The 144,179-nt window shown below is 43.1% G+C and overlaps 1 protein-coding gene and 1 pseudogene across 2 annotated transcripts; both read right to left on the bottom strand.

Moving 5' to 3' along the window:
- Window positions 1-69,853: 69,853 nt before the first annotated feature.
- Window positions 69,854-79,002, bottom strand: LOC117354937 (annotated as a pseudogene).
- A 13,806-nt stretch (window positions 79,003-92,808) lies between these two features.
- On the bottom strand, window positions 92,809-143,543 carry LOC117355598 (5-beta-cholestane-3-alpha,7-alpha-diol 12-alpha-hydroxylase). 2 transcript variants are annotated; one of them, XM_033934390.1, is made up of 3 exons: window positions 143,427-143,543; window positions 133,826-134,011; window positions 92,809-95,161 (listed from the first exon to the last, which is right to left on the bottom strand). In XM_033934390.1, the coding sequence occupies exon 3, from the start codon at window positions 95,132-95,134 to the stop codon at window positions 93,611-93,613; it is 1,524 nt and encodes a 507-aa protein (XP_033790281.1). In that variant the 5' UTR covers window positions 95,135-95,161; window positions 133,826-134,011; window positions 143,427-143,543; the 3' UTR covers window positions 92,809-93,610. The 2 variants fall into 2 exon arrangements, with proteins under 2 accessions (XP_033790281.1, XP_033790282.1); XM_033934391.1 differs by lacking the exons at window positions 133,826-134,011; window positions 143,427-143,543 and adding an exon at window positions 121,911-121,967.
- Window positions 143,544-144,179: the final 636 nt, after the last annotated feature.

Raw genomic sequence — 144,179 nt, 5'->3', positions numbered from 1 at the left:
GAATTCTTTCTTCCCATGCATATTTAGAAACATAGAAACATAGAAAGATGACGGCAGAAAAGGGCCAAGGCCCATCAAGTCTGCCCACTCTATAGACCCTCCCCTTAATATTATACAATGTTTTACCCTGACCCACTTAGGGATCCCACATGGGCGTCCCATTTATTCTTAAAATCTGGCACGCTGCTGGCCTCGATTACCTGTACTGGAAGCTTGTTCCATTGATCAATCACTCGCTCCGTGAAGAAATACTTCCTGGTGTCGCCGTGAAATTTTCCGCCCTTGAGTTTGAGCGGGTGCCCCCTTGTGGTTGAGGGGCCTCTGAGAAGGAAAATGTTATCTTCCACTTCTATACGTCCGGTGACGTATTTAAACGTCTCAATCATGTCTCCCCTCTCCCTGCGTTCCTCGAGAGTGTAGAGCTGCAAATTGTTTAGTCTTGCTTCGTACGAGAGACCTTTAAGCCCTGAGACCATTCTGGTGGCCATCCTTTGGACCGACTCGACCCTCTGCATGTCTTTGCGATAATGTGGCCTCCAGAATTGCACGCAGTATTCCAGATGAGGTCTCACCATGGTCCTGTATAATGGCATTATGACTGCAGGCTTTCTGCTGACGAAACTTCTACGGATGCAACCCAGCATCTGTCTTGCCCTTGAGGAAGCCTTCTCTACCTGATTGGCAGATTTCATGTCTGCGCTAATGATTACTCCTAAATCTCGTTCTGCTGAAGTCCTGGTCAAGGTCTCCCCGTTCAAGGTATAAGTTCTGCATGGGTTTCTGCTACCCAGGTGCATGACCTTACACTTTCCAGCATTGAAGCCCAGCTGCCAGGTTGAGGACCAGCATTCCAATGTACGCAGGTCCTGCGCCATAATATCTTGTAGATTGTCCTCGCTTACCATATTACATAGTTTGGCGTCGTCGGCGAATAATGTTACCTTACCTTGAAGCCCTTGAGTCAGATCTCCTATGAATATGTTGAAGAGGAGTGGACCCAAGACCGAGCCCTGCGGCACCCCGCTGGTCACCTCCGATGTCTCAGAGAAAGTACCGTTAACCATCACCCTCTGAAGTCTGCCACTCAGCCAATCATTGACCCATGCCGTCAGAGTCTCTCCTAACCCCATCGATTTCATCTTGTTTAACAGTCTGCGGTGTGGGACGCTGTCAAAAGCTTTACTGAAGTCCAGGTACACTATGTCTAGTGAATCTCCTTCGTCCAGTCTTTTTGTTACCCAGTCAAAGAAGCTGATGAGGTTTGATTGGCAGGACCTACCCTTGGTGAATCCATGTTGATTGGGGTCCCGTAGATTCCCTTCGTCCAAGACCGTGTCCAATTGGCGTTTGATCAGTGTTTCCATGAGTTTGCATACTATCGATGTCAGACTCACCGGTCTGTAATTTGCAGCCTCTGTCCTGCAACCCTTTTTGTGTAGAGGAACGACGTTAGCTGTTTTCCAGTCCAAGGGGACTGTCCCTGTACTCAGTGAGAGATTGAAGAGCACGGCTAACGGTTCTGCCAGGACATCACCTAACTCCCTGAGCACTCTGGGGTGCAGATTGTCCGGTCCCATGGCTTTGTCCACCTTGAGTTTTGTTAGCTCAAAGTAAACCCCGCTGGGTGTGAATTTAAAATTCCGAAACGGGTCTTTTGTGTTTGACTGTGGCTTCAATTGAGGGCCGGACCCTGGCGCCTCACAGGTGAAGACCGAGCAGAAGTATTCGTTTAGTAGTTCGGCCTTTTCGGGATCTGATTCTGCGTAATTCCCATCCGTTTTTTTCAGGCGTACTATCCCGTCTGTGTTTTTTTTCCTGTCACTGATATACCGGAAAAAGGATTTGTCCCCTTTCTTAATGTTGTTTGCTAGAGTTTCTTCCACTCGAAGTTTGGCCTCCCTGACTGCCGTTTTGACCTCTGTGAACTTGATCCTGTGTAGCAGTTGATCTTCGCTTTTCCCCGTGCGTTTGAAGGAAGCAAATACGTTTTTCTTCTCCTTAACGAGACGTGAGATCTCTGCGGTGAACCACTGGGGTTTGTCTTTTCTTCGCCGTTTGTGTGATGATTTTATGTAACGGCCGGTTGCCTCGTGTATGACAGATTTCAGGGATGACCACATATCCTCCACATTCCCTGTCTCAGTTTGGACCTGGAGCGCCTGATGGACGAAGACTCCCATGCGTGCAAAGTCTGTTCCTCGGAAGTTGAGTACCTTTGTTTTAGTGTTTGATCTATGAAAACCTTTCCTCAGGTGGAACCATACCATGTTATGATCGCTGGAGGCTAGCTTATCTCCCACAAAGACTTCTGAGACGCTTTCCCCATTGGTGAGTACTAGGTCAAGGATCGTTTGGGCCCTAGTGGGCTCCATTACCATTTGATTGAGGCGTGCTCCTCTTATGGAGGCTAATAGCCTCTTGCTGCCCCTGGTTGTTGCTGAAGGTGTGCTCCAGTCTACGTCCGGCATATTGAAGTCTCCCATTAGTACAACGTCCCCCCGTAGAGCGATATTTTCTATGTCTTCGATTAGTTCCGTGTCTTTGTCTTCTGGTTGTCTTGGAGGTCTATATACCACACCAAGATACAGGCATTTTTCTCTCCCTCTGGCCAGGTTCACCCAGAGGGATTCCCCGGAGTACTTAACGTCCGTGATTCTGGTAGTTTTGATGCCTTCTTTAATGTATAGCGCTACCCCTCCGCCTAACCTGCCCTCTCTGTCTCGACGAAGTAAATTGTAACCCGGTATGGCCATATCCCACCCATGAGAGTCCGTGAACCAGGTCTCGGATATCGCAACCACATCTAGGTCGGCATTCACTATCTCGGTCTCCAATTGCAGAATTTTATTGCCTAAACTGTGTGCATTGACATACATGGCCCTCCATCCCTTGTGTTTGCTAGGGCTGTCATGCGTATTATGGGTGCTTACCTTGGATTCAGAAGGGTGGTTGTGTCTCGCCTCCACCGGATGATTCCTTACTGCTCTGGAATGTGAGTGGATACCCTCCCCCAACTTACCTAGTTTAAAGCCCTGCGAAGTAGGCGGGCTAGACGGTGTCCAAGTACGTTTTTACCTCTTCTGGTCAGGTGAAGTCCGTCTGGTCCCTGCAGTCCCTGGAGTGTCTTTCCATGGTCCAGGAATCCAAAGTTCATCTCTATGCACCAGTTGCGAAGCCACTCGTTGGTACATTGGATGCGTTCTTCCCTGGCTCTTCCTCTGTCTCTAACTGGGAGGATGGATGAGAAGACCACCTGTGCACCTGTTTGCTTCAGCTTCCTACCCAGGGCTCTGAAGTCATCGGGTATGTTCTCTGAGGTGTTCCTTGCAGTGTCGTTTGTACCTACATGGATGAGAAGCATAGGGAAATGGTCATTAGGTTTTAGTAGTTTATCGAGACAGGTGGTGACGTCACGAATCCTGGCTCCAGGGAGACAGCAGACCTCCCTTGACAGCAAATCTAGTCTGCAAATTGGACCCTCGGTTCCTCGCAGCATGGAGTCCCCAATGACTACCACTCTGCGCTCCTTCCGGGGAGGCTGTATAACGTTTGTATAACGTGTTATCATCACTCAGATTCTAAATACAATTGGAGATAGAAATTCCTTTAAAACAGTAGCTACATCGTAAATTGTCTATCACCATTCATTCTCTTGATCACCCTGCTTCTATTGTCTTTGATGTCTGCTCTCTCACTGCTGCTTTTGACTATTCCAGAGCTGATTTTGGACTTAAAAGTGCCCGGTATGACAGACGTGGCTGTGGTAGCCTGTCTTGGCAACGTGCCTATTCCTCTGATGGAAAATATATGTGCCCTGCCCGTGCTGCTATGACTTCCTGCTTTTCCTGGGCTGAGGTAGTTCATGACACCTGGAAACCAGCTAAGTTCCTTCGCAAGTTACCAGCCCCTTCCCCTTGTAAGGTGGATGGCCTTTACTTTGCTAGGTCCTCTCTTTGGTCTGCCCCTGATAATCTGTATTGGATTTGTGGTTATATGGCCCGTTGAGTCCTCACTGTCTCTTGGACTGGCGCCTGTGGCCTGGGTACCATCCGACCCAGTTTCTTTCTTATTCCCCTTACTGTGGGTGAGCAGTTGGGTGTCCCTGTTTTTGCTCCCTATTTCCATGCTTAACAGAATTATTCGCCTTCCGGCTGTTGTTGAAATCATAACCATTGAAACTTCTTTGGCTTTAAACCTCCTCGCTCAGCAAAGCACTAAGATGCGCACTGCTATCTATCAGACCCCCTTGCCCTCGATTACCTCCTTGCTGCGGAGGGTGAGGTATGTGGTAAGTTTAATCTTTCTAACTGTTGCCTTGAGATTGATGACACTGGCTAGGTAATTGAAGAGCTCACTGATCGCTCACTCCTCAGAGTGTAGCGGGACCCAGGTGTCAGACAAGGGTTCCGGTTCTGCCTGCAGGGAACATGGCTCAGTGTCCTCAGGGGTGGTGTCCCGTTAAAATGTCTCTTCTTTGTTTTCGCAGTCCTACATACGGAGCTGTTCAGGACCTGTTACAATGAGCCTTTTTCTAACCCAGAGAAGGAGGACACTGTTATGCTTTCAGTAACCTTGAACTGACCTTGCACTTAACATTTAACATTTTTTTTTCCCTTTTGAATAGACATTGCCATACTTCAGAATACCTCTCTATTTCTCATTGTACACTGTATGTTCCTTTACCTAGTAAGTTTTGCTTATTTTTCCAGCTTGAAGCTCACCCTAGCAGTTGCATCCCTGTCTGCCTTATGAATGAAATCCTTGATTCTGAGCAAGTTTTGGTGAACTGTGTTACATCATTCAATTAACTTTACTCTTTGAACAGGTCCATAGAGTGATTTTTTCTTTATGAATGAAATCGGCAGGGCACCAAGCCAGAGTGATCACATTCTTACGTTTTCTCTTTCAGAAGTTCCAGTAACCATTTAGATGTTTTTTCTGATTATGTGATTATCATGCCATGTGTTATATCACACTTTACTTTGCCACTGTGTGCACACATTTATGATTCGTGCTATGATGGACGTTTGTGTTTGTATAACTGTGCATTTCTCTGCAGATCTAAGTTCAGCTCGGAATACTTGCCAGCTGGAAGAAAAGTTCCACGCCTTTTGTGTTTTCTATGTTTGTTTATGCCCTGTAATCTTTGTGTTGTCTATCTGTTTGGTTTGTGGGGTACCCCGGGGAAATCGACTATCCATTGGCCATTTTTGGATATTTTTCTTTGACCATTTTTGGAGATTTTTCTCTCCCTTTTTACATTTTTGTCAATACATTTTTATTTTATTTAATTTTTTTTTTTTCTCTCTCTTTCATGGCCTGAGCGCTGCTCCGTTAGGGGTTCTCTTATTTAGAGAACGGTTCTGTGGACTTATTGGTATTTTTCTGTGCACTCTATTGAGTTTACACCATGTGACATGTCTTCTTCTGCATATTGTGTACTTGAATCTTGTATCTTTCTTGCTGTACTTATGACCAGTAAATGTATTATTTTTGTCTCTTGTTGACGCCCTCAGTACGGGCAACCTGTTCTCTCTCTCTTTCTTTTCTTTGCCTCTCTTCACTGGATTCTCTTCACTGGACTCTCTTCACTCGGCTGCTGGATGATGATACCTGGACTTCTTTCAAGATGGTGTATGTGCAGACCCCTTTCATTCCGAGTGTACACCATACCGGTTTAAAATGACTGCGTGCCTTGAACTGCTGCATCCTGAACTTTTACTTTCTTGGACACTTTCTCTCCCTGTTTCTGCCCGTTTTGCCGGTTTGCTGGACTTTATCTTTTTACAGTTTTAGCTCTGGATATTATGTCTGTGAAGGACTGCTTGTTTTATTCTGTATATTCCTTTTAAGTGACATTATAATTTTTCTGCTGTAATGCCTAGGCTAGGTTATGGACCTGTCAAGTTTGTCCATTTTTGTTTTTATTTTTACTACCATGTCATTTCGTTTCTTTTAATGCTTTATTTATATTTTGTTAGCTTGCCTCTTATACTTCCACCTAAACAGAAACACATATATCCTGTATGTATTTCTTGCTTTCATATCTTCCTATGGTCTGGTTCTCATATTTTTGATAACTCTTAATGCTGTTCTTTACTTAGCAATGACTACTGTCTTGACTGCTGTGGAATCCTGCTTTTATCCTGTTTTTATCCTGCTGTGGAATTGTTTTTATGGTTCCCCAATTAGCCTTTTGTGCCTCCATCCTCTGGTTCTGGCATATACTGTATGTTAGTTAGTTAGTTGGGTGGGCTGCCCCTCCTCCACACCTTTGTTACTTTCTCTCTCGGCCACCCCTTGAGTGGCGGCCCTCGTTACTTTGGCCCTCGTTACTTCGGCCCGCCAAGAGGGGACTGAGTTGGATAACCTGGACATACTGAACTACCTAGTGGAGAAATACCTTGTGTAAGATGGACATTACAGCCATTTTAACACATATTTTCTCACAGTCTACGCAGCCTTTCTTTACAAGCTAACCAGATGGAACAGCATGTACTTCGCTAATCTATGAAAATGATACTCCTGCTGGCCTAGTTCTTGTCTTCCTAAGGAGGATACTTCTCCAAGGTTCGGTGACCATTGTTCATTTGTACTGAGCTGTTATCAGTGCCGTATGACATATGCAAGGCACCCTGTGAAGCCATAAACCACCCATAACAAGTAACAACCCCTGAAGGATGAAGGGGGAGCAGGGATGTGGGGGCCTGGTGCCTGTCTCTAAAGCAAGCCATGGGATCCAGGCATGGCCAGGATGCTGGAATGTCACCCTTGCATCTTTGTTTCCATTTGCTGCATAAGACTGCTTACAAGGACACCATCCTGAAGACATACAGTGTTGTATAACGAATAAATCAGCCTCAGCAAGGTGATAAGGATTCAAGATATGGACAAAAGAAGTTCCCGAAGTGCCCTCTGTTTCTGGACTGCTAGGGCCCCTCTCGTGGAGGGGGAAGTGAGAGGCGTGGACTGGGGGGGGGGAATAGTTAGGTATACATTTTTTGTATCATTAGGGAGTCATATGACCAGAGTTCGGGGATGAGCCTTTTGAAACAAAGCAAGAATTTATCTGTATAAAAGAACATGCATCACAAGTAGGGTCAGAGAGGTTTACCTGCTCATGCCGGAGGGTGTGCTAGCCCCCTGCTTGGCATATGAGTGTAAATGTTACTCTCCATTGCATATTCTGAACTGACAATATATATTTCTTTCTGTTATGACTCTGCTGCTATAAATTTGTAAGCCATTTTACTAACAATAAAAATATTGTCTGTTTTGGAAAATACAATGCTACAATGTCTTGTAGTCATTCCAATGAGGTCAGCAAAGCAGCCTTTTTATCTCACCCTCATTCTATTATGCAGGCATTGTTAACGCATTGAGAAAACAAGGATGGGAACTTAAGCTTATATTTTGCCTTGACTCTTGTGCTTACCAGATTTTCAACACTTCTCTTGTGCTTATTTGAATGCAAGATCAGTAAGAGGTATTGATAAAGAACAGGTTAGAAGAGGAACAACTAGAGTGTTTATTTTTAACGGAGACCTGTCTTTCTTCACCTAGTGATCCAGTTATTGGTGATATCTTACTTGTTGGTTATAGAATTATTCCTTTATGTAGAGAAAACAAATGAGGAGTTGGCGTGGCTATTATTTTTGAAAGATCATTTTGATGTCAGGGTTTTAGATACTAGACAGCTCATCTTGAAATTTTAGCTTGTCAATTAAGTGATTGTAATTCAAAAAAATTCTCTAACTTGCATTCTCTTTTATGTTCCACCTGGTAGTTGGATAAAAGCCAGGGAGGATTGTTATGAATTGCTTTAACAAAATTCTGTTTTAACCCCATACTGTTTACTATTACATTAGTGATTTTATTCCGCCATTACCATGCGTTTCAAGGCGGATTAGAGAAGAGGATTTCTGGACATGTCCAGAGATGTTACAGAGTAGAGTGGGTTGCTTCAGAGGATTGTAATGTTTCATACGGTGTTAGTCTTCATGGATTTCTTGAATAGCAGGGTTTTTATTTTTTTCTGAAAGTTTTGTAGTCTGGGGTCGCGATTAGTGGTCTAGTTTTGCTGCCTGTGTGGCTAGAAGGTGATATTAATTTGCATTTAGAATTGGAGAATGATACTGCCATTAGAGATTTCAAAAAAATCCTGCCTGCTTTTCAATTATGTAATTCCAGAACCCACAAAAACTCACCAACAAGGTCTCAACGTACAATAAGATTGACTCATTACTGGCCAAGTTCTTATGGAACAACAAAACCCTCTGCATTGCCTTAAAGAAATTAAAATGCACCAAAGATAACGGGGGAGTAAACTCCTAGCATGTATGATTATCATGTAGCCTTTTTGGCAAGATAAGGCTCACAATGGCTGCTGGAACCGAAACATCACAGTATTCCTACCTGGCTATGATTGGAACACAAACGATATGACAAAGAATACTTGCACTATTCTGCTTTTCTCTCCTGTAATTCTCACATGAAAGATAATCCTATTACACAATCCACTAGAATGGCTTTATTGGAATTAGATGCCATTGCAGACATAAAATGGAACTCCACTACTATGATTTCCCATTTGGCATAATCCTCAAGTGACAATACAGGGTCAATACATAGAATGGAAATCATGGCTCAAATCTGGTATATGGTCTCTTCATCAATTGTTAGTAGATAATAAGTTATCTGACTTTGCGACACTCTCAGCTTTCTTTGATCTTCCTGCCAACCAATTCTACCACCATTGTCTTAAATCTCTGCTGAGTAAGTTCTCCTTAACAACTGAAATCCCCTCCATTTTAAAGTGGAGCATGAAATTCAGCCTGCAGAGAGGAAAAGCCTCTGCCTGGTACAAACTGTTAACGCAATTCAAGTTTAAGTATATTTCAGCATTAAACTTCTCCCTCTGAATCGATGGATTCGGTTATTCGCGATTTTTTTTTTTTTTTTTTACAAACAACCTATCTTCATTTTTTGCTTATTTTTAAGCCGTCCAAGCCTCCCCGGAACCTTACCTGGTGGTCTAGCGGTGAAGCGGGGCAGGAGCGATCGTCCTATGCTCCAGCCCCATGCAGAGCTGTCATCAGAATGGCTTCCGGGAATTCCCATTGTAGTCTCAAGACTACAACAGGAACTTCCGGCAGCCAATCTGATGACGGCTCTGCACGGGGCTAGAGCATAGGAAGATTGCCCCGCTTCACCGCTAGACCACCAGGTAAGGTTCCGGGGACGCAGGAGAGAGGCGGGGGCGGGTCAGAGCCAGCCGAGAAGTTATTCGTGAGTTTTCACACTTTGCGGTCCGGCTCTGCACCTAACCCCTGCGAATACCGAGGGAGAAGTGTATATGACATTTGGTCAAGAGATACTTCAGCTTTACTTTCTCTAACGGTGTGGAGAGAAGTTTGGCTTACATCTTCCAAGTCTTTGCAGTCGTCGTTGGCCATTAAATAAATGGTGCTCTTCCTTTACCACAAAGCCTACTGGACCCCATACAAACGTTCCAAGCTTTCTTCGTCTGGCTCCAATTTTTGCTGGTCCTGCAATGGAGAGATAGGTACCTTGGACCACATGTTTTATTACTGTAAGTTTCTGTAACCATTTTGGACTGCAATATGGTCCACTATCTGTAAAATACTACCTATTACAGATAACATCTCATTTTCATTTATATTATTTGGGGGCTCCACCATCATGTTCCAAGCAAACAGACAGCAATCCTGGCTGGGAAACCACATAAATAAAGCCAGACAGACCTACAACACATTCCGAAAATCAATTAAAACCGTTCTATTTGACAAATTCCTTGCTTAATCAGATGACCTCGCTCAGGTATTCTTTCCCCTTTCTACCCCAATGTATTATGTAACATCTTTCTTCTCTCATATATTCATGCTTCTCCAGTTTACTATGTAACATCCTTCTTCTTGCATTTTGCAATTCGCTGATTGTCCAGCCTTCTTTCTATGTGAACCGCCTAGAAATCAGTTTGACTATAGCGGTATAGAAAAATAAAGTTGTTATTATTATTATTATTAAATCGAAATTAGATAAATATGGTCTAAGATTACATACTTGTTTACTGCTGATTGCTCTGAAAACGATACTGTCTCACTGGAAAGACTTTACTAACCTAAACTATAATGAGTGGTGGAATACCGTTTGTCTCTATGCCAAATACGAAAAGGTAGCAGCAGAAAAACTGAATACATCAGTATCGTCCAATAAAGTGTGGTCTGAGGTGTTAGAATATCATGATACTATTCATATTTGATTTGTCTCTCCCTTATTTCTATCTGGTAGCATATCACACATGATCAAACTATTATGTAGCATGTCATACTCAAATTTTCCATCAGTTTCTGCAGGATTGTGTTTTTGAATATTTTATGTTGAATTGTTCTTTACTAAAATTTTCAATAAAAAGTTATTGAACTAAAAAAAAAAAAAATTGTACTGCTAAATTTTTTAAAGTATAATTGACAAATTCTCTGGTTCCACACCAACAAACTTGAGTAAGGGTGGCTACAATTGGGTAAGCTATTGTAATCAAGTCCAGCAACCAAAAGAATTGGCGTGAAAACAAACATTCAGTTATCTTGCATATATCTATAACACTCAGGAATGTAGTCCTTGTGTTGTCAGTATAAGCAGATCCCCACAGAGGGTACTTCTGTTTCGCAACTCAAAGGCACTATATCAGAGGAAGCTGAAAAAAGTATATAAATCACAGGTAAGTAATTAAAATAAAAAATAGACACCCGTGGTACAGTTATAACTTTGCGCTCAGGAAGTGTCAGACTAGACACTCTGAATGCCTCTGCAGGATTACCAAACATCTGGGTTTTACTACCATTGAAAGCTATGGAAGAAAAACCCAGATGTCTTAATCCTTCTCCTTTTTCTGTAGCCATATGGTTAGGTGACAGCATATGACCCACAAAACTCAGTCAGGACCCCAAGGGAAAGAGATTGAATAATTAACCCCTTGATGTTCCTAGGTAAACCCCAAATATCAAAAGAAGACGCAAAGGCGGAGAAGCATTCAACTGCTCAGACTAGTTCCAGGGAAACCCTCCGTAACCAGATAAACTGGAAACAGAACACAAGGGAGAGGCTTAGCAGGCAACCTGAGAAGGAAGCTCAACCTTCTGGAAAACATCTGTCGGGGAGCCTGTTTCTCCCCCAGGCAGGAAAACTACTCTATCAGTCACTCTGTCAACTCCAGGGAAGGGCTGTGGCTGGAAACATTCCAGCAGGACAAACTGGCAATATTTGAGGGAGCGACAGAGGAACAAGAAGGCAGGAAGGGCCAGGGCAGGATGAATTCTTCGAGGGCCCCCTAGGCACACAAGTACACTGGGCCCCCTGGCCCTGCCCTACCCCCATTCATTTACCTGATTTTTTTTTAAATTTACTTCTTTATTTCCACTTGTATTTCTTTTTTTTGTTTTCTTTTATTTTAAAATTCAAAACAAACAACAAAAATTACCATACCAATGCCAGTGTACAGTTTTTCTTCTAAGCAGCCTCCAAACATCTCTGAACAAATCCCTTCCTTCCCTTCCCACTTACTTGTCCAAGACTTACCTCCTGTTTTACTAAGGTGCGCTAATCGGTTAGCGCACCTTAGTAAAACAGCCTTAAACTCTGAACCCTTTCCATATGTATACAAAAGTGTACTGCATCATCAGGTGGGATTTCCATTCGATTTCACTAGACAGAGGCAAGTTAAATACACTTCCCCCTCCCCATTCGCGGTTTCGGCAATCGCGATTTCACATATTCGCGATTTTTGGGGGAAGGGGGAAAAAAAGAACCCCCCCCCACAGTTTAGCCTTCCCCCCGGCGTCCCAGCCTTACCTGGTGGTCTAGCGGGCTTTCGGGGCAGGAGCGATCTTCCTACGCTCCTGCCCCGTGTAGATCGCCAATAGGAAATGGCTGTGGGGAGTTCCCGTCGTAGTCTCGAGAGACTACGGGAACTCACGGCAGCTATTTCCTATTGGCGATCTGCACGGGGCAGGAGCGTAGGAAGATCGCTCCTGCTCCAAAAGCCCGCTAGACCACCAGGTAAGGTCGGGATGCCGGGTGGAAGGCAGGAGGGAGGCGGGGGTGGGTCAGAGCCAGACCAGAAGATATTCACGGTATTACACCATTTGCGGTCCGGCTCTACCCCTATCCCCCGCGAATCCGGAGGGAGAAGTGTATATAATACAATACCATACAATGATAAACCAATACAATAATATTTTAAACTCCCACACCCATTTGCATACCAGTATGTTAATTAGTTAACTTTAGGAAACTGGGATTTGTGGCAGTATTGAAGAAATAAATCTAAAACATTTTATTAAACTATAATTGCAAAACCGTTGGCCTAAAAACAATATTCATAAGAAACTTTACAGTAACTTTCTTCTTTTCTCCTGGCAAACTCTTCAATGATATCATCAAAATCCAAACAAAGTAAACTTTATTTTACAAATAAACAGGCTCTATTCTGTGGTCAGAGATTAAATGTGTTTCCAGATGTCTCCAGGCAAACACAATATAGGAGAAGACAGTTCCTACAACTTGAGACACGAGTCTTGGCTATAGGAGCTTTATTCTTTCTTAAATTTCCTTGCAAATGTTTGATTACATATGAGAGTAATAAGAACAGTTTTGTTGATCCATCTCATTTTGGAAAGTTTCCTGAAAGATAAATCTAAAGTAGATAAATTACCTGAGACTATTGCAGAGGTTGATAAGAAGTGATAAAGTAAAGAAATGAACATTGCTTGTCTGAATATAATTTAAATTACCTTTTTTCTATGAGAACTTTTGGGTAAAGTTACAGTCCCAATAATGTGGACTTGATTTGAAAGATTTATTTTCTTTAATGTAGTAATTTTGTTTTACATTGGTGTGTATTCCTATTTTTATTTGTTGTTAAAATGAATAAACTTATAAAAAAATAAAAAAAAATCCATACAAAGTGACAAGTTTATTAGGTTTTTATATACCGCCTATCAAGGTTATCTAAGCAGTTTTTATTTAGACTTTTATTTAAAATATTCTAAATAAAAGTCTAAATAAAAATAGGGGGATTGAGGTCAAAACAAAGACTTGATTACAATGGGTATGGAACAAAAGTAAAGGAAGGGGAAGGGAAAGTTAAAAAAAAAATTACATTGTATAAATGAAAATGAAGGGAAGGATAAAACAAGAGGAAAAAATGGGGTATAGCTTCCTGAAAGCGTTTTTATTTTCCTGTTTTTATATGGGAGCTCAGTTCGAATTTTAATAAGCGTCTTTAAAGAGTTAAGGTGTGTGTTACACTTGTTGAGGGAATTTTCAGAACGAAGGTTCGGTGACATTACATTCCAGAGAGAGGGCTTGACAACAGAGAAAATTGTGTTTCTAATATAATATAAATCCTTGATTGAAGGGACTGTTAATAAATTCTGATTAGTGGACCTGAGGGCCCTGGAAGGGGTATGTGGGATGAGATAGTTATCTAGGACAGCAGTAAGACTATCCGAAACATTAATCTATATTAATAACCAAGTTTGCAACTCCTCTCAACTGCCTCATTCTACAGTCGGACAACTGTAACCATATGTATGTATAAGCAACCAAATCTGTAACTCCTCTAGTATGCTTCACTCCATGCATCTTAATTTGTAATGAAACAACAAGGCAAGCAATTCACCAAAGAATTCAACATGGAACAAAAGAAGATCGGCAGACAATAAGGAGATTCAAATCGGGTTTATTCAAGGTGCTCCCAAGAACCATGCCTGATGCTTTTTGCCAAACAAGGCTGGTCAACGTTATCAGAAAACCATGTCTTTCATACACACAGATCACAGAACCACCCTCACCCAGTATGGAACAAATAATCACAAACTAACCCCTCCCCCCACCACACACACACTCACACACACACACACACACACACACACACACACACACTTTTACAAAAGCACAGAAGAGATTTTTAGTAGAGAATGACACGGTGACAAAATTCATCACCGTCCCCGTCCCCGCGGATAACCGCAGGAAATAATCACATGTCATTTTCTAGTGTCTATTTCAACCTCAGTCCTTCTACACCAGCATTCTTCAAAGCAAAGCTTGCGGGGCAGTGGTTGTGGCCATTCATACTCTGATTCTTATGTGAGCCAAGGATAATGAAGCCATTGTGACATCACTGATTTGATTGGCTCTTAGGCACTGGTGGAATGAGGCGTTATGACATCACAATATCTGCTCTGGATACCAGAGACTGTCATTCTGTAGTGTCTGTTTCAACCTCAGTCCTTCTACACCAGCATTCTTCAAAGCAAAGCTTGCGGGTCAGGGTTGTGCCCAATTATACTCTGATTCTTCCCTCTTTCCTTAAAGAATGACATGAAGATGGTTTCCCGCGGTTATCCGCGGGGACGGGGACGGTGATGAATTTTGTCACCGTGTCATTCTCTAATTTTTAGCACTGGCTGGCGTGCTGAATATTTTGCACTGCTCTGATGCTCATAGGAACTCTGACTATTGGAGCAGCACAGAGCATTAAGCATGCCAGCTGGTGCTACAAACCGAAGGAAAGGTACAGTTTAGGGGGTGAAGAACTTATGTGCACGACAGAAGAGCAAGACTTGGGTGTGATCAGTAAATACTGGTTGAACTGTCCTTATAGCTCTGTACAACCAACAACTGCCAACATCAAAGCTACAAAAATACAGCATAAGCTAAGTACCATATGCTTTACTTAATTAGCTGGTCTTCATGAAATAATATCAACTGAAACTAGAAGTATTGCTTTGAGAGAGAACTGGCAGTTTTATCACTATTAGTATTAGTAAAAAGTATACAGAAGAAATATAAAAGTTATTAAAAAATAAGGGAAATATATATATAAAAAATAAAAAAAGATTAAAAAATAGGCAATTAAAGACTAATGATAGTCCACAATTGGCAATCTGAGTAAGATGATTCTAAAGCTCAGTCTGCTGTGGACGCTTGAGGTCTTTCAGCCTTAAGAAATCATAAACCTGTATATTATATACATATACATATGTTGAGGTTTATGGTATAGAATGTCCCTATATCTCATCGTTCCTGTAGGGATATTTGTCTTTGACTTTATATTGAGTGAATATTAATGATCTTAAGGTGACCAAACAGGTTGAAAAGGTGATGGTGAAAGCTAGAAGGATGCTAGGGTGCATAGGAAGAGGTATGGCTAGTAGGAAAAAGGAAGTATTGATTAGAGAATGACACGGTAGTTGTTACCCGCAGCTAGCAGTGGGTAACCCGCCGAATCAGGGGAGAGAAAGGAAGTGGTCACCGCAGGTACGGGGAAAAGACCATTCACCGCCCCATGAAGCGGTGAATGGCCTTGTCTCCGCAGTGAAGGGAGGGAACACACGCGGTCACCATCCATCCCTCCATCCTGATCGCCGCCACCTGAGCCCGATCGCATCTCCCTCCCTGCCTTACCTTCGCGGCAGGGAATTTCTCTAAATGTGCTTCTTTACCAGCAGCCGGAGCATTGAAATCACGTGTGGCTGCCGTAAAGGTCATCTCTGACGCAACCGGAAGTTGCATCAGAGACAACCTTTCCTGTAGCCACACGCGATTTCATCACTCCAGCTGCTGGTAGGAAACATATTTAGAAATTGCCTGCAGCGAAGGTAAGGGGCAGGGAGGGAGAAAGGGAAGAAAGGTGGGGTGGAGAAAAACAGATGCTGAAGGGTCCTGGGAGAAGGTGGGGTGGAGAAAGTGGGGAAAGACGCTGGGAAATGGGGAAGAGAGAGTGGGGAGAAGATGCTGGGAAATGGGGAAGAGAGTGGGGAGAAGACGCTGAAGGGAAATGGGGAACAGAGAGTGGGGAGAAGACGCTGAAGGGAAATGGGGAAGAGAGAGTGGGGAGAAGATGCTGGAAGGGAAGAAGACAGAGATGCCAGACTATGGGGGAGTGGAGCGAAGAAGATGGGTACCAGACCAATTGGGGGGGGGAGAGTGAAGGGAGAGGCACAGTAACAGAGCAAATGGAAGGTGCAGAAGAAGACAGACAGTGGATGGAAGGAATTGAATGAGAAGATGAGGAAAGCAGAAACCAGACAACAAAGGTAGAAAAAAAATTATATTTATTTATTTATTTTTTGCTTTAGGATAAAGTAGTATATTAGTTGCGTTGCTAAAAATGTATAAACAAAGCCCTGCCAGCTGAACATCTTTCTTCAGTTCAGCAGCCAGAACTTTGATTTATAAGGAAGGAATAAGCTAAATATTGCAGTACTGAGGCTTGTATTGATGCTACGGGGCCAGGGCGGTGAATGGGATGGCAATGATGGTGACAGGGCGGTGAAAGGGACTGGGCAGTGACGGGGACAGATTTTTTTTTTCTATGTCATTCTCTAGTATTGATGTCCCTGTATAAGACTCTGGTGAGACTTCATTTAGAATATTGTGTGTAATTTTGGAGACCGCATCTTCAAAAAGATATAAAAAGGATGGAGTCAGGCCAGAAGAACATAAGAACATAAGCAATGCCTCTGCTGGGTCAGACCTGAGGTCCATCTTGCCCAGCAGTCCGCTCACGCGGCGGCCCAACAGGTCCAGGACCTGAGCAGTAATCCTCTATTTATACCCTTCTATTCCCTTTTCCAGCAGAAAAATGTCCAATCCTCTCTTAAATCCCAGTACTGTATTCTGCCCTATAACGTCCTCTGGAAGCGCATTCCAAGTGTCCACCATACGTTGGGTAAAGAAGAACTTCCTGGCATTTGTATTGAATCTGTCCCCTTTCAACTTTTCCGAATGGCCTCTTGTTCTTTTATTTTTTGAAAGTTTGAAGAATCTGTCCCTCTCTACTCTCTCTATGTCCCTCATGATCTTATAAGTCTCTATCATATCCCCTCTAAGTCTCCTCTTCTCCAGGGAAAAGAGACCCAGTTTCTCCAATCTCTCAGCGTATGAAAGGTTTTCCATCCCTTTTATCAGACGTGTCGCTCTTCTCTGAACTCTCTCGAGTAACGCCATATCCTTCTTAAGGTATGGCGACCAAAACTGGACACAGTATTCCAGGTGTGGGCGCACCATCGCCCGATACAGCGGCAGGATAACTTCTTTCGTCCTGGCTGTAATACCTTTCTTGATTATACCTAGCATTCTATTCGCTCTCTTAGCGGCCGCTGCGCACTGTGCAGTCGGCTTCATTGACCTGTCCACCATTACCCCCAAGTCCCTCTCTTGGGTACTCTCATTCAATGACATCCTTCCCATCGTATAGTTGTACCTCGGGTTTCTGCTTCCCACATGCAATACTTTACATTTCTCAACGTTGAACTTCATTTGCCATTTTGTCGCCCATTCTCCTAGTTTGTTCAAGTCCCTTTGCAATTCCTCACAGTCCTCTTTAGTCCGAGCTTCCCTAAATAGTTTGGTGTCATCTGCAAATTTTATTATCTCACACTTCGTCCCTGTTTCTAGATCATTTATGAATATATTAAATAACAGCAGCCCGAGCACTGAGCCCTGCGGAACACCACTCGTGACCCTCCTCCAGTCAGAGTAGTGTCCCTTCAACCCTACCCTTTGTTTCCTACCTGCCAACCAGTTTCTGATCCATCTATGTACGTCTCCGTCCACCCCATGGTTCTTCAGTTTCCGGAGTAATCGTTCATGGGGCACCTTGTCAAAGGCTTTTTGGAAATCAAGGTATATGATGTCTATGGGGTCACCTCTGTCCATCTGTTTGTTAATTCCTTCAAAGAAGTGTAGTAAGTTGGTTAGGCACGATCTCCCCCTGCAGAAACCATGTTGGCTGGTTATAAGAAGTTTGTTTCTGTCCAAGTGATCATCGATGCTTTCTTTTATCAGTGCTTCCGCCATTTTTCCGGGAACCGAGGTCAGACTCACTGGTCTGTAATTTCCCGGGTCACCTCTTGATCCCTTTTTAAAGATGGGCGTGATGTTGGCCATCTTCAAATCCTCCGGGATCACGCCTGTTTTCAGGGATAGATTGCATATTTGCTGCAGTAGTTCTGCTATCTCCTCCTTTAGTTCCTTCAGAACCCTTGGATGGATTCCGTCCGGACCTGGAGATTTGTCTATTTTTAGTTTATCTATCTGCCTGTGCACATCTTCAAGGCTCACTTCCATGAATGTTAATTTTTCTGCTTGATTTCCATTGAAGAATTGCTCAGGTTCCGGTATGTTGGTTGTGTCTTCGTTTGTAAATACAGACGAAAAGAACATGTTCAGTCTTTCCGCGACTTCTTTCTCCTCCTTCACTACTCCCTTCCTGACTCCATCATTCAGCGGTCCCACCTCCTCCCTAGCTGGCTGTTTCCCTTTAACATATCTGAAGAACGGTTTGAAATTACGAGTCTCCCTGGCTAACTTCTCTTCATACTCTCTTTTAGCTTTTCGAACCACACGGTGACATTCTTTTTGATACTTCCTGTGCTCTATCCAGTTTCCTTCAGTTTTGTCCTTTTTCCATCTCCTGAATGAATTTTTCTTATTACTTATCGCTTCCTTCACTATTTTAGTCATCCATATCGGGTCCTTTATTCGACTCTTTTTGCTCCCCTTTCTGAATCTGGGGATGTAAAGATTTTGCGCCTCGCTCACCATGTCCTTGAAAAAAGACCAGGCCTGTTCTACCATCCTCCATTTCTTGGAAGTGTTCCTAAGTTTATTCCTTACCATTTTCCTCATTGCTTCATAGTTTCCTTTTCTGAAGTTGAAAGTTGTCGCCATGGTTCTCTTTCCTTTTGGTATTCCTGCTTCAACCTTGAACTTGATCATGTTATGGTCACTGTTTCCCAACGGTCCCACTACTTCCACTTCCTTTGCTGGTCCCATTAACCCATTTAGGATTAGATCCAAAGTGGCATTTCCTCTCGTCGGTTCTCTAATAAGCTGCTCCATGAAGCAATCTTGTGTAGGCTCCAGGAATTCTGTTTCCCTAGCGCATTTTGAGTTTCCAAGACTCCAGTCTATCCCGGGGTAGTTGAAATCTCCCATAATAACTGTGCAACCGTTTTTGCATTCTTGTTTCATCTCGGCTTCCATTTCCTTATCGATATCTCCGGTTTGCCCGGGTGGGCGATAGTATAGGCCCATTTTTATTTCATGTCCCTTTCTTCCTGGTATTTTAACCCATAGCGATTCCAGCTTGTTGGTCGTCTCCGCTGTGTCTATTCTTGTCGATTGTATGGTTTCTTTTATATATAGGGCTATTCCACCTCCTTTCTGTCCTGACCTGTCCTGGCGATAGAGCTTAAATCCCGGCAGTGCTGTATCCCATTTGCTTTCCTCATTCCACCATGTTTCAGAGATTCCAATGATGTCTAATTCTTCTGCATTGGCCACGGCTTCTAATTCCCCCATTTTGTTTCCTAGGCTCCTTGCATTAGTATATATGCAGTTTAGATCCTGGCATTTAAGTGTCTTCATTTCCTTTCCCTGTGTTTCGGTCTTTAGTGTCTTCTCTTTTGGTACACTCCTTCTAACCACTTCTTCTGGGTTAGTCGACTCCTGTAATTTGTCCTTTGTTTCTTCCGAGCCTTGCATTCCCTTAGTATCATCACGTGATACCTTCTTCCGAATCATCGACGCTAGGTCGACTGTCGGCTTTCCCCTTCCTCTTAGTTTAAAGCCTGTTCTATTCCTCTCTTGACGTTGTTTGATAGAAGTCTTGTTCCCGCCGTGCTCAGGTGCAGTCCATCTCTCCTGTAGAGCTTGCTCTTGCCCCAGAACGTTGTCCAGTTCCTCACGAAGTGGAATCCTTCTTCCTCACACCATTTCCTCATCCACGCAAGAAGGCTACTAAAATGGTGCGTGGCCTTCATCATAAGGCGTATGGGAACAGAATTAAAGATCTCAATCTGTATACGTTGGAGGAAAGGGAAGATATGATAGAGACATTTAAATACCTAAATGGTGTAAATGCGCATGAGTTGAGGCTCTTTCATTTGAAGGGAAGCTCTGGAAAGAGAGGGCATAGGTTGAAGTTGAGAGGTGATAGGCTCAGGAGTGATCTATGGAAATACTTTTGTTTACAGAAAGGGTGGTGGATGCATGGAACAGTCTCCCAGAGGAGGTGGTGGAGACAGAGACTGTGTCTGAATTCAAGAAGATAGGCACATGGAATTTCTTAGAGAGAGGAAGAGATAATGGTTACTGCGGATGGGCAGACTGGATGGGTCACTTGGCCTTTATCTGCCTTTTTCTTCCACTCTTTTGTAAAGGGGGGTTGGAATAGAAATGTGTATACAACTTAACCATAAAGAAGCCATGCTTTGCATATAATGCAACACCACAGAAACAGTGGTGCATATCCCCTAATACTATACATAAACAGTCTAGGGCAGGGGTGTCCAATGTCGGTCCTCGAGGGCCGCAGTCCAGTCGGGTTTTCAGGATTTCCCCAATGAATATGCATTGAAAGCAGTGCATACAAAGAGATCTCATGCATATTCATTGGGGAAATCCTGAAAACCCGACTGGACTGCGGCTCTCGAGGACCGACATTGGACACCCCTGGTCTAGGGGTTTCCTGGCCTGACACATCCTCCTCCTTCTTCACCTCTACTCGCATCCATTTTTGTTACAGGGGAATATCGGCTGTGGTAGCAGCTCTGAAACACGGCCTCCCTCCATGTTTTCCTTGTGTCACGGTCCACCCTTAATGACGCAACTTCCATTTTCAGCTTGGGAGGACCACAGCACAAGGGAAGCACGGAAGGAGGCCACGTTTCAGAGTCGTTGCTGCAGCCGGCATTTCCCTGTAACAAAAATGGATGCGAGCGGAGGTGAAGGTGACGTCGGATCCGCATATTTAAAAAGGAGAGGATAGAAAGACCACGTGATGCCTTGAGCGGAACAAGACGTGTCTGCCTGGTGCTGCCTAAAGGGCCCCCCCGGAATCCCTGATCATCCTTTTCGTTTTTGGTCTATTTCATCACCCCAGCAGTGTGTGCTTTCGCTCTATGGCCAAATATATCCTCAAATCTCCGGACTTGATGGCGTCTAGACCAGACATGGGCAACTCCGGTCCTCGAGGGCCGGAATCCAATCGGGTTTTCAGGATTTCCCCAGTGAATATGCATGAGATCTATTTGCATGCATTGCTTTCAATGCAAATTCATTGGGGAAATCCTGAAAACCCGATTGGATTCCGGCCCTCAAGGACTGAATGTTGCCAATGTCTGGTCTAGACTAAAAAGGACAAATCTGCGCACATAAATAATAATAATAATAATTTATTTCTTATATACCGCTATACCGTGAAGTTCAAAGCGGTTTACAGTAAAGATACATTTTGTCAGGACTTGTTATGCAAGGGGAGAGAGGGTAAGAGTTAGTCTCAAATCTAGAATTGGGGAGGCGAGGTAGAGAGGAATGCCGTAGTGAGGAAGAGGAGGTTGGGCATTTAGAATTTGTTAAACAATCGAGTTTTTAGGGATTTTCTAAAGCCTGCGTACGTAGTGGCCTCAAGTATGGGTTTTCCAAGCCAAGTGTTCAGCCTAGCTGCCTGGAAAGATAACATTCTATCTAAAAACATTTTGTATTGGTAAAGGCCGCAGAAGATAAGATGGTGCCTAACTCCTCTCAAAAACTCTGGTTCTTTTTCGACTTTAAAAAAGATGAAATCACCGCAACAGTAGTGGGAGCTTTGGACTCTTGTTTTCAATTACTCATGGTACAACTTGCCTCTCTCCATGAAGTATGTTCTGATATTGCTAAACGCACTGGTGCGCTGAAGGTGTCGGTCTCTGACCTGGAGGACTTATCTCAAACTTCTCAATCTGAGATTGCACAACTGTAGAAACAGTCTTTTCTGCTTGGATTTCCTGCTTGACTATTGCTTTGGCTTCCTTGTTATTGCGGGGTTGGTTTCTCGTGCATTGCACTTTCTAGCCACACTGTGTGTTTTGAGTGCTGGTTTAGAGGCAGCCAATTTTGACTTGGGATCTTTGTTATCTTGGACTTCCATTACTGTTTATTTTGTATTACTGTTCTGTACACTTATTGTGGGTGGAGATCGGGGGTGGGGTGGGGTGGAATCTCTCTTTGGCTACTCACACGTGGTTTCTCCATTTTTTCCTCCAGTGCTTCGGAACCGCTGGAAAAGATTAGGGGGTTTGGTAGAGAGAGGTTTGGAGGGTGGGACTAGGAGTACTTTGGGGGTGGAATCTTTCAGGTTTGGGGATGGGTGAGTATGATGGGAATGTGGGGGCAATATGGTTCTGCATCTGTGGGCTATATCCTGTGTCACACGTATCGGGTTTGGTTGCTGAGCTGATGGATACTCGTGGTGAAAGCTGGGCAGCCGGGTATTCTTTAGATGATTCACTGTACTTTGATCTTCAAGTTTATTTAAAATTTGATAAAATCACTTTTTCAGAAATTTTAAAGCGATGAACAGTAAAAATGAGGGAAACAAAACAATTTATAGGAGGAAAAACTGACACACTTCAAACAAGAGGAAAGTAAAAGGAGGAACTACAATCAGTATAGGAAAGAGAACGAAAAAGGGAAATAATGAGAGGGAATTATATCGATCAAGGCTTGCCTACTTAAGTGTTGATATCGGGTTTGCTCTAGGATGAATTTATCAAAAGCGTCCCTGAATAGGTAACTTAAAAAAAAAAAAAATTTCCCTTTAAACTTTTCCGTATCGGGGATGATTGGGTCTTGACATCTTAGGTGAATAAACCAGATGTAACTCAGTCTAAAAGAAAATATATGGAAACAAAGCTAAAAATGCGATCTACAAAAGCACTCACATCACAAAACTGAGCAAATAACTCCATATAGTTGTGGAATGCAAAGCTCATACAAACAGGATGAAATAATACTTTGAACACTGCACAAGTGAGAACTACAGAGAAAATATCTAAACATGTCCACAATGTGGAGAGCATAGATGAGGTGCGTGGGGAGTGGCCACTCCCCCAAACAGATTTTGAATAAAATGGTGCCTATGCAGATAAGCACTTCAGCTTCACACCAGGGGCATATGGAAGGGAATGGGGGACTTGTATACTGCCTTTTTGTGGCTTTGGCATTCAAAGCTGACATTCAAAGTGACTTGCCCAGGGTCACAAGGAGCAGCACTGGGATTTGATCTCGCAACCTCTGGGTGCAGAGGCAGCAGCTTTGCCAATGAGCCACGCCTTCCTGCGTAGCCACTGGCAGATCTGGGCAGGCTTGGGGGGGGGGAGAATCTAATGCATGGGCTGGGAGGTGGGAAGGGAAGGGAGAAGATCTGCTGTACAGGCTGGGTGAGGGTAAGGAGGGAAGAAGGAGTCTGCTGCACGGGCTGGGAAGGGAGGGAAAAAGAGAGAGATGTCTACCCACTTTGGGCTCAGGCCTGCCCAAAATTGTCTGAAACGTCTGTTCCCCCTGACATCAAAATCTGACTACGCTTCTGTTAGAGAAGTAAATTCGGATTCCATATACGAGTCATCCATAATTAAGTCTACACTGAGGAAATCATAAGGGGTTTGGTAGAACAGAGTGAACTTACTGGACTTTTTTTTTTTTTTTTCTTTCTAGATGTATTTCTAGTGTCTTTAGTACATGAGATGAGACCAAATTGGGATAAAGGTCAGGATGTACTCATGGTATTACTGGATCAGGGCCGGATTAAATCCAACTGAGGCCCTAAACACAGCCTCAACTATTGCCTCACTTGATCTTTCTATTTAACTGAAAAGATATTGAGACTGATTAAGTGCTGAGAAATATCATTATTGTGTGAAAATTGATCAGGGTCTGCCACTATATTTATAGTGATTATAAAAAACACTGAAATTCAGGTTGGATAAACAGCAGTGAAAGGGTTAAGGGAATGATAGCTAGGGAGGAACTCCGTGGTGTCTTCTTTCCCTTGGTTTTCTTAAGCACATGCTTAGTTTATTTAATGGTTAATCTAGGAATGTCACTGAATCTGCCTGCAGCGTTTGATACAGTTAATCATTATTTATTGTTCCACAGGTCATGGGAAGTAGGTTTCCTTGGTAAGGTATTCAATGGGCTTGTTTCATTTCTGGCCCAGCGTTCATAAGCCCATAGTCCATCTAGCCCAGTATCCAGTCTTCACGGAGGCCAATCCAAGTCACAAGTACCTGGCACAAACCCAAATAGTAACAGCATTCCATGCTACCATCCCATGTCTGTCTCAACAGCAGACAGTGGACTTTCCCTCCAGGAACTTGTCCAAACCTTTTTTTAAAAACCATCTACATTAACGGCTATTACCACATCCTCTGGCAACGTGTTCCAGAACTTAACTATTCTCTGAGTGAAAAAAATATTTCCTCCTATTGGTTTTAAAAGTATTACTCTGTAACTTCATTGAGTGTCCCCCTAGTCTTCGTAAATCTTGAAGAAGTAAAAAAAAAAAAAATCGATCCACTTGTACCTGTTTTACACCACTCAGGATTTTATAGACTTCAATTGTATCTTCCCTCAGTCGCCTCTTTTCCAAGCTGAAGAGCCATGACCTCTCTAGTCTTTTGATGAAAACAAAACCAAAAACTGTGGATACAGATGTTCTGGAGATAATTTATTAAACACTGACATATAAAACCATGAAAATTCAATTTAAAAAAGTACAATGATAAAAAAATACTGTGATAAAAATCCAACCGGACCCTACACGGGTCCGTGTTTCGGTGAACACGCCTTCCTCAGGGGTCCAATGGTTTGCAACCTCACATATCAAGAATTGGACTGAAAACAGTCTATTGTCTTTAAACATGTGATTTTTATCACAGTATTATTTTTATCATTGTACTCTTTTAATTGAATTTTCATGGTTTTATATGTCAGTGTTTAATAAATTATCTCCAGAACATCTGTATCCACAGTTTTTGGTTTTGTTTTCATCAAAAGACTAGAGAGGTCATGGCTCTTCAGCTTGGAAAAGAGGCGACTGAGGAAAGATACGATTGAAGTCTATAAAATCCTGAGTGGTGTAAAACAGGTACAAGTGGATCGATTTTTTTTTTTATATGTCAGTGTTTAATAAATTATCTCCAGAACATCTGTATCCAAAGTTTTTGGTTTTGTTTACATCGGTGGATTGTTTTCACTGTGGATGTTTTCTTTGTTGTGCTGCACTCTCTAGTCTTTCCTCATACGAGAGGAGTTCCATCCCCATTATCATCTTGATTGCTCTTCTTTGAACTTTTTCTAGTTCCGCTATATCTTTTTTGAGATAAGGAGACCATAACTGAACGCAGTTTGATGAAATGGGAATAAATCAAACAATGCTAAACTCCTTTGTGGTCTTCTACAGTGTTCAGTATTTTCTCGTTATTGTTCAGTTTATAGTTGTACCCCATTACAGATTATCGAGGGGTTGGAGATTTTATGTCACCAGTATGCAGATGGGGCTCAATATAGTAAAGGTGCAAAAACTTTGATGCCAAACATTTGAACACTAACCCCCAGAGGGTGCCTAAATTTGAGTGTGGGTCCCAGACCTGCACACACAATTAGGGCTCCTTTTACTAAGGCGCGCTAGCGTTTTTAGGGTGCGTTGCATTGCCGCGCACAGTAACCCCACGCTACGTGCCAAGAACTAACGCCAGCTCAATGCTGGCGTTAGCATCTAGCGCGCACGGCAATGCAGCACGCGCTAAAACCGCTAGCGCAGCTTTTGTATAAGGAGCCCTTAGTTAACAGGCCCCAATGATTTAATTATTGGAGTTAAGCACTTAATTAGCACTAATTATGATTTGCATGTACTGTATATGTCTGTGTGCCTAAAGTTGAGCACGGAATTTGGTGCTCAGTGCTCTTCTACGAAGCGCGCTTGTCCCATATCGCCCTTTCTGGAGTAGCACCGACTACCAATTTTTATCGGCACTTAATTTTCAGCCCCATTTATAAAATTTTTCCCTTGATCACCCATTCTAGAATCGTACTATTGCTCCATGATTCTCATCATAGAAGCTAGTGTAAGTCTGCGTTTTGGGGCCCTGACTCAAGACATGAGCCTTTATGCCTCATCGGGGCTAGTGTAAATGTTCACACCCTAATACGAGTACCTAATTGTTTAGAATGCCCCAGACCTCCCCACATGATCCGCCCACATCCACACCCCCTTACAGTTTCATGTTATAGAAATTAGGCACTATTCCCCCCCCACACACACACCTCCCCCCAATATTCAAAGCCATTTAACCAGCCAGAAATGGCCACTGATGGGATAAAGAGCATTTAACCAGCTAACCATGAATGTTCAGTGTGGTTATCTCCGTTAAATATTTGAAGCTAGTGGCTAAATCAGGGGTGTCAAAGTCCCTCCTCGAGGGCCGTAATCCAGTCGGGTTTTCACGATTTCCCCAATGAATATGCATTGAAAGCAGTGCATGCACATAGATCTCATGCATATTCATTGGGGAAATCCTGAAAACCCGACTGGATTCCGGCCCTCGAGGACCGACTTTGACACCTGTGGGCTAAATGTTAACTGGCTATATTGCACAATAACCGGCAATACTTAGCACATTATTTATTTACCTGATAGTCTTCTTGACCACCCTTACCATTATTTAGTTTCTGGGTCACTTAATTCAAGCCACAGCAACTCATGGCTTTAGATTCACCGGACACTGTGCCTGCATTTTTTTTGTGCTGTGTTGCAGAGAAGGGAGATTTGCTTATTTGTAATGGGGGGTTCTCCATAAACAGCAAGAAAATGCAGCCACCCTGGCCTGCCTTCCTTCTCCTCTAAAACATTCCTTATGTAGGACCTTAGGTATAGTAGAAACATAGAAACACAATGGCCCATCCAGTCTGTTCACCTCAGCATCCGTAATCTCCTCATCTCCCTATTGGCTAAGGCTCTTTACGCCTGCATTGTGATGTCATAGAGCTTTGTGGTTATAGAAACATGATGGCAGATAAAAGCCAAATGGCCCATCCAGTCTGTCCATCTGCAGCATTCACGATCTCCTCCTCTCCCTAGGAGATCCCATGTCCCACACTTTCTTGAATTCAGACACAGTCTTTATCTCCACCACCTTTACCAGGAGACTATTTCACACATTTATCACTCTTTCTGTAGAAAAGTATTTCCCTAGATTACTCCCGAGTCCATCACCTCTTAATGTCATCCCATGCCCTCTTACTCTGGAGCTTTCTTTCAACTGAAAGATGTCTATTTATGCCATATAAGTATGCCACAATGTCTTTACCATACCTCCACTTTTCTAATCTAATCAGAATTTCTGGAACTCACTTATCCAGTACATGTTCAAGGAGATTTACAAGGTAAAAGGCCCATGCAGGGACATGAGGAAGGTTACATTATATTGTCATAAGTTTACAATACATTGTAATGTAAAGGTTACATTATTGTGAGCCAGACAGGTCGTCAGAAGCGAGGATAGCATAGAGGGATATTGAGTACAGTTGCAGAAGGAGAATGAATACAGGTTCACAATTGGAATAAGGAACGTGCAAATGAGCAAGTAGGCAAGGATAAGAACATAGGAATAGACTTACTGAGTCAAACCAGTGGTCCATCTAGCCCAGTATCCCATCTTCGTGGATGCCAATCCAAATTACAAAAACCCAAATAGTAGCAGTATTCCATGTTACCAACCCATGTCTGTCAACAACAGACTAAGGACTTTTCCTCCTGGAACTTGCCCAAACCTTTTTTTTTAAATCAGCTACATTAACCGCTCTTATCACATCCTCTGTCAACGCGTTCCAGAGCTTAACTATTCTCTGAGTGAATATTTCGTCCTATTAATTTTAAAATTATTATTCTGTAACTTCAGTGAGTGTCCCCTAGTCTTTGCAAATCGTAATACAGTAAAAAAAATCGATCCACTTGTACCCATTCTACTCCACTCAGGATTTTGTAGACTTCAATCATATGAAAAGCCCTAACCTTTTTAGTCTTTCCTCATAGAAGAGTTCCATCCCCTTTATCATCTGGGTTGCTTTTCTTTGACCTTTTCTACTGCCGCTATATCTTTTTTGAAATAAGGTGACCAGAATTGAATGCAATACTCCAGGTGAGGTTGCATCATTGAGTGATACAGAGGCATAATAACGTTCTTAGTCTTCTTAACCATCCCTTTTCTAATTCGTAGCATCTCGTTTGTCTTCTTGGCCGCTGCCACACATTGGGTGGAAGGCTTCAGCATATTGTCTACGATGGTCCCTAGCATCCAATAACTATAATTTGGATTATTCTTTCCAATGTGCATCACTTTGCATTTGGCCACATTAAATTTCATCTGCCATTTAGACACCCTGTCTTCCAATTTCCTAAGGTCTTCCAGTTTTTCACAGTTCACATGCGTTTTAACAACTTTTAACAGTTTAGTGTCATCTGCAAGTTTAATCACCTCTCTCGTAGTAGTTCCATTTTCTAGATCATTTATAAATAAGTTAAATAGCACCGGTCCCAGCACAGATCCCTGTGGCACACCACTATTTACCCTCCTCCACTGAGAAAAATGACCATTCAACCATACCCTCTGTTTTCTGTCCAATGACCAGTTCTTAATCCACAGTTGAACATAGCCTCCTATCCCATGGCTCTTTAATTTTCTCAGGAGCCTCTCATGAGGAACTTTGTCAAAAGCCTTCTGGAAATCTAGATACACTACATCAACCAACTCGCCTTTATCCATAAGTTTATTCACACCTTCAAATAAGTCAAACAAATTGGTGAGGCAAGACCTCCCTGGGCTGAACCCATGCTGACTGTATCATTAAATCGTGTTTTGTCTACATGTTCTACAATTTTATTTTTTTATAATTGTTTCCACTATTTTGCCTTGCACCGAGGTCAGGATTACCAGTCTGTAATTATCCAGATTCCCCTGGAACCCTTTTTTAAAAATCAGTGTAACATTGGTCAACCTCCAATCTTCTGGTACCACAGATGATTTTAATGACAGGTTACAGATCACAGCAGATCAGCAATTTCATGTTTGAGTTCTTTTAGTACCCTGCGATGTATACCATCTGGTGTAGGTAATTTATCACTCTTTAACTTGTCAAATCGGCTAATACATCGTCCAGGTTCACTGAGATTTCTTTCAATTCCTCCATCTCATAATCCTTAAACCATTTCTGGTTCAGGTAGGTTTCTTACATCTTCTTCCATAAAGACCCAAGCAAAGAATTCATTTCAGTCTTTCCACTGTCTTTATCCTTCCTGAGTGCACCTTTTACTCCTGGATTCCCTCAGAGGTTTTCTGCTTTTGTTGTACCTAAAAAAATTGTTACTATGAGTTTTTGCCACTTTGGCAAGTTTTCTTCATATTCTTGTTTAGCTTTCTTAATCAATGCTTTGCATCTAACTTGTCAGTGTTTGTCTCTCTTTTTATTTTCTTCATGGGGATCCTTTTTCCATTCTTTAAAGGATGTTTTCTTAGCTGTAATAGCTTTTTACTTTGCCTTTAAACCACGCCGGCTCTCGTTTTCTCTTCTCTCCGTTTGTTAATAAGTGGAATACATCTGGTCTGCACTTCTACGATGATATTTTTGAATAACATCTATGGCTGGATTACACTTCTGACCTTTGCAACAGACTCTTTTAGCTTCTTTAACATTTTCCTCATTTTATCATAGTCGCCCTTGCGAAAATTAAATGCAGCTACAGTAGATTTCTTTAGTGACGTCACTCCAGTTATCAGCTCAAATTTGATCATGTTATGATCACTGTTTCCCAGCGGGCCCAGCACAGTTATCATCCATACTATGTCCTGCATTCCACTAAGGACTAAATCCAAAATAGCTCCCCCTCTTGTCAGTTCCTGGACCAGTTGCTCCAAGAAGCAGTCATTTATGACATCTAGGAACTTTTCCTCCCTAGCACACCTCGATGCAGCATTTATCCAGTCAAACACAAGGCAAAGAGGAAATATCCACAGTATAAACACAAAAATCTTCTGACAGGGGCAACTATATGCTCCAAAATATAGAAATATGGAGAAAAAGAGACCTTAATCATAGTCCAATAGCAATGCAACAGATTGAACTGTAACCAAGCATGGTTCTAGTCATCACAGGTCTCAAAGAACAAAACTCCAGTGAAATATTTTCTTAGAGCAAAAATAGTATGCCCACAGCAGGTTTAAACGCACACTGGAAACATTATACTCTCACTAAACAAAAATCCATACCACTGGAACAAAAAATGAAAACCATTGTACTTATCGTCAGTACTTGCTTGCAATCACTTGCTTGCAATCACTTGCTTGCAATCACTTCCAATCAATGCAGCGAAAAAAAATTCCCTATGGGAGACCCCATTTACCTGCAGCATCTTCAGGGGAACCGTTCAGTTATTTTTATTTGTATCGGGCGATGGTGCGCCCGCATCTGGAATACTGCGTGCAATATTGGTCTCCGTACCTTAAGAAGGATATGGCGTTACTCGAGAGGGTTCAGAGGAGAGCGACATGTTTGATAAAAGGGATGGAAAACCTCTCATACGCTAAGAGATTGGAGAAACTGGGTCTCTTTTCCCTGGAGAAGAGGAGACTTAGAGGGGATATGATAGAGACTTATAAGATCATGAAGGGCATAGAGAGAGTAGAGAGGGACAGATTCTTCAAACTTTCGAAAAATAAAAGAACAAGAGGACACTTGGAAAAGTTGAAAGGGGACAGATTCAAAACGAATGCTAGGAAGTTCTTCTTTACCCAACGAGTGGTGGACACCTGGAATGCGCTTCCAGAGGGCGTAATAGGGCAGAGTACGGTACTGGGGTTCAAGAAAGGATTGGACAATTTCCTGCTGGAAAAGGGGATAGAGGGGTATAAATAGAGGATTACTGCACAGGTCCTGGACCTGTTGGGCCGCTGCGTGATCAGACTGCTGGGCATGATGGACCTCAGGTCTGACCCAGCAGAGGCATTGCTTATGTTCTTATGGAACCGCAAGTGAGAGATATTAAACTGCAGGTCAAGCCTCAATCATAGGTCAGACCCTAAATCCTTACGTATAAATGTAAATTCAATATGCATTCAGTACTTGTAGTGCAAATATTCAGTGTCGCACGACTATACTTTAAATTGTTGTGAAAACAAAAAAAGTGCTAATTTTTTTTTTAAATGCACTTATCTTTTGAGAATGCCACGCTCACAAGCAAAGGGGCCTCCGTTTCACCCGAACTAACAGGGCTTCATCAAGGGAAGTGCTGTAAAACATTTCAAACAAAAAAAAAAAAACCAACGTGATAAATGAAAAACCTTAATTAAACCAATACAATTTAATATAATTTTGTGAAAAACAGCAAAAGAACACTTCCTGTTACCAACCTTTCACTGGCAAAATGGCGTCTGCTGCTGTAGACGCTGCTACACATGTAAGCCAACGACTGCTCTAAACATCAGGACTAAACTGTCCAATCAGATGTCACTACTAGAAAATAGTAAAAATAATGGAATGAGAAAAAAGCATGAATTAATGAAAAACTAAACAAAACAGGACTCAAATGAAAGCACTCCAATCGATTTTATCGTTTAAACCTTGCGGATGCAATGTGTGCAAAGTAAAAATCCAGTAAGATTCTCTTCTTCTAAGGCAGGGGTGTCAAAGCCCCTCCTTGAGGGCTGCAATCCAGTCGGGTTTTCAGGATTTCCTCAATGAATATGCATGAGATCTGTTACCATACAATGAACACGTGCACAGAGTTGCAAAAATCAAGAGTTCAAGGAAGACCTTTAACGGGTATCAGACACATACCAACAAACACCGTAGGTTTGTCGGAAAATTCCTCATTTACCCAACGGTGCCTCCACCTCCTATTTTGTTTATCATTGATCTGTTTCCTTATTTGCATTGCTTTTCCTATTGAGATTCTTATAAATTATGCATAGCTAGTATGAAAAACTTTTACTTAGCTTTTTCATCCCCAAACGCCAACGCGTTTCGATAATCTTTATCAAGACGAAAACTGGGGAACTAGAATACCAAACAAACACATACACCACATTAGAGACGCGTTGGCGTTGGCGTTTGGGGATGAAAAAGCTAAGTAAAAGTTTTTCATACTAGCTATGCATAATTTATAAGAATCTCAATAGGAAAAGCAATGCAAATAAGGAAACAGATCAATGATAAACAAAATAGGAGGTGGAGGCACCGTTGGGTAAATGAGGAATTTTCCGACAAACCTACGGTGTTTGTTGGTATGTGTCTGATACCCGTTAAAGGTCTTCCTTGAACTCTTGATTTTTGCAACTCTGTGCACGTGTGACTTGGAAATAGCCGATCAGCATTAAGTGATTTCTGTTGTTGACCATACAATGAAAGCAGTGCATATTCATTGGGGAAATCCTGAAAACCCGACTGGATTGCAGCCCTCAAGGAGGGACCTTGACACCCCTGTTCTAAGGGCAAGATTCCAATCTCCCCCCCCCATGGATGTTTCTTTACCATTTCAATTAAAGTGCATTTTAGCTCATAAAAACTATGTTTGTAAGAAATGCAGTGTTGCACAAGAGGTTCCTTCACAATCTGTCTTAATATTTGACTTGTGTTCTGTGAGACAAGTTTTCAGCTGTCATTCCAACGTGATTAGATTTACTGCTTCAGCAAAAGCTTCTGCTTGGTATGGGATGACTGAAATCCTTTGTTTGAACACTCACTGCACAGGTAGAACAAGAACCGCATTTGTAATGTCCTATGGGCAAAACATTATCAGCAGATTTGGGTGGTAACATAGAAGGACACAAAAACTCTTAAGATTTTTTCCTCTTGAAAAGGCAAATCTTAAACTAAACCTCTTTTGGGAGGTCACATGGTGCCATGATTGAGAGCAGATGCTGAAAAGCTGAGCTCCATCGCTTCCCCTTGATTTCAGCTATAAGTCATGCTTTTTGCCGGCGATTTCTGCTCCCTTTCCTACCCGAGTGAGTTGTGGAGTTTGGGGTCCATGTCTGTCTCCATCCGGACGCTCTCTCAGATGGCAAGTGAACTAAGCTGACCCCAACGGAAAGATTGCAATCGCCGACATGGAGCCACAGCCAAGATGGCCGATGCAGCTGAGAGTGTGAGTCCACCGGTGAGCTCTGCATGGTCAGCGGAAATTATTACTGAGGTGAAGGCAGCTGTGGATTTTGCGCTGGAATCTAAAATGCAGTGCATTTTGGATCAGGTGGAGGAAGCTCACAAGCATCTGGATTCCATGGAGCTTGAAACTACTGAGCACCAGCAGCGTTCGAGCGATTTGGAAGACCAGGTTCGGGACCAGGCCAGTACTCAAGAACAGATGCAGCAGCGTATTGTGGCTCTGGAGGAAAAAGTGGATGATTTGGAAAATCGGTCACGTAGGAACAACCTACGTTTGATTGGCCTGCCGGAATCCTTAGCAGTGGGTGACCTGCAGGAGTTCCTGGAAACCTGGATCCCTAAAGCAGTGTTTTTCAACCTTTTTTGGGCAAAGGCACACTTGTTTCATGAAAAAAATCACGAGGCACACCACCATTAGAAAATGTTAAAAAATTTAACTCTGTGCCTATATTGACTATATATAAAGTAATTCTCTTGAATAGGAATCAAATAAACACAAAGAAAGTATTTTATAATTACTTTATTATGAAATATTAAGTAAACAGAATAGTGAAAAATTATAAAATACTTTATTCAGTGCGAAACCTGGGCCTGTTTGGCTGAACACAAAGCTGATATTCTGGCTGGAATCGAAGAAAGACACACACGTAGCTCTTCGTCAACAGCTCTCAGTCTCTCTCTGTATTTGGTTTTTATAGCATACAAAAATAGACAAATATACCCTCCATCCTTTTTATTAAACCACAATAGCAGTTTTTAGCGCAGGGAGCTGCGCTGAATGCCCAGCGCTGCTCTTGACGCTCATAGGCTCCCTGCGCTAAAAACCACTATTGCGGTTTAGTAAAAGGTGACCATATTGTAAAATATAGACAGCAGATATAAATTCAGAACTGTGCATAGTAAGTGAAGGGAAGTTTTCATCTCTGGGAATTTACCCAGTTAACTATTAAGTTATTTGGGCAAATTCCTTTGAAAACTGTGGTAATACTGCCTCCACTTTGCTAAATTTAAAATAAAATCATTTTTCCTACCTTGTCTGGTGATTTCTGGTTGCACTTTCTTCTTCTGACTGTGCATCCAATCTTTCTTCCCTTCTATCAGCCTGTATGCTTTCTCTCCTCCACACCTCATTCCCTCCCCCAACTTTTTCTTCCTCTCTCCCTGACCTTTCTTTCTTTTTTTCTGTTTCTCTTCTTTCCTTCTGTTTCCCTGCCTGCCCCCTTTCTTTCTTTCTTCCTGCCATTCCCCAAGCCACTACCACTGCCGCTGCCATCGGGGAACAGGCCCCACCAATGGATAACAGGCCCCAAAGCCGACGCCGACGCATGCTCTCCCTGACGTCAATTCTGCAATTGGAGAGGAAGTTCCGCCCAGCCAGGCAGTACAGATCAATCCTAACAGAAAACCATGTCTTTCGAACACACAGAACACAGAAAACATCTTCGCTTAGTATGGAATATGTCATTACAAACTAACCTCTCCCCCCTTTACAAAACTGTAGTGTGGATTTTAGCCACGGTGGTAACAGCTCTGACACTCATTGAATTCTGAGCATCAGAGCTGCTACCACCACGGCTGGCGCTAAAAACACTCCAGTTTTGTAAAAGGGCGGATAAAATAGAAATACATAGACAAAGGTTAAATTGAACCAGCAAGAAGCTAGACTCTGCATACAATGCAACACCACAGAAACAGTGACACATGTCTCCTAAAGCAATAAATAAATAGAAAATTTTTGTTCTACCTTTTTCTTCTCTAGTTTCTGCTTTCCTCATCTTCTTGTTACTCTCTTCCTTACATCCACTGTCTGCCGTCTCTCTGCCCCTATATGGTATCTTCTCTCCTTCTATGCCCCTTCCAGAAACTGTATGCCTCCCCCTTCCATCTCTCCTTTCACCCCCTTTGGTCTGGCATCTCTCTCCTCTCCTTCCCTCTCCCACACCTCTCTTCTGCAATCCCTTTCTTCCCTCATTTTCCTTTTCAATTTATTTTCTGCATCCATCTAGATTACTTTCTCACTACCCTCTCATCAATTTCCTTTTTCACTGTCTACCTACAGCTCGCCACCTCTTTCCCTCGCCCCCTCCAGTATTTCCCTAACTTAATCCTTTCCCCCCCATCATGTGCCCTCCTTTTATTTATCTCCTCCTTCCATTATGTGCCCTCTTTCTCTACCCCTTCCATCTAGCTAAAGAAGCACTGCCTGGGCTTTGCAGTCCCCAGTTATGTCTCTAGCAGGATATATATTTCAAATCTGATATATTCTAATGACAAAATAGAAATAAAATGATTTTTTTCTACCTTTTGTTGTCTCTGGTTTCTGCTTTTATCTTCTTTTCACTCTTTTCCTTCCAGCGTCTGCACTCTCTTCAATCCAGTATCTGCCCATTCATCCACTGTCTGCCCCTTCCAGAAACTGTCTGTCTCCCCCTGCCATCTCTTCTCTAGAATCCCCCTTTGGTTTGGCATCCATCATCTTCCCTCTGTTCCCTCATGGTCTGGCATCTTTCTCCTTTCATCTCTCTTTCCCTTCCCCCTGTGGTTTTTAGCATCTCTCTCTTCTCATTTCCCCCGCTCATATCTGATATCTCTGTCTCCTTCCCCTTTCTCTGACATCTCTCTTTCCTCTCTTCCCTTTCCTTCTCTGGTCTTCCTTCTTTATTTTCTGCCTCCGCCTAAATTACATTCTTTCTTACTATGCAGTCCTCAGTTTCCCTCTTTTCATTGTGTCTACCCACAGCATGCCACCCCTTTCCTTTACCCCTCCACTATCTCACTAACTCTATCTTTTTCCCCCATCCAGCATATGTCCTTTTTCTTTATCCCTCCTTCCATCCAGTATATGTTCTCTTTCTCCACTTCCATTCAGCATTTGCTCTCCCTTCTTCCCACTTCCATCATCTTCCCCTTCTTCCCACTTCCATCATCTGCCCTCTTCTCTCTCCCCCTTCTCTCCACTTCCATCATCTGCCCCTTCTCTCTCCCCCTTCTCTCCACTTCCATCATCTCTCCTCTTCTCTCCACTTCCATCAGCTGCACTCTTCTCTCTCCCCTTTCTCCCCACTTCCATCATCTGCCCCCTTCTTTCAATCTCTCCATCCACCAAAGGCCCATCTTTCTCCCTTCACCTTTCCGATTTTGGCAACAAGATCGGCAACACCCCCCCCCCCCCCCGCGATGACACTTAAGATCGGCAACGGGCCTCCTTCTACCCCTCGCATCAACAGAACTTCAGATCGGCAATGTGGTGCTCAGTCAAAAGCTTCCCTCTGACTCAGCTTTCTGTTTCCGCAGTTCAGTCAGAGGGAAGCTTTTGACTGAGCACCACGTTGCCGATATGAAGTGCTGTTGATGCCAGGGGGGGAGGGGGGCGTTGCCGATTATGAATTGCATCGCGGGGGAGGCCGCCAATGCCGCTCATTGCCGTTGCAGCCCAGACGCTGCCGATGGCCCCAATGCGATCTTGCTGGCCCTGCGTGGACCGGCATTGGATGACCCGGACCTGGCCGGCTGTGCACCCCCCTAAGGCGTGCACCCGGGGCGGACCTCCCCCCCCCCCTTGATATGCCACTGTACACAGCAAATCAGCACTTATCTTAGAGTGTGCAGAGTATTGTCAAGCCCAACGGGGACCCGTTTCGCCGCTAAATGTGGCTTTTTCAAGGGTTCTCAGGACACTTAATTTTGAAATCCCGCCTCACTGTGTGTGCCTCCTCCTACCAGACATAATAATCCCCTTAACAGACAGATGCCCAGGCACTCAATTTCCCAGACCCAGCACACAGTCCTAAGACACACACAGCAACAGCAGTCTTCACTCAGGACCCCACCCCCTCACACATGCCAGACTCACACAATCGGTACTCACTGCATGGTGTGGTTTAATATTAAAAATACCTAAACAGTAAGAGTAAACCCTTGTAATGCAGCTGTATTATAAGGATTTACTCTCACTGTTTAGGTATTTTTTTAATGTTATTTTGAGCAAACTTTAGGTTTTCATTTTGATTGTGGTTTAATATTAAGACAGGTGTAAAGAGGGTTCATTCAAAAGTAAAGGCTCTAGACTAAAAAAAACCTAACTCTCCCTCAGTTGCTGAGATGGTCTGGGTTTAGGTCCTTTAGGACTAGCCTCTCCCTCGGTCCCTACACCACAGATGCTTTCTTCACATTAGGATCCGAGCTCAGTCCCAGATGGTTCTTCTGTCGCAAAAAACTTGCATCCGAAAGTATGTTATTTCAGCTGAATGTTCATGGCATCATCCCTGGTGTAACCAAAAATCAAATACTAAAGAAGTGTGAATCAAATAATAAGCAAACAAATTCACTTCCAGAGATAAACGCTGTGAAAAATCACAGTGATTTTATGCCATGCCTCAGAGACTGAGTATTCAAGCAGAAATTGCTGGATACAGCTTTCGGTCAAAGTCTCAATCATTGGCCAATGGCATGTACCTGTAGTACTAATTGATTTTTATACTTTTTATATTATTTAAATAATTGTTGAATAAATTGTTTAAATATTTTTCTAAGAGAGATGTAAAAACATCTTATGTCAGACATCAAACATCGTAAAAATTATTTAGATAGTGCACATATTCAAACAAAGCACTTATCTTAATCAGATGTCAGCACTGTATTCAAAACCCAACGGGGCCACCGTTTCACCTGGACTGGCTTCGTCAGGGGAAAACATAGACAGTGCCTGAAAAAGATGACAAATAAATATACATTTTCAAGATATTTGAAATCATAAAGAGATTATAAATCAGTGTTTAATACAGGAAACTTACGGAGCCAAAAATGACCTGAATCCTTAGCAAAATATTTCTCAAAAATGGCGTCGGTCACTGAGGACGCTAAGCCATTTAAATCACCCAATGAGGGGCTGCCGGCAAAAGACGTCATTCACGTAACAATGTGATGACGTATGAAGAATGACACAGCAAAAAGGCACATAAAAAAAGCATACAAAAAAATTTTTTTATCTTCAGCCACCAAAAGACAAATAAAGATACGGAAAAATCAAAAAAGTACGAATGAAACAAAACAGTTCATGATAAACATTAATAATAAACAGACCAATCAATCCTGTCGTTTAGGCCTATTGGTTGTAGTGATTGTAAGGTAAAGATCCAATAAGTCTCACGTTGTTTCAAGGCAGAAGCTCTATCGCCACCCTTGTTGTTCTTCTTTATAATATCAATAATGCAACCTTTGAGGTTGTGAAATGAGTGGGAAGCATCTTTGCAATGTTGTACTTGCGGTTCTTTAGTTTGCATTCTTTTGATGTTGGATTTATGTTCAGCTAGACGAGTTCTGAATGGTCTTGTTGTCATGCCTACATAAATCTTTGGACAAGAACACACAATAACATATACAACGTGATCAGATTGGCATGTGCTGAAATGTTTAAATTTATAAATGACTTGATTGATAGGATTAGTGAACTCTTTCGTTTGTATGGAGAAATCACAAAAGGCACAATGGCCACATTTGAAATGACCTATAGATGACAATGTAGGGCTAGTTTCTTGGACCACGTTGGTATTTAGAAATTCCTTTAAATTTTTTCCTCGTGAAAAGGCAAATCGTAATCTGTTGTCTTTGAAAACCGGAAGGGATTGAATAATGCCCCAGCGTTTTCTCATGATTTTCATGACTTGGGAACTAGATGTTGAATGTTTTAAAACACAAGTGATGAAAGGATCATCAGAAACAGAACTGAAATGTTTATGATTATTTAATAGAAGATCCCTGTTGTTATATTTGGCTCTTCTGTAGGCATTTTTTATAATATGAGATAGATATCCTCTTGCTTTTAATTTGCTGCTTAGATGCTTTGCCTGGATTTTGAATTCCGATTGGAGTGTACAATTGCGTCGTAATCTGAGCATCTGAGAGAAAAGTAAACTGTTTTTCAAATGTTTGGGATGACAGCTAGAGTATTCAAGAAAGGTATTTTTGGCCAAAGGTTTCTCATATGTTCGTGTAATAAAGGCTTGATTTTCAATAGTAACCTCAATATCTAAGTAATGAATATGTGTCATTGACTATGAAACAGTGAACTGTATATTAGTGTTGCATGTGTTAAGCCATACAACAAAGGAATTTAATTGTTTTTCAGAGCCCTTCCATAAAAGAAAAACATCGTCAATGTACCTCCACCAGAAGTAAATAAGATATTCAAGAGGAGAATTCTCGATCCAAATTTTTTCAAAAGAAATCATAAACAAATTGGCTACCGAGGGGGCGAAAGTCACCCCCATGGCCACACCTTGAATTTGTTTGAAAAGAAGGCATCAAAATTGAAAAAGTTTTCCCGCATGGCTAAGCTCGCTAAAGTGACTAAGAAATCAGTAGGCACTAGTTGTGGTTTAGGTTGTGCTTCCAATACATTTCTGATGACATCAATTGCATCCTGTTGAGGGATGGAAGTATAAAGTGAAGATACAACAAGTGTGACCATTAAAAATGGGCCTTCATGAGGATCCACAGAATCCAGTTTGTTGAGAAAATCTTTAGAATCTCGGATATAGGATTTGCATTTCGGAACTTCATATTTAATAAATTCATCAACGTATCGTGACAAAGGCTCAAGTACCGAACCTCGAGTCGATGTAATGGGTCTGAAAGGAGGATTAACCGGATCCTTATGTAGTTTCGGTAAAAAGTAAATATTAGAAATGACAGATATTTGGTATTCAAAAACCGGTAATCCCGGTTTGTTAAAAAACCTGCCTTCAGTCCTACATCAGTGATTTTTCGTATTCTACTTTGAATCCTCTTGGTGGGATCAAGTTTAATTTGTGTGTAAGCCTTGGATCTTGAAGATGTTCAAAAGCTTTCATTTTATAAGTTGACATATCCTGGATTGCAATCGCACCACCCTTGTCAGCAGATTTAATAATGATGTTACCATTATGTTGAAGAGATGCTAGTGCTCTATGTTCATCAGCTGTCAAATTAGATTTGAATTTATTCTTGGTGGGATGTTTGAATAATTTATGACAGTCTTGAAACACCAATTCTTTAAACACACTGAGTGTTGCATCCAAAGGTCCCGACGGCTTCCAAATGGATTTAGGTGCTATGATGGTTTTATCTGCAAGATCCGTTTTTGTTGCAAAAAATAATTTAATTTCAAGAAGTCTGGTGAACCTTTCAAAATCGATGTTAAATTGAAATTCGTTGCTAGGTACAGTTGGTACAAAAGATAAACTATGATTCAACAATTCAATTTCAGAAGGCTTCAGATTGTGATGTGAAAGATTCACAGTTACTGTTGGTTTTGTTGTTGAGATCTTGTCCATGGTCTTCCTCTTGTTTGATTTCTGCCTTGTCTGCCTTTCCGGGGTTGGTAACCTGCTCTTGGTCCTAAAAAAGGTTTCACTGAGCTGGAACTTCCAGAAGAACTTAGGCTAATAGAGGAGGAACTTGGATCCACGTTGTTTGATGGAGCTGCTAAATTTTGTGACTCACTGGGAGTCATCCAGTGGTACACCTTATTATTGAGATAATCTTTTTCATCTCTATAGAATTTTTTTAGTTTAAATTTCTTGATGTTTTCTTTGAATTTTTCTAAATTTTCATTGGTTTTAATTAACTGATTTTGAAAAGCTTCCATAGTTTGTGTGGTTTTAAGAGTAGATGTGGTTTTCTCAAGATCAACCTTGTAACTTTCAATTTGTTGTCTGCTTTTTTCAATTATAAGCAGCATCAAGTCAAAGGAGCATTTGTTCAAAATCATGTTCCATTTGAGTAAAAATTCTGAGTCTTCCTTGAAATTTTGAAGTTCTTTGTGGATTCTCAGACCTCTTGGAATTCTTTCACATTTTCAGTATTCTATTAGAATGCCACTGTTCAATTCCGTTTTAATGATTTTTTTTATTTTGATTGAAAAAAAAGACTCCAATCAGTGGATAAATTGTCACTGCCAGCAGAATTAATGTCAAAGTGAGAAGGAATGCTAAGAATAGATTCTGTTTGTTCTAAATTGAAACCAAAGGTCGTGTTCCAATTGATTGAAGACATGATAGTATGATATATGGTAAAACCAAAAATCAAATACTAAAGAAGTGTGAATCAAATAATAAGCAAACAAATTCACTTCCAGAGATAAACGCTGTGAAAAATCACACAGTGATTTTATGCCATGCCTCAGAGACCGAGTATTCAAGCAGAAATTGCTGGATACAGCTTTCGGTCAAAGTCTCAATCATTGGCCAATGGCATGTACCTGTAATACTAATTGATTTTTATACTTTTTATATTATTTAAATAATTGTTGAATAAATTGTTTAAATATTTTTCTAAGAGAGATGTAAAAACATCTTGTATCAGACATCAAACATCAAAAAAATTATTTAGATAGTGCACATATTCAAACAAAGAACTTATCTTAATCAGATGTCAGCACTGTATTCAAAACCCAACGGGGCCACCGTTTCACTTGGACTGGCTTCTTCAGGGGAAAACATAGACAGTGCCTGAAAAAGATGACAAATAAATATACATTTTCAAGATATTTGAAATCATAAAGAGATTATAAATCAGTGTTTAATACAGGAAACTTACGGAGCCAAAAATGACCTGAATCCTTAGCAAAATATTTCTCAAAAATGGCGTCGGTCACTGAAGACGCTAAGCCATTTAAATCACCCAATGAGGGGCTGCCGGCTGCTGTGTCATCCTTCATACGTCATCACATTGTTACATGAATGACTTTTGCCGGCAGCCCCTCATTGGGTGATTTAAATGGCTTAGCGTCTTCAGTGACCGACGCCATTTCTGGAAGTGAATTTGTTTGCTTATCATCCCTGGTGTCACATCCACCACAAACAATTCTGCCCACTGGGCTTCTATCCTCCACAGAAATTTCAATGTGCACCATATTGTTGTTTTGCACAAAGTCCACCCAAATTTCATGCTGCACACTAATCCCTCTCCACATGCGAGCAAGCAAACTGGGTGCAGTTCCGGCAGTGCTAGATTAACCCTATAAGCAAAGTAAGCACATGCTTAGGGCATCAAGGGAAGGGGGCCACCACAGAAATTTTCATAGCCGGATTTATCATTTAAATTATTAAATTTATAGCCATTTTCAAAAAATTAATGAAAAATGAATAAGTTCTGTTTATAAAGCGTTCTCTCTTGTCATCATGTTTATCCTGCAAAATAAAGTTCACTGGAAGCTATACAAATTTTGAACAAGTCTAGACGCGTTTGAAACAGCGCAAGTGACGGGTACTAGCTCCTTAAGAAGTTCTTCGTTTAGCCGCCAGCTGTCACAGGTGTTAATTGCAGGTGCATTCATAAACTTGTCTTGCTTTCAAAGTCTCAAAGCCTCAAACAGCCTCAAAGTTGTTAATGACTATTCCAATAGCACACTCAGTTCTGGCTTTTTAATCTATTAAAATGTAAGTACGTTTTATATAGTTTGAATGCATTTCATTCTATTCTTGGATATGAGCCCAGACAGTTTGGCACACTCGCTTAACGGTGTTGTGCGCCAAACATGCCTTCGTGTGAAATGTGCTCATGCCCATAATTATTCACGGAAAGCTAATGGTGAGAAATACAAGAGAGAGTGGTTACTGTATTCACCATAAACAGGATCAGTTTGTTTTGTTTGTAAACTGTTTGCTCCTAAAAATTTCTAGAATTTTGTTATAAGAGAAGGGTTCAGTGACTGGCGAAATACTATTGTAATTGATAAACATGAGAAAAGCACTACTCACCGAGACTCTTTGCTAACATATTTAACTCGCAGTCAAGGTGCGGGGTGGAAGTCATGGTTAGAGAAACAAATTCAGGATGAGTGTGATTACTGGGAACATGTCTTGAGGCGTGTCATAGCTGTTATTTCTACGCTAGCTGAACGTGGCTTGGCTTTTCGAGGAACAGAAGAAAGGTTTGGATCATTGCAAAATGGGAATTTTTTAGGGCTGCTTGAACTCATAAGCCAGTTTGATCCATTTTTAGCTTGCCACATTTCGAAGTATGGAAATTCTGGCAAAGGAAATCCCTTCTTACATGTCAAAAACCACCTGCGATTAACTTTATTCAAGTAATGGAACAAAAGGTCCATGCGTTCATTGTTGACGAAGTTAAATCTTCTGGTTATTTTAGTTTGTCCGCGCGGAAGGGTTGACGTCACAGTGACCTAGCCGGTTCGCATCGTTAGTTCTAGGAAAGCCTTCTGCACGTGAGCATGGTTTCCCGCTCAAATGTATCAACTTCACGTACTGTGTTAGTGCACTCCCCACCAGATCTATTGTCCAGGTCACACTTTCATTATTAAGGCAGACTCAAGAGAGAGCACACATAAAGAAGGCACACACAGAAAGGTAAGGAAGAGCCAGGCACACACAAGGCAGACTCAAGAGAGAGCACACACAAAGAAGGCACACATAATAAGGTAAGGAAGAGCCAGGCACACACAAGGCAGACTCAAGAGAGAGCACACACAAAGAAGGCACACATAATAAGGTAAGGAAGAGCCAGGCACACACAAGGCAGACTCAAGAGAGAGCACACACAAAGAAGGCACACATAATAAGGTAAGGAAGAGCCAGGCACACACAAAAAGGTAAGGAAGAGCCAGGCACAGGAGTGAGCACACTAGCAAAGGGTGCCAGGACTCCTAGAAGGCAGAAGGAACCCAGAGGATGTGCTTCCCAGTGTACTGCACGGCCTGCCACATGTACGACTACCTCCCCTCGAGGTGGCAGTCGTATGTGTGCGGACGATGTCAGGAGCTGAGGAGCTTGAAGATTGAAGTCAGTCGTCTGAAGCACAGGATCCAGGAGCTGGAGGGACTCTACATCCCAAAAGACCCATTCCAGACAGCTGAAGACCCTTTACGAGAGAGGCACATCAAGGAACAAGTCAGGGAGCTTGAGAAGTTAATCGATGATGCCTACAGGAGAATGGAGGAACAGGAACACGAGCAGTGCAAGATCGAAGAAGACGCATAGGACAGAGGACAAGAACCATCTGACACCATGGTAGAAGGTACCTATAGAGAAGTCTCGCAGAAAGAAGAGGCAAGATTATACCAGGGCCTAGAGGGAGAAGAAATAAGAGCACCAGGGACACGGACCTGCGACCGCAGCGGAGACTGAGAAAGGGGAAATCTGCAATCCTGGTGGGAGACTCAATCCTAAGGCAAGTAGACAGTTTCATAGCGGGAGGGAGAGAGGATCGGCAAGTGACCTGTCTCCCAAGAGCAAGAACAAAGGACATCGTTGACAGAATTGAAAGAATCCTGGAGGGAGCAGAGACGGAAGAGACAGCAGTGATAGTCCACGTCAGGACAACAAAAATGAACTTACTGAACAGTTCAAGATCTTAGGAAGGAAACTGAAGATGAGGACCCAGAGAATAGCTTTCTCAGAGATCCTGCCGGTACCAAGGGCAGAAGCAAGGAGGCAGATGGAACTACAATCAATAAATGCCTGGATGAGGAGATGGTATGGGAAGAGGGATTTCTCTTCGTGAGGAACTGGACAACATTCTGGGGCAAGAACAAGCTCTTCAAGAGAGATGGACTACACCTGAGCACGGCGGGGACTAGACAACTAACAAATAACATCAGAAGAGCAATCGAGCAAGCTTTAAACTGAATAGAAGGGGAAAGCCAACAGTTGACCTGGTGTCGATGGTTCGGAAGACAGTATCCCGAGAAGATACTGAGTGGGAAAAATGCTGGGAAGACGCAAATGGCAAACAACAGGAGATGGAAAAACAAGGGAGCCAGACGAAGCGAGAGGTGGATAGGAGGAGCGCACTACAAGGAGAAGTCAAAATGGAACAGGATGAAGGGAAGGAACAAGAGAAGGTCAATAGGAACATACCACAAGGGGATAACAAAAGAGACAAAAATCAGGAGTTGGCAAGTTAGGAAGGGGACATAAAGAAAAACGAAGCACAAGAGAAAACAACAAGGAAGAGAAAATACCAGGACTTGAACTACATGTACACTAATGCAAGGAGCCTAAAAAACAAAACGGGGGAATTAGAAGTCATGGCCAATAATGAGAGTCTAGACATCATATGGATCACGGAAACATGGTGGAATGAGGAAAACAATTGGAACATAGTTCTGCCAGGGTACAAGCTCTACCGAAGAGACAGGACATATCAGAAAGGAGGAGAAATCGCACTATACATCAAGGACACCATTAAATCGACCAGCGTGGATGCGGCAGCAACAAATGAACAACTGGAATCACTATAGGTTAAAATACCAGGAAGGAACGGAACCGAGATAAAGATGGGACTGTACTACCGTCCACCTGGGCAAACTGAAGCAAATGATACAGAAATGAAAGCTGAATTGAGGTGGGAATACATGAACACTAACACCATAGTTATAGGAGACTTCAACTATCCCGGGATAGACTGGAGTCTTGGAATTTCAAAATGTACAAAGGAAACGGAGTTCCTGGAGGCTGTACGAGACTGCTTCATGGAACAATTTGTCAAGGAACCAACAAGAGGGTCAGCGATTCTGGATCTAATCCTCAACGGGCTGAAAGGACCTGCAAAGGGTGTGGAAGTAGTGGGTCTATTAGGTAACAGTGACCACAACATGATCCAGTTCAAAGTGGAAGTAGGATTACCAAAGGGAAAGAGAACCAATGCAACAACATTTAACTTCAAGAAAGGGAACTATGATGCCATGAGACGCATGGTGAGAAAAAAACAGCTCCAAGAAGGCGCAGACTGTGGAGCAAGCCTGGTCCTTATTCAAAGACACGGTAAACGAGGCGCAAAACCTGTATATACCCAGATTTAGAAAAGGATGCAAAAAGAATCAAACAAAAGACCCAGCATGGATAACCACTGAAGTAAAGAAAGTGATAGGAGACAAGAAAAGGACATTTCGGAAGTGGAAAAAGGACAAAACCGAAGAAAATTGGAAAGAGCACAGGAAGCAACAAAAAGAGTGTCACTGAGTGGTCAGAATAGCAACGAAAGAATACGAAGAGAGACTAGCTAAGGAAGCACAAAATTTTAAACCATTCTTCCCATATGTGAAAGGAAAGCAGCCTGCGAGGGAGGAGGTGGGACCTCTGGATGAGGACAACAAGAAGGGAGTGGTGAAGGAGGAAAAAGAGGTGGCTGACAGACTAAGCATGTTCTTCTTGTCGGTCTTTACAAGAGAAGACACATCCAATGTGCCGGAACCGGAAAAAATCTTCAGGGGAGATCAAGAGGGAAAATTATCATGCATAGAGATAAACCTCGAAGATGTACTCAAGCAGATAGACTAAAAGCTGACAAATCTCTGGGCCCAGACGGAATCCACCCATGAACACTGAAAGAGCTCAGAGACGAAACAGCGGAGTTACTGCAGCAGATTTGCAACCTAACCTTGAAAACAGGAGTAATCCCGGAGGACTGGAGGATAGCAAATGTTACACCTATCTTCAAAAAGGGATCGAGAGGCGACCCAGGAAACTACAGACCGGTAAGCTTAACCTCAGTTCTGGGGAAGATGGCCGAATCATTGATCAAGGAAGGTATCAATGAGCATTTAGCAAAAAATAATCTGATGAGAACAAGCCAGCATGGTTTCTGTAAAGGAAGATCATGCCTAACGAACCTACTGCATTTCTTTGAGGGGATAAGCGAGCAATTGGACAAGGGTGACCCCATAGACATTGTATATCTCGATTTCCAAAAAGCCTTCAACAAGGTACCTCATGAGCGCCTACTGAGGAAACTGTGTAGCCACGGGGTGGTAGGGGACGTGCACAGATGGATCAGGAATTGGCTGGCGGACAGGAAACAGTGGATAGGAGTAAAAGGACACTACTCAGACTGGAAAGGGGTCACAAGTGGGGTCCCAGAGGGATTAGTGTTGGGACCGCTGCTGTTCAATATATTCATAAATGACCTGGAAACAGGGACAAAGTTCGAACTTATAAAATTCGCAGAGGACACAAAACTATCCAGTAGAGTCAAAACTGTTGAGGAATACAAAGAATTACAAGGAGACCTGAATAAACTGAGTGAGTGGACAAAAAGATGGCAGATGAGCTTCAATGTAGAGAAATGTAAAGTCTTGCATGTGGGGAAGGGGAACCCAATGTACAGCTATACGATGCGAGGGAGGGTACTGGGAGAAGGCTGCCTAGAAAAGACTTGGGGGTATTAGTGGATAAAACAACGAAGCCGGCGGCGCAATGTGCAGCGGCCTCAAAGAAAGCAAACAGAATGTTGGGCATAATCAAAAAGGGTATCACTACCAGAACGAAGGAGGTTATTCTACCACTATATCGAGTGATGGTGCGCCCACATCTGGAGTACTGTGTCCAATACTGGTCACCCTACCTTAAGAAAGATAAGGCGATACTCCAGAGGGTCCAGAGAAGAGCGACAAGGATGATTAGGGGCATGGAAAACCTTTCATATGCTGAAAGGTTGAAGAAGCTGGGGCTCTTTACCCTGGAAAAGCGGAGACTTAGGGGGGACATGATAGAGACTTATAAAATAATGAAAGCATAGAGAAGGTGAAGGACAGATTCTTCAGACTAAAAAAGTTTTAAAGTTTTAAAAAAGTTTACTTAAAAATTTTCAAAAAAAGAATGTGAGCCAATGAGGAATGAAAACACCAGTATTCCCACCGATATTGAACACTACTAAGGGTGGAGGAGGTGTACCTGAGGCCACATTTTGTTATATTTGAAATATATGAGAGTATGTTTAACAATTTGTAATTCTACGGAGGGGAACGCTGGATATTTTGGAGGTTGGGTAAAGTATTGGAGAGTTGTACTTAAAAAATGGACAGCCTATTGAATGCTTTTTAACCTTTCTGGAAATAGAAAGCCACACCGGCAAGAAAATGGCAAACCAAGTGTTGCAGTACTTACATGAAGCTTGTAGACTAAATTTTTCAAAATGTAGGGGTTAGTCTTATGACAATGGTGCTAACATGTCTGGGCGTCATAAGGGGATGCAGAAAAATATTTTATAAACAAACAAGTTTGCTATATATGTGCCATGTGCAGCTTAATAACTAAATCTGGTTGGCCGAAATGCTGTTGACTGCTGTCAAGAGGTTGTTAATTTCTTGTCTACAGTACAGTTACTCTGTACCTTTTTTTCAGCCTCAACCAGCTGGTGGAAAATTCTTAAACCATATTAAAATTGCAAGTGTCTTAAAATCCCTCTCTGATACAAGATGGAAAGCACATGCTATGGCAATAACAGCAATTTTGAAATCTTTCTTTGAAATTTTAGAAGCATTAGAATATATAGCCGAAGACCAGTCACAAAAGGGAGACGCTAGAAGAGAAGCAAATAATATTGCAGATAAGATGCAAGAGCTAGAATTCGTTTTTATGTTGAATTTTTGGAATGAGATTTTGCAGAATTTTCAGAGTAAACAAAGTTCTACAAAATGAAGATGTGAACTTAAAAACATGTGCAGATCTGTATGGATCATTAGCTGACCAACTGTGCACTTTACGAGATGAATTTGAAAAATATGAAAAGGATGCATAGGAAATGTTTCCAGATGTTGATTACATGGCAGCTACAACTCGAAAACGTATCAGAAATAAGCTATCCAATGATGGAGATACACCAGAAGTATATCTGAATGCCAGAGATAAATTTCATATCAGCTCCTTTTGCACAATTCTTGACAAACTTGCAACTGAGATGAAAAGAAGAGGAGAGACATTTTCTTTTCTAAGTGATAGAAACATAGAAACATAGAAAGTGACGGCAGATAAGGGCCAAGGCCCATCGAGTCTGCCCACACCAATGACCCTCCCCTACCTCCCTTTGCGAAGAGATCCCACCTTTCGATCCCATTTAGCTTTAAAATCAGGCACACTGCTGGCCTCAATCACCTGCATCGGAAGACCATTCCATCGATCCACTACCCTCTCGGTGAAGAAGTACTTCCTGGTGTCGCCATGCAATGTCCCTCCCCTGATTTTCCATGGATGCCCTCGTGTTGACGTGGGTTCCTTGAAGAAGAAGATATCCTCCCCCACCTCGATACGGCGCGTGAGGTACTTGAATGTCTCGATCATGTCCCCCCTCTCCCTGCGTTCCTCCAGGGAGTAGAGCTGCAATTTATTCAGCCGTTCCTCATACGGGAGATCCCTGAGCCCTGTGACCATCCGTGTGGCCATTCGCTGGACCGATTCAAGTCTCAGCACATCTTTGCGGTAATGTGGTCTCCAGAATTGTACACAGTATTCCAGATGGTTGTACACAGTATTCCAGTGATGTGCCATATAACGTCACTTCATCATCTACTAACATTGAAAGGTATTCTCAGTACTGTAAAAAGCTGATTGATGCTTACCCAGAGGACTTCAACAGTAATTTCTCGGCTGAACTTCAGCAGTTTCATTTATATGTGTGCCATAGGTTCAGCACGACTGAGTCTTGTTTTTACATTTTCTGTTGCACTGAACTTTATAAAATAATTTCCCCCTTCCTTTTGTTTTGGTCCTTTTCCCCCTCTTTCTCTTTATACAAATTGTATGTCCGCCCTTCTCCATCCTGTATCGGTAAGTTAATGTTTGTCAGTGCGTTTGAATTATTTGTAGCATTATTTGTAATTTGTTTTTAATGTACGTTCTTTTTATACTTTGTTTTTATATTATGTAAAACTGTTTTGAATTTTAATAAGGCGGTATATCAAATTTTTAAATAAACCTGAAACCTGAAGACAATATTGAGTGTGCCTTTCCAAATGTAGACATTGCATTTCGTATATTTTTAACATTAATGGTCAAACTGCTCAGCTGAGCGTTAATTTTCTCGGTTGAAATATATTAAAAATCTCCTTAGAACAACTATGCAACAAGACAGGCTGGATGCCTTATCTCTCTTATGTACAGAAGCAGATGTGTTACATAAGATTGATTATGAAGATCTGATCAAAGACTTTGCAAGGTAAAAAAGTAGGAGAAAATTATTAAGCCATAAATAAAATGGAAATCTTCATATAACTTAACTTCACTTCTCAGAAATTGTTCAATTAGTATTTATAGAGCCATCAGAAGCGGCACCCCCAACTACCTTGTCACCAATACTTCCTCAAAGGCTCCTATATTAATTTATCAAAATTATTCCTACGTTGATAATGTTTATAGTGTAATTTGAAGTTTTTTTAGATAGTTTAAATTATCATCTTCAAGTAGATAATATTTAAAATGTCATCAACTTATCTTTTTAATCGTCCCGGTTCAGACAACCCGATTCCAGGAACAGTTAGCCACCAACACCAATGAGTTTCGGTGAGTAGTGCTTTTCTCATGCTTATCAATTATAATAGTATTTCGTCAGTCACTGAACCCTTCTCTTATAACAAAATTCGAGAAATTTTTAGGAGCAGTTTACAAGCAAAGCAGTAAACTGATCCTGTTGATGGTGAATACAGTAACCCCTCTCTCTTGCATTTCTCACCATTGGCTTTTGTCCCATTAAAACATTTCCATGAACAATTATGGACATGATCCGGTAGGCCAGAGGATACTTTTCCCGGGGTTCACACTTTATCTTTTATCAAAGAGTGCAGCAGAGACCAAGGTGTAATTGATAACTGGAACTTTACTTAAAACTTAATTGCAGGTTTAATTCACAACTAGTTACAATTCATGTTCTCAGAATACTGAAACTGTTTTCAAGTTTTTTTGTGAAAAAGTCAATTTAAAACTCTTTATGTTCCCCAGTCTCTTCATACAAATCCTTTCTACACATGGTGAGCTGCTCCAGGTTTCATCCGCGTCCCTCAGTCTGGAGTCACTCTTTCTTTCCCACTAAGCTGAAACACTCCATGCATAAGAACATAAGAACATAAGAGTTGCCACCGCTGAGTCAGTCCAGTGGTCCATCATGCCCAGCAGTCCGCTCACGCGGCGGCCCTCTGGTCTAAGACCAGCACCCTAACTGAGACTAGCAGGGTCTCTCATTCTCACAGTTACCCCTTTGAGATGGGGTTTCACACAATCCTTGCTCTATCCTCCCCTGTAAAAACCCTTGAGAAAGCAAAGTCCCATTGATTTTCTTGGAGAGCCTCTCCAGCTCCCACCCTCGCTCCCAGGCCTGGGACCACTCTATCTTCCTGCCTAGCTGAAACACTCTATTTGCCCTTCTGGCAAACCCACACGGACTTTCTGACAAGCTGTCAGCACTTTCAGGAGTCTCCCTCAGTACTAGGGCTCTGGTGGGAGAATCAGGATACCAAAAAGCCCTGATCCTACTCCTCTTCTCCCTTTTATACTAGTCCCCTCCCCCTCTTACTCAGGTTAGGGACCTCTATCTCCCAGACAGTGGTGTAGCGATGGTAGGAGATGCCTGGGGTGGTGGTACCCCTGCCCCACCCCACACCACACGCGTCCTCTCACCTCATACCTCTTTAAATCTTTGCCTGATGCTCGTACTGGCATTGGCTTTCCCTCTGACATCACTTCCTGGCCCCATGACCCAGAAGTGATTTCAGAAGGGAGCTCAGTTGGCGCGAGCAGCAGGCCAGAGAAATTGCTCATGCTGGCGAAGATTTAAAGAGGTCTGGAGGGGAGAGGTGCCGGCACCCCCACTTAGATGGCACCTGGGGTGGTCTCTCCACCATACTATGCCACTGCTCCCTGATACTCGTAAGAGCTGAATATAATAGACAGCTAAGACTGAAACAAAATGGCAAGCCTACCTGAGAAAAGTAACTGGAAATATCCCCAATTTTTTAAGACCCAAGTTTAAAGATCACACAAGGATAGTTTATTTTTTATCATTTCTAAGTGCAATTAAAATGCTGATAAAACAGAGAGAGGGGTCATAAATCTTAGGAACGGAATCTCTGTTTTTTACTCACAAGCACTGGTAGAGGTCATTACAAAAACAATGATTCCAGGGTTAGACAGGATGAAGCAGGAACATTGCTGTTTAAACTATGTCAGGCCCAGCACAGAGTCAGAGAATTCAAATAGAATCCTGCTATTTGGCTAGAGGGCAAAACAAACCAATGTTCAGCCCCACCCCCAAGTTCTCTGCTGTGTTGGGGAAAAATATTGGTCAGGTTCCACACAACTCAGTAGACAGAGGTATGAGACTGAATCTTTTGGGATCAGGATAATGTTTTGATTATAGGGTTGACAGTAAATGCATTGAAGCCCATAGGAATTGAATGTTTTTTGGTGCATTTACCTCGGCTTTGTAAGAGGGGCCTGTAGTGTCGGCCCTTTATAATTGCCCTCGATAGTTCATCTAACTAAAAAAACACGGTGCCTGAGTTTATGTACAAACTTCCAGCTGAAATTCACCCGTCGGTAATCCAGCAAAGCGAACCATTCAATTCCTTCATTCAGGCCCCCAGGTTGAACAGTTCTTAATTTATAGATCCAGAATTGTTCACGGAAATTTAAAGCTTTCATCCAGTTACCCCCCACTACCCAGGGAAAAAATTCACAGAGATCTGCAACATTTTTTTTTTTCTGCAGATAGTTTTTCTAGCTAAAACAGTTTTGAAACCCCCCAGAAATGTCACCACTGATGGACAATTTTCAACCAGCCTGTAAAAAGCCACTTAGAGGAACAACCCTATTCTACAAATGGCTGATTGAAAATGAATGAGACTGCCTCAGGTTTTCTTTAGAAGAAATAGATGTGACAAGGCTTTGCTGGTTCTTGTGGGTACAGATAGGAGTAGAGGTAGGTTATAAGGAGAGGATTAGAGGTAAGTTACAAAATTATTCTGGGACAACTGTTCAGGCGATAGGCCTAATGGGCCGCCGCGTGAGTGGACCGCTGGGCAAGATGGACCTATGGTCTGTCCCAGCGAAGGTACCTTCTTATGGTCTTATGTTCTTATGTTCATCCATTGATGTTTCTGAACCTGCAGTTGGGCTGCCGTAGTTTTCATTGTTGGGCCACAATAACAGAAAGTACTTTGTGTTTTTTTTTTTTGTTGTTTGTTTTTTTTTTTTTCTATGTTGAATCGATTTTTATTTTCAAATAACAAGAAACAATCTCATATGCCCTAACCACTCCAACAGAAGAAACAATCAAAAACAAAACAGTAGATCCAACATTCCCACCCCACCCACCCCCCATCCCCAAACCCCCTATCATGGTGGATGAGGAAGACGTGTCTGTGAGAGTACGCCAGAGGTGTGTGATTGAATTTTGTGTTAAACTTGGGAAAGAGCCATGCGGTTTCTGAACATTCCCAATCCTGAAAAAATAACTGGGCGGAAAGAGGCTCTCTTCAGATGACGATGAATAGAGAATGACACGGGAATGGGTACCCTTAGAGTGGGGATGGAGTGAATGGGTACAGGGACAAACTTTGTCCCTGTGTCATCCTCTAAAAACTCGAGACTAGTATCAATATATAGAAACTTAACATATATTAGACAATTGGCAACTGAATTCAATGATTAAAAAAATCTGCAGAAGCTGCTTTATGGATTTCAACGAACTACTGTTAAATGACATTTGTGTCTTGTCTATCATCTGCAGTGTCCTTCCATCTTGTACCCAGCTGCTGAAGCATCTTACTGTTACTGCAACAGATTCATCCATCATTGCTGGCATCAAAAGACATTTCTAACATTTAATAGACATTTATTTTCCTGTTCATCAACTATACAGTTTAGGTTTTCATCTGCACCATGTCTGAAAGACAATCCAATTACCTTCCCAAATGATGTAAAAACATAGCAACTGAATCTTTGGGAAGGTTGTACCAAAACCAGATAGAAACGGAAGGCTCTAATTGTGATTTATAAACATGTATACAGAATATTGTCATTTTTTATACATTTAATAAAAAAAAATTTACCGGTAAATATAAAATTGTATGTATTTGAGGCTTGTGCAAATGAGGACAGAGTCTATGGGGACAGACAGAGCTCGTGGGGGCAGAGATGGAGCCTGCGGTGTTGGGTCAAGGGCAGTGTCTGTAGGGATGGGGACAGAGCTTGTCAGGATGGGGCAGGAATGGGGACAAACTGACGCAGCAACCAGAGTGAAACGGAGGGTTCCCCGTCGGGTTCAGTGGCTGCAGAGCCCAGGAGGTGAAGGACTGAGAGATCCTGGATGCCGAAGCAGCTAAGTGGTTCCCTTTTTTTTGCTGTGTTCCACGCTGAATCCTGGACTACTTTGCTACAGTGCTGATTTACCCATTTTTTTCACAATTGAGGGCTGTGTGTCCCGGTGTGTTTTGTAACATCTCCTTGCAGGCTACCATAGAGCTTTTTCTACTGGTTCTATATTTTGGAGTACAGGGTTAGCCTTGAAAGGTGGAGTTTTTTTGCCAGATGAAGCTGAACTGAGGCTTTTTCTCCACCTTTCTTTCCTTTCTTTTTCCCTGTTACTTCCTGTTGTGTGATTGGCTTGTGTGTGTGTGTGAAATAGAGAATGACACGGTGACGAAATTCATCACCGTTCCCGTCCCCGCGGATAACCGTGGGAAATAATCCCATGTCATTTTCTAGTGTCTATTTCAACCTCGGTCCTTCTACACCAGCATTCTTCAAAGCAAAGCTTGCGGGGCAGTGGTTGTGGCCATTCATACTCTGATTCTTATGTGAGCCAAGGATAATGAAGCCATTGTGACATCACTGATGTGATTGGCTCTTAGGCACTGGTGGAATGAGGCATTATGACATCACAAGATCTGCTCTGGATACCAGAGACTGTCATTCTGTAGTGTCTGTTTCAACCTCGGTCCTTCTACACCAGCATTCTTCAAAGCAAAGCTTGCGGGTCAGTGGTTGTGGCCATTCAGACTCTGATTCTTCCCTCTCTCCTTAAAGAATGACATGAAGATGATTTCCCGCGGTTATCCGCGGGGATGGGAACGGTGATGAATTTTGTCACCGTGTCATTCTCTAGTGTGAAATTAAAGCCTGTTAGTGTTGCAGAGGGGAGGTTTGTTGTCCATATGGGGTTCTGATTTAGAGGTAATATAATCGGAGTTTAACTGACCCTTTTCCTGAGAGTATAGTATTAGTGGGACAAACTTTGTTCCCCATGTCATTCTCTAAAAGTGAAAAACACCTCAGCCGCAGGGCTAAAAGTGATGCCACAAAACATATCTTTGAATTGTTTTTGAAAAGCTGCAAAAAAAAATAAAAAAACCCCAAAAAGGTATTTGAAAAAGAAAAATGTTCAGATCCTGTGGAGTCATACGATTCTGAATTTTTTAAAAAATAGTCTTATTACTTTTCAATAAGCCCTAGAAAATCAGTGCCAACTAGTGCAGTGCTAAATGCGATTAAGTAAAGGTTATGCACATCTTATGTAATCATGCCACTATGCATTTTAGGCACACTCATCTATGCCAGGTTTTTCTTGGGCTAAATGCCTGTGCCTAAGTTGTGCACACTTTGGCACATAAGTCAAAAACTTGCACATAACTCAACCCCCTCCCCCCATGATCTTAATAAACATGCCCACTTTTAGATACGCGTACTGGATATGAAACACAATACATTGTGCTATGTGCCTACCCAGTTGTGTGCTTAAGTCTCAATTGACTACAATTAGCGTCAATTATGAGGTGTTTGTTGACAATTATCGGTGCCAATTAGGCCTATTAATGAATTCACTTGTGTCTATGCGCACTGATGTGCATGCAGAATTTTAGGCACCACATACAGAATTTGGGCCAAAAAGGTTTTTGACAATTGCTCTCGAAGGAGGTAACATAATAGCTTGTGGCAGTGTGTAGTGCAGTGGTTAGAGCTACAGCCTCGGCACCCTGAGGTTGTGGGTTCAAATCCCGTACTGCTCCTTGTGACCCTGTGCAAGTCATTTAACCCCCATTGGGAGCCTGCTGGGTCAGTTAGGGAATAATGCTTGAGTACCGGAATAATTTGTAATCCGCATAGAATTGTAGGATATGCAGAATATAAATTATTATTTTTAAAAAACCCCCAAAAACTATGTTAATCAACGTAAAGACTTTGCAGGATTTTTAAAGTGACAATACAGAGGTATTTCCACTTTGAAATATACCCCAGAAAAACTATGGGGCTCATAATCGAAAGAGAAAAACGTCCAAAAACCAGCCTAAGTCGGCACTTGGATGAACATTATCAAAATACGTCCAAGTGCCGATAATAAAAACGGGTTTTGGATGTATTTTGAAATGACCTAGGCCTTAATATTGCCGCTGAACAACCATAGCTAAACAGGGCGTTTCAGGAGAAGTGTCGAGGGCGGAAATTGGGCAGGACATGGGCCGGCTTAGACATAGTCGTACTGCATGTATAACCTAAAGTTATACAGCACTGGATCGACGAAACTTGGACATTGTGACTGTCTAAGTTACAAAAATCCACCTAGTCACCAGATGAGCACTGCAAACACATAATACAGACCCACACACTACCCCATTGATCACTGACCCTCTCCCACCCCCATAAAAATATTAATCACAACTTGAAAATTGTGCCTTCAGAACATCATCACCTGGCAGCCTGGCATAGGAAAGCCTAGTCGTGCTGCACAGAGGCGTCTTAGGCCATCTTGGGGGTCGGTTAGGGACCCATGGGGAGGAGGGCCCATGCCCCATAAGCCCCTGTAATCACTGCATTGATACTTAAACATGTGCACTGCCCTTTACACCCCCCAAAACTCTTTTTGACTGCAGCCATAAGGGCTATTGGGGTGGTAGATAAGTGGGTCTAGGGGATTCTGGAGGTGGTTTTGGGGGCTCACCATGACCATAAAGGAGCTGTAGTGAGATGAAGACATGGCACTCTTTTTGTGAAGTTCACAGCAGTGCTCTGTAAGGTACTCCACTATTTAGGTGCCATGTCTGGGTGTTCAGTCCATCACGTTGCAGACCACTCCCATGTCCAACAGGGCTTGTTCTAGGTGTTTTGGACTTGGACAAAAAGTTGGATGAAAATGTGGACGATTTAGCGACTTGGACAATCAGATCGACAGGACGTATACTTAGACGATTTTCGAAACAAAAAATTTGGACGTATTTTTCGAAAATGTGTCCTAAGCTGTTTTTTTACTTTGGACGACTTGCGACTTAGACGAAAACGGACTTAGACGTTCCTTTTGATTATGCCCCTCCACGTTCTCATTTACTTCTATCTGTGTTAAATTGCACACATAAGTGCAAACTCTTCCTATCTCTTACCTTGGGAACAGCTTCTCAAACAGTTCATAAAGTTATATGTGCATACATATTTTAATGAGTGCAGATTAACTTCAATAACTGGTTATTAGTACCAAATTATATGATACTTAAGGGCTTATTACTCAATATGGGTGTGCACTTTAGGTGTGCATTCAAATTTGAGCATGCAAATCTGGGTGTCAAATATAGAGGGCCATTTTCAATAAGATTTCTAAGTCCAACTTGGGACGTTTCCCACAAGACATCCAAAGGTGGGAGCGAAGAAACGTCCATTTTGGAAACCACCACTAGACGTCCAAACTTTTTTTTTTTTTTTCTTTCAAAAATCATCTATTTGGACATCTTGGCCATCAGGAGGTCTAACCTTAGAATGCCTAACTTTTTAGGCCATATTCAACCACAAAAACATCCAAGTTGAAGATGTCCAAATCCAGACCATTTGGACATGGAAGGGGCACAAAGACATACCAATAAAGCAGTGGGACACCTTAGAGGGCACTGCTGTGAACTTCATATAAAGAGTGTCAAGTACACATTTCTCCATAACCTTCTTCTAATGTATAGTGAGCCTTCCCAAACTCCCCCAAACCTACCATACCCACCTGTCTACCTCCCAAATAGCCCATATTTATTTATTTTAGGTATTTATATACTGCCTATCAAAGTTATGTAACTGGTTTACGACCAGGTACTCAGGTATTTTCCCTATCCTCTGGCAATGCATTCCAGAGCTTCACTATTCTCTGAGTGAAAACGGTAGGCTCACAATCTATCTAATGTACCTGGGGCAATGGGGGATTGAGTGACTTGCTCAGGGTCACAAGGAGCAGCGTGGGATTTGAACCCACAACCTCAAGATGCTGAGGCTGTTGCTCTAACCACTACGCCACTACACTTGCTGGTGGTACCTATTGTGGCCACCGGGCCCTCGACTAGGCTGATAGCGCCCGAGTGGACCACAGGAAAACTGCGCTGGCACGCTGCTCGATAAGGAGACAGTCCCCACAGGCAAAATATCAAATAAAACAGTCAAGAGGAAACCAGGTAATTAGTCAAAATCCTATCCAGGGTTCTTTATTCCACAAAACAAAATCAGAATGGCAAACAAGAAACAAAAAGGAAAAATTAAAAGCAAAAATCCTGGTCAGCAAATCAGGATATACAAAGTCCCGGTTAGAGAGTTGCGCGGGGACAGAAATCCCACCCGTCCCCGTGAGGAATCCCACCCGTCCTCACCCATCCCCGCAAGGAATCCCCTCCATCCCCATCCGCCCCCGCGAGGAATCCCCTCCATCCCCGCCCATCCCTATAAATTTCAGAAATAGTTATTTCATTTAATTATGCTACTGAATTAAAGGTTCTGGTAGAGACCCATTTACAAATAAGCAAAGACACTTTATTAATTTGGAAATATTAATTGGGAAGAATACATGCTTTGTAAACGGGTTTCTACCAGAGCCTCGAATGTAAATATAAAATATAAATACTCAGCTGATGAGGACCGCCAATCTTTCAGCTGAGGACTTCCTTTGCAGTTGGCCGGGAGTCCCTTTTGCCAAGTTTGGCAGGCAGCAGTAGCGTCCCTGAGTCACAGATGCTTGCATCTCAGTGGCTCATGGATGCTGCCAGCGACTGCTGCGCTTGGTGGAGAGGAGTTCTGGCCGTCTCTAGAGGAGGTCCTCTGCTGGCGGTACTTGGGGATCCCCACCAGTCACAGCAAGGGTCAGCAAGTACTTCAACACTGTAGAAATAAAACCAGAAATGCATTTCCTTTTCTTTTGAACACAATACAAAGACATCTGCTATATACATTTCCCAAAGCTAACATATTTTAGTCAATAAATTCTGTTTGTTATCTTTGTTATCTGGAGACTTATTTTTCCATCAAGTTGGTCCCAGTTTCTTTTTTCTGCTTTCCCATCTTCTGTAAATTCTTCTGTTGCTGTCCATTGGTTCCTCCTACATGGTCCAGCATTTATCCTTCTCTCATCCCCCGGACCATGTGCAGCATCTTTCGCCCCTGTCCAACAACCCACCAACATTCCTCCCTCTTGCATCCCTTTCATTCCGTCCCACTGTTCCCTTTCCATCACATTTTTCCCTCTCATCTGTACATCACTCCCTCCCTATGACCAAAAATTATCCTTTCTTCCATTTCCCATGTACACAATCATTTCTCTTTCCCTCTCACTGACACACCCACACCCAATTCTCCCTTTCTATTCCCTCCCCCACCTCAGCATCTCTTTCCCTACCTTCTTTCATCCTCTCTCCCAAGTTCATGCCTTGAAGTTCTGTGTCCAAAAACACACTCCCTCCCCCCCTTCTGTGTCCCATGTTTGCCTCCCACATTTGACCCCTTCTGTGTCCCACGTTTGCATCCAGATAACAGCAAGGGTTGGAGGCAGCTCGAGCCGAGAGGCTCGTCTTCTTTTCCTGCCTACAGCACAAACATGTAGCCGACTGGAAGTCTTCCCCCGATGTCAGAGCTGACGTCTGAGGAAAGGCTTTGCATCAGTCACGTGCAGCATGTAGGGCCTATTTGGAGCTTGTGTCCTGAAAACTTTCTTTGCATGGCGGATCCGTTTGGTCTCCACAAGCCACAGAATTGAGGATTTCTCCCCCCCCCCCAAGTTGTTTTTTTTTTGCAATAATTTTTTGTTCCGATTCACCCCCGCCATGCCTGTCCCTGGCATCTGGCACCGTCCAGCCTCTCCACTGCTACCCTTCCTGAACTGTTGGGTAGCGTGCCAATTCCACGGGGAAAGGGGAATCTTCATCCAGGACCACGGCTTCTGCCAGCCCATTTCCATCCCCCTGTGCATGGATATCGCCTACAACCAGACCGTCATGGCCCTATATATTGAGCATTTTTCCATAACTGGCATCACCAAAATAAAGCAGTAAAAGCCCAAACAAACCAAGTATGGTTGGGTTTCAGGCTAGCAGATTCTCTGGTGCCTTTTCAGTTACTGTTACCTGGTAATTAACTGGAACTGCTGGGCCACAAGAACCAGGAGGAAGCTGGCCTGGAGGTGCACCAGTTCTACCCGCTGGTGAAGGTGCACTGCTCATCGGGGCTCAAGTTTTTCCTCTGCTCCATGTATGCCCCAGTGTGCACGGTGCTGGAGCAGGCCATCCCGCCATGTTGGTCCATCTGTGAAATGGGTGCAGCAGGGCTGCAAGGCTCTGATGAACACTTCAGCTTCCAGTGGGCAGAACCATTCGGAATAAGGGGGTGGGGGGTAGGCGCTGCTCTCCACCACCGCTCCCCTGCTCTACGGAGCGGACGACTACACCACCTCTGACCAGCCTTTCCACTGCTCATGGGTGCTTGGAGGAAAAGGACTGCAAGGCCCCTCACGAGCTGGACAAAGGTGAAAGCTACGTGTCCTTCAGCCAGGAAGAGATTTGCTCGCTACCCTTCACGTGACTGATTGGAGTCTTCTCTCCGACACCAGTTCTGACGTCGGGGGTTAGACTTCTGGTCGGCTAGTGTGTGTGCTGCAGGATGCAGATAGGAAAAGAAGATGAGCCTCTCTCTCGCTGCCTCCAACCCCATGGGATCCCTGAGACCACGAGGGGGGTCCCCACAGGATCCCCGTAACCCAATGTGGCGTCCCCACGGGATCCCCGTGACCCAAGGGGGCATCCCCACGGGATCCCCGTGACCTGAAGGGAGAACCCGCTGGATCCCCATCGTCCCCGTTCCCGTGCAGCTGTCTAGCCTACACTGCTCTGAGGCTCTCTTGGCCTCCCCCTGTGGATGTTTTGGTAATTGCAGGGTTTTCTCACAGGAGTATTCTGTTTAACCAGGGTTGTCCAACCTGCGGTCCGAGGCCTGCATGCGGCTCCATGAAGTATTTTGTGTGGCCCCGGTCGAGGGTGATGCAGTGTTTTCCTCTGCTGCCCCCAGGTGTTTACCGTCTTGCCGGCTCCCTCTTCTGTCTTGCTGCAGTGTTTGTGCGGCCCCAGAAAAATTTTTTACGGCCAATGCGGCCCAGGAAAGCCAAAAGGTTGGACACCCCTGGTCTAAACCTAATATTCACAGGTTTGGGAGCAAGCCTAGCAGAGCTGGGCTGAGTTTCCATGTCCTCAGCTTCTGAATAGTCAGGTAGGACCTCATCTTCAGCGGAGTCCTCCCTAGTGTACTCAGGGAATCTAGGTTGCTGGGCTCTGCGGGGCTTGGGAACAGCTTTCCTAGCCCTGTCTCTGCCTTTCCTGGGGTTTCTAGCTGGGAACACATCAGGCACAGAGTCTGACTGGTCACACTACATGGAAGTAGGGTTTTGGTGGCCTCACACTTTCCACCATAAATGTAATGGTTAGAGTGGCTTATGGACCTGTGAGATGGCATAGTAATGGTGGGTGGACTGCCCCAGGCACCGTCTTGATAGGGGGTGCCAGCGCCTATGTCAGTACCTCTCCTCCTCTCCACCCCCCATACCTCTAACTCTTCGCCTGCGAACAGCATCTCCAACCTGCTACTCGTGCCAGCCTCGGTTCTTCCTGTGAAGTCACTTTTGGGTTGCAGGACCAGAAGGTGACCTCAGAGGGAGAGCCAAGGGTAGCAGGTTGGAGATGCTGCATGTGCCAGCGAAGAGTTAAAGGTACGGGAAAGGGAAGGCATGCACGCAGCGAGGGGGAGAGAAGGAGAGGAGGGCAGTGAGGTTCCACTGCCTTGGCCACATCCTACCTTCGCTATGCCACTGGACCCGAGTCCTCTTCTCTATGGCTCACTAGCCCACCAAGCTACTAAAGACACCTGTGCGATGCTGTACTAGGATTTCCCATACTAGGTGCTGCTGTTCTAGAGACACACGGCCTATTTGTTTTGTAGAGCTCTAAATTAGAGAATGACATGGTGACAAAATTCATCACCGTCCCCTTCCCCGCGGATAACCACGGGAAACCATCTTCATGTCATTCTTTAAGGAGAGAGGGAAGAATCAGAGTATGAATGGCCACAACCACTGACCCACAAGCTTTGCTTTGAAGAATGCTGGTGTAGAAGGACTGAGGTTGAAAAAGACACTACAGAATGACAGTCTCTGGTATCCAGAGCAGATATTGTGATGTCATAATGCCTCATTCCACCAATGCCTAAGAGCCAATCACATCAGTGATGTCACAATGGCTTCATTATCCTTGGCTCACATAAGAATCAGAGTATGAATGGCCACAACCACTGACCCACAAGCTTTGCTTTGAAGAATGCTGGTGCAGAAGGACCGAGGTTGAAATAGACACTAGAAAATGACATGGGATTATTTCCCGCAGATATCCGCAGGGACGGGAACAGTGATGAATTTTGTCACCGTGTCATTCTCTACTCTAAATTGCAGGCTTCTGCCCACAGTGGATCATGTGGTCCTGCATTCTTGTTACGCCTATGTTTTGGATACAGTGCACTTTAGGAGATTACTTATTGATCTTCATTTATGAGTACTCAAGAATAAAGGAACACGGAAAATTGTCCCCAATGTGAAATGTACATTTTATCACTTAACATTGTGACTTTACTTCTTAGTAGTCTTCTTTTTCCTGTCCCTGCTTGAAATGTACACCGCGCAGTACTGAGCATTGCTGTTTTAGTTCCTGGAAACTCTGTGACTTTGAGGCAGTGCCTTAAACAGAGATGGGAGAAGCTGAGAGCATTTCCTAGCTTAGATGTTAAAAGTAAGAATTTATTCCTCTAACAACCCAAGGGTTTCCTAGCTAATTTTAAACTTATTACACTTCAGAACTTTTTCAGCTAAAGAATAGTAAGCTGAACAGAGAAAAAACAGTGGGAATAAAGTTTTAGTAGTTGAGCTAATAAGAACAGAATTTCCAACAGTAAGGACACAAAGGTTAGTCCTTTACAGTGTAAATAAAAAAATATATATTTTGAGTCCGGAAAGTCAGGAATAATTAGAGCAGGTATTACCTAAAATGCATTTCTGTAAGTTAATCCTTTAGCAAGAACACACGCTAGAAGCAAGGAAGATAGTGTTTGCTGACCAAGTTGCTTTGGAATCTGCATAGGCAAGAATGTGTGTCTTAACCCTGAACATACCACGGTGCACAGTAATTTTCATATTCTAATAGCAGGGTACGGCGTATGTTACCAAAGACGGGGAGAGCTCTCCGTCCAGAATGAAATCGTAATTGGAGGAGCCTATGATTTACCAGTGCTTAGGACCCATTTTGCATGTCTGAAAGGGGATTATCTGTCTCTTTTTTGTTTTGTATATTGTGCTTAGCAGAAAAGAACAGGGAATTATTAGAAAACACTACTTTGATGCAGTGGCACAATGCTCATCCCATGTCAGGAATTTGCACGTCCTTCTCTTAATAAGTTTATGTTTAGAGGAACTGTTCTTATGTTTTTTTATTCTAATTGTGATATGCATACTGTCTAAATTTTCTGTTTTCCCTCCAGCCGTATGGCAAGCATTCCTAGACGTTCCTCCTTTTCTTCTTACAAGAGGGGAAATATATATAAACTAAACTAAACTAAGTCTTAAGTTTATATACCGCATCATCTCCACGGAAGTGGAGCTCGACACGGTTTACAAAGCTTAAAAATATAGGAAGAGAGAGGAGAAGGAATTACAAAGCATATAAAAAGAGGGGATGTAAACAGGAGAAGAGATGTTATATGTTAGCCAGGTTTTCAGTTGTTTTCGGAATAGTTGGAGGGAGTTCAGATTCCGCAGCGGGATAGTGAGGTCGTTCCAAAGGCCCGTGATTTTGGAGAGGAGGGATCTTCCCAGTTTACCTGCATGGAGGATGCCGTGTAGAGAGGGGAAGGATAGTTTATGTCTGTGGGCTAATCTGGTGGTAGCAGGCGTCAGGGCGAGGAAGGATAGAGGGATTAGGGGCGGAAGGATGCCGTGAATGATCTTGAAAGCCAGGCAGGAGCATTTGAAATGAATTCTGGAAAGTACTGGGAGCCAGTGAAGATTGGTAAGTAGTGGGGAGACGTGGTCAAATTTATGTTTAGCAAAAATCATATAGAGTACATAGTACTGCTTTTAATCATAAGATGTAACATTTGACATGAGTTCTGCCTTTGACTTGGTGGACCATGGAAAACTGTTACAATGCCTAGGCGCAATTGGAATCGGAGGAGAGGTACTGAACTGGTTTCGAGGTTTCCTTATATCACGCACCTACCAAGTCAGTTTTAATCACGATCTCTCTGACACATGGGGCAATCCATCTGGTATGCCAAAAGGATCACCACTATCCCCTTTGCTCTTCAATGTTTACATGTCCTCATTGGGTGCACAACTGTCCCAGCTGGAGATAAAACTATTTAGCTACGCTGACGACTTTACGATAATTATCCCATTCACCAACTCTGTCTCAGAAGTCACCCCCAAAGCAACAGAAGTTCTAAATCGGATGGAGCAATGGATGACCGAATTCAGACTAAAACTAAACTCGGAGAAAACAAAATTTTTCATAGCATCACCATACCCACTTGACACTAAAGCACCAATGTGCATCAATAACCTTAGTTATCCCATTCAACCCACTATGAAGATATTGGGAGTAACACTGGACCAGAACCTGACCATGAAAGACCAGGTAGACTCCTTGATCAGAAAAATCTTACTCACCCTCTGGAAGCTCCGGTCCATCAGAGCTTACTTCGATGTCTCATCATTTTGAATTCTGGTACAATCCCTTATACTGAGTCAACTTGATTATTGTAACATCGCCTACTTAGCATTCCCCCAGAAGAATATGCGGCGATTGTAACTAGTTCAAAATGCACCGGTCAGACTACTTTGTGGACTGAAGAAGTTTGATCACGTAACACCTTCCTATCAACTTCTGCACTGGCTGCCAATGGAGGCATGTGTGAAATTCAAGTTTGGTTGTTTTTGCTTCAAGGTACTTTATGGCTTAGCCCCTAAATATATAACAGACCTATTCTCTTTCACAACCAACAGACACAAGCGAAGCTCACACCCGAACTTTGTTTCTCCACTGGTTAGAGGTTGTAAATTTAAGTCATCACCAACATCTTTTCGCACTATGGGGTAAAGACCTTGAACAATTGCTCGTGCCTACTACCTTTGGGGAATTCAGGAAACGCCTAAAATCACATCTGTTCCTGAAATACTTAGGAAACCAACCTATACAATCTTAGTCCTCAACAAACGCTCTCTAGAACTGTCAATCACCAAGTCTGTACTTTGTTTATTCCATTCAATCTGTAACATTTCAAATCATTGTAAACCGCATAGAACTTCACGGTCCTGCGGTATAAAAATTGTTATTATTATTTATAATCTCAACCCTGCCAGTTACAGCATAAGAACATAAGAATTGCCGCTGCTGGGTCAGGCCAGTGGTCCATCGTGCCCAGCAGTCCGCTCACGTGGTGGCCCTCTGGTCATAAACCAGCGCCCTAACTGAGACTACCCCTACCTGCGTACGTTCGGGTTCAGCAGGAACTTGTCTAACTTTGTCTTGAATCCCTGGTTTGCAGAGGACAGTACAATACATTACAATGCAATCTTTATTTGGGTAGCTATGACGTTTTAATATTAAATGAGTTTGAATGAGGAAAAATGAAAGACTTTAGGAGACATTACAGTTCTTTGTGTATATAACTTGTTGCCAGCTTCCCTTGCGGTCAAACTTGCAGCCCTTTTTGCAAACCCTTAGGACTGGGCAGACTTGCACGGTCTGTGTCTGTGTATGGCCGTTTGGTGGAGGATGGGCAGGGGAGGGCTTCAATGGCTGGGAGGGTGTAGATGGCTGGAGTAAGTCTTAACAGAGATTTCGGCAGTTGGCACCCAAGCACAGTACTGGGTAAAGCTTTGGATTCTTGCCCAGAAATAGCTAAGAAAAAAAATAAAAAATAAAAAAAATAAAAAAATTTTAATTGAATCAGGTTGGGCAGACTGGATGGACCATTCGGGTCTTTATCTGCCGTCATCTACTATGTTACTATGTTACTATGTTGCACTTCCTAGTTGAACACAAACTGCACCTAACTTTTTTTGTGAGTTTCTGATTATATCTCTTCGAATGTCTTCGTTCCCTTTTAGAGTGCAGTGACATATTATACTATTTACCCATTATACACTGTTGGTGTTTCGTTAAAGGTTTGTTTATTTTAAGCACCATGTATTATTTTGTTTGTTTTTAGTAAAGTGTGTTATATACAAAGAGAAATAAGAACCGGGTTTTGTACAGCCCTCCCACAGCTCCGCAGGAGGTGGAACAATTCTTCCATTAATTGATAGACTTCTCTGTACATATTTTATTTAATTTTTAGGTTTTAACCTTTTCATTCTAATATGTTTTCATATAACCTATATGTTAATATGTTTTTATCTATAGCATTACCATATGCCACTGTAGTAACAATTTCCTTAGGTTGCCAAACACAACTCAGTCAATATATTAGAACTTAGCTTATTTGAATTGCAGCTTATAAGTTTTAACTTTTGTTTTCTTCTTTTGTATTCGCTGTACAATTCTTTTTCAATGCTGTACCTATTCTGTTAATAATGTTACTCAGTGTGTTCATTATTGAAAACAGACTAAATATGTTACAAATATTCCTTCCTTTATTAATCGTGGACCGCTTCATAAAGACATCTGCCATATTAGTTGACGCTGTATGCTACATGTAAATCTACGTTTACACCTTTTTGACTCAAGTTCCTTGTGGTGTTATAATCGCATTCTTTCCAGTGTTGCAGTTTTGCTATTGATAATTTATTTGCACAATTATGGACTGAGGCTAATTACTGAAGGTCCTAGTCAAGGTATCATTTGTCTAATACTTATTGAAGGCCTCCGTTTGCATGGGATTCAGATGAAGGACCATGCCGCCAGAGAAGGAACTTAATAAGCGCTTGGGTACCCTAAACTTACCAGTAAAGACGTATTAACCGTTGCTACCACCATAACGAAATTATGATGACAGAATGACCTTTATGACCCTGAACCTTTATAGCTTATTTTGCTTTTTCACAACTGTGGACTAGTTCAGTGTTTTTCAACCTTTTGACACCTACGGACCGGTGGAAATAAAATAATTATTTTGTGGACCGGCACCGGTCCGCGGACTGGCAGTTGAAGAACACTGGGCTAAGTCGTGCCCATCTCCACCCCAGACCCCGTCCCCATAATAGTACTAATTGTAACACCATTTTTTCCATTCATTTTTCATATACACACACAATATAATTGTATTAACAACACGTAATGGTTAAACACAAATTAAAACACACAAAGCACACTGTATGCTTTTTAATATTCATTCCTACCAGAAAACAGATAACCCCATGCAAATGCAGGACCAAAAACTAAAAGTACTAATATTACAAACAAACCCTAAGATGCAAGACTCTGCAAGCAGTACAACCCCAGAGGAAAAGAAACAAATGCATTTCTTCCTGAACAGACAAATCAATCACTAAATAAAAAAAAATAAAAGCATTTCCCCTACCGTTGTTGTCTCTCTCCCTCCATGTGCCTTGCCTTCTGGCCTGCCCCGGTGTTATCTTTGGGCCAATGCAGAGTCTTCGGACCGGCTCCCTGAGTGCTGCATTGCACAAAGCTGTGGGCAGCGGCTCCTCGCGCGCGTCCCATGCCTCATCTGAAAGCCTTCCCTCTGACATTGCGACATCAGAGAAAAGGCTTCCGGTTCAGGCGGAGGCCAAATGTAGAAGCCTTTTCCCACGGCTTTGTGCACTGCAGCACTCAGGGAGCTGGCCCGAAGATGCCGTGTGGACCGGTGGCTGAAGAACACTGTCTCGGGCCCGATGGACAATTTCTGCAGACCGGCACCGGCCAACGGACCAGCGGTTGAAGAACACTGGACTAGTTGATTTGCACCTTAACCTTTTTATGGACTTATGCAGTATTAGTTTATGCATATTACCATGTGTTTGCAATAATCTGATAGCAACAGGCCTATTGCAAGGTTCATGTGTTTTACCTAATTGCATCTCTTAGGAAGAAATATTGTTATGTATTTTCATCCTGTTTGGACTCCCATATCTGCACCCTGATTATCTCTCACCTCAACAGATTCTTTCCAACCCTTTCTTGCTGCTAGGCTGAAGTGAAGTGCAGTGAAGGAGGAGTAACAATACCAACGCTACATACGGCTTCATGACTTTAACCCAACCACCTTTTCTCATCCAGGGATGGCGGTTTCTAAATTGGACATTGCCATATGAAATATGATAGCGTATAAGTACCCAATCAAGTACATCACAATAATCTGGTAAAAAAATAGTACTTGGGGAAGGATGAGAGTCACTAGAGACGATACTTCATATATCAAAATAAATATCTATTATTCAAATTAATAAGTGTATTTGTAGCCTCAGTGTGATTGTTAAGGTATTATGGCAACTGCCACAGCAGAAATCCCAGCTTGAATCAATCGGCAGACTCTGTTGCAAGCCACGCCCACACCATCATAGGCTTACACGTGTGCAGTGCAAAAAAATGTGCTTTAAGTGAATTTTATAAATAGAAATATATAAAAATCTCTCTAGTAAATCTCATCCAAAAGTTCATCAAATTACTAAATGTTTCCTCAACGTTCAAAATGAACAGTACTTAGCTCAAAAATGGCGTTCAAAATTCATCCATAATTCATTTAGAATTCTTTAATCCATGACTCTTTCTTCTTCAATTTAAATTGTCCCCACTCACGCCTTGATTTTCTTAGCCCTTGGCTGGATGGTGATAAATGGAAGGCTCCCGAGGAAGGGATTTACCCGAAACTAGGCTTAGTAGAGCCTAAAAAACACTTTTCCAGTAAGGACAATTTAAATTGAAGAAAGAGTCATGGATTTTCTTTGTTTCCTATTATCTGTTTAATTTCCAAATAAAGTGAGGTAGCCTGCTCGGAACAAAATACAGTCAAACCTCGGTTTACACTGGTTTGTGAGTGTTTTGCAAGACGAGTAAAACAGTCTCGCAAATCGTGACTCGCAAACCGAGCATTGACTCGATTTGCAAGTCCCCCTGCCCGCTAACCGGCATCGCCCCCCGCGAACCGGCATCGTCCCCTTTCGCGAATGCCTGCCCTCCCCCCCCATGCGAACTGGCATCCCCCGCCCACCCAAACTGAAAGCTTACCCCCCAATGTGGCACCGGAACGCAGCTCCAACCCACAGGAGGTGCCGGTGCCCGACGATCAAGCCTTTCTTCTGACTGGGCCTTGAGCATCTGCGCATGCTCAAGGCCTTCTGGCTCCCGCCTATCTCTGAGATTCTCGGAGAGAACCAGAGCCAGAAGGCCTTGAGCATGCGCAGATGCTTAAGGCCCAGTCGGAGGAGAGGCACGATCTTCCGGCACGGCACCTCTTGTGGGTTGGTGCTGAGTGCCGGTGCCACATTGGGGGGTAAGTTTTCAGTTTGGACGGGCGGGGGATGCCAGTTTACACAGGGGAGGTGGGCGTTCGCGAGGAGGTGATGCCGGTTCGTGGGGGGGTAGTGTTTGCGGGCGGGAGAGGAGATGTGAAGCGCACCAGTGGCCTCGGGGTTAGGGGGGTCTTTTGGGGATGTGGTGGGGTGGGGTGGAACAGCGCCGGTGGCCGGGGGGGGGAGATGTGAGGTGAAACGAATCAAGCGAGTTTCCCTTACTTTCTATGGGGAAACTCGCTTTGATTTATGAGTAACGGTTTACAAGCATGCTCGTAAACCAAGGTTCCATTGTACTGCTGCTGTAGTGGAAAAGTTAATCCTGCCGCCACTCCTTCTGATTTTCTACCGTTCCAGTACTAGGAAACATTAGGTTCTGCAAGTTTTCCATCATGGCCTTTGTCATGAGCTCTAAGCTGTCCCCCATGAGGTGCTGCTTATTGATTGCTTCTTTAATCTCAAATACATTTTCTGAATGATGACAGTTAAATACCTTTGCAAGAAATTGTTTTTTTGTAATGTCTATAATCAAGTTTTGATCTTATTTCTTTTTCTATTGATTGAAAGGAGAGGGGGATCCATTACAAAAGTGAAATAGTAGCCTTCAATCTGAGCTGTGAATATGTCCCCATGTTTCCTTTGCATTTTCTGCAAAAAGTTTGCAGTTTTGTTTCTGAAGTCCAATGCATGCCCCAGCCATGGAATATGACCCTTATCCAAAGGAGGCTCTTTGGGTCATCTTCTACGAAATGTTCCTAGGAGATAAAGACCACCAAGGACTGAGATCAACAAAGTTAAAAGGAATGGCAGCTAGTGACCCATCGTAGCACAAGCAGCAGGCTGGAGGTTTCAGGAGACTGCAAAAAAAAAAAAAAAAAAAGAAAAAGAAGTGTTTAATATTATTTACCTTCAGCAAATAGGAAATTTTTCAACTGATCTAACAGGCTTGTTAACTTGCACCTGTGAATGTTTAACCTGCTCTTTAAAGAAGATTAACTCCACAGATGGCAATCCTGATAGTACCCACAGTTTCTATCTGTGGTATTCCAACTATTACTGTATTTATAAATTTTCTATAGTTAATCTAACCCCTCTTCCTTTTCCGAGCCAAGGTGCCAAGGATTCTAATCGGTAGTCATGGTATCCAAGTCGCTCAGCCCAACACCAGGCCAGAAAAGGAGGGAGATCAAGAAAAATAAACACTAGCCACTCTTAAATTTAAAATATTACTTAAGAGAACCTAGCCAGGACTAAATGTGGTTTGAAAATCAGCTGAAATGTTACAAATATTTAAAAACTTGAAATTAGCAAAAGACTTTGTTGTAAAGTGCATATTGTGACAAACTAAGGGCCAGTCTTGTTTTTGCCCCAGGGTAAAGAAACAGAAACATCCATTCCCTGACCAAAAGAGCTGACCAAATTAATGGCAAAATTCAGGAGTTAGCTGACTACTCTTTTGAGAGGGAATCTGAAAAGCATAAAGACATAGCACAAAATAAACACATTACAAAGCCAGCAAGATTTACTGTTTATAGCAGTGCATCGCAAACTGTGTGCCTCCTGAGATTTCTGGCGTGCTGCGGTAAACTGGGAAAGAGGAGAGGTGCCGGTACTGGATGACTGTCTACAGGATGTGCCTGGCTCAAAAAAATTTTGCGAGACACTGGTTTATAGGGAAAAGCCTTAATACTGCCTCAGTATAGGCAATATAGGGAGAGCCATGCTCTGCAACACAGAGAGCCAAGCCCCATCTCCATTCCCAGGTACAGGGGATGTGGCACTGACAGATATAAAGAGCAAGACCTGTGTCAGGAGGGAGAGGAGGAAAAAAGCAGGCAGGAACCAGAAAGGTAGAGTGATTTACCAGGCCCTGAATTAGGCCGGGAAGAGGAAATGCAAGAGGAAGATCCATCCTGGTGTGTGTCCTGAGGCCTGGGAGGAGATGGATGTATTAAAAGGGCCAGTGAATCCAGAACCCTTCTCTGAATGCATGGAGATTGGTCCTTAATATAAAAAGCAATGCCAATATTGATTTGTTGCACTTATTTTTCCTGGGTGTTGTGCTAAAAAGGCAGAAACCTCTGCTGAAGACAAGAGGGTTATTTTTGCATTTTTCATCCCTCTTAAAAGGACTGTGAATTATTAAATAGTGGACACTACTTTTCTGTTGTTGGGGGTTTTTTCTGACTCACATTTATAGACTGGCTGTGGTTTGTCAGGATTGCAAAAGTGACACAGAATCCCCAACTGGGAGGGAAACGCCCAGTGCAGCTAGTTTGAGAGAACTGTGAATTATGAAGTTGGGCTAAAGACTGTTTTGCCTTTTTTCCTAGCTACTGCAGGAAGATGGTGTCTTTTTGCTTCTTTACCAAAACTGCTTTGACTTGCCAGGTATTCATTTTCCACTTTAGGAAAGTTCCTGCATTTTCTTCTCTGATACTTAATTAAACTTCCTCACAGCCTGGGAAAGCTTAATTTCCACCTGCAGTGCAGGTAATCAGGATTTTCAGTTGTAAAGTTGAAAAGGAGAAATTAGGTTCTTACTTACTATTTTTTTTTCTTTTAGACTCTCCATACCGGTATAGCCTTCACTGATGGGTAATAGCTCATCATGACCAGCAGGTGGAGAGGACACTGAGGACATTTGGTTATAGTACTAATAGCTGTCCCTCCCACTATCTAACAGTTTGCCGAATAGCCAAGCAGAGCTAAGAAAGCTAACTAGAAAACAGTAACAACACTCCTAACAGGAGTATCAACTAATATACAGGAATGCTGTTGGAAAATGCATAGAACAGGCCCTTGCAGCAGTGTCCCCACAGCTTGCCAGCTATGCCAGCCGAGCCATAGCTGCTATTCTTTGATCTTCCCGACCCTAGAAAAATACTAGAACCCACAGAAAAAGCAAAATCTTCACGCGGAAAAACCTGCGAGAACCAACAACAACAGACAGGATGGGGTGCTGTACCAGTCTGGAGAGTCTAAAAAAAAGAAAATTAGCAGGTAAGAACCTAATTTTTCCTTATTTATCAACCTCTCCAGACTGGTACAGCCTTCACCAATGGGACATACCAAAGCAGTACCCATCACGGGTGGGACCCCCATAGGGCCGACACCAGAACACACTCACCGAACACCGCGTCCTGATGTGCCTGAATGTCCACATGGCAATGGCAAACAAAAGAATGCAGAGAGAAGACCATACCACAGTTTTACAGATATCCACTGGAGGCACAAGAGAAGACTCAGCCCAAGAAGCTGGCTGGAATAAACGTTGAGAAAATCCTGAAGAGACTTCTGAAGAAGAAGATACGCAGAAGTGATAGTCTCCTTAATCCACCGTGCAATGGTAGCTTTGAAAGCGCCATCCCCCTGATGAAGACCTGCTAAGAGGACAAAGAGATGATCTCATTTCTGGAACTCCTGGGTCTGGGGAGCATAAGAGCAAAGGACCCAACAGACATCCAAATTGCGCAACTGCTTCTGCTCCAAAGAACCTTCCCGACTTCCCAACACCGGGAGGACTACGGACTGATTGACATGAAAAGGTGAACCACCTTCGGCAGAAAAAAAGAAACAGGCTGCAACACCCAAACTTCACACCCACATAGAAGAATTTGTTAAATAATGCTATTAATTATAATGGATGCTTTTCTGGATAGCTGAAACTGGCTAGAGAGATGAGGATTCCTTTAAATCCCTATATCGTAAACTGCTAATTTTACAGTGTGAGGAGGGAGCAGGGAAGAGTTCAGAGATGTAGTCGAGGTGGGCCTGATGTGTAGAAATGTCACTCCAGCTTGTTCCTCCCATACCTACGTTGCCCCCCTCTTGCCACCTCAAATATTTCTGTCTAGAGATGCCACTGTCTTCAGTTAGTTCAGTTGGTTTTTTTTACAATTAATTTCCTTTATGTGCATGCAACCTAACTTACTGTAACAATTACTATTTTTGAATTGTGTTCTTACTATTTTTATGAGGTTTTGAATTATTTATATTGTCTTTGTCTTTTGTCATTTTATTAATGTTTTATTGTGACCCACTAAGAACCTTGGATTATGTGAGAGATAAATAAATCAATGATAAATCCTCCCTTTTTGTCTGTTTTGTTGCCCTGTTTCATTGTGTGTGTGTGTGTGGAGAGGGTGGAGTTCCGTTCACCTTAGTTTTGTCTCCCTATTCTGCTGTATTTTCCTTTTTGCTCTGACCTTTCTCCAAATCTCCACCTGCCCCCTCCCGCCTTGATCCCCTGTTCTGCTCTGTGTGCTTCCTGTGCTCCTGTGTCATTTTCTCCATCTGCCCCATCACTCTGAACACCTTTCCTTATCCAAAATGTCTGGTTCATGCAATGAGACATGAACAGAAATGCCTTCAAGCTGTAGAATATACTATGTGCACATTCTTCATTTATAATCTGGGTGGTGCTCCCAACGCTCATAGAGTTCCTACCATGCAGCATTCAGCACACTGGCTGGCGCTAAAAACCGCTATTGTGGTTTTGTAAAAAGAGAGGTAAATATGATAAAAACAAACGGTTAGAGAAACGGTTAGAAACTAGGTGTAAAATACAGTATTTAAAATTGCCAGCCTGATACAGAAGGGACGGGGAATCCAAGATGGCGGCAGCATAGTGGAGCGCTCCTGAGCTAGAGACCAGAGTGTTCTTTATTTCATGAAAAGAAATGCCTCACATAAAGAGAAAGGGGAATGTGCGGCCTGAACCCTTGGCGGCAAGTACTTCCCTACCTGCTCAGCGATCTATGCGAAGTTTTGTCTTCACTTCGTCCCTACAAGTGGCTGGAGCGTCTCTTTGACAGGAGGAGCCGCCAAAGAGCTGGACTTGGACATTTCACTCTCCCCTCCAGGTTCTGTTTTCCCGCCACATCTGGCTCCTGCCGTGGCACAGCTGTTGGTTCCCAGTGAGGAGCACTCAAGGGGCAACTGCTGCGAGATTTGGAGAGGAGCATGGAGATCTGGGAAGAGTAGTGCAAACTACTCCCCGGCTAGTGAAAACGGCGGCAATCACCCTGGAGAACATTTGGGAAGCTCTCCAGACACTGAACACTACAGAATCAAGGACTTCAAATAAAGTTTCAGCATTAGTGAGTACAGTTGAAACTCTGGGGAGGAAATTGGATGGGACAAAAGTAGAATTTTCTCCAGCATGGTAAAGGAAAGAATCGCTCTCAATAGGAAGATTGAACAAATAGAAAATTTTAATCATAGATTAAACGTAAGAATTTTGAACTTTCATAAATCTCTAATGATGACTCCCGTTGAATTATTGAAAAAATATTTGACTGAAATTTTAAGTTTTTCCTCAGAAAACATTCCACCAGTAAATCGTATTTACTATCTGCCAGTAAAAACAGAAATGGGACCTGAACCAGTGAATTTACAAACAAGTCTAGTTAATACCACTTTAAATATTACGGACTTATTGGAATCCACTATTACTGAAAATACTGAAAGAGCGACTTTATTGGTATCTTTTGTGTTCGAACAGAACGTTAATGCTATCTTCAGAATATTCTTTAGAAATTCTGAGGTAACAATTTGTGGTAAAAAAAAAAAAAAAAAAGTCTGGATATTTCCAGATGTCACCAGACAAACTCAAAAACGAAGGAAATTATTTCTTGCCATGAGACCTGAAGTAGTTTCCTTGGGTGCTTCATTTCTGCTCTCCTAGCCTTGTAAATGTATGATAAAATATTTGGGGATAAAATATGTGTTCTTCTCCCCGGACCAACTAAGGGCATTTATTGATATTAAGAAATTGGTTGCTGGAAATGCTTAGTGTTAGCGAACAGTTAAATTTGATTTGTGGGATAACTGTTAAGTCTTGCCTTAATATTTGCTTTCTAAAATAGAATAATCTCCTCTTTAATTTCTCTTGGATTATCTGATTCCCAATTTGATTGAGGTCTAAGAAAGATTTATATATTAACTTATTTTTGTGAATTTCCTGTTTGTGTAATTCTTTCTGTATTTCCTAAACAAGTATGTTCTTGGTTATAATTTCTAAATATTAATAAAAATTAAAATAAAATAAAATTTCCAGAACTCTGGTTAATGACATCTTCTGTATACAGTATAATCTCGTTATAACAGACTCACTTATAACGAAACCTTGCCTATATTGCGGACAAGGTCCGCTGGTCCCAGCCAAGCGCCATTATAAACATACAGAAAATCATCGGATATAGCGGACTCGTATATAACGGACTTTCGGATATAACGGACAACTATTTTGGTCCCCAGAGCCGCTTTTAGCTGTAGTTTTATTTGGCTATAACGGACATGCAGGCTCCGCCTACAAGGCACGTGGCATGCCGGTGATATAGTATCAAAATGCAGCCCAGAAAAAAAATGACAAGAGTATTTTTCTTTCCAGTACAGTGTTCTGGTTTGCAATCATTCCGTGCCATACCAATGTTTTGCTGAGTTTTGTTACTGATGTTGCTGATATGCTTGTGCAGTGACTGTTCATCGATTTACGTTGTTTCAAGTTGCCCTAAATAAAGTTTTTTAAAAATGCAACTCTGGATATAATGGACTCTGGATATAACGGACTGTTTTTCCAGGTCCCTTGAAGTCCGTTATAACGAGATTATACTGTATACTGCATTCGGCACACAAACTGCAAGTTGCCCATCCTCACTCGAAGAGCATGGTGTGCACAGTAACAGTGAAATTCCATGCAGATCTCCAAGAAATATTTTATGACAGCAGGTGCAAAAAACTGTGAAACAAAATTCAAGCCTAGCTAGAAGAATTGACTTTAAAAATGCCCTCCTGTTCAAAGATTGCACAAGGTTGGTTTATCATTATCATTTCAAGCGTTGAGATGCTGATAAAAGAAAGAGGGGAAATAAATCTCTTGTTTTTACTCACAAGCTGTGCCAGAGATCACCTTGATAGTTCCAGGGCCAGACTGCATGAAGCAGGAATGCTGCTGTTTGAACTATGTCAGACTTAACACAGAGCCAAAAGATTTATAATATAATGGCAGGGTATTAAACTTAGAGAGGTAACCTGCTGCCCTGTCTCACCATATATGGTTAGAGGGGCCAAAGAAACCAATCTCTGGCCCCACCCCCAGGTTGTCTAGTCATTTTATGCTGTGTTGGGCAAAGTTATCGTTTGATTCATGGCCCCAGTGCGTCACTTAGCAAAATTTCACAGAACTCAGAGTGGAGGAGTAGCCTAGTGGTTAGTGCAGCAAATTAAGACCCTGGGGAAGTAGGTTTGATTCCCACTATAGCTACTTGTGACTTTGGACAAGTCACTTAACCCTCCATTGCTCCAGGTACAAAATATGTGCCTGTATATACTGTAATAGTAACATAGTAGATGACGGCAGATAAAGACCCGAATGGTCCATCCAGTCTGCCAAACTTGATTCAATTTAAATTTTTTTTTATTTTTCCTTCTTAGCTATTTCTGGGCAAGAATCCAAAGCTCTACCTGGTATGGTGCTTGGATTCCAACTGCCGAAATCTCCATTAAAACCGACTCCTGCCCCTCTACACCCTCCCAGCCATTGAAGCCCTCCCCAGCCCATCCTCTCCCAAACGACAATATACAGACAGACTCAGACCGTGCAAGTCTGCCCAGTACTGGCCTTAGTTCAATATTTACTATTTTCTGATTCTAGATCCTCTGTGTTCATCCCACGTCTCTTTGAACTCCGTCGCCGTTTTCCTCTCCACCATCTCTCTCTCTCGGGAGCGCATTCCAGGCATCCACCACTTTCTCCGTAATGTAGAATTTCCTAACATTGCTCTTGAATCTACTGCTTTGATTGTAACCACTGAGTCGCATCAGTGGCGTAGTGAGAGGCGTCCCTTCCCGCCCTCTTCTCCACCTCTCACCTCCACATGCTCCTTCCCCGCCCCCCCCCCCCCATGCCTTGCATGTGCCACTTTCCTTCCCCTGTACCTCTGTAACGTTCCTGGTGCGAGCAGTAACCCCCGAGCTGCTGTCGTGCCAGTATCGGCTTCTTCCTCTGATGTCACTTCCCAGGCGCAGGCCCAGGAAGTGATGTCAGAGGAAGAGCTGACGCTGGCCTGACAGCAGGTTAGGGGTAGCTGCTTGCACCAGGGCTATTACAAAGCTACGGGGGAAGGGAAGCGGTGCACACTCGTGGCAATGGAGGGGGGGGAAGGAGTGAAGGGGCACAGAGGACATGTGCCTGTGTCCTCACCAAGAGGGTGCCCAGGGCGGATCCCCCCCCTTACTATGCCACCGAGTCCCATTCTCACTCCTCAGTACTGAATGATTAAATTGGCCATAAACAAGTTATCATTTGTTAAGGTTGTAATACGCTGTTCTGCCAGCAGGTGGAAACCAAGAACTGCTGTGCTGTGATGTCATTACTTAATAACCATATGCAACCTCTGATCAGTCATATTTAAGAAAAAAAAGAGAATAGCAGCCTGGGGGACAGTGGCGGCTTTTGGCCAAATTAGAGGGGCATAATATCTTTGACCAACCCTTCAGTTAAAGAGCTAGGCTTTCCTTATACCTCAAACTTTTCCCTTGTGGAAAACCTTGACTGTCTAAAGTGAATTGCTGCTCAACAGACAGTTTGATTAGCAGTTGCCCGTATCAATGCTTCTTTGGTCTTCATTTACCTGCTGTGGATAAAGAGGCTACTTAGGAAAGGCTTTTGTTTTGTCTGCTTTGGTTTACACCAGTAATGTCCAATGTGCAGCCCTCGAACTCCTCCCTCCACTGTGGCCCTCAAACAGGTAGCTGAAATGCTCTGCAAATCCTGTAAATGCATTAATTTTAATCTTAAACACTTGATATAGTAACTGCAAACAGTCTTTTAAGTTTGTTACTCAGGTGTCTCACTTATGAAATTTACCACTTGACAATCCAAAATAAAGTGAATTTTTAAAAGATACCCTTGAAGTATTGTAGAATCAATATTAGCATTAATTTTTGATGTTTACCGTATTTTTTGATCCATAAGATGTACTTTTTTTCCACCCAAAAGTTGGTGGAAATCTCGGTGCATCTTATGAAGCGAAGGTACCAATTTTGTTACCCTCCCCCATACCATTGTAAAACCCGCCCGCCGCCGCACCTCCTTTTTAAACCCACCCGCCCACTGTCACCGCCGCACCTCCTTTTTAAATCCACCCACCCACTGCCGCCACCGCCGCACCACCTTTTTTACCCCCCCTCCTCCCCCCCCGGTTCATCTGCCCGCCTGCCATTGCTTCTGCTTTACCTGGTGGTCCAGTGTCCAGCCAGCTCCTCACTTCCCCAACAGCAAAACAAATCAGCAGCACGGCCATCAGAAGCAAGCTTTACGCTCTCCTGCTCGGCCCCGCACTGTTTTCCAAATGGCTGTCGTAAGTTCTCACGAGAACCTATGGCAGCCATTCAGAAAGCAGCACAGGGCTGAGCAGGAGAGCGTAAAACTTACTTCTGACAACCGCGCTGCTGATTTATTTCGCTGCTGGTTGGGAAGAACAGCAAGGCTGCCGCGACAGGCAGAGATGGAGCGAAGCTGGCTGGAGCTTTTAGAGAGATAAAAAAAGGTACGGGGGCTGGCCTGGAGCTGGCTGGATGGCTGGCCTGGGGCTGGTTGGCTGGCTTAGGGCTGGCTGGCTGGCTTGCCTGGGGCTGGCTGATTGGCCTGGAGCTGGCTGGCTGGCTGGTTGGCCTGGAGCTGGTTGGCTGGCTGGCTTGGGGCTGGCTGGTTGGCCTGGAGCTGTCTGGTTGGCTTGGGGCTGGCTGGCTAGCTTATTTGGGGCAGGCTGGCTGGGGGCAGGCTGGCTTGGGGCTGCCTACCATTAGACGTGCCCACCACTAGATGTGCCCTGTACCCTTTCCCGACCTACCACTAGACCACCAGAGGATGGACAGGATACAAGGCACACCATTTGGTTCAGAATTTGGTGGGTTCAGAATTTGGTGGGTGTGTCTTTATGGTCAGGTGCGTCTTATGGAGCGAAAAATACAGTAATACCCAAAATTAGTAGTTATGTGTAAGCCTGAAATCTTTTGGTGGCTCTTAGAGATTTTTCGTATTCACACTTCATCTCTTTACATGAAAAAGGTTGGAGATCACTGGTTTACACTGTCAAACTAGAAGATACGGCTGTGGTGATCCATGTGGGGGACGAACAAAGTGAGCAACAGGAACTACAACAGGGAAGTACTGAAGGACCAGTTCCGGATGCTAGGAAGGAAGCTGACGACCAGAACGCAGAGGATAGCATTCTCGGAGATCCTGCCGGTACCCAGGGCAGATGAGAAGAGGCAGATGGAGCTGCAAGCAGTCAACGCGTGGATGCGACACTGGTGTGAAGAAGAAGGATTCCACTTCATGTGCAACTGGACGACGACGTTCTGGGGGAAGAGCAAGCTCTACAGGAAGGATGGACTCCACCTCAGCAGAGACGGAACGAGACTACTTGCAAGCAACATCAAGAGAGAATTGGACAAGTTTTTAAACTAGGAAGAAGGAGAAAGCCGATAGTTGACCGAGAGAGAGAGTCGTTGGTTCGGGAGGATACTGTGCAAGAAGATAGAAGGATTACAGGCAAGACAGATCGAAAAGGACACAAGAGGGAAGGAAATGCAAGAAAGGAACAGGCCGTAAACTCAAGTGTATGTACACGAACACAAGAAGCCTTAGAAATAAGATGAGTGAATTAGAAGCCATGGCACAAAAAGATAACGTTGACATCATAGGCATCATGGAAACATGGTGGACTGAGGAAAACATCTGGGACACTGTGCTATCGGGATGCAAACTATACCGCAGAGACAGAGTGGCTCAAAAAGGTGGGGGCGTTGCCATATATGTCAAGAGGAAATTGAATCTACTGGAGAGAACACACCACAACTGACGGAGTTTCTAAGGGTCAAAATTCCAGGAACAAATGGCCTGGAAACGAAGATCGGCATCTACTATCGACCCCCAGGGCAGTCCGAAGAAATTGACGGAGAAATGACAGACGAGATTAAATGCAACTGCAAGGGAGGCAACACAGTTATCATGGGTGACTTCAACTATCCGGGAATAGACTGGAACCTAGGCACCTCTGGCTGCATTAGAGAGACCAAGTTCTTGGATGCTGTAGTGTAGGTGATTGCTTCCTGGAACAACTTGTCAAGGAAAATGCTAGAGGAAATGCAATTCTGGACTTAATTCTAAATGGCTTGCGAGGACCGGCACAAGATGTAAAAGTAGAAGGGACGCTGGGAAGCAGCGATCACAATATGATCTGCTTTGATCTGGACGCAGGGGAGAAACATCGGTCCAAAACGACAGCCACAGCACTGAACTTCCGAAAAGGGAATTATGAAAGGATGAGACTCATGGTAGGGAAGAAGATTAAGAAGAGGATAAGCACTGTAAAAACGCTAGAGCAATCTTGGTCCCTTTTTAAGGACACAGTCACCGAGGCACAAAATCTATATATACCGCATATCAACAAGGGATCCAAGAGGAAAAAGAACAAAGAACCGGCGTGGCTCACTGTAGAGGTGAAGGAAGCGAAAAGAGACAAGAAAACTTCATTTAAGGAATGGAAAAGGTCAAAAACGGACGAAAACGGGAATAAGCACAAACAACATCAATGCAGGTGCCATAAGGCGGTAAAAGAGGCCAAAAGAGACTAAGAGGAAAAAATAGCTAAGGAGGCGAAGAACTTCAAGCCGTTCTTTCAATATATTAAGGGGAAACGACCCGCGAAGGAAGCGATGGGACCGTTGGATGACCATGAAATAAAGCAGGGGTAGGGAACTCTGGTCCTCGAGAGCCGTATTCCAGTCGGGTTTTCAAGATTTCCCCAATGAATATGCATAAGATCTATTTGCATGCACTGCTTTCAATGCATATTCATTGGGAAAATCCTGAAAACCCGACTAGAATATGGCTTTCGAAGACCGGAGTTCCCTACCCCTGGAATAAAGGGAGCGCTAAAAGAAGACAAAGCAATTGCCGACAAACTGAACACATTTTTTGTGTCTGTATTTACCGAAGAAAATGTACATAGCATACCGGAACCCATCAAGCTATATGCTGGAAATGAAGACGGAAAGCTGACAGGATTGACGGTCAGTCTAGAGGAGGTGTGTAGGCAAATTGTTAGGCTTAAGAGCGATAAATCCCTGGGACCGGATGGCATCCATCTGAGGGTCATCAAGGAACTGAAAGGGACCATAGCAGAACTGCTTCAACTAATAGTCAATCTGTCGATCAAATCTGGAAAGATTCCGGAAGACTGGAAGGTGGCGAATGTTACGCCGATCTTCAAGAAAGGTTCGAGGGGAGATCCGGGAAACTACAGACCTGTGAGTCTGACCTCAGTACCAGGAAAGATGGTAGAGTCACTGATAAAGGACAGCATCATTGATCACCTTGACGGACACAGGCTGATGAGGACCAATCAGCACGGTTTTAGCAAAGGCAGATCGTATTTGACAAACTTGCTGCACTTCTTTGAGCGAGTAAACAGACAGACAAGGGCGATCCAGTCGATATTGTATATCTGGATTTTCAGAAGGCGTTCGACAAGGTTCCGCATGAACGACTACTTCGGAAAATTGTGACCCATGGAATCGAGGATGAAATACTCACGTGGATTAAAAACTGGCTGGAGCATAGGAAACAGAGCATAGGAAACAGAGAGAGGGGGTAAATGGACAGTACTCGGACTGGAAGAGTGTCACCAGTGGAGTGCCACAGGGCTCGGTGCTTGGACCCGTGCTCTTCAACATCTTTATAAACAATCTGGACATAGGTATGACGAGTGAGGTGATTAAATTTGTGGACAATACGAAGTTATTCAGAGTAGTGAAGACACAGGGGGATTGCGAAGATCTGCAACGTGACATAATCAGGCTCGAGGAATGGGCATTGACATGGCAGATGAGGTTCAACGTGGATAAGTGTAAAGTGATGCATGTCGGTAACAAAAATCTCATGCACGAATACAAGATGTCCGGGGCGGTACTTGGAGAGACCTCCCAGGAAAGGGACTTGGGAGTTCTGATCGACAAGTCGATGACGCTGTCCACGCAATGTGTGGCGGCGGCAAAAAGGGAAAACAGAATGCTAGGAATGATAAAGAAGGGGATCACAAACAGATCAGAGAAGGTTATCATGCCGCTGTACCAGGCCATGGTGCGCCCTCACCTGGAGTATTGCATCCAGCTCTGGTCGCCGTACATGAAGAAGGACATGGTACTACTCGAAAGGGTCTAGAGAAGAACGACTAAGAAAACATAAGACTTGCCTCTGTCGGGTCAGACCGGAGGTCCATCGTGCCCGGCAGTCCGCTCACGAGGCGGCCCCTCAGGTCCAAGATGGTTAAGGGGCTGGAGGAGTTGCTGTACAGTGAAAAATTAGAGAAACTGGGCCTTTTCTCCCTCAAACAGAGGAGATTGAGAGGGGACATGATCGAAACATTCAAGGTACTGAAGGGAATAGACTTAGTAGATAAGGACAGGTTGTTCACTCTCTCCAAGGTAGGGAGAACAAGAGGGCACTCTCTAAAATTGAAAGGGGATAGATTCTGTACAAACGTAAGGAAGTTCTTCTTCACCCAGAGAGTGGTAGACTGGAACGCTCTTCTGGAGTCTGTCATAGGGGAAAACACCCTCCAGGGATTCAAGACAAAGTTAGACAAGTTCCTGCTGAACCAGAATGTACACAAGTAGGGCTAGTCTCAGGGCGCTGGTCTTTGACCAGAGGGCCGCCGCGTGAGCGGACTGCTGGGCACAATGGACCACTAGTCTGACCCAGCAGCGGCAAGTCTTGAGTACCTGATTGTAAAACCGCTTAGATAATCTTGATAGGCAGTATATTTTTTAAAAAACCTAACAATAATAATAAATCTCTCTTTTTGTGTGTTCAACCCTACGTTTCTTCCATTTATGAAGTTTTTTCTTCACATAAAACATTATACACTTATACATCAAACAAATTCTGTAAATCTCACTCTTGGTGCAGTCCGCCCTTGCCATAACTGGTTTATACCAGAGGCAGTGAAGGAAAGGATATGCTCTGGGTTTCTGCTTCTTGGCAACTGCTCCAAAGCTGCCAACTTACCCAACTTCAAGAGGAAGACTTTTTATCCAGTCCTGTAATGAATGCATGTCAATTCAGTTTGTTTTTTGTGGGCTAGATGATGACTAGTAGTTAGGGCACCGGGCACCAGGTTGACAACCAGGGAAGCTAGAATCAAATCCCTCTGCTTTGGGCATAAAATTAGTCATCCCTCTGGGAATAGGGAAATATCTAATGTACCTAACGTTGAACTACGTATTATTGAGAAACATGTGAGCTAAATCTAAATAAATTTGTTGTCCCTTATTCTACCCATTGAAATTAGTGCTACATGTCCCATAATGCACAATGATAGGGTTGTCAGAAATCCAGAACTGCCCTAAAATGGTGGAAGAGGGATGGTTTTATTTAAAGGAATATGTGTGTATTTTAAGAGTTCAGGTTTATTGTTTAGTGCTGCTGATTTGTGTAATGGGGCTCCCGAACCGTCTATGATAGAAGCATTGCCTGTTCCTTAAGAATTCTAAACTGCCACTGCTGGTAGTTGGGGAAGGGGGAAGGGATTGAGACTTGTATACCGCCACTCAAAGCGGTTTACATACGTGTACTCGTACTTCAAGCATTTTCTTACCTGTCCCAGTGGGCTCACAATTTATGTAATGTACCTGAGGCAGTGGAGGATTAAGGGTACGATTCTCAAAAGTTTAACACCCAAATGCGCACTCCACACACCCCCTTCCCCCCCGGAGAGATGCCCACTCTCTCCTGCTAGTAGTGATCCCCCCTCCCCAGTCTCCGGCTGCACCTCTCCCCCTTACCTAAACAGATGAGCCGGCAGGACATCCTCCTTGCAGCTGCTGCTGTGTCATCTAACTTGGTGTTCCCCACACCCATTGCATCTTGGGATGCATCTGTGGAGGGTGACTGAGGCTCTGAATGGCCCAAGATGTTTAAGGCCCCTCCCATAGGGGATGGGATGGGAATCAATTTTCTTAAAAAAAAAATCTTTATTCATTTTCATATCTTACAACAAGTGTATAATATTCAATCAGAGAATTCTTACAAATCACTTGACAGTCTTATCTATTATTATCAAAAGCATATAAAAGAACCCCTCCCTCACCCATCCTATCCATTAGGAATAAACCAATTAAAACATATAGCATACATCCCTATCCCACACTTATTATACTCTTATATAATAAAATGGTGTTTAAGGTGTCTAATCATTAGAATATGTAATCAATGGGCCCCCAAATCTTTTTAAAATTATTATAATTTCCTTGCTGTATTGCAAGCACTCTCTCCATTTTATAAATATGACAGACTGAATTCCACCAAATGGTATAATTAAGTTTAGTACAATCTTTCCAATTTCCAGTAATATGTTGACTGGCAACCCCCGTCAGTATTAGCAAAAGTTTATTGTTACTTGCTGAAATTTGACTCTTTAATCTCATAGATGGGAGTCCAAGATGGCGACGGAGTGAGTCACGTCTGAAAGCTGCTCCTGCTCTGTTTTGGCAATTTCTATTTTCAATTAAATTTTCTTACCCTTACTATGCCTAAGCGCAGAGGCAAACGGAGAGGCGTTCTTCCCGCCTCATCTGGTACTTCAACGACGAAACAGGTGGCAATTACAACTTATGCCACATCGGCTGGATCGGGCATATCCGCTGACCGAGGTGGGCAGACCTTGGTCTTGGAGAGCGAGGTTTCGCTTAGCCCTTTGGGCCCTGGAGCTCCTCCGTGTTCCGGGAGGATTTCGGGGACGCCATCGGCAGTGCAGGAGGTGCCGGAGATGAGTTCTCCGTTGACGCTGCTGAGTTCACCCCTGACCCCGGAAGTAATCCATAGCTTGCCGACTCTCTTGCAGTCGACAGTGAAGAATGGAGGAGCAGTTACCTGCGAGGAAGCAGGGATAGAAGAGCAGGGAGCTATTGGGGTAATCCCCGGAATATCTTTGCCCCCTCCTCTAGTAAGACCTGAAGTTATCGACATGGAAGCAATCTGGAGTGGACTTGAATCAATACATAAGGATGCTCCCAATTTTTTTCTTCAATACAGAGTACTAATTTGCAAGTAAAAACTTTGGAGGAGAAACTCCTAAAGCAGTCCAATAAAATGGACAACCTGGAAAAATCAATGTCAGAAGTGAAGGCTTCCATGAATTTACATTTGAAGGAAAAGTCTTTGCTTGTTAGAAAAATGGAAAATTTGGAAAATGCAAATAGAAATTTAAATCTTAGACTGTTGAACTTTCCGGTATCCAAATTTCAAACTCCAAGAGACCTATTTAATTCCTTCTTACAATCAGTGCAGAAATTCCCTGAAAATAATATGCCACCGTTCCAAAAGTTATACTATTTGAATATTCCCAAAGAAGACAAAGGCAAAGGGACTATACCAGGAGACTTGGGCCTCACTGGTATGCTGGAAACATCAATTCAAGAAGAAATAATTGTTAGAGCAACTCTATTGGTAACCTTCGTTTTTCTTCAGGATAAAGAGGCAGTTCTCCGTCTATTCTATAGGACTGAGAATGTGGAATTTCACGGCTCCAAAGTATCAATATTTCCTGATGTATCAAAATGGATGCAAGCCAGACGGAAGAAATTCCTGCCCTATTGTCAGTTAACATTGAGTATGGGAGCAACTTTTCAGTTACGTTTCCCCTGTAAATGCTGTCTTACCTATCAGAATGTTAGATATATATTTTATGACCCTGATCAATTAAATTTTTTTCTAGAGGGTAAGACGGCACCTAGAGCTCCAGATTCTCCCATGGAATCCTTCACCCAGGCAGATGATTAAATCCAACCGCACTCTGTAATGTGATTTGTTATTAGTTTTTTCTTTTAGATCCAACTTCCCTTGGAGGTGATGGACTTCCTCTCTTCATTTTGTGGACTCTGATTACTCACATATGTGGAATTACTTTATAATTTATTGTCTGTTTCCTTTTTCAATTGTTAATTTCCTTAGATTGTTGTTAAACAATTTTGTAAAAAAATTAAAAAAAAAAATTTCAAAAAAAAAAAAAATCTCATAGATGTTCCAAATAAAATAGTATCATAGGATAGGGCAACATGATTTTCTAACAGTGAATTAATTTGGGACCAAATTAACTTCCAAAAGGCATTTATATAGGGACAGAAAAAAAGTAAATGATCTAAAGCAGTGTTCTTCAACCTTTTTACACCCGTGGACCGGCAGAAAAAAAATTATTATTTTGTGGACCGGCAAACTACTAGGACTAAAATTTAAAAACCCCGTTTCCGCCCCATCTCCACAAGTCGGTCCCCACAGATCATCTGATCCCATCCACACAAGCCTCAGTTATAATTTTATATTGAATGTATTTTATTAAAGTATAAAAAGAAACAATATTCTGTACAGTTGTCATTTTATAAATACAAATAATTCAGAGCAGGATCAACAAAACCCCTGTCTCACCCTCCCCTTCACATATATCCCCTCTACTATCAAGAAAACTGAACAAGCCAAATTATTACAGAATGCTACACAGAAATATCATGCTAACAGAATACTGCAGTCACACATGACAGGAATAGTTTTAGGGGAGTGCAACTAGGGCAACTGCCTCCTGGTCAGAGAGCGCCCTAAGCCAGCTGGAAGCTAAAGAAGCACTGCCTGGGTTTTGCGGTCCCCAGTTATGTCTAACACCAGCTCTAGCAGGATATATATTTCAAATCTGATATATTCTAATCACAAAATAGAAATAAAATTATTTTTTTCTACCTTTTGTCGTCTCTGGTTTCTGCTTTCAATCTTCTTTTCACTCCCTTCCAGTGTCTGCCCTCTCTGTCTCTTCAATCCAGCATCTGCCCCTTCCATCCACTGTCTGTCCTCTCCCTCTTCCATATGGTATCTGTCTTCTTTCTATGCCCCTCTCCCCTTTCCATCCAGCTTGTGCCCCCTCTCTCCTTTTTACATGATTCATTCCAGCTTCACTGCTCTCTTCATTTTTATCTCTCCTACACCAGATCTATCATCGTTGTCCCTCTCTGCTTATTTTTCTGCTGACCCCTTCCTATCATCAATCTCTCTACTTTCTCATGCCTGTGTCTCCCCTTCCCCTCCTCTAATCTCTCTGTCAGCTGTTTCCTTCCTTTTTTCATTCTCCCTTCCCTCCTCCTCCTGTCCAGCAGTAATTCTCTTCCCTCCCCTCCCAGCAGCATCTCTCCTTCTCCCTCTCCAGTAGCAGCTGTCCCTTTTTTTCCTTGCCCAGCAGCTTCCCAGATTCCTTTCCCTCCTCCCCTCCCAGCAGCATCTCTCCTTCTCCCTCTCCAGTAGCAGCTGTCCCTTTTTTTCCTTGCCCAGCAGCTTCCCAGATTCCTTTCCCTCCTCCCCTCCCAGAAGCATCTCTCCTTCTCCCTTTCCAGTAGCAGCTGTCCCTTTCTTTCCCTGCCCAGCAGCTTCCCAGATTCCTTTCCCTCCTCCCCTCCCAAAGCATTTCTCCTTCTCCCTTTCCAGTAGCAGCTGTCCCTTTTTTCCCCTGCCCAGCAGCTTCCCAGACTCTGATAGTGGTTTTCTCCCCTCCCAGCAGCTCTTCTTACTTCCCAGCGCAGCGATTCACAAAGGCAGCCTCGGGTCCTTTGTTGAGTCGCGCCGCCTCTGAGGAAAGAGGAAGTTGCATCATCAGAGGCAGCCGCGACTCAGCAAAAGCCCCGAGGCTGCCTTGGTGAATCGCTGCGCTGGTAAGTAAAGGAGAGCTGCAGAGAGGGGAGAAAGCCACTGTCGGAGGCTCCCCAAGATCTCTCCGGCCCAGCGCACACTTCCGATGCTGATCTTGCCGGTCCTGCGCGGACCGGCAGGAAGTTGAAATGAGTCAATCTTGCTGGCCCTGCGCGGACCGGCAAAAATTTCCTGCGGACCGACACCGGTCCGCGGACCGGCGGTTGAAGAACTGTGATCTAAAGTTCCAGCATCTAAATTACAATGCCAGCATCTATTAGACCTAGAGCTATCCAACTTCTGTAAACGAACTGGGGTCCAAAAAGATCTATGCGACAAAAAGAACCAATTTTGTCTCATAGATGCTGACCTTGTACTTCTTATTCTCCAAGACCAAAGTCATGGCCATTGAGAAGCAGAAATTTGGTGCCTAATCTCAATGCTCCAAATATCCCTAAGACCAGTTTTGTGCTTTTTATTCAAATATCCATACAACAATTTATACCACTGTGCGGCTTGGTGACCCAAGAAATCCGCCTGAAAGCATAGGAATTCCAAACTATACTGAGTATTAAGATCTTTCCATCCGGGGAACCCCTCCTGAATAGCCTGATTCAATTGCAACCACTTAAAACTTTGTGATTTATTTAAACCATATTTATGTTGCAACTGTGAAAAACTAAGCAGTGAACCTTTGAAACAACATCATTTAAAGTCCGTATGCCTGCAATAATCCAATGCTTCCAGACGATTTTAAATCCGCCAATTTTAATCTTGGAGTTTAGCCAAATGGACTGATTTAATGATTTAGAAATTGGATTTGATGATAAATTACTCACATAACGTAAAGTTCTCCAGGTATCAAGCAAAATTCTATTTTCTTTATATTTCCTGGGCAATTTTATACTTATAAGATGAGACAAATGCAAAGGAAACAGGAGTCGCCATTCTATATATAACCAATTTTCTTATAAAAGTGTCTAAAACTAAGCTGAGAAAGTGAAGCAGATTTATTAGTTGGATATTTTCCTCTGAATTTGTCACCAAATGAACTTATTGTGAAATAAACTGCAGCTTTGTTAATGAAACACCAATTTCTGAGTTGTTTACTTAACTTTAAAATATATTTCCTCTTGTAATCTTTAGAAAGAGCAGGACAGTTAGAATTATTATTATTATTATTTTTTATTTTAAATAAGCAGTCCAACACTCACTTTAGTTTAACTACTGCTTGCGCTAATTGTAAACTGCTCTGGATGAGTGTGTGGCACAGTGGTTGAAGCTAAAGCCTCAGCACCCTGGGGTTGTGGGTTCAAACCCCGCGCTGCTCCTTGTGACCCTGGGCAAGTCACTTAATCCCCCCATTGCCCCAGGTACGTTAGATAGATTGTGAGCCCATCGGGACAGATAGGGAAAATGCTTGCTTGTCTTATTTTCCGTCGATGGGGGGGCACGTTGCTGATCAATGCTGGAGGGGCCCATCGCCATTTGGAAAAAACAATGTTGATGCCCTCCTTCATCGGGACCCCCTGACCATTTCAGGCCCTAGGCACGTGCCTACTGGGCCTATTGGTTAATCCTGCACCGAGTATGAGGCAACTATAATGGAAAAAAGGAGTATGAAAGCCAAGTTTGATAGATTATGGTTGCCTATCCAACAGTATGTAAAGAGTAATAAGGATTGAATGCGGTTTGGTAGAATGAGTGTGTATATATGTTTATATGTATGTATGGTTACTGCACTCTCTGTATATGGGGTTGGGAGGGGTGGGTTATGTTTGTGAATTTGTGAATATCCTTTGCTCTTGTTAACAAAGTTGTAAGCATTTCTTTTTTTTAAGAATCTTTATTCTCCTGCCTGAATGTTATTATAAAAAAATTCAATAAAATATTTGGAAAAAGAGACATGCTGCTTTTGGCCTGCCTGCTATAAATAAGAAGTTGTATCAGAGGGGGCAGGATGCAGCAGCGAGAAGGCCCTGCATCCGCTAGAGGCAGTGTATCTTGAGCAATGCCAGCCACAAATCATTTGCCAGGACAAAAAATTTTTGGCACTCTATCTATTGGAGTAATTAAAGCAAATATATCCAAAATAACAAAAAAAAAATTCACTCCATCAATTCATTCCACATTCTTTATATAAATATTTAATAATCATTCAAAGGTCAAAAAATATATGCTCAGCGACACGGAGGCAAAAACAAGGAGCAAACCCCAAGAATCTCGCCTCACCACCCAATCATTGCATATAATTCAGTAATTCTAAAAATTACTCTCTTTGCTGCCAAGTGGTCAAAATAGTTGATAAGCCACTATAAATTCATGGATGAAAGACTTATCTTAATCGGAGGTTCCGACGTGGCCTGTTTCGATCCTGCGTCAGGGAACCGAATATGTTTGTAGTCAAAAACTTTCAGGGTGGAATGGTCTCAAAGTATCTAGGAAGACGTTTTCAAGAAAGCTAACTCCTCAGATAAAAGAGGTGACAGGCTCAGGAGTAATCTAAAAGGAAATACCTTTTTACAGAAAGGGTGATAGATGCGTGGAATAGTCTCCTGGTAGAGGTGGTGGAGACAAGAAATTTCTCAATTTAAGAAAGCATGGGACAGGCATGTGTGGGGAAATCCGGACCCCTAGATCTGCCCCAGGCCCGTCCAGTTCCACTCATCCCCACCTCGTCATGCCCCAGTTCCGCCCCCAATTCTGCCCCAGTCCCGCCACCTGCTCTCGTCGAGCAGGAGGGCATCCGCGCATGCGCAGATGCCCTCCTTCCCGATGCGATGTGGAGGAAAGCTTTTCATAACCCGGACAAAGTACCGGGTTTTTGAAAAGCCATCCGGACCCCCGGACATCCTCAAAAGGAGGACATGTCTGGCGAAATCCGGACGTCTGGTAACCCTAGGAATGTTGGATCTCTTAGGGAGAGTAGAAGATAGTGGATGCTTTGGATGGGCAGACTGGATGGGTCATTTGGCCTTTATCTGCCGCCATGTTTCTATATATTTATAAATCTGCCTTGGAGAAGATGTAAATCTGTGCCAAAGCATTTGGTGTTATTGGACACTGTATGGGAGCCTATTGTATAAAGCCACAGTCACCTATTATGTCTTTATAAAACAGACATAAAACAGCTTTAATTTTTTTTCAAAATTTTTATGTGCTCATTTATAAAATTACCCCTTATGTGACCAAACTATAAGTTTATAGGAGGTATAAATGATTTTTCCCTTATAAAGGGCTTTTTTATATGGGTAAAAGGGCTTTTTTAAAAAAATCGTCCATGGGTTATATACATAAACGTATGTATTGTGTCACAAAGGCATGGACTTTTATGTGACCACAAGCAGCCATCTTTAGAGGCGGAGTTGGAAGAAAGCACAGACGAACTGACAGTTTTTATATATTTATAAAATACACATGCGCACACAAACTTTACATGTGAACATTTACACCTTCTTCTAAAGAGGGATAAATGTCTGCAACTTCAGCCTAGGCATGATTTCTGCCATTTTGCTCTAGCATTTTATGAAGATGCATAAGTGTCTACGTGTCTTTGTAATAGGGCTTCTCAACCCAGTCCTCAGGGCACCCCCAACAGTTAGGTTTTGGGGATGTAGAAACTGAGAAAAATGAAGGCTGATCCCCTCCTATCCCCTAAGATCTTATGATAGAAATACAGTACTCCGTTCCAGGAACACCCGCAAATTTCAAAAAACCGCGAATGCAGTTTAGGAGCTGGTCGAAGGCAGGAGAGGGCAGCTGGGGGCGGCAGCGGGCGCTTAAAATCATTCTCAGTATTTTCCGACCGCCTCTTCCTGGTACTAAGGTCAGGCTACACCAATCGGGAGCTTCTTTTTTTATTTTATTTTTTTCAATAATTTTATTAAATATTATAAGTAATATACAAAAAGCAGTTCAAATACATAAAAATTGAATAAAAAATAATGATGTATAAACAAAAGAAACCATAATTGCATTCATTTGCATATAACAGATTAGTAAGAAGAATTCAGAGTATTTGAAACTGCTAAGAAAAGAAATAGAAAGGGTAAAGAAGCAGAGATGATGAAGTAAAAGAAAAAAGAGAGATAGAGAAAGAGAGAGAGAGAGAGAAAGAGATAGAGGCAGAAGTGTCTACGAGGCAGAGTGAACATATGAATCTAAGAATGACCAAGGTGATTTATTTCGCACCAAATTTGTAGAGAAACGGGATATCATGTTCTTTTCATATGCATATGATTCAAATTTGTGGTACATGCTCAAAGAGTTCCACCAAAAGGTGTAGTCTAGTAGTGTAGATGACTTCCAATTTTTCAAAATGTGCATAAGAGCTGTCACAAACATGGTGTCAATGAGTTTAGGAGGACAGTTTGATAGTGCAAAACAAGGGTGTTGAGAACGAAGGATTATAATGTCCATGGAAATGTCTTCTGAACATTTGGTAATAGATTTTATGGTGTCCCAGATATGAATCCAAAAGGAATGAACCATAGTGCAGTGAAGAAGCATGTGATCAAGAGTTCCAGGCTCTTTCAAACAGTTCCAACAAGTAGGACCACACTTTCTGAAATAGACTGGGAACTCTTCTGGTCATCTACAAATCGTCCTCTATTATCCTCAAGAGTTTCACAATCAATGTTCTTTGTTATGTGGAATGCAATATGGACTCCATTTCGAATGTGGAAAGCGAAACTGAAACAATCGGGAGCTTCTATGACATGCCAGATAGCATGTCAAAGCAGCTCCTGATTGGTGTAGCCTGACTTTAGTACCAAGAAGAGGAGGTCGGAAAATACTGCACATTACTGAGTCCACGATTCATGATTCGTGAACCACGAAGTCGCGGGGGTTTACTGTACAGAAAAACATAGGCAGATAAAAGACCATAGAAATACAACAAATGTGCATGAGAGACATTTGCATACCACGAAGGCAGTGTATGCAAATCTCTTTCATGATTATTCATTGTGGAACTCCTGAATACCTGACTGGATGGGTGTACTCCAAGAACTGGAATGAAAGCACTGATTTATAAAATAGACATTAAAAAAGGTGCCTAATAGGCCTTAACACATAGTTATTACTACTATTTATTATTTCTGTAACACTACTAGACACATGCAGCACTGTACATTAAACATGCAAGAAACGGTCCCTGCTCGAAAGAGCTTACAATTTAATTATGACAGACATAGTTGGCCTGTTATTATATTATCATTACAGATTGAATAACTGTATAGACCTTCTAAGAATGTTCACTTTCTCAAGTCAGAAACGTATCCGATACCTAAACTGTACATCATGAGTTGGCTGCATGATGCCAAAGCCCCATCTGCTCTTGTCAATTGGTGGGATGTCCTTTTCTGCATTTACAAGCTCAAAATCAAAATAAGCGAGCATCAGGAATACAAACTGTTTCAGTTCATTCGTAGCAAAGAAACGACCAGGACATATTGATGTTCCTGCCCCCCATGGCATGGTGAAATATTTCACTTTCCTGCCATTCTTATAGAAATCTACTTTTTTTGCACCATCTGGACTCAAGAATCGGTTATACTTGAATTGGTGGGGCTCTGGATGAACCTCTGGATCCATATGCAGAGCATAATATGGAAACATTGCAAGTCGGTCTCCTTTGCGAAGGGCATATTCTCTGCCATCTGCCATCTTGAAATCCATATCCTGAATTATTGCTCTAATCAGAACTGGAGCAGAGGTTAAACGTAACGACTCCTCTACTGCACTGTCGAGAATGGGTGTCTTCATTAACATGTCCCTGGTGAGATTTATCAGAGGTCCACCAGGCTTCACTTCTTGGTTAGTCTCTTTAAGGACTTTCTCCACTTCTTCTTTCACCGCCTTCATGGCTTCTGGGTGTTTCATTAGGAAAAGGAGAAGCCAGAAGCTTGCAGGTCCTGTATTCCCTTGGGAAGCCCACAAAAGCAAAAACATGTACCTATCCTGCATATATTCTGCCATTCCTTGCTCTTGCCTAATCCGATGTTGCTCAAAGATCCACTGACTAATGTTGTCCTTCTGTATGGTCTTCTTAACAGAAACCATATTCCAAAAAAGTTTTTTCAGTCTCTCAGCTTCTAATTTATCTTTCGGAGGAAGCACACCATAGGCCAGCCTTGGAAATAAAGAATCATACTTTCTGAATTCATTGAACAGTTCTTCAGAATGAACTCGATCAAACTCCTGGGCTTTTGCTTTGTTTCTCTCAACTGTTTCATTTCCAAATAAGGAGAGGTAGCCTGCTCGGAACACAATGTTGTAGCTGTAGTGGAAAAGTCCATCATACTGCCACTCCTGACTTTCTACCATTCCAATACTATGGAGCATCAGATTCTGCAAGTTTTCCATCATGGCCTGTGTCATAGCTACTAAGCCATCCCCCATGAGGTGCTTATTGCCTGCTTCTAGAATCTTATGGTCGTTTTCTAAACTATGATATCCAAAAACCTTTGCAACCAATTGTTTTGCAAAATGGTTGAAATCAAGTTTTGATCTTGCTTCCTTCACTATTGATCCATAAGAGAGAGGGTCCATTACAAAAGTGAAATAGTGGCCTCCAAGCTGAACTGTGAATATATCCCCATATTTCCTTTGCATTTTCTGCAAGAATTCTGAAGTATTTTTTCTGAAGTCCAGTGCATAGCCCAGCCATGGAATAAGACCCTTATCCAAAGGAGGCTCTTTGTGTCTTCTTCTACGAAATACTCCTAGGAGGTACAGGCCACCAAGGGCTGAGATCAACAAAGCTAAAAGAACTGGCAACCAGACACTCATCTTAGCAGGCTATAGATTTCAGGGAGACTGTAAAAAAGAAAAAAGGGGAATCTGATTAATATTATTTCCATTCAGCAAACAGAAAAGCTTTAAACTAATATAGCAAGCTTGCCAACTAAGGGTAGAGCTTCTCTGCTAATTTAACCCTTTCTTTAAAGAAGGCTAACAACACACATAAAAATGTGGGGACTATCTGTAGTTTACTAAATTTTTATTTTTCCATAGTTAGGCTGGATGATTGGGAGAAGGAACATCTGTGTGTGTGTGGGCAGGGAAGGAGTAGCAGATGAGGGATAGAGGGATGCAAATAAGTGTCAATTAAGGAAATGAGGCATTTCAGAACACAAATATTTTCTCAAAGTTAGTATTTTGTTTTCCTAACATATATCCACCTGAGTACTGGGACTGAATGGGTACATATTTTAATCAGCCTATATTAATAAGTAACAATTTTACTACAGGAGGTATGTATCACATGGACAGAATCTGGGTGGGACACAAACTTACATGTTGTCACCGGCAGCCTCAGGACAATGGGTCCTAGGGCACCAGTGGCAAGAGAAAACTCTTGTGAGCCGCTGCGGGCAGCACAAGGAAGAAAAAATAATAATAATAATAATAATAACTTTATTCTTCTATACCGCCACAATCTTGCGACTTCCAGGCGGTTTACAATCAAGAGTGCTGGACATTCAGCGAAATACAATAAGTAGATATTCAGAGGAAATACAGAGATCAGAGACCTCAGGTTAACAGAAGTGAACACCATCACACCAGGTAGGTATTGCATCAAGCAATAACTGGATTTATTCTTCAAACAAAACATTCAAAACAGCTTGCTTGTTTCAGGTTCAATCAGTTCCACATTGAAAGAAACCCAATCTTGTCAGGATGTTTCAGATATAAAAATATAGTCTCCAAACCAAACCAAATACACTGCTAAACAGTCTCTGGGCTACTGTCAGCCAATAAAGTTCAAAAACATATAATTCAAGTTTTCCCAAAGCTGCTGCTGGCTCTCCAGCTGATTAATAGTCCAAACTTTCAAACATTAAAAAAACAACAACAGTCTTTTGCAGGGCCGCCATCAGAAATTTCTGGGCCCCTTACTGAGCAATCCTATTGGGCCCCCCATGCACCCCTTCCCCCCCCCGACACCCCTTCTGCCATGGGCCGAATACACACATACTTTTCTCTGTCGCCGCACTCTTTGACCAAAAGATTTGTAAGCCTGCAACCACGTCAAGGTAGACTCTTTCAGCAGGGCCCTAACCTAACCTAAACTAATCTATACCTATCTATTCTAAACTAACATATGTCTAATACTGAACTAATAACAAACTAACAAACATCTGCATAATAAATAACTAATAAATAATAGTGCTAGTAGCTATAATTCACTTTTGAATGTAAAATCTCAGTTAAGGATTTCTTTTGACCTTTGTAGGCCAGAAGTAGATCACAATTGCACAATATTTTTTGTAACAAGTATTAAATGTGTTTTTATAAACACTGTAAGCTTAATAAATATATCAGAAAAAACTACACATCTGAGCGCATATCTGAACATACACATCTGTATGATCCCATCCTCCTCTGCTTGCCTATAGCTGCATCATGCATGTTAAAAATGTACGATATGTTGATATGTGCACCTTCCTTCCTTCCCATCCATCCTCCTCAGCCTGTCCTTACACATCCACAGCTGCATGTTAATGATGATGTATATGTTATGATGATAAATAAGTGCATATGAGCACATCATTAACATGCAGCTATGGATGAATATAAAAAAGAAACAATATTCTGTACAATTGTCAATTTATAAATCAGCGTCTTCTCCCCATTCTCTCTTCCCCATTTCCCTTCAGCGTCCTCAGCCCACTCTCTCTTCACTTTCCTTCAGCACACGCACATAAAAACAAGCAAGTAATTTATATCATTTTCATTCTATTCATTCATAGAAATTAAAGTCTAAATAATGTCAGTCACATAACAAAACATGATTTTACAAAAATAATTCCCTGCACAGTCAAGCCTTCAAGGATTACTAGATGTCTTTCAGCAGTTCCCCTCCCTCCCTCCCCCTTACCTTTGTGGCCAAGTCAAAATGATCTACCAACAATAAAATTTTAAACACACAAAGCACGCTGTACGCAGAGAAAATGTTAATTATCATTTATATTCCGCGGGTTTTCAAAGAGGTCAAGGCAGATGACTTTATGCAATGTCACCTCAGTAACAACTATACAAAAATAGACAAATATTCCCCCTCCCTTTTTACTAAAACGCGATAGCGGTTTTTAGCGCAGGGAGCTGCACTGAATGCCCCATGCTGCTTTCAACGCTCATAGGCTCCCTGTGCTAAAAAACGCTATTGCGGTTTAGTAAAAGGGGGTCATAGTGCAAAATATTGACAGCATATATAAATTCTCAAAGCAGACACATTTTGATCACTAAATTGAAAATAAAACCATTTTTCCTACCTTTGGTAATTTCATCAGTCTCTGGTTGCACTTTATTCTTCTGACTGTGCATCCAATATTTCTTCCCTTCTTTCAGCCTCCTGTATGCTTCCTCTCCTCCAGACCTCATTCCCTCCCCAAACTTTTTCTTTGTTTCACCCTGCCCCTTCTTTCTTTTTCTCTCTCTCCATACCCCCTTTCTTTCTGTATGTCTGTTTTTCTCTCTCTCACCCTGCCCCCTTCTTTCTCTCTCCACACCCTCTTTCGTTCTGTATGTCTGTCTTTCTCTCTCTCTCTTTCCGTGCCCCATTTTTCTTTGTTTCACCCTGCCCCCTTTCTTTCTTTCTTTCTGGCTTCCTGTCCCCCCTTTCTTTCTTTCTTCCTGCCCTCCCCTATGCCACCACCATTGGGAAAATGCTGCCACCGCCACTGGGGAATAGGCTGCCACTGCCGCCATCGGGAACAGGCCGGCACCGAGTTCACCCTGCTTCTCTTCCCCGCGGGGCCGACCAACTCTCGCCACCCGACGTCAATTCTAACGTCGGAGAGGACGTTCTAGGCCAGCCAGGCAGCCAAGTTCATGGGAGGGAGGGAAGGAAAGTAGATATCAGACCATGGAGAGGGAGGGAGAGATGCCAGGGTATGGGGGAAGGGAAGGAGACAGATGCCAGACCAGGGGAAAGAAAGGAAGGAGGGAGGGAGAGAAAGGAAGGAAAGAGATGCCAGACCAAGGAAATAGGATGGAAGAAGAGAGAGATAGGAAGGGAAGGTAAGACATGGAAATGTAGATTTTGAAAAGAAAGCAGAAAAATTGAACATTAAGTTAATGCCAAAGATGGATGCAACTGTTTCCACTTCAGCAGGGACAAAGTAACTAAGAGTCAGAAAAGGCACTAAACTGTGAAAGGAGACAGACTGACTCTGTAATTAACACAACCAAAGAGGAGAGCTCGCTGTACAAAAACTCAGCTCAGAGAAATAAAACTCTGAAGAGGGAGAGGTAACCCCCTCTTAGGGATAGAGTTTATCTTCCAATCATCGCTTCATCAATGTTAAAAGCGAGTCCAGCTCAAAGGTGTAAAAATATTTTAACTGTGTATATATCTCTTAATTGGAATACTGTATACACTCAAATCAAAAAACTTTTACATTCAGGTTGACACTGGAGACTCTAAATGCACTTAGCTTGGTTGTAAGGAAAAACTCATCAGGGTCCCGACGCGGCCCCGTTTCGGTGTCTGCTTCAGGAAACCCCGCCAAAACTGTGATTTGATTCTGCTAAGGAGTAACAACCATGAAAAGATTCAAAAGTGATCTGAAATGCAAAAACAGATGTCAAAAAATGCTGTAGATATGGGCAACGAAACTCAAAAAGCCACATACCTATGCAAAATATAATAAGGCTTATAGCTGACATAACAAACAGGAGCACAATGATGTACATACCGTTCAAAATGTAAAAGAAGGGCTATCCCCCTTCTGTGCTCAAGAAAGCCTACAAACGTGGCTTATATGCTAACCGGTCTCTGCTGTTGCAATCTCATCACAAATCAGATGCCAGTTCGTTGGTTTGTGTGTTACCCTATTCTATTCATGCCTTTCAAATAAAGAAAATTATCAAACGTCATTGGCCTATTATGCAGTACCACGAGGCTTTCCAAGAGGTCCCACGATTTGCCTTTTCAAAATCTCCCAACTTGAAACAACAATTAACGCATTCTCAGTTTTTAAGTCTAGTGGCTTCTAACTCTTTGAGGGGTCAGCATTCCCCATGTGGACACTGCAAAGTTTGTCAATTCTGTGGTCACCACTCAACAAATGTCATTACCACCTCGATATAAGTATACTCAGCATGTGACCAACTGCAACTCACATCATGTAGTTTATGCTATATCTTGTCCGTGCCAGCTTGTGTATGTGGGGAGCACTACCCGAAGTTTGAAGCTCCGTATTGGAGAACATATGAGCCGCGTACGCACTGCAGTGCAGGAAGCCCCCCCCCCCCCCCCCCCTTGTACAACATTGGCAAAGTAAGAATCGCGCCATAACTGATCTAAAATTTACAGTATTGGATCGTTATTGCAACACCAGGGGTGGTGACATAGCTCGTATGCTGTGGAGAAGAGAGCAGAACTGGATCTTTGACCTCAACACTCTCCACCCATATGGCCTCGACAATGAGATCGAGTGGGTAGCTTTCCTCTAATCATGTCTGGCTTCTGTGGTGTATTTTTGAAGTTTGTTGATGATGTCATCACGTTTCTTACGTCCGGTTTCCCTCCTCCCTCCGGTTTAAAAATCGGAGCGGGTGCTGGCGTTTCCCCGTTGCGTGGAAATCTTTTACATTTTGAACGGTATGTACATCATTGTGCTCCTGTTTGTTATGTCAGCTATAAGCCTTATTATATTTTGCATAGGTATGTGGCTTTTTGAGTTTTGTTGCCCATATCTACAGCATTTTTTGACATCTGTTTTTGCATTTCAGATCACTTTTGAATCTTTTCATGGTTGTTACTCCTTAGCAGAATCAAATCACAGTTTTGGCGGGGTTTCCTGAAGCAGACACCGAAACGGGGCCGCGTCGGGACCCTGATGACTTTTTCCTTACAACCAAGCTAAGTGCATTTAGAGTCTCCAGTGTCAACCTGAATGCAAAAGTTTTTTGATTTGAGTGTATACAGTATTCCAATTAAGAGATATATACACAGTTAAAATATTTTTACACCTTTGAGCTGGACTCGCTTTTAACATTGATGAAGCGATGATTGGAAGATAAACTCTATCCCTAAGAGGGGGTTACCTCTCCCTCTTCAGAGTTTTATTTCTCTGAGCTGAGTTTTTGTACAGCGAGCTCTCCTCTTTGGTTGTGTTAATTACAGAGTCAGTCTGTCTCCTTTCACAAAGATGGATGCAAGGCAGAAAGTGAAGACGGAGAGAAAACCAGTCAAAGGACAAGAAGGCCCTGGAAACATAGTTGAAAGCACAGAAAAATAAAGTCACCAGACAACAAAGGTAGGGAAAATGATTTTATTTTCAATATAGTGATTGAAATGTGCCAGTTTTGAGAAAGAAAAGATATTAAACTTTAAATGTGAGGGCCGCAGAAAAAATAGTTAATGTCTTATTAGAGAAATGACAATTTTGCATGAGGTAAAACTCTTTATAGTTTATATATCTTTCCTTTTAACTGTTAAAGGAAAGTTTTATAAACTATAAAGAGTTTTACCTCATGCAAAATTGTCATTTCTTTAATAAGACATTAACTATTTTTTCTGCGGCCCTCCAATTACCTACAAATCCAAAATGTGGCCTCGCAAAGGGTTTAAGTTTGAGACCACTGGTTTAGACTGATGTGACTGACATGATCCTCACTGTGGTCCTGGCAAAGAATTTGATGAGGCAGAATATCCCATTGCCTTCATCAGTCATTAATTTCTTCCTTGTAAGAGTATGTATGCTGTAATTGAGTGGGTGCTAGCAACTTTCCAATATTTGCTGGGGCATTGATGTAACCTGATAAACTGAAATGAATCTCTGTAACACTGGAAGATGTAATGGGGCAATTCTCTTGGGCCAGATAGCATACATCCCAGAGTACTGACAGGGTATAGAGCTTGGCTAAGAGGGGGAACAGAGTGCATAGCCTGGCAGGGAGGGAAAGAGCTTGGTAGGGAAGGGGGCTGGGTTTAGAGCCTTACAGGGTAAGGAGGGAAGGAGGCTGGGTGCAGAGCCTGGTATGGAAGGGGGGGACAGGGTGCATAGCTGGTATATTTTATTAAATATACTAGTGTTTAAGCCCGTTACATTAACGGGTGCTAGACTAGATGTGGAAACTTTTAGCACAATGGGGCGCTGAGGCCTTTCTTTCTTTCTCGTTCTTTCTTTGCTTCCTGCTCCTCTTGTCCAGCAGTACCCCTTCCTTGCTCCCCCATCCAGCAGCACCCCTTCCCTGCTCCCCTGTACCGCAGTTGCCCTTTTCCCTTCCTTTTACCTCCCCCCTGTCCAGCAGCACCCCTTCCCTGCTTCCCCCTATCCAGAAGTAGCCCTTCTTCCTTCCTTTTACCTCCCCCCTGTCCAGCAGAGCCCCTTCCCTGTTCCCCTGCCCAGCAGTAGCCCTTCTCCATTCCTTTTACCACCCCCTGTCCAGCAACATCCCTTTCCTGTTCCCCCTGTCCAGCAGTAGCCTTTCTCCCTTACTTTTACCTGTTACCCCCTGCCCAGTAGTACCCCTTCTTCCTTCCCTGTTCCCCCTGTTCAGCATCCACTAGCCCGGGCAACCTCAGGGCTTTTGCTAGGCCGGCCCGCCTCTCATTATCGAAGTGGGCCGGCCTAGCAAATACCCCGCGGCTGCTTGATGAAACCATGGCTGCTACCGCTGCTGGTCCAGGGGTGAGAAGAAGAAGTGTCCCAGCAGCAGCAGCGTAGTCAGAAGGCAGGAAGTCAGCCGGCATCAGAGATCGGGTCAGGAAATCAGCTGAGGTGGGCACTGCGCATGCGTGTCATGTTGCCACGGAACATGGAGATTGAAGTGTGTATGCGCACTAAGGCCTATATTCTCAAAAGCGCACCTAACTCTAGGTGTGCTTTAGACGTCTGAATTAAGTGGATAATGATACATTTAATTGTCTTAACAAGCGTTAATTGGGACTTAGGCGTCAGGTAGGCGTTCGTAGAACTTAGATGCGAGATGGATGTCAGTTGAGGGAAAAGTCGCGTCTAAGTTTCTAGACGGGGGCGTAACCTGGGCGTGGTTAGGGTAGGCACTAGTTAGATGCTAGTTAGGTGGCAGACAGCATCTAAACAGTGTGGAAAATGTAGACGCAGGTAAACCTGGTCTAAGTGTAGGATTTGCTTCATTTCAATGCAGTTTCAGCTTTGGTAGCTGGAGAATTCCTATAAACGCAAGTTAGGCGTGCTTCCTGCTTCGGCAATGATATTTCTTATAGTGAGTTTGAATATGGTTTTTTTTTCTTCTTTCTCCCTCCTAATAGATATAATAAGTCACCATATCAATAGAGCACATCAATACAAACATATTGCATGCAAAACATAGTACTTTTCTGGCCAAACAGTAATATCATTTACTCATTATACCGCCTTTAGCTTTCCTGATTAAAAAGAACCCCTCTTTTTTCTCAACAAACAGTGCTGCAATCAGCTCTTTCTTGAGAGCAAAGAACATAAAAAACATATCATTATTGTACACATTACTTCATTTCTCAGCGCTTAAAAAGAGAATAACCAGATACAGACCCTAACATGCATTTTCCCTCAGTCCAAAATGGAGCTCTTCATCTTCACAAAGCTGACCTCATTGTGACATCATCAAGCTGCACCTTCAAGGTAGTATGCCACAATTAAAAGATGAGCTGGGTGTTGAACTAACAACCTTTGTATGATAGCGCAGGAGTTTAACCCATAGAGCTACATCAGCTTCTACTCAGGTAGATCGCACTGCCCTTTCATATCATAGTTGACTGACCTGCCTATGTATCATCTGATTAGCTATCATATCACAATCACCACAAAGAAAGCATTTGTGGCTCACCAGGTTAATGTGCCTTGTTTATGTTCTCAAGTACTCTGGTTCAAATCCCACCTTCACTCATCCTAACAGCTCTCATAAGTGGTGGACTTTGCTGTTTTTCATTAGCATTCTACAGTTTGCAGGCACAGTTCATCTTCTCTCTGCTACAAGCCATTGTGGTAGGGATGGATTTCCTTCTATGCAATATCCACACATGGCAACAGATAGAAGAGTTTACTAAAGTTCAGAGGGTTTGGACAGGTATTGAAAGAAGGTACATGTTTTTGAGATGTACCCTAGAGACATTCCTGTTGGTATATTCAGCTTGGCTGGTTGTGGTTTCAGGCTGCAGGGGTGTGTGTTGGGGTGGGGGAGGGGGTTTAGGATGAGAGAGAACAGGCTGCTTTAGACATCTGAGAATTGCTGCAGATCATTTTAAAGATCAACTCAAATATGTTTAAGCAAAGGAATGGCCAAAGAGAAGGTTTTCTGGTAGAAATATGAATATCAAATATTTGTTAACTGCACTCAAGACTTGAACCCCTGACATATGGAAGATAAAAGCAATACTTTAAGGCATAGAGCTATAGGGGACTAGCACCTTCATACCTACAAACTCACTTCACCCTATACAACCCCACAAGAACGACCAGAAACAAAAACATCTTTGCATACCCAAAGATTACAGGCTGCAGATACAAATCCTTCTTGGACAGAACCTTCCAGTTCCAAGCGAACAGACAGCAAACCTGGCTGAAAAACCACATAAACGAACCAAACATGACTTATAATACTTTCCGCAAATCGATCAAAACCACCCTATTCGCTAAATTCATTGGCTAAAACGGTCCCCTCCCCACTAAGACCCCTCTCACGGATGTTCTAAATCTTTCAGACACTCATTACCCTTAGATCTCCAATTAATATGTAAGTTACCATTTAGACTATTGTACTGCATCTAGACTCTTTATTCGGTACTGTATTTAAACTTATTGTATGTTTTGAATTTGGACTCACTCTACTGTATTATATGTGGATTTACTGTATTGTATTAGTATTGTACTGTACTTGTTATTCGCTGAATGTCCAGCCTTCTTACAATGTAAACCGCCTAGAAGTCGCCTGACTATGGCGGTATAGAAAAATAAAGTTATTATTATTATTATTAACAAATGGCTTCTAGTAAAGGATACTCTAAAGCTCACCAATCAACTCTTAATTAGTCTCAATCCATCTTCCTTTTTCTTCAGCCTGCCTTCTCTTATCAGGAGCAGATTCTGGGACCTTACCAATTCTACCACAGTAACAACTTGGAGCTATGAGTGCCTTACTCTGCATACCTGTCTTCCATCTCATCGAACTGCAATTGCCTGATATTACACTTGCATACTGGTTTCCTGGACTGTGCAATAAAAATCTTATACCATTTTTCACCTTGTGCTTATTTATATTGAGTAGCAACCAGGCATTAGTGTTTCCTTAATAAACACCACTTCAGCTACTTGGTCACATTGACCTTCGTCTTATCTTGTGTTCCATGAGGCCCAGGCTGCAAAGGGAGGGTGGGGGTAGCAAACAAGGTAGCTGATATGTCTCCTGCCTCATAGCCTGCAACCAGCATAATATTTGAGAACATGAGATTAGATGAGAGGTGGAGAGGATGAACTAGGTGCCTTAACTTTGGTGGCTTCTTTCAGTCAGTTGAGATATGCTGAACTGCAGCTGATTTGGCATGCTTCCGGTGCTCTGTTACTGAGCTGCAAGCACGCCGATGCTGCAGCCCAAAGGATGCCTAGATCCAATATAATACAATTAGAATTGCTATGATTTTATGGCTGATTCTGTAGCACAGTGGTTAGGATGAAGGTTGGGGTGTGAGCCTGGTCTGGGTTTGACTGCTTCATGTCTTTCAGCTGACAAAATTTTAATAAAAATGACAAGCTACACACCAATCACATCTAATTTTCATCTCAAACAGCACAACATTATCAATACTAGAAACAACCTATTCCAAAAGTTCAGTTTGCATTTGATAAAAACAGCAGTTTTGAATCCATGTCATATTTATTGAACCCGACTTGAGATTCTGGCTTTTGGGACAATGAAACCAGTGCTTTAAGCCATTGAGCTACCAGTTTTTTGTCTAAGCTAGCTGTGAAATGATAGCTAAGCAGATTTTACCTTAGCAGATCAGTAAGCTATGGTATGACAGGGGAGTCAGAGAAACTGGAGCCATCCTGGACCTGGTACTTACGAACGGGGAAAGCGTCACGGAAGTCTCGGTGGGAGAAACGCTGGCAACCAGTGACCATAACATGGTATGGTTCAACCTTAGAAAGGGCTTCCCTAGATCACAAACAAAAACGAAGGTACTCAATTTCCGGGGCACTGACTTCGCAAGCATGGGTGATTTCGTCCATCAGACGCTACATGCTCAAGAAACAACGGATGATGTGGAAGCTATGTGGTCAACACTGAAAAGGACACTACACGAAGCAACTATCCGCTACATAAAATCGGTAAATAAACAACAAAGAAAGAAGAAACCCCGTTGGTTCACTGATGAGGTCTCACACCTAGTCAAGGACAAGAAAAGAGCATTTCTTTCATACAAATGCACCGGGGAAAATGGATGGGTCTTAGAAGAAATGGAACTTGGTGATTGAGTGGAAGAGAGTTGGTGGCAAAGCAGGGAATTGTGGATGGAAGAGTGGAAATTTGGAGGGGATAGTGAGAACCTTGCAATTGGTGAATATGAATATGATGGGTTGGGAGTACAAATGAGTGTATGAAATGGGAATAAGAGAAAGAGGATGAATGATGTGTGTGGAGAGACAGACATGGTGTGAATAACCTGGAGGACTGGAGAGAGGATGAGAAACATTGAAAAGGAATGGGAATGCTATGGAAAGGTATGAGAGAGGAAGGGGATGGGTCTCTGAAGGGGTTGAATGAGGGTGGAAATGGCATACAGATGGTGAAAGAAAGGCATTAAGAGATAGTGTAGAGCAGGGGTGCCCAAAAGGTCGATCACAATCAACTAGTAACATAGAAAGTGACGGCAGATAAGGGCCAAAGCCCATCAAGTCTGCCCACACCAATGACCCTCCCCTACCTCCCTTTGCGAAGAGATCCCACCTTTCGATCCCATTTAGCCTTAAAATCAGGCACACTACTGGCCTCAATCACCTGTATCGGAAGACCATTCCATCGATCCACTACCCTCTCAGTGAAGAAGTACTTCCTGGTGTCGCCATGCAATGTCCCTCCCCTGATTTTCCATGGATGCCCTCTTGTTGACGTGGGTTCCTTGAAGAAGAAGATATCCTCCCCCACCTCGATACGGCACGTGAGGTATTTGAATGTTTCGATCATGTCCCCCCTCTCCCTGCGTTCCTCTAGGGAGTAGAGCTGCAATTTATTCAGCCGTTCCTCATACGGGAGATCCCTGAGCCCTGTGACCATCCGTGTGGCCATTCGCTGGACCGATTCAAGTCTCAGCACATCTTTGCAGTAATGTGGTCTCCAGAATTGTACACAGTATTCCAGATGGGGTCTCACCATGGACCTATATAATGGCATTATGACTTCGGGCTTACGGCTAACAAAACTCCTGCGTATGCAACCTATGATTTGTCTGGCTTTAGATGAAGCTTTCTCCACTTGAGTAGCAGTCTTCATGTCCTCACTGATGATTACCCCTAAGTCTCGTTCCGCTACAGTTCTCTCTAGGATCTCACCATTAAGAGTGTAAGTCTTACATGGATTTTTGTTGCCAAGGTGCATGACCTTGCATTTTTTGGCATTGAAGTTTAGTTGCCAGGTCCTGGACCAATTCTCCAGTAGGAGGAGGTCGTGTGCCATACTATTGGTCTTGGATTTGTTGTCAGGTCCTGTTGTGTTCTTGTCTACTATATTGCATAATTTGGCGTCATCGGCGAATAATGTTAATTTAACCTGAAGCCCCTCAGCCAAGTCCCTTATGAAGATGTTGAATAAGATTGGGCCCAAGACCGAGCCCTGCGGTACTCCACTGATCACCTCTGTTGTTTCGAAGGGGGAGCCATTCACCACCACCCTCTGAAGTCTACCTCCTAGCCAGTCCCCCCACCCATGTAGTCAAGGTATCACCCAAACCTATAGAGCTCATCTTGCTCAACAACCTGCGGTGTGGTACGCTATCGAATGCTTTGCTGAAATCTAAGTACACGACGTCCAGGGATTCCCCAATATCCAGCTTCCTCGTCACCCAGTCAAAGAAGCTGATCAGGTTGTATTGACAAGACCTCCCCTTTGTGAACTCATGTTGACGGGGATCTTGCAGATTCCCCTCGTTCAGGACCGTATCCAATTGGTGTTTGATTAGAGTTTCCATTAGTTTGCTCACTATTGATGTGAGACTCACTGGTCTGTAGTTCGTAGCTTCCGTCCTGCTTCCTTTTTTGTGGAGTGGAATGACATTAGCCGTTTTCCAGTCTAGCGGGACTTTTCCTTTGCTAAGGGAGAGATTGAAGAGTGTTGATAGTGGTTTCGCCAAGGTGTCTCTTAACTCCCTAAGTACTCTGGGGTGTATGTTGTCTGGCCCCATAGCTTTGTGAACCTTGAGTTTGGATAGTTCACTGTAGACACTACTGGGCGTAAACTCGAAGCTGCAAAACGGGTCTATCGAGCTATCCCCTGTTGGTAGCTGAGGGCCGGATCCCTGCGCCTCACGGGTGAAACTGAGCAAAAGTATTCATTTAACAGTTTAGCTTTCTCAGAGTCCGATTCTACATAGTTCCCGTCCAGTTTCCTAAGGCGTACTATCCCTCCTGTGTTCCTATTTCTATCACTAATATACCTAAAGAATGCTTTATCGCCCTTTTTGATGTTCTTTGCTAGATTCTCCTCCATCTGCAATTTGGCCTCGTGAGTCGATCGTGAGCCGATCGTGGAGCCAATCCCGGGCCCCATGATAGACTCGCATTGCCTTCCATTCTACCTGCTTCCTGACCCTGTACAGAGGACGCTGAAGTGCCGGGCCGACCAAGGTTCCTCACTCAATGTCAATTCTGACGTTGGAGAGGAAGTTCCAGACCAGCCAATCGCTGCCTGGCTGGCCTGGAACTTCCTCTCCAAAGTTAGAATTGATGTCGGGTGGGGGAAGGTTGGTCGGCCCTGCGCTTCAGAGTCCTCTTTATGGCGGCAGCCTGTTCCCTGATGGAAGCAGCGGTGGTAGCCTGTTCCCCGATTGCGGCAGCGATGGCTTGGGGGAGGACAGGGAGACAGAAAGACAGACGGGGAGACAGACAGAAAGGGGGCATGGAGAGTGAAAGACAGGGAGACAGGCAAAAAGGGCATGGAGAGAGAAAGACAGAGAGACAGAAAGAAAGGGGGCATGGAGAAAGACAGACATACAGAAATAAAGGAGGGGCAGGGAGACCAAAAGAAAGGGGGGCAGAGAGACAGACAGAAAGAAGGAAAGAAAGAAAGGGGAGGAGGGCAGGGAGGAAGAAAAAGTTGGGGGAGGAAATGAGGTTGGAGAGAGAAAGCATAAAGGAGGCTGAAAGAAAGGAAGAAATATTGGATGCAACCAGAGACTCATGAAATCACCAGACAACAAAGGTAAGAAAAATGATTTTATTTTTAATTTAGTGATCAAAATGTGTCCATTTTGAGAATTTATATCTGCTGTCTATATTTTGCACTATGGCTCCCTTTTCCTAAACCGCAATAGCGGTTTATAGCGCAGGGAGCTTATGAGCGTCGAGAGCAGCACAGGGCATTCAGCGCAGCTCCCTGCGCTAAAAACTGGTATCACGGTTTAGTAAAAAGGGAGGGGCTATATTTGTATGGTTGTTACTGAGGTGACATTGCATAGAGTCATCTGCCTTGACCTCTTTGAAAACCCGTGGAATATAAATGAGAAGTAACATTTTCACTGCGTACAGTGTTCTTTGGTTTTTTAAAAAAATTTTATTGTTGGTAGATCATTTTGACTTGGTCATTTTAAAAGTAGTTCACAAGCCCAAAAAGTGTGGGCACCCCTGGTGTAGAGATTAAGTGATAGAAGAATGGCTTGATGGCGAGAAAAAAAAGGAGAGGCAGGGACGGAGTGTGGACAAATGAAGTGATAAACAGTAGATGAGAGCTGAGAGAGTGAGTGCAGAGGATGGAAATGGGGGACTAAGGAGTAGGTAAATGATAGAGGAAAAGGCCAGGGAAGGAGAGAAACAAAGGAAATTCAGAGTGCTAGAGAAGGGATGGAAGGGAGATGAGAAAAGCTGGTAGGTAGATGAGAGTGAGAGAGTGAGAGAACTAGAGAGAACTAGAGAGAACTAGAGAGTGAGAGAAAGGGAGAATAAGAGGTAAATTCACAATCAGTGACAAATAGTAATGTTTCTTTTTTATTTAATGGCAGTAACTTCAATTAATATATTAATGAACAGACACACACTCCTCATTGAGTCTGAGCAGCTTTTATTATCATTGCGATCTGTGGATATAACTGTTATATTTATTTTCAAAAGGAGCTTTCACGTGGGTAAAAGCAATATACAGGGCAGGATTAATTCTTCAAGGGCCCCTCAGCACACAAGTATACTGGGCCCACTAGCCCTGCCCCACCCATGTCACGCCCCCTACCCCATCACCATTCATTCACCTGTTTTCTTATTTACTTCTTTATTTCCACTTGTATTTCTTTTTGTCTATTATTTTAAAATTCAAAACAAACAACGAAGATTACCCTACCAATGCCAGTGTAGTTTTAGTTCTATGCAAACCCCAAACATCTCTGAACAAATCCAGCCGCCGCCTCCTCCTCCTTCTCCTGCTCTGCACGGCAGCCACCACCACAGACCCTTTCTCGCTGCTGCCACTCAATGGTATTACTATTTATTGTTTTTAATTAGTAACACAGGGTGAGAGAGGGGAGATGCCGATGTCACAGTGCGTACCTAGCATATGTGACATCTGGGGCCCATCATTTTTTCACCCCCCCCATCTGTATGAAAAACATAATTTTTTGTAACAATGCATACGTCGCACATGAGTGTACCTAGAAAAAGGCAGCATCTTACATACTGCAGTGAGCAGTACAACATCAATATACACATTGTAAAACTAAACAAGCCAGACTAGTATAGATCAATCCTGCCATAAAACCATGTCTTTCGAACACAAAGAACACAGAAAACACCTTCGCCCAGTATGGAATATGTAATCACAAACTAACCCCTTCCCCTTTTACAAAGTTAGCCATGGTGGTAACAGCTCAGATGCTCATCGAATTCTGAGCATTAGAGCTGTTTCCACCATAGCCGTTGCTAAAAAATGCTCTACAGTTTTGCAAAAGGGGGGATAAAATACAAATACATAGACAAAGGTTAAATTGAACCACCAAGAAGCTGGGCTCTGCATACAATGCAACACCACAGAAACAGTGACGCATGTCCCCTAAAGCAAAAAAAATAAATAAATAGAAATTTTTTTTCTACCTTTGTCTTCTCTGATTTCTGCTTTCCTCATCTTCTTGTCACTCTTTTCCTTTCATCCACTATCTACCTTCTCTCTGCCCCTTCTATATGGCATCTTCTCTCCTTCTATGCTCCTTCCAGAAACTGTATGCCTCCTCCTTCCATCTCTCCCTTCACCTCCATTGGTCTGGCATCTATCTTCCCTTCCTTCTTCCAGTGGTCTGACATCTCTCTCCTTTCCTCTCCCCTTCCCTCTCCCATACCCCCATGGTCTGGCATTTCACTCTCTCCTCTCCCTTCCCCCCACTTCAATCAGCATTTTCTCCTTCTTTTCCTCCAAACCATTTCCATCCAGTATCCTTTCCCATTATGTCTCTCTCTCTTTCTCTGCACACCAATTCCATCAGTATCTGCCCCCTTTCTCTCCCTCCATCACCATTCCATACCACCCTGCTCCCTTCTCTCCCTCCACCATCCTCCTTCATACCACCCTACCCCACCACCTTTCCATACCATCCTGCTCCCTTTCTCTCCCTCCACCACCCTTCTATGATCTTTTCTCTCTCCCTCCAAAGTTTGGAGCAGCAAGGTCCCACGATGACTGCAGCTGCAAACTCTGTTCAGGAAGTAAGTGACGTGGGAGGGGGTGGACCGACAGACATGGGGAGTTGCTGCAAGGTCCCACAATAACTGTGTCTGCCAGTCCACCCCTCTGACATCACTTGATCCTGATGTGTTGCCGTCGATGTGGGGGGGAGGGGCCGTTGCCATTGGAGAAAAAAAAATATTGGAAAGGTGTCTTCTGTTTGCCCTCCTTCAGTGGGCCCCCCTGATGATTTCTGGCCCTAGGCACATGCCTACTGGACCTACCCTTTAATCCAGCCCTGGCAATATAGCCTGTTTAAAAGAAGCTGTGCCCTCAACAAATAATGAATACAGAGAGGACTACGTTGCTTCAATAGTGCTGTCTTGTTGACAGATGCAATATTGCCATACAAATAATTCAGCGATAAGTAGCAATGTTGCTCATTTTTTCCTATAGCAGCCATTCTAATCACTATATTTATGAACAGATACAGCCACTTCATTGAGTCAGAACAGCTTTTAACATCGCTGTGATCTGTGGATGTAATTGCCATATTTACTCTCAAGTAAAGCTTTTATGTCGGCAGAAGTAATACAGTTGTTTAAAGGAAACAGTATTTTCAAATAAGTAATCTGTATAAAGAGGACCGCGCTGCTTTAGCAATGTTGCCTTGTTTGCATCAAATATATGTACCCAATTGAAAGTGATTTCACTCAGCACAAGACCTTATATGATTTAAAAGTGAGTTTATAAATGATAAAAGCAAGAAAGGCAATGCCTATGAAAATGTGTGATGTAGCAATGGAAAGTTAGGGCCAGATTCACTAAGCAAACCGATCATGTACCGATTGGTTTGCGACCCGATTTTCCTCCGACCCGATTCACGAACTTCTGTCCCGATCATGCTCCAATCTGCGCATGCAAATGAGGGGGAACGGCATTCAAATGTAGGCAAGCAGAGATTCATTAAAAAATAATTTTTTAAAAAAATTTCCTGTTAAGTGTATCCATGGATTAAAAAAAAATACTTTAAGATCTTGTTCAATATAATGTTTTCTTTATCCTCGATGAATGTATGGATTGATGGTAAATTTGGTAATAACCAAACAAGCAAAAAAACATCTTGCCTTACTGGGATAATCGAACAAAGAAAAGGCAAGAGAGATGTCCTAATAATCAACCAAGCAAGAGTAAAGTGGAAATGTCCAATCAGAATGGTGCACAAAAAAGTGCCTTTCAACTCATCTGATAAATCCAATGATTTTTATTCATCCAAAACAATTCAAACATCCAAAGCAACTCAATGACTCGACATGATCATGTTTCGGCCATCCGGCCTGCATCAGGAGTCTTAGGAGTCTTTGGGTATCAAATGGTCTGTTAAGTAACAAGTGGTCTAAAGTAAAATGATCATACCGTTGCTCCGAATCTGTAGTGCTGTAAAACAAGTTGTTTTGCAGCACTACAGATTCGGAGCAACGGTATGATCGTTTTACTTTAGACCACTTGTTACTTAACAGACCATTTGATACCCAAAGACTCCTAAGACTCCTGATGCAGGCCGGATGGCCGAAACATGATCATGTCGAGTCATTGAGTTGCTTTGGATGTTTGAATTGTTTTGGATGAATAAAGATCATTGGATTTATCAGATGAGTTGAAAGACACTTTTTTGTGCACCATTCTGATTGGACATTTCCACTTTGCTGTTGCTTGTTCGATTTTTGTGGAATTTTTTCCCCTGTTTTATTGTGCTAATAATCAACCAAGCCTGTGGGGAAAAAAAAGAGTGCTGCAATTACCTTCTTTTCATAATCACTGGGAAGAACCTCTGTAGTGTGCCCCGAGGTGCAAGATAGCGGACTACCACTTAGGAGAATCAAGAACCCAAGTGTCACAGGTATTATTGTCTGCTTTTGCACGCACTGGAGTCCTGCGGGGCAGTCCTGAGATAGGAGAGGAGGGACTGAAGACATGTAAATGATGCTATCTACAAGCTGTCTAGCGACTATAGATGCATAACTCACTCCTCCAGGAATAGAGCTTGGACTTACAAGAAAGAAGACTAGCAAAGTATCCCCTGTTGGGATGGAACAAATTTTAAAGAATAAATAAATATTGTTTGGTTGATTAGGACATCTCTCTTGCCTTTTCTTTGTTAAATTTGGTAATAAGTCAAATTCAGAGCCTCTTCGGTCTTAAGTGTTGGTTTACAGGCATAGTTTGCTTGCTTGGGGTGGGGAGGGCATGAAAGCCATATAGATAAAAGGGGAACAGAGGCTGATTTAGCATTAACATCCAGACCATTTGGGAGATGGGGAGGATTTGGTAAGAGTGGTTAATGTAGCTATTTTTTTGTTTTTTTTAAAAGGCTTGTACAAGTTCCTGGAGGAAAAGTCTATAATCTGCTTTTGAGACAGACATGGGGGAAGCCACTGCTTGTCCTGGATCGGTAGCATGGAATGTTGCTACTATTTGGGGGTTTGCCAGGTACTTGTGACCCGGATTGTCCACCGTGAAGACAGAATACTGGGCTAGATACAGTGGCGTAGTAGGGGTAAGCATTGCCCAGGGCGGTGGCACCCCTCTACTGCACGCCCCCCTCTCTCTTTCTCCGTACATTTTTTAACTTCTCCAGTGTGAGCAATATACCCACGTCGGTGTCGGCTGGCCCTTTGATGTCACTTTCTGGGCGCAAGTCCCAGAAGTGATGTCAGAGAGAGTGCCAGAGCCGACACGGGCAGCAACCTCGTGCCAGGGAAGTAAAAAGGTACGGGGGAAGGCAAGAGGTGCAAGCGCAAGGCAAGGAGAGAAGCGGAGAGGAGGAGGGGTGCTGTCCCCATAGCAAGAAGGCATCCAGGGCAGACTGCCCCTCACCCCATTACTACGTCACTGGCTAAATGGACCATTGGTCTGACTCAGTAAGGCTATTCTTATGTTTGAACTGAAAGTCATGGGTGCAGCACCATAAAGGAATAGGGAGCACCATGGAGGGCAGGTTGCACAGGGTGTAATTATAGCTTGCTAGGGTCCTGACTGCACACAGCCTAGGGGAGGGGTACGGTCATGTGTCCTCTTTTTATCTTCACAAATATGGTAACCCTAGACTAAATGCACTTTGAAGCACATGTTATCCGCTTATGGTAACATTTCCCTTTCTGTATTCAAATGTGTGACATCGTATATCACCCATTTTGGGGTTTAAAGAGGAACTTACATATAAGTAATGCTGTGGAGAGCAAAGAGACATATTACAAAGCTAAATGATGAGTACGTTGCTTGCTATTCCTAGAAATTGTAACTTAGTGGAAAGAATTTGATGCTAAATGTTAACCTAACATGGGACTCTTGTCTGCCAAGCTTGAAGAAATGAGCTCACTGTAGCCAAGAAGCACACCATTTGTTTAAATGCTCCCAGAGACTGGATTGCTCAGATGCTTACGAGGGGCCGCTGAAAAAAGTTCTCAGTCCACCCAAGAAGAGAAAGATGTGGCGCCGTGAAACGTACAAGTTATTCCACACTTTTCTTGCCACTTTTCAGTTCAATGATATGAAATAAAATGAAAAGTGTGGAATAACTTGTATGTTTCATGGCTCCACATCATTCTCTAATTGGTTGGGCTGAGAACTTTCAGCAGCCCTTCACATTGTGATGTCATACTGCCTCATTCCATCAATGCTCAAGAGCTAACCTCATCGGTGATGTCACAATGGCTTGGTTTCCTTATACTTGTGCCCATGTACTAAATGCATTTGCCTCATTGAAATGAAAAGTGTGGAATAACTTGTAAGTTTCACGGCGTCACATCTTTCTCTTCTTGGTTGGGCTGAGAACTTTTCAGCAGCCTCTCGTCATACTGGCTTTTGATTCTTTTTCTTTTCCTTAAGTCTATTGCACAACTGAAGCTGATGTGTCGGATTTTATGATATTACTGTTTAACAACTTGAACTTTAAAACAACTGGAGGAAGGTATATGTGATGTGGTGGCGGTTAGAGTGTGTGAGGATGTTGCTTTAGCCTGACTCCTCTATTCCTAACTTGCCCCCCCCCCCCCTGTTGCCATTCCAAATACATCCGTCCAGAAATGCCACTGTCCAGCAAATTCCGCTTTTACTATTAACTTCCTATTTGTACATACAGCCTAACAATGATAAATTCTCCATTTTGTCTATTTTTTTGCCACCTTGTTTTATTGTTTGTTTCTTCACTGTGCCAACTCTCCCTGGAGTTTTATCTCTGCTTTGACTGCTGTGTTTTCCTTTTTTTTTTTGACCTGTGCTGTTTCTCCAAGACTTCACCTGCTTCTGTCCCACCTCGATCCTCTGTGATCTCTGCTCTGTGTGCTTCCTGTGCTCCTGCATCATTTTCTACATTTGCCCCATCGCTCTAAACACCTCTTCTCTGTCTACCCTTATTCGAAACAACTGGATCATGCAATATGAGAAATGAACTGATTTATAAATAAACTTTGCCTCCTATGATAAGAGCAAGAACATCAAATCTGAACAGGAAAAGAGTCATATGGTTGGTGGAAATAATACAGACAGTCCCCGCGTTACAGACACCCGACTTAAGGTCGACTCGTACTTAAAAACCTGGTTGCGGCTTCATTTGATTTCACTGTGCAGTATTTCCAGAGGCATAGACTCCTACACTTCTGCAGCAGATTCAGGAATTAAGAACAGTGTGTGGTTGTGCATGCTGTACCTTAGAGGGTAAGTTGGCCCTTTTGTCAGCTGGGAGCAGAGGTAGGTAGCATGAATTTTAAAATCTACAAGTTCTGAGTTACATACAAATCCAACTTAAGAACGGCTTTAAAAACACAACTCATTCTTAACCCGAGGACCGACTTTATAGTTATAATCAAGCCTTTGTGACATCACTGATGAGTTTGGCTCTTAGGGCATTGGTGGAATGAGGCATTATGACATCACAATATCAGCTCTGGAATGTTGCTACTTAAGAACGCGGTTGCGGCTTCATTTGATTTCACTGAGCCGTATTTCCAGTTGCATAGACTCCTACATTTCTCCTGCAGCAGATTCAGGAATGAGGCACGGCCACATTAAGATCAGTTTGTGGTTGTGCATGCTGTTCCTTAGTTGACCCTTTTGTCAGTTGGGAAAAGAGGTAAGCAACAAGAATTTTAAAATCTACAGGTTCTGAGTTACATACAAATCTGACTTAAGAACAGCTTTAAAAACACAACTCATTTTTAACCCAGGGACTGCCTATATTGCATAATCACATTGCCTATTGTGGCGTTGCCGGTGACAGGCTCAGGCTTAGGCCACGTTCACCGCGCAGCAATGACCGATTCCTACGTGCCTCCAAGAGAAGTTGGAGGTCCTGCTGGCTTTTAATTTAAAAAAACACAATTAGTCAGGATCAATAAAGTTCTTTTATCAACTTGTGTCTCACTTTATTGGCTTATGTAACACTTTGTCAGAAGTTAGCCTTGCAGCTTAAAAGAAACATAAAAAAAAAAACTGGGCTTTTAAAGTATAGCCCACACCTTCTTGGTAGGTCCAAACAGGTAAGTTCCAAATAATCCTTAGTAGCTCAGTCCTATCAGTTCCAGCGTCTCAGCAGGGTCAAAAATAAAGTTACAAACACTGTCCAGCTTTATCAGAGTCTTTAGCAAGGTTGCTCCAATACTTGAGGGCAATGCTGCCGAGGCCTGGCTTGTAACAGGCCTACCACACCAGCTGAGCACGCTGGTGGGGGAAGGGAGTAGCCGAATCCACTCTAAATCAGCTTTAAATCAGCTTGCCAAAATTGGCCCCACAAACCCAACCCGAGGATGGATAGTGGGTTCTCCCCACTACTGTTCCTTCACACAAGCAACACACAGTAAGTCCCAAACACTCTGCAAAAAGGCAGAACACAAAACTTGCCAAACAAAATATACTTGGCTTTAAAGTCCAAAAACCAGCTCCCTCATGGCTGTGAGCTTTGCACAGCTCACCTAGCTTCACATTGGTGCTTGTAGCAATTCTCAACAAAAAAAAACACCAAAGTTTAAACCCACACAAGAAAAAAAAATAAAGTTAATGCACTTAACTTTCATCCATTAAGCAGTCTTGTGCAGGGCCGCCATCAGGGCAGTACTACAAGTCCTGCATTCAGGGGCCCGGAGCTGACAGGGGGCCCGGGCTCCCCCAGGGTCCTAGGCCACAGTCTAGGGAGGGGGCGGACCGCCCCAGGTGCACAGGAGAGAGCTGGACGGTGAACCCGCGGAGTTCAATACATCTCAAGCCGCGAAGCTCGTCTTCTGCCCCTACCTGCCCTGCCGCTCACATATAGCCGATCGGAAGTGTTCCCCGATGTCAGCGCTGACGTCGGAGGGAGGGCTTAAGCAAAGCCTACCCTCCGACGTCAGCGCTGACGTCGGAGAATACTTCCGGTCGGCTATTTGTGCGCGGTAGGGCAGGCAGGAAACAGAAGACAAGCCTCGCAGCTCGAGCTCCGTTTTGCTGAGAAAATTGCAAAGATGGGCTGGGAGGCAAACGCGGAACACAAAAGGGGGAGGGAGTGCGTTTTGGACACAAGGCATGAACTTGGGAGAGAGGAAGGGAGGGAAAGAGATGCTGATGTGGGGGAGGGAATGTGTTTTTGGACACAGAAGGCATGGACTTGGGAGAGAGGAAGGGAGGGAAAGAGATGCTGAGATGGGGGATGGAATGGGTTTTTGGACACAGAAGGCATGGACTTGGGAGAGAGGAAGGGAGGGAAAGAGATGCTGAGGTGGGGGAGGGAATGGGTTTTTGGCACAGAAGGCATCGACTTGGGAGAGAGGAAGGGAGGGAAAGAGATGGTAGTGTACACGGGGAATAGAAGAAAGGAGAATTTTTGGTCATAGGGAGGGAGTGAGGTACAGATAGTGGCATACCAAGGTGGGGGAGGGTGTCCACCCTACCCCGCCCCGGGTTTATGTCCCAAGGGGGTGCACAGCTGGCCACACTCCAGTGTTCTCCCTAGGCCGGCAAACAGCGGCTCTTTAGCCACTTGAGTGCCACCGCCGCCATCGGGAACAGGCCGGCGCCAAGTTCTCCCTGCTTTTCCCTGTGGGGCCGACCAACTCTCGCCACTCGTGTCAATTCTGACGTCGGAGAGGACGTTCTGGGCCAGCCAATCGCTGCCTGGATGGCCTAGAACGTCCTCTCCGACGTTAGAATTGACGTCGGGTGGCGAGAGTTGGTCGGCCCCACGGGGAAGAGAAGCAGGGCAAACTCGGCGCCGGCCTGTTTCCGATGGCGGCAGTGGCAGCCTATTCCCCAGTGGCGGTGGCAGCATTTTCCCAATGGGGTGGCATAGGGGAGGGCAGGGAGAAAGAAAGAAAAGGGAGTGACAGGAAGCCAGAAAGAAAGAAAGGGGGCAGGGTGAAACAAAGAAAAATGGGGCATGGAGAGAGAGAGAAAGACAGACATACAGAATGAAAGAGGGTGTAGAGAGAGAAAGAAAGAAGGGGGCAGGGTGAGAGAGAGAGAAAAACAGACATACAGAAAGAAAGGGGGTATGGAGAGAGAGAAAAAGAAAGAAGGGGCAGGGTGAAACAAAGAAAAAGTTTGGGGAGGGAATGAGGTCTGGAGGAGAGGAAGCATACAGGAGGCTGAAAGAAGGGAAGAAATATTGGATGCACAGTCAGAAGAATAAAGTGCAACCAGAGACTGATGAAATTACCAAAGGTAGGAAAAATGATTTTATTTTCAATTTAGTGATCAAAATGTGTCTGATTTGAGAATTTATATATGCTGTCTATATTTTGCACTATGGCCCCCTTTTACTAAACCGCAATAGCGTTTTTTAGCGCAGGGAGCCTATGAGCGTTGAGAGCAGCGTGGGGCATTCAGCGCAGCTCCCTGCGCTAAAAACCGCTATCGCGTTTTAGTAAAAAGGGAGGGGGAAAATTTGTCTATTTTTGTATAGTTGTTACTGAGGTGACATTGCATAAAGTCATCTGCCTTGACCTCTTTGAAAACCCGTGGAATATAAATGATAATTAACATTTTCTCTGCGTACAGCGTGCTTTGTGTTTTTAAAACTTTATTGTTGGTAGATCATTTTGACTTGGCCACAAAGGTAAGGGGGAGGGAGGGGAGCTGCTGAAAGAGTCTAACTTGACGTGGTTGCAGGCTTACAAATCTTTTGGTGAAAGAGTGCGGCGACAGAGAAAAGTATGTGTGTATTCGGCCCATGGAAGAAGCGGGGGGGTCAGGGGGGGAAGGGGTGCGTGGGGGGCCCAATAGGATTGCTCAGTAAGGGGCCCAGAAATTTCTGATGGCAGCCCTGGTCTTGTGGTTCCACAGCAGTCTCCAGAAATTCCATGGGTTCCAGGTTGGCTGTTTGGCTGGCCTCAGGGACAGGAGCTGCCTCAGACATCTTATTGTCCCGGCTTTGGGCAGCTTCAGGAGTCCGGTCCTGGGATCCTGCTTCCTGGGATGATCCAGGGTAGACTGACCTAGTCTTCCTTAAGGCAGCCTCTAGAGCAGTGGTTCTTAACCTGGGTTCGACCGAACCCCAGGGGTTTGGTGAGTCAGTCTCGCGGGTTCGGCGGAGGTCAAAACACACCTCCGACTCATATAGCGCTTCGGTCACGTTCAATCATCTATCAGTTATTCAGTGATTTTGATCAAGATTGATCGTGTACTCGGTTTCTTGATCTATCAATCTGTAACTAACACCTTATATACATCAATCAATTCCTGATCAAAATTTGTGATTTAACTGATAGATGATTGAACGTGACCGAAGCGCTTATGATTCGTGATGATACGCCCCGCTTGTCCATAATTGGCTGCAGGTGATCACGCAACATCGCTTGGCCTATCTGTGCTGCAGGGGATTTGATGCGCACAGTAGTCGAATTGTAACTGTTGTGATGGTACATCGTGTGATACCTATCTTAATATTTTAATCCCTTACTAACTATGTCGAGCAAAATACGAAAGTGGTCAGACGAATATGTACAATATGGATTCACATGTATAACGGAACGTGATGGGAGTCAGCGTCCTAATTGCATGATTTGCAATGCCAAGTTGAGTAATTCTAGTCTAGCTTCGGCAAAACTAAGGGAACACTTCCTTAAGCTGCATGGAGATGGAAAATACAAGAACACAACACTCGCTGAATTCAAGGTGAAGAGAGCAAGATTCGATGAAAAGGCTACTCTGCCTGTTCTCGGCTTTGTACCCATAAACAAACCGATCCTCACAGCATCGTACGAAGTTGCTTACCTGATCGCAAAGCAGGGCAAACCACACACCATTGGTGAAACACTCATAAAACCAGCTGTGTTGAAGATGGCGAATATCATGCTGGGAAAAGCGGCTGAAGTTCAGTTATCTGAAATTCCTCTTTCAAATGACATCATCAGCAACAGAATAGAGGACATGAGCAAAGACATCTTGGCTCAAGTAGTTGCAGATCTGATTTCAAGCCCGGCAAAATTCAGCCTTCAACTCGACGAGACCACAGACGTTTCCAATCTAAGCCAGCTTGCAGGATTCGTGCGCTACGTGAAAGACGACGTGATAAAGGAAGATTTTTTATTTTGTAAGCCTCTTACAACAACAACTAAGGCAATTGATGTGAAGAAACTTGTGGATGACTTCTTCAGAGACAACAATCTTTCGTGGGATATGGTTTCTGCAGTTTGTTCGGACGGAGCTCCAGCCATGCTCGGAAGAAAGTCCGGTTTTGGTGCGCTAGTGAATGCCGATGCACCACACATCATTGTTACGCATTGCATTCTGCACAGGCATGCGTTGGCAACAAAAACCTTGCCTCCAAAACTGGCAGAAGTTTTAAAAATTGTTGTGGAATGCGTGAACTATGTGCGAAATAATGCTCTGAAGCACCGCATCTTCAAGGAGCTGTGTAAAGAAATGGGATCTGAATTCGAGGTACTTCTGTACCATTCTAACGTTCGGTGGTTATCCCGGGGACAGGTGCTGAATCGTGTTTTTGCCATGCGTGTGGAATTAGCTCTGTTTTTGCAAGAGCAGCAACATTGTCATGCAGATTGCTTCAAAAATTCTGAGTTCATTCTCATTTTAGCGTACATGGCTGATATCTTTGCAGCTCTCACTCATCTCAATAAGCAGATGCAGGGTGGTGGAGTCAACATCATCGAAGCGGAAGAAAACCTGAAAGCTTTTCAAAAAAAGCTACCATTATGGAAACGACGAACAGAAAATGATAACTTCGCAAACTTTCCCCTGCTAGACAACTGTGTAAGTAAGATCGAAGATGTATCTGGAATCGGAGACATTTCTGTACTCTGGAACTCTGATCCTAGCTGGGAACTAGGAGTTGCCCTGTCACATTGGTTAGCCCTTTTTAACAGAGGGCTAGGGTTAGAAGAAGCCTTGTCTGGAACACGCTGAGCTTTAATGCTAGGTTGTGACACTATGTGCATCTTTCTACCTTCTCCTTCTCCCACCCTGCCAGTCTCTTAAACATTCTAAGAGCACTATGTGCACAGTAACACTGAAACTCCATGCAGATCACCGATTAACATGTTAAAATCACGGGTACAACAGACAGCCAAGACTGTGAAACAAAATGTCCAAGTCTGTTTAGAAGAGTAACGAAAATGCTTCCAAATCTCTAAGAGCCAGGTTCAAAGATCATACAAGCAAGGCTGGTTTGTCTAACATTTCAAGTGCTGTTGAAATACAGATAAAGGAAAAGAGGACAGAAATCTCAGGAACCAAATTTCTTGCTTTTACTCACAAGTTCTGACAGAGATCATACAAGAGTGCCTTGAAATGTCCAGTAGTGAAGCAGGAATGCTGCTGTTTGAATTATGTCAAACAGCACAGAGCCAGACAAACCAATCTACGCTCCACCCCTCAAGCTCTCTAATTAGTGGGTTCATAGCCCAGCCCATTCCTCTGCCTATGAGGTGAGAAGAATGGTCTACTGCAGGGGTGCCCACACTTTTTGGGCTTGCGAGCTACTTTTAAAATGGCCAAGTCAAAATAATCTACCAACAATAAAATTAAAAAAAAAAACACAAAGCACACTGAAAGGCAGAGAAAATGTTAATTATCATTCATATTCCAGGGTTTTTTCCAAAGAGGTCAGGGCAGATGACTCTGCAATGTCACCTCAGTAACAACCATACAAAAATAAACAAATATACCCCCTCCCTTTTTACTAAACCGCGATACCAGTTTTTAGCGCTAACCAGCATTCCGATCCCCAATGTCAATTCTGACGTTGGAGAGGAAGTTCCGAGCCAGACAGGCAGTGATTGGCTGGCCCAGAACTTCCTCTCCAACGTCAGAATTGACGTTGGGGAGAGGAATTCTGGTCAATCTGACACTTCTGCAGGGAGAGCTTGGGGCAGCGATGGGAGACGTTGGGGAGAGGAAGGCTGATCGGCCCGGTAGATCGGGATGGCAACACGAGTCTATCACGGAGCCCGGAGTCTATCGCGATCGACTCCAGGGAAATGCTTAGGGGAGGGTTCTTTTAAGGGGAGGGTTCTTTGAGTGGGCAAACTGGTTGGACCGTCGGCCCTTTTCTGCCGTCATACTCTATGTATCTATGACTTGTGTTGCCTTCCCGATCTACTGGTCGATTGCGATCGACGTATAGGGCACCCCTGGTCTACTGGATATTGGGTCTGAACTAATAAAAGCTGGTTTGCAAGTATGAGGCATTCATGTTCCATAGATGTCTGTGCTCTGTATTGTCTATTTGTAAAATGTCACTGTGTATGATATTGAAGGGCATTTTCGATTTGACGTCCAAATCCGAGTTTGGATGTTTTGCAGAAGACGCACAAAAATCCAGTATCAAACATGCCCATTTTCAAAACTGCAAATCATCTAGCTTGTTTTTGTCAAAGATGGCCATTTCTTAGACGTGCATCTATCTTTTTGAATCATATTCGGGGAAAAAAAATAAATGTCCAAAAGAAAAACATACAAAACAATCCTTTGGGATGTAGGAGGAACCAGCATTTTTAGTAGACTGGCCACATAGACATCCCAACTGAGCACTGGGGCACCTCAGGAGGCACTACAGTGAACTTCACATAAAAAGGCCACTATAACCCCCTTACAGTGTATGAGGGATCCCTCCAAAACCCACTCAAAGCCTACTATACCTAATTGTAACACCCCCCCCCCCAATAGCCCTTATGTCTGCAGGTGTCACCTAAATATGGGTACAGTAGATTTTGGGTGCGTTTTGGAGGGTCCACACTTTCAACCACAAGTGTACTATTTAGAGTGGGATATGGGCCTTGGTCCCCTTCACTGCAGTCCACTGCACCAACCACTAGGCTACTCCAGAGTCTAGGTCTGGCCATAACATCTGAAGCTGTCATACGGGCGGGTATGTGCTGTTTCATACACATCGTTGGGGGAATGGGAGGGGGGGTCAGTGACTACGGGGAGAGTATAGGGGGTCATGCTTACATCCCTCCAGTGGTCATCTGGTTAGTTTGGGCACCTATTTGGCAATTATTCATTGTTAAAACAGGCATGGCCCCAAACATTCAAATTGTGCCCTGGACATAGTCTAAAATGTTTGAATATCACTATGTAACAACATTTTTTTTGTTCCCGGGTAATAAGTGTTCTTTCTTAATAACCTATGCCACAAAAGTATAGGCGATGGCTATCTTTCCCCTCAAACTTTGCTTTTGTGAATAGGACATTGATATTTTGAAATTTATCTATTTTTGGTTTTTTTTTGGTAGAACATTCCAGATTGATTCCAATCTGAATAAACTTATGGGACCTTTAACTATGGTGCAAACATCCGGCAGATGCATTTTGCTATGTATGCGGACAGTTTATCAAGGCAAGAGGGAAAATGTACTCCATAGAAGATGTGCGATGCCTACAAGGCATATTCTGGCATACCTGTTGGGGATCAAGACAAACCTTGGGCACATGTGAGCACTACCAAAAAACTCAAGAAGGTAGGACAAGTTTGTTTCTCATTAGGATGGCAGAATTTTCTGCTATCAAATTTCTTAAAATGTTTAATTAAAAAAAAAATATTTAAATTTTCAATATTATTTGAAAATGTATCATGCGAGTGAAATATGTTGCAAGAATCTCATACACGTTAGTCATAGATGAAATAGATTTATTGTTTTCATTGACACAATTTCATTTTGGTTTTCTATAGGATGGTAGCAAGGGGAAAAGAAAGCCATGAAGTTTGCTATCCCAAGAATTTGATGGGATCCCACTGACCACTCAAGCATCTTCTACTTCTGCATGGTGGATCCTTCCAATTGTCAAACTGGCAAGCATGCATCTGCAATCACATGTCTGGACATTCATTCTTCTATCACCCCAGTGGCATATCGCCCTGAGCTCCCCTTATCTTGTTCTTGCTTTATATTGTACTTTTCTAAATAAACCTAAGTTTCTATGAAAATGACATTTTTGCTTTTTTTGCGGTCCACTTAAACTTAAACCTTGTTTACTTGGCCTGTGTCACCCTTTGCGTTTGACTTGCTTGGTTTAGGGGGTCAAGAACTTATGTGTATGACAGAAGAGTGGGACTTGTGTGTGATTGTATGTGATGATCTTAAGGTGGCCAAACAGGTTGAAAAGGTGACGGTGAAAGCTAGAAGGATGCTAGGATGCATGGGGAGAGGTATGGCCAGTAGGAAAAAGGAGGTGTTGATGCCCCTGTATAAGACTGGTGAGACCTCATTTAGAATATTGTGTACAATTCTGGCGACTGCATCTTCAAAAAGATATAAGGATGGAGTCGGTCCAGAGGAAGCCTACTAAAATGGTGTGTGGTCTTTGTCATAAGGCGTATGGGGACAGACTTAAAGATCTCAATCTGTATACTTTGGAGGAAAGACGGGAGAGGTGGCAGATGGTTGCTCTGTGAGAAAATGCTAGCACTACAGAACAGTGGTATCCTGCATATGCTGTTCATGCAAAAAGTTCACGTTTATGCCATGAACACAGAACCAGAAGGAATGCAGACCAGAAGAGGAGGTGCAAGGTAGAAGTGGTCATCAAAGTTACCACTTAAGTAAAAACAAAATATAGCATTCTTGAGCTCAGATAAGAAACCAGAAACACAGATATGGGTTTAATTAGATTGATTACCACGATTTCATGGAATGTAGTGTTCTTTAGCCAGGCTTGGCATAGATTAAGGTTTCGGTGATAAGAAGCATAAAGGTAGCCTCTATAATTATGGGGTCCTTTTACTAAGGCGAGCTAACTGATTTAGCACGTAGTAATCAATTTAGTGCGCGTTAAATACTAAGGCATCCATAGAATATAATGGGCGCCTTAGCATTTAGTGCGTGCTAATCTTTAGTGCACGCTAAATCAGTTAGCTCGCCTTAGTAAAAGGACCCCTATGTAAAGCAGAGATATTTCTCAGTTGGCCATAGAGAAATTCTCCCTCTTGTTTGGCTGGTATTATTACATCATATATGCTTGCTGCTGTATTTCAATAAATTTTACTATATTTTAGCCTGACCATGTGGTCTTTGTTGGGGGGAGGGGGATATAGTCCGCAAACCCCCTCGCCCTCTAATATTCTTTTTTATATGGAGGAAGGAGTAGCAATTCCACTTCTGGTCAACATTGTGCTTTTGCACCCTCTTCAAATTCAGTTACATCTTTTGAAGGGAGACATTTATTTATGGAGAAAGCTTTTGCCCTGGGCAAGAAAGTGATCTTACTTTCATGGAGAGACCCACGAGCCCCAGGTCTGCTACAGTGGAAGAAAATGCTTTTTGTAATGACACAAATGGACAGTAAAGGAGAAGGTCCTGAAGAGGATCAAGAATGGAAAGATTTTCAGTGCTTGGGAATCCGACTGGATAATGCTTCTCCTTAACGATCATAACCTATTACTGAATAGATAAGGAATCTTTTTTTTAATTTTTTATATTTACTGACAAGTGGGGAGTTGTCAGTAAATATAAAATTTATAAGTCTGATGTTTTGAGTATAGGGTTAATACTGAAAATAACTGTATGGCATCCACACTGTTGACATTTTTTTAAAAAAATGTATTTATATTCCGCATATCTTATAAATCTGTGCAGATTACAAATTATTCAGATACTCAAGCATTTTGCCTATGTATCCCAGCAGGCTCCCACTCTTTCTAATGTACCTGGGGCACTGAGGGATTAAGTGACTTGCCCACAGTCACAAGGAGCAGAATGGGATTTGAACCCACAACCGCAGGGTGCTGGGGCCGTAGCTGTAACCACTGCACCATACCACACACTGTTCACTGAATGTTACATTTTGTTTATGTTAGTCTTTGTATTTATTAGGAACCTCTTATGGGTCCCATACCAGGGTTGTAGCATTTTCTCTTTGAGGTGGTATTTGTGTTCTATCAGACACGATGAACTTTCCAATACAGATAACAGTACACTGTTAATGGATAATAAAGACATTTACTCCATTAGCCAACAAACTCAAGGTCAGAGACTTATTCTATGTTTATAAATCTAAAGCCATGACTTTGAAAGATAGCTCAGGACCAGGTAAACATTAACTACTGGAACTGAGTATAATTTTGTCATATCGAAATAGCAAAATACTCAACTTTTTTAAACTCATTTTTATTGGCATACTTATAACTCATTATAAGAACAGGATTGTAAATACTCGTACTAAAGAGATAAATAGAAAATTTCACACCAAACCATGGAATGCACCCCACACAATGTGCTGTTATCTGTACTGGAAAGTGCATCATGTCTGATAGAACACAAATACCACCTCAGAGGGAAGCTTTGGCCAAGCAGCACCGCTTGCAAAATTACAGTTCCCGTTGCCTTTCTTACCCACGTTGCTTGTTTGTATTAGAGAATGACACGGTGAAAAAATTGGTCCCCGTCACCGCCCCGTCCCCGTCTCACCATCCCCGTCACCGCCCCGTCCCCGTCTCACCATCCCCGTCACCGCCCCGTCCCCGTCTCACCATCCTCTTCACCGCCCCGTCACCGCCACTGCCACCCCATTCACCGCCCCGTCACCGCCACTGCAATCCCATTCACTTTTCTTTATTTACGTATAAAGGAAACATTCTTTAAAACTTTAAAACTTAGTTAAATATTAGTTAATAACTATACAAAAACAAAACACGCAGAGAAAAAATTAATTAATATAAATTCTCAAAACTGACACATTTTGATCACTAAATTTAAAATAGTTATTTTTCATACAGTTTTTCAATCACTAATCTTCCACCACCCCTGGGGCTAGCAATGCAAAAACAAACACGACATGTACTTTAAATGCTTACAATGTTAGCCTATATGGTAAGTAGACGCGGCCGCTGTACCTAATCGCGGCAAAGATCTCCCTGCCGTGATTAGCATAGTGACCGCGGCTACGGCTGCAAGTCTCCCCTCCCCCCAGCAATCACGGCAGGAGGGCACCCAACCCCTCCTGTAGACCCCCCCAACGGCCCTCCCGACAATCGCAGCAGAAGGGTACCCAACCCCTCCTGCCGGTCCTCCCAATGGCCTCCCCTAAGATCGCCGGCAGGAGGGTACCCAACCCCTCCTGCTGGACCCCCCCCCCCAACGAACCCTCCCACCCCGGAACCCCCTTAGTCTTACTTTCCAAGTTGGACCGGACGGCTCCTCACACGTATGGCCAGCAGGCTTGCCTCCGTCCAAATGAGGCGGGCCCGCCCCTACCCTGCCCAACCCACAGGATCCTAGGGCCTGATTGGTCTAGGCACCTAAAGCCACTCCCGCTATAGGAGGGGCCTTAGGTGCTTGGGCCAATCAGGCCCTAGGATCCTGTGGGTTAGGCAGGGGAGGGGAGGGGCGGGCCCGCCTCATTTGGACGGAGGCAGGCCTGCTGGCCAGACGAGCGAGGAGCTGTCCGGTCCAACTTGGAAAGTAAGACTAAGGGTGGTGTTTCGGGATGGCGGGGTTTGTTGGGGGAGGGACCGGCAGGAGGGGTTGGGCACCCTCCTATTGGCGATATAGGGGGCCGTTGGGGGTGCCGGCAGGAGGGGTTGGGCACCCTCCTACCAGTGAGGGCGATCGTCGTGGGGGGGGGGGGGCGGGTTCTATTGGCAGGAAGGGTTGATCTGACAAATGAGGAGCACGGTGAAAACACAGGTAAATAGCGGTTCCTAGAAGGGGGGACATTGGCCTGCGGGGACAAATCTATTCACCGTTTTTGCGGTCGGTGAAAGGATTTGTCCCCGCGTCTGCGGCGATTTGCTAATGAGGTCACCATAACCCGCAGCCACGCAGCGGTTCGCTGCGGGGATCGCTCCCCGTGTCATTCTCTAGTTTGTATTACTATCCATTGATGGGGGGGGGCATGTTGCCGATCGGGAAGGGGCCAGCATTGCCGATGGGGGGCACGTTGCTAATCGGGGAGGCTGCGTTGCCGATTGATGCTTGGGGGGGCGTCGCCGTTCTAAAATAAGAACATAAGCAGTGCCTCTGCTGGGTCAGACCAGAGGTCCATCATGCCCAGCAGTCTGCTCACGCGGCAGCCCATCAGACCCAGGACCTGTATGGTAATCCTCTATCTAAAAAAATAGGAGTGAAAGGTGAGTGGTGAGATGGACCTGGGGTGGAGAGAGAGCGAGAGAAAGGGGCAAGGCAGAGCAGGGAAGATGATGGATGTGGGAAGAAAGGGGCAGGGCAGGACTAAACTAAATCTTAGGTTTGTATACCGCATCATCTCCACATTCGTGGAGCTCGGCACGGTTTACAGGAGAAGGGATGGAAAGGAACTACAATGAAAGGTAGAGGTTTACAGGAGATGGGATAGAAAGGAACTACAATGAAGGGTTAGAGGTCCAAGTATGAAGAGTTTTAGAGGGCTTAGAATGCCAGAGATGGAATAAGTATCAGATTTTTCAGAATAGCCAGGTCTTCAGATGTTTGCGGAAAAGTTGGAGAGAGCTCAGGTTCCGAAGAGGGGAGGAAAGGTTGTTCCAGAGCTCGATGATTCTGAAGGGAAGGGATGTCCCTAGTTTTCCTTTATGGGAAATGCCTCTTAATGAGGGGAAGGATAGTTTTAATTTGTGGGTGGATCTGGTGGAATTAGGGTTTGAGGAATTCCAAGAAAGAGAGATACATGGAGGGAGGATCCCATGTAGGATTTTGAAAGCTAGACAGGTGCATTTGAAGTGGACCCTGGCGATTATCAGTAGCCAGTGAAGCTTGAACAGAAGCGGGGAGACATGGTCAAATTTACTTTTTGCGAAAATCAGCTTGGCCGCGGCATTCTGGATCCGCTGGAGTCTATGAAGGTTTTTCTTAGTTAGGCTTTAGAAGATAGAGTTGCAATAGTCTAATCTGGAAAGGATGATGGATTGGACAAGGACGGCAAAGTGATTTTGATGGAAACAGGATTTGACTTTCCTCAGCATGTGAAGGCTGAAGAAGCATTTTTTTTTACCAAGGAATTGAGGTGGTCGTTGAAGGACAATGAAGAATCAATGATGATGCCCAAAACATTGCTTGAGAACTCAAGCTGCAGAGTGGAGCCAGAGGGCAGAGAGATGGAGGAGGGTAGTTGGTCAAGTTTTGGACCAAGCCAGAGGAGTCTTGTTTTGGACTCGTTTAGTTTCATTTGAACGGTACGGGCCCAGGATTGGAGGTTCATTATACAGGAGGCTATGTTCTCAGAAAGGTTGGTGAGGTTCGAATTAGTCTCGAGGAGGACGAGAATGTTGTCAGCATAAGTGTAAATTGTTTCAAGGGGGGATAGGTGGAGGAGTTTTAGGGAGGTCATATAAATGTTGAAGAGGATGGGGGATAGAGGTGAACCTTGCGGGACTCCACATATCGGTTTCCAGGGGGAGGATGAGGTGCCATTCATGTTGACAGCGTAAGAATGATAACGTAGGAATTTTGAGAACCAGTCTAGGACTGTGGAGTTAATGCCTATCTCAGAGAGTTGGTAAACGAGAATATCGTGATGGACAACGTCGAAAGCGGTGGAAAGGTCGAATTGTAGGAGGACGGCAAACTTATTTCGAGAATGAAGTTGTTGAACCTTTGAGATCAAGGAGGTCAATAGGGATTCGGTGCTGAAGTTGGGACGAAAGCCGTATTGGTAAGGAAGAAGAATAAAGAATCTCTCTAAGTATGATGAAAGTTGGGTAGATATGATAGACTCTAGCATCTTGGTTAAGAGAGGGATATTTGCTATTGGGTGATAGCTGGATGGTGTGGAAGGGTCTAGGTCAGATTTTTCAATAGTGGGGTCAAGGCAATATGACTTATTTCTGGGGAAAAAAGGCCCGAATGTAGGGCAGAGTTTATGAGTTTTCTCGTATAGGTAGGAGGGGAATGGGTCCAAGGAACAGTTGCAGGATTTCAGTTTGAGGCAGAGTTTGAAAACCAGGGATTCAGATACGTGCTCAAAGGTAGTCCAGGATCTGTCGACTGGGATAGGGTTGGAGACCGTTTGGGTAGAATTGGGGTCGGTGGGTATCAGGGAGTTGTAAGACACTGAAGGTGGGAAGGAACATCTCAGAGTAGAGACCTTTTCGTTGAAGAATTTTGCCAGAGCATCGGCTGAGGGAGAGGAGGGGAGCGAGGAGGGGTCTTTTTTGGAGGTTAAGGAGCGCCAGATATTGAATAGTGTACTGCTCTGGTTGTTGGATCTGGAGATTTTGTCGCCGTAGAAGTTCTTCCTAGCTTTTTTTAGCACTGTATTGTACAGCTTAATACTGACTCTCCAGGACTGTCTATCTATGGGGGATTTAGATTTTTTCCATATGCACTCCAGGGCTCGACATTTTTGCTTTAGTTCTCTGTGATACGGGAGGTACCAAGGGGCCTTGCGGGGGTAGGAGATGGATTTAGTGGAGAGAGGGGCGAGGGAGTGGTAGGTGGACTCAGAGAGAGCAACCCAGTTATGCCAATTAGCTTCTGAGTCTGCAGGCATAGAAGCGGAGGAGAATAGGTTGAGAAATTTAGACCAGAACAGATCGCTCGTGATTTTTTTGCGGTAGGTAATGGAATTGGAACTGTGGGGTGGAGCCCCAAGGTGCGACATGAAGATGGGGAGACAAAAAGCCCCTAAGAAGTGGTCGGACCAGGGGACATAATCCCAGCAGATGTCATTGGCTGAAGTTTTGTAAGCGGTAAGATCGAGTAAACTAATGAGGTCTAGTGTGTGCTCCTTTTCATGGGTTGGGGATGGAGCAGGGGGGGGAAGCCAAGGGAGGTGAGGAAGCTAATAAACTCAACCGTATCCTTGCTAGTGATGTCATCTAGGTGGAGATTGATATCCCCAATGATCAGTAGTCTTTGAAATTTGAGGAAGGCATTTGTTATGGTCTCGAGGACGAGATTGGAGGATTTGTTCCATGGGGTGGGTGGGCAATAAAGAAGCAGGATGCCCAGTGGGTGAGGGTGGAATTCATTGTTGACAGAGGCTAGCATATATTCTAGCGAGGTGTGGCTGCCCTTTTCAAAGAGCTGGATGTCGAAGAAAGATTTGTAGAGAAATGCCAGGCCACCTCCTTTACGGTTAGTTCTGGGTGAGAAGAGGCCTTGGTAGCCGTGGGAGCAGAGTTCGTTTTGTGTAAAAAGGTCATCTTTTGTAATCCATGATTCCGTGATGCATAGGAATCTGGGGTCAGAATCCTCGAGTAGATCCTTCAGAATTTGAATCTTGTTGCAAGCGGATCTGACGTTACAATAAAGTGTTGGGACTGGGGTGAGAGAGTCGGAGGCGAGGTTGGGGAGATTGGCAGGGGGAACAGACTTTAAAGAGGCGAAGTTGATTCTTCGAGGGTTTTTTTTTGGAGGGATGAGAATCAGAGTGGGGATTTTGAGGCCAGATGATGGAAGTGGGGAGAAGGGAGACAGGAGGGAGCAGGGCAGATGATGGATGTAGGAAGAAAGGGGCAGGGCAGGGCAGATGATGGAAGTGGGGGGAAGGGAGACAGAAGGGAGCAGGGCAGATGATGGATGTGGGGAGAAGAGAGACTGAAGCGAGCAGGGCAGATGATGGATGCGGGAAGAAAGGGGCAAGACAGGACAGATGATGGAAGTGGGGAAAAGGGAGACAGAAGGGAGCAGGGCAGATTATGGATGTGGGAAGAAAGGGGCAGGGCAGGGCAGATGATGGAAGTGGGGAGAAGGGAGACCGAAGGGAGCAGGGCAGATGATGGATGTGGGAAGAAAGGGGCAGGGCAGGACAGATGATGGAAGTGGGGAGAACTTGTGCCCAGCCCTCACCTCCTCACCACTGCTACTGCTTTCCCAAATGCTGGATGGGGGGAATAAGATAGAGTTAGTGAGATAATGGAGGGGTGAAGGAAAGGGGTGGCAAGCTGTGAGTAGATACAGTGAAAAGAGGGAAACTGAGGGCTGAATAGTAAGAAAGAATTTAATTTAAACAGAGGCAGAAAATAGAGAAGAAAGACCAGAGAAGAAAATGAAAGGGAAGAGAGAGGAGAGAGATGCCAAAGAACAGGGAAGGACACGGAGATATCACATCCAAGTGAAGAAAATGAGACGAGAGATGCTAAAAATCACAGGGGAGAGGGAAGGAAAGATGGAAGGAGAGAGATGCCAGACTATGAGGGGAACAGAGGGAAGGTGATGGATGCCAGACCAAGGGGGGAGGGGGCAGGAGAAGAGATGACAGAGGGAGACAAACATTTTCTGGAATGGACAGACAGTGGATGGAAGGAAGAGAATGATGAGAAGATGAGGAAAGCAGAAACCAGACAACAAAGGTAGAAAAAAAATTTCTATTTGTTTATTTATTTTTGCTTTAGGATAAGGTATTATTGTAGCTGTGTTGATAATCGTTTATTAATAGAAAATGGAAATAAGATGATACTGTTTATTGAACTAATTTTAATACATTTTTTACAAATTCAGAGACCATAACTCCTGTCCTCAGGTCAGGACAGGGATACTGTAACAGCAGTATAGTTTACTGATCTGAAGAAAGAGGTTTTAACCTCTGAAAGCTAAGAAAGAAATGTATTAGTCCAATAAAATGATGGGCACTAAATTTTGTTCCCGCTGTGCCCCATGCCTCCTACCCAAATGCAAAATATAAATTGGTGGGTTTCCCAAAGCCCTGCCAGCTGAAGATCTCTTCCTCTAGGAAGGAAGGGGAGTTTTGTTCAGAGATGTTTGGAGGTTGCATAAAAGAAAAACTGTACACTGGCACTAGTATGGTAATCTTTGTTTTGAATTTTAAAATAAAAGAAATAAAGTGAGTAAATACATGGGGGCAGGGCATGGTGGGGAGGGCAGGGCAGGGGGATCCAGTGTACTTGTGTGCCTAGGGACCCTCGACGAATTAATCCTGCCCTGCTCAACGGGAGAAGGGGGAGGGGTATTCTGTGAGTCTGAGTTTTTCGGCGAATGAATCGACTTGAATTAATTCACCGAAGTGATTCAGTGAATTAGGCAACACTACTCGGTATTCAGTGTGCGCTACTTTGCAAAGCACCTTTGTAAAAAGACCCAATAGAAAGGGGTAACTTGCACAGATTGGTAGGTGCCAGTGCCTGACAAATTTCTGGGTGGACTGGATGGACCATACTGGTCTTTGTTTGTCATAATTTCATTATCTTTGGCCTTTTTCTTCAGGTTTTCATAAAGAAAGGATCCTGTAAGCTTATTGTGTATCTTACTGAATAGTTACTGTTTTTGTCTCTACTACCTCTGCTGGGAAGCCATTCCATCATCCATCATTCTTGCCTTGAAGAAATGTTTTCTGATATTGCTTCTGAGTCTGCCCTCTTGGAACTTCATGCTGTAGCCCTGTGTTCTAGAACATTCTTTCCTTTCTAGAACAGCTGGCATCAGAACTCAAGTGGCAGTGTTGCTGAATTTCCCATCACAATGTCTACACAAAGAGAAAATGAATAAATAGATAAATAAATAAGTACATAAATAAATGCTACATAAGTCCATAAATAAATTGGCATGCAAGGAAGCATATCACAGTTTTTTTTCTTATAAACATGTCCAGTTCCATCATAGTCAACAGCTACAATGGCTCTACCCTAAAAACCATGCAATTTAAACAACACAGAGGTTGTATAAGATAAAAAAATAAACTGGGGTGTCTTGATTCACAACTCTGTTACAGCCTCTGAACTCTACTTGCAGCAACCTTTCAAACTCTGAACGCAGTAAGCTAGAAACGTTAGCTGAATATAACCCCTCACCTCAACTGTATGTACAGTAGGCCAGCATGAGGGGGGAATGAGGTGCAAGCAGACTTAGGCTTGGTCAATAGCCATGGTCTGCTCTTCTATGTGAAGCCATCAGTTCTTATAATGCAAGCATGTAAGCAAAGGTTAACCCCGTTACTGTAAGTGCCTGGTCCTGAAACACGTTATCGAAAGCATATAAAATAGGACACCTGAAAAAAATCCATTCAGAGCAGGGCTGATGCAGGGGTACTGGACGAACATATAAGCTTATGCCTCCCTTTTCAATCAACATTCGGGCACCTGGCTCCCTCGTCCCTCCAAGATTTTGATAATTTAATAACATTAGCTGATTACAAACTTTGGATATTGCGTCTCTAGCCTCCGGTACTGCTTACTTTTTACTCTTCTTTCTTCACTCTCTTATATTGTGTAGGAGAATATGTTCTGCTGTCCTGTTTATACCGGAATTCATTTCCTTCATTTTAAACTTAGACTACATGGCTCTGTTCTGTTTTGCCAATTAGAAAGTTTAAAATAAACTATAAAAATCATGATCATCCCAACATCACTCCTCCCACAACAATCCTGTAAAAAACTAAGCACCATTCCTCTGATATTTAGCCCTAGTTAGCTGGCCAGGAACGGCTCCTGGACGGCCAAAGAGCACATAGAAACATAGAAGATGACGGCAGAAAAGGGCTACAGCCCATCAAGTCTGCCCACTCTGCTTACCCACCCCCTGTCTATGCCCTAATGACCCAATTTCCTTATCTTGAACCTCGTAGGGATCCCACATGGGTATCCCATTTATTCTTAAAGTCTGGCACGCTGTCTGCCTCGATCACCTGCACTGGAAGCTTGTTCCAATGATCAACCACTCTCTCTGTGAAGAAATACTTTCTGGTGTCGCCATGAAATTTTCCGCCCCTGAGTTAGAGCGGGTGCCCTCTTGTGGCCGCTCAAACTCCTGTCTCCTGCTGAACGTCTGGCTCAATAGATTGACTGATGACCAGCTATGTTGCATGGCATAGCCAGTCGCCGCCAATATTCAGTGGCTTGCTGACTAAGTTCAGCAGCCAGACTTAGGCTGCTAAGACTTAGGCCCTCTTTTACTAGGCCGCAGTAGAGGTTTGTATCACGGTCCAGGGCATTAAATGCTCTGGTGCTGCTCTAACGCTCATAGGAATTCTATGAGCGTTGGAGCATTTAGTGCTTCAGGCCACTATAGAAACCTCTACCACGTCTTTGTAAAAATGTGTGTGGGGGAGGTTAGCTAGCCAGCCGCTGAATATTCGCTTAGGCGGCTATTTCTCAGCTGGCCAACAATAGACTGGAAATTCAATGCTAGTCACCAGATACAGCACCAGCATTGAATATCTGGGTTGGTCACAGACCGTGGGCCTTGTACATATGAAGAAGTAAAGAAAAAGCTCCTCTTCATATATGAGCACAAGAGTTTCTTGTCCAAATCACGCTATAAGCAGTTCTATGGCATTCGAGTGGTTTACACCTCTTCTTGGGTTCCTTGAAAAAGACCCTCGAAAGGGACCTGCTAAAACATCTAAAAGTTAAGTGAGAACTTTTTCTCCTATCTTTGCCATTGAAGAAAATATATATATTGTTTGAATAGCACGATTATTTAAGTTTTTCACCTAAGTCATACACAGTGATGGGACGGTGGGTTCGGCTATAGGGGCTAAGACTCCTGGTCGGCCTACCCTATTCTGAGTGTATGTGAAAATTCTAGTCACTTGTTTTTCAAGTTTCAAATTATTGTCTTTGTATTAAGGAGTCTTTTCTTAGCATTATTAACCGTAATGGGGACATAAGTTGCCATTCTAAAATCAGCCAGTCCGGAAGATGCTCCATGAGTTCAGGAAGGATCCAGTACATACCCTGACGCATAATGAAAGCTTGATGATATCTATAAAAATTTAGAAAATTTACCCCCCATCCCCCGCCGATTGTGGTTTTTGCAAAGATACTAAAGCTATTCCAGCAGATTTACCCAGCCAAATAAACTTTGTAAGGATCCCATTCAATTTTTTATAAAAGGACCCTTGGAAATAAACCGGCAACATACTCATTTGGTAGCAAACTATAAGCAAAAATCATTTTGATGGTTTGAACTCTCCCTCACCAAGAAAGATGTAGTGGGTTCCAATGCTCATACATTTCTTTGACTTTCAATAATAAGGATTTTTCATTTACTGTCATTGTGTCTTCCAATGTTCTTTGAATCATAATGACCAAATATTTTATTCCCTCTTCCTTCCATAGGAAAGGGAATGGATCAAATAAGCCTTTTACACAATTCACATTTAATGGAAGAACCTCTGATTTGCTCCAGTTTATTTTGTAACCAGAAAATTTGCCAAATCGATCAATCAATTCCAGTAAATGCGGAATGGTAGATTCAGGATTCTTCAAATGAAGCAAGATGTCATCTGCATAAGCAGAGACATTATATTCCCGACCTGCATAAGGAATACCCTGTATCTCCTTTGCTTGCTGAATATTAATAGATACTGTAAATGGTCTTTTTTTTCCACAGTGCACATTTTAATGCCAGTGATGTGAAGTAGCACCTTAAGGAGGACAAAAAGGAAATGAAACTGTGGAGCAGGGTAGGGGAAGTGCAAGCCAGGAATAAGAGTGAGGGGGAGAAAAGTTGGATTAGTTGTTCTCTGCTGTGCTTCAGTCTTATCCATTCTCTCCTGGAGCAGTACATCACTGTTGCTCTGAAGTCTGAAAAGAAGGGGTAGAAATGCATTTTAGTCTATTTCCACAAGAATTAAATCCTATTGTAAGGGACTAATTTACTTGGAACAAAACATTAATAAATCATTTCTAAAAGTGCTTCTGCAGACTTAGGGAGCAATTCGCATCCCTCTACTCTTCAGTGGAAACAATGTGGAGGGGTTGAGGGACAGGAGAAAAGTTCTTAGCAGCTGACTCCTAAGTTTTTAGGTTGGGTCCTAGTCTCTACAAAACTTGGTCAAGGCCTGAGCACCTTCAATCATTTTGAAAAGTTGGCATATACTAAGGTTTCAAAGTATGCATATTTAATTACTGTATACAGATTCATTACAGATATCCTGAAACCCTGATTCGCCGTACATGAAGAAGGACACGGTACTACTCAAAAGGGTCCAGAGAAGAGCGACTAAGATGGTTAAGGGGCTTGGGGAGCTGCCGTACAGTGAAAGATTAGAGAAACTGGGCCTCTTCTCCCTCGTACAGAGGAGATTGAGAGGGGACATGATCGAAACATTCAAGGTACTGAAGGGAATAGACTTAGTAGATAAGGACAGGTTGTTTACCCTCTCCATGGTAGGGAGAACGAGAGGGCACTCTCTAAAGTTGAAAGGGGATAGATTCCGTACGAACGTAAGGAAGTTCTTCTTCACCCAGAGAGTGGTAGAAAATTGGAACGCTCTTCCGGAGTCTGACATAGGGGAAAACACCCTCCAGGGATTCAAGACAAAGTTAGACAAGTTCCTGCTGAACAAGAACATGCACTGGTGGGCTAGTCTCAGTTAGGGTGCTGGTCTTTGACCAGAGGGCCGCCGCGTGAGCGGACTGCTGGGCAGGATGGACCACTGGTCTGACCCAGCAGCAGCAATTCTTATGTTCTTATTCACAGGCATCCCAAAAGTTTATGACACCCTGACCTAAAGTTAATCCTGTTTGTTCCCAAGGCTTTGTTCAAGGCCATAGCCATGAGGACACCTGGCAGTATCAGGTAAACATTAACTACTGATAATAAACTTACTGCTGTAATAAAACAGCAAAATAATTGTATGGATTTGACTGATACTTGTGGTGATCCACTGTTATCTCTGTGCAATTCTTATAAAACACTAGCATAAACTGGCATTTGCACACTTAAATGTAAGCATGCACATTTATGCCAGGTCTATAGCTGATGGCAAAATGCAACATTTATACAAGTAACTTAAAGTATTGAGTAAGCTGCCTGCATAAGTGTTGACCTAGACGTTAGGCACACTGCCACCATTTACATTCAGAAATGTACGCTTATGCTCGTGAATATGTAATATATGTATTCCATCACCTCCTGTCCAGGTTCAAAGTGGATTACAATTTTATGTACTACTAGCTGATGCCCCGACGTTGCACGAGTATTTAATTATAGCAATAACACTGTAAATGGATTCAAATAAAGATACTTTATAGTGGTGAATGAAAGTATTTTTTTACAGCTTAATAAAAAGTACAATATTCAAATTATAATGTGAAATATTTGACAAAATGAATACAATACAACTAAAGCAAAACGTGATTATAAACAACATTTTTAGTTTCACCTCCTGGAGCAAGAACATATAAATTCTTGGGTGAACCCAACCCTGAGCAAGCAACATAGAGTTGTGGGCCGCGAGACCCCCAGAACATATCACCCCAGGTAGTGAGGGATCTGCATACCAAGTTTCGTTCAAATCGGTCAAGCCGTTTTTGAATTACTGTGAGAATGGCAGCTTTTTACATTTTTTCCATTGACATGAATGGGTGAAATCTGAATTTCTGTTTGTAGCTCCGCCCACGTGTGCAGGTGGGCCGCGAGACCCCCAGAACATATCACCCCAGGTAGTGAGGGATCTGCATACCAAGTTTCGTTCAAATCGGTCAAGCCGTTTTTGCGTGATCGCGGCACATACATACATACACACATACATACCTCCGATTTTATATATATAGATTATGATAATTTTTTTAAAAAAGGAGAATATAGATAAAAAGGAAGAAATCACAATAAAAGTTTCTTGAACACATTCTTAATTCTTTTGGTAAAGAGCACCAGAATCGTATGGCTTGGTAGCTGATTGAATTCTCTGTCTTTTCGGAGCGAGCGCCTAACACTGAAGGAAAATAGATTAAATGGGAATTGTCTGCTCTAGATTACGGTTACCAGAAGTCCAGGAAAACCCGGACTGGGCCTCTTTTTAGAGGACTGTCCAGGTTCCCAGATGGACTTTCCAAAACCCAGAAGTTTGTCTGGGATTTGGAAAGCCCACGGCCACATCTGGAGGGCCTTCAACAAGTTTCAAGTTTCAAGTTTATTCAGTTTTTGATGAATCGCCTATAACAGATTCTAGGCGATGTACATATTACAATTTAAATAGAAGAAACTTACAAAATAAATTCAAATTTCAAAATTAAAACAATACATACATGAGTTTGAGGAATGGGGATAAAAGTTACAATATTTGGGTATAGTTAAAAAAGGAAAAAGATGCACAGATGATGTCACACGGATCTGCGCATGCTGGAGACTCTCCAGACACGGCCTGGAGGTTGGCAAAAAAGAAGGCTTTGGGAGGTGGGACAGGAGATGGAATGGGATGGGACTGGAGGCAAACAGGGGCGGGTTGGAGGCAGAATAAGACGAGGCTGGGACAGAATGGGGAATGGGGCCATGCATCCGGGTTTTCCTATCCTTAAATATGGTAACCCTACTCTAGATGATCTGGAACTCTTAGGAAAAGAGAACAAATCAATCGTGTCTTCTGGACTAGACCTTTCAAAAATTTTATAATAATAATAATAACAGTTTATATATCACAGGACCATAAAGTTCTATGTGGTTTACAATAGTTAAAAAATGCTACAAATTTTAAGTAAAACTTACAAAGATTAAGAATTAGTAACTGAGAGCCCTAAAGATCAATTATTGTGTAATAAGATTAAACAAATCAGCTACCTAAGTACATCAGGAACAGATATGTTTTTAGGTGTTTTCCTAAATTCCCCATAAGTGTTAGTAAGCAGAAGCAATTGTTCCAGATCTTTACCCCATAATGCTGCCTGATATGAAAGAAGATGTTGATGATGTTTTTTAAATTTACATCCTCTAGCCGGTGGAGAGACAAAATTCAAGTGTGAGCTTCTCTTATGTCTATTGGTTGAAAAAGAGAAAAGGTCGGTTATATATTTAGGGGCTAACCCAACTAGTACCTTAAAGCAAAAACAACCTAGCTTAAACTTCACCTGCGCCACCTGTGCAGAAGTCGATAGGAAGGTGTTACATGATCGAATTTCTTCAGCCCAAAAATTAACCTGACTGCTGCATTTTGCAAATGCAAGCAGCGTCTCACTTCCGGCTCACCACACAATTGTTTCCCACGTACTCACCTTTATAGGACCCCCAGGGACCCCTGAAGAAGACTTTTTGTTGAAACACGGACCGTGTTGGGTCCTGTATCCCTAGCGGACTAGGTCCTTTAAGGCTCTTATGTGGATGATTTATTTTTATGTCAATAGAATTATTTTATGTGGATGATTTCAGTGTACCTTTGGAACTCTGACACTTTCAAATAAAGTCCATTTAGGAACATTGTCACTCCACAGAGTTTTTTTTTGCTGCATTTTGCACCAATCGTAATTGCTGCATATTCTTTTATATATCATACATTCCAATTTAAAACTAATATAGTATGAAACTGTAGAGGAAACCAGTGTAATATATTAGGAGTCACATTAGACTTTCATTTAACTATGGTAGAACATACGAATTTAGTAGTGTAGAAGTGCTTTTTTGCGCTAGGAAACTAAAGACCATCAAAAAAATACTTTGTTCCTCCATCCTTTAGTTTATTGATGCAGGCATTAGACTTATCTATACTGGACTATTGCAACATTGTTTATTTGGGAGTACCAAAGAAAATTGAGAATAGAGCAGAACACGGCTGTCCGACTGATATTTGGGCTGAAAAAAAATGATCATATCAGTCCTTACTATCGAATGCTGCACTGGCTGCCAGTAGAAATACGAGTAATATTTAAGTTTGCTTGTATTTGCTTTAAGTTGGTTTGGGGATTGGCCCCTACCTACCTTCTATCTTATTTCGTGCAATATAGCCCTACGAGGATAACCAGGAATTGCAATTTATTTGCCTACCCAAAGATCACTAGCTGTAGGTCTTTTTTGGATATGATGCTTGCATTTCAAGCAAGTAAACAACAGTCCTGGCTGGGTAATTATATTAGTGGAGCCATGCTGTCATATGGCGCATTTTGAAAATAAATTAAGACTGTATTATTTGATAAATTCATTTCTTAACTGAAGTTTTATTCATAACAGAAATTTTACATTGTCTATACTCTAGGTAACATGTTGTACTTTTACTACTAATATTTTGCATTTCGCTGATTGTCCAGTTCTCTTCTGTGTAAACCACCTAGAAATCTTTGATTGTGGAGGTATAGAAGAATAAAGTTATGTTATGTTAATTAAACAGATAGAAACATGATGGCAGATAAAGACCAAATGGCCCATCCAGTCTGCCCATCGCAGCAACCATTATCTCTTCCTCTAAGAGATCCCACGTGCCTATTCCATGGTTTCTTGAATTCAGACACAGTCTTTGTCTCTACCACCTCTTCCGGGAGACTGTTCCATGCATCTACCACCCTTTCTGCAAAACTCCTGAGCCTATCACCTCTTAACTTCATCCTATGCCCTCTCATTTCAGAGCTTCCATTCAATGAAAGAGACTTGACTAATGCACCTTTACGCTACATAGGTATTTAAACATTTATCATATCTCCCCTCTCCCGCCATTCCTCCAAAGTATACAGATTGAGATCTTTAAGTCTATCACCTTACACTTATGATGAAGACAATCCACCAGAATTGTACACAATATTCTAAATAAGGTCTCACCAGTCTTATATAGGGGCTTCAATACCTCCTTTTTCCTACTGGCCATACCTCTCCCTATGCACCCTAGCTTTCACCATCACTTTTTCAACCTGTTTGGCCACCTTAAGATCATCACATACAATCACACCCAAGTCCTGCTCTTCTGTCATGTACATAAGTTCTTCACCCCTAAACTGTACTGTTTCTTCAGGTTTTTGCAGCCCAGCGAAAGATTAGAAAAACTGGGCCTCTTCTCCCTCGAACAGAGGAGATTGAGAGGGGACATGATCAAAACATTGAAGGTACTGAAGGGAATAGACGTAGTAGATAAGGACAGGTTGTTTTCCCTCTCCAAGGTAGGGAGAACGAGAGGGCACTCTCTAAAGTTGAAAGGGGATAGATTCCGTATGAACGTAAGGAAGTTCTTCTTCACCCAGAGAGTGGTAGAGAACTGGAACGCTCTTCTGGAGTCTGTCATAGGGGAAAATACCCTCCAGGGATTCAAGACTAAGTTAGACAAGTTCCTGTTGAACAAGGACGTACGCTGGTAGGGCTAGTGTCAGAAAGGGCGCTGGTCTTTGGCCAGAGGGCTGCCGCGTGAGCGGACTGCTGGGCAGGATGGACCACTGATCTGACCCAGCAGCGGCAATTCTTATGTTCTTATGACCTTGCATTTTTAGCATTAAGGGGTCCTTTTACTAAGGAACGCTAACTGATTTAGCACAAGCTAATCAATTAGCATTCGCTAAATGCTATGGCATTCATTATATTCTATGGGCGCCTTAGCATTTATCGTGCGCTAAATCGGTTAGTGTGCCTTAGTAGAACAACCCCTAAATTTTAGCTACCAAATTTTAGCTACCAAATTCTTCAAGCTTCACTAAGTCTTTCTTCATGTTATTCACACCATCCGGGGTGTCTACTCTAATGCACATTTTGATATAATCCGCAAAGAGGCAAATCTTATACGACAGCCTTTCAGCAATATCGTTTATAAAAATGTTAAAAAGAACAGGCCCAAAAACAGAACCTTGAGGCACACCACTGGTAACATCCCTTTCCTCAGAGCGATCTCCATTAACCACTACCCTATGTCATCTTCCACTCAACCATTTCTTGACCCAGCCTGTCACTTTGGGGCCCATCCCGAGGGCACTCAGTTTATTTATTAGACATCTGTGTGGAACATTGTCAAAGGCTTTGCTAAAATCTAAATACACCACATCTAGTACACTCCCTCTAGCCAATTCTCTGGTCACTTAGTCAATGAAATTGATCAGATTTGTGTGACAAGACCTACCTCTAGTGAATTCATGTTGCCTCCGGTCCTATAATGGATTCCAGAAACCTCACCATTCTCTGTTGTAAAATCATTTCCATTAATTTGCTTACCACAAAAGCCAGGCTCACCGGCCTGTAATTCCCTACTTACTTACTTCAACTTTTCTGTAGAGGGACTATATCTGCCTTTCTCTAGTCCTCTGTTATCACTCCCGACTCTAGAAAAGCATTGAAAAGGTCAGTCAGTGGAGCCACCAGAATCTCTTTTGAATATAAACCACTTAGGTAAATAAATAAATAGTAAACTTTAGCATCCTCAGACGTACACCGTCTGGCCCTATCACTTTGCCTACATTTAATTTAGCTAGCTTTTCACGAACACAACTCTCTGAAAATCGATCAGGGTCTACTACTCTTCCATCCCTATTCGCATTTGTCTTCTGAGTCCCGCTCCCAGCGCTTCAGCCGTGAACACAGAACAGAAATATTCAGCCTTTTCTTTATCAGCTTCTACATATTTCTGCCCTTCACCTTTGGAGTCTCACAATGTCACTTTTGCACTTCTTCCCATCACTGCTAGAGTAGGACTTTCAAACTTCTTAAAATGAAAAATCTGTTTTGCTGCAGTATTTTGAACTAAACTAAACCTTAAGTTTGTATACCGTATCATCTCCATAAAGATAGAGCTCGGCACGGTTTACAGGTAAATTCAATAAATGAGGGAAGGACATAATAAGAAATTACATTACATTACATTACATTAGTGATTTCTATTCCGCCTGTGCCTTGCGGTTCTAGGCGGATTACAAATTATAAGAGATCTGGACATTACAGAGAGAATTTCGTAACAAAGATTATCTAGAGAATTACATGACAGTGATACAGGGTACTTTACATGGTGTGGTAGA

This window comes from Geotrypetes seraphini, chromosome 2 (assembly GCF_902459505.1).
Source record: "Geotrypetes seraphini chromosome 2, aGeoSer1.1, whole genome shotgun sequence".
Taxonomy (NCBI): Eukaryota; Metazoa; Chordata; class Amphibia; order Gymnophiona; family Dermophiidae; genus Geotrypetes; species Geotrypetes seraphini.
Note: the sequence above shows the minus strand (reverse complement) of the source record. Positions and strands in the feature narration are given on the sequence as shown.

Excerpts from the sequence above, each read along its gene's own strand:
- LOC117355598 (XM_033934390.1), bottom strand. The coding sequence starts at position 95,134 with ATGAGTGTCTGGTTGCCAGTTCTTTTAGCTTTGTTGATCTCAGCCCTT.